Here is a 144,179-nt window from a genome sequence, read left to right on the forward strand (position 1 = left end):
TTCGCAAAATTGTTAATCAGGCACATATTTATCAGTGTAATTACAATTAAATACTACGATTACTGCTGGAGTCTGACACCGAAAGTTGTACTGGAAGTGTCTCCCCTTGACGCCTGTGGTTCTAGAACGAATCTAACGTTCAAATATCAGTATCTATAGCTCACATAATTCTCGACGTTAAACTCTCTTACACTAGCTTTACACGACGTTCAAAGCCGTCGCGATGCAATTCCTGGTGCATAGAAATATGGCACGGGTGCAATCGATGCTGATGTAGCATTCTCAACACCGACGTTTTTGAGATGCCCGATTCTCGCGCAGTTTGTCTGCTACTAATGTATCACGAATCAAACACCGTCGGCACTGGCGGAATGTTACGTTATACCACATACTTATACTTTTGTGAATATTACAGCGCCATCTGTCACAAAGCGAAAAAAGTGGTCCAACTAAAACATTCATATTTCTTTACGTACTACACGAATATGTAATAAAAAATGGGGGTTCCTATTTTTAAAAACGCAGTTGATATCCGTTTGACCTATGGCAGCGCTATCTAGCGGGCCAACCATAGCGCCATCTGGTTTCCCTCTTCAAGCTAGACAAGTTTTATTCTTTGTAGTTTTTTCGTTTGACGCTTATTTCGTGAGATATTTGGCCCGGTCACAATGAATGGACCACCCTGTATATCTAATAATTTTTATCATCTCCATAGTACTCTGTATACGTAGTTTGTTGCTTTTTGAGAAAAATTTTATCATATACATAATATGGAGCATATTCTTTGTTATAGATGATTTCCTGGCAGACGAAGAATGTGAACAGGCAGGGGTATGTGCTGGAGATAGGCAGGTGCCATCGTAGATCTCATACAAGTGTATATTCTAAAAAAATAGTTTTTTGGCTCATAGTTTTTGTGTGTATATATGTTTTTATTATTAGATCACTATGTTGCAGGTGATATCATTGAGATGAGTCGATGGGCCTTCCCCAATTCAGGGGAGGGCGAAATGCCATAGTGGGGGAGGAAATGGAGGAAGACCGTTGGCGTGAGGGGATAAGTTGGGTTGTTTTAGGGAAGGAGACCAGAAAGCGAGGTCATCGGTCTCATCGGATTAGGGAAGGACGGGGAAGGAAGTCGGCCGTGCCCTTTCAAAGCAACCATCCCGGCATTTGCCTGGAGCGATTTAGGGAAATAACGGAAAACCTAACTCAGGATGGCCGGACGCGGGATTGAACCGTCGTCCTCCCGAATGCGAGTCCAGTGTGCTAGCCACTGCGCGTGAGGGGATGAGGGAGATGCCAAGGAGCCAGAGTGAAATAAGTAATTAACCATTCCACATACAAATAATATTAATTAGTGTTTTTTCTATCTTTGCAGGAGCAGGCAATGCCTGGAACGTTGCAATTAATTTCGTTTTTCGTTATTCTTTCTCTCTTCTACAGCGACCGCGTAAGCAGAACAATTCACTCAATACAGCGTGGCTTGGGTACGGGGGCGGCGAGGCCTGTAACATCGAGGCGGGGTCCTGCGCAGCACTCTTCGCCAGCAACGATGCCGCTAGTCGCCACGCGAGAAGCCGCCGCCGCCGCTCCCGGCCCCCGTTATCGCCACCGCTGCCGACCCAGCACCGCTCTGGCTTCCATGGGCGACACTCACTCAGGTAAGCAGCTCGGGGCTGCAGCAATCACGCTGTTCGCACTGGCCCGATTCCGCAGAGTCTCCTCCTCCTCCTCCTCCTCCTCCTACACTCCTCCTCTACCTTCTCGTCCTCACAGATCTCGCAAGGTACGGCACATATCCCTCAACACCTCACCATAAGCAGCTTCGTCGTCTAGTTGTAGTTATAGTATTAGTAATAGAGATGATTCTCTGACTAGCGTCAAGTCCCTCTCCAACCCTTCAGTGAAGGACATCAGGTCAGTGACACCATAACGTAGTTAGAATCCTTGGTGATTGCAGACGCCTTTGAGGAGCGAATCTCGTTCACATGGATGGAGAATCCGGCAGGAGGGACCAAGACCCTGTCGGGTTTCTAAAGGCCTACCTTCCTTTCACGGAAACGGAGCTACTCAGGATCATTAATGATCCGCTGTATACCGTCATTAAATGTAGTGCGGTGCTGTGCATCGAACTCTCGCAACCTCATAAAGTTGCGTCTGGTATTGAAGAGGCAAGTCTTCACTATCTTTTGGGGGAGGGTGGATAATGGCGTGATAACGCAGAGCAGATCAATCGCCGAGTGGTTTCGTGAATCCACCTTGAGTGATATACTGGCTTGGTTTTCCGAAATAGAAGTTAGAGGGTCAGCTAAATCACTCAGCTGAATACTAAACCTGGACATCCATACACATATCTGTGATCTAGTAAATGAAAGGATCTAGCTATATAGAGATACCTATAGACATAGCTAATGAGAGGGCACGCATTAATGCCGAAAATAGAAGGGATCAGGCTTTTTTTGCATGGTCAATCCTGACTCGCGAGAGAAACTACACAAAAGATCCGCAGCGTACGGGTAAATACAATGTACCTAAAGATATTATTCTCAGAGGGTATAAATTTGATGGCATCGAGTGCCCCGTAAGGATCCAGAACATACCTAAATTTGAGGTGCAGAATACCGAAATATCGGTTCATATTTATGGCTTGGAGAAACGCAGCTCAGATGAGCAGGAGAAGCATTTCTCAAAATTTGCCGGTGAGCTTAAGACGCATGTAAACATGCTCTTATTCTCTGATGAGAAAAATAAGGAGAAAGGCAATTATCATTACGTATGGATCAAAAACATACACCATATTTGCTTAAGGTGCCTCAATCATTTTTCGTCAGGCAAGTTATTAGCAGCACACCAAGTAGACTGCGCTTCAAAGGACCTGGTACATGTTATTATTCATACTGAGAAAGAGAAATTACTAAAGGTTAAAAATGCTCACCATCAGGAGTGATGCCCATTTGTAGTGTACGCCGACTTCGAAAGCCTCCTCGCTCCTGTGAACCATTGGGAAGATGAACCCACTACCTCACATACCACCTTTACAGAAAAACACGTACCATAGGTGGCAGCGCCCCAATTATATAACAGCTACAAATTTTATGTCGGAGATAATCCTGCGATTTGTCTGATCACTGAGCTCTAAAATCTTTGCTGGGAGTTTGATAAACTCTACAGACACAAATTTCCCATGACCAAGTAGAAGGAGAATGAATATTTGTACAGAAAAGCGGTTGACTGTCATATTTGTGGGCCGCCGATAGATAGAAAACCGGAAACTCCTCGTAGGGGTCACTGTCATCTTACGGGGAAGTGGCGTAGCTCGAAACAGGTGCAATTGGAGGTACCAGTTACAAGGCACAAAACCCGTTTTCTTCCACAATTTAAGCGAGTATGATGCTCACTTTCTAGATGCGCACTTGGTTGATTTCGGCATGTAGAAAGATCAGGTCAGTGTCCTACCTGAGAGTGTCGAGAAATACATTTCATTCTCCAAACGAATGATAACAAGAATTACGCTCCGCTTCCTAGACGCACTAGTTTTATGAAGGCCCCACTCCAGAAGTTAATTGAAACTCTACCTGGAGAGGATGTGCGTATCACTCGAGCTGCATTTCCGACGGCGAAAAGTTGCAACTTGTGACTATGAATGGGGTTTTACCACACAAGTATCTAGATCAGGCTCGTCCAAACTGTGCCCCTGTGGCGCTAGCGCCCACAATCGCCCGCGGCCAGCGCCCCGGGCGAATTCGTATGTTGTCGCAGTGGCCGAGCCGTGTCGCTTATCTGGCCGTGCGGACCGCCTGCCGAGCCCAGCCACGCCGCTGTACACGCGCTCCGTACGTAATTGTCTTCTTTAACTATGTTGATTGTGAGAATTAAAGAGCTTTATAACCTTAATTCTATTTTTAATAAGTATTCAAACTTGGTCGGTTAAAATTATTACTTACAAAATGGCAAACTAAAGAATCGGATTTATAAACTCTGAAAAGGGATACAAAAAGATGTAACCCGAAGTAAAACAAAAAATATTTACTTGTAACTGCTAACAGTAAGAATGAGACTCTATATCACTTACATGAAATTATTTCTAAAATAGAATATTTATGATTCTAGTTCATTTAAGAAACTGATACATTTTTCAGAAGACGCCTATTGTACATAATGACGAGTGTGCATGTGCAAAACTATTAGAATGAACCTGTGGGTCAGAAAACAACTCATATGTTCTTCGATTCTTGTTTTGGATATTGTTTTCTAAAGCTTTGCGTAGTAATTCTGCACACGAACACCAGTTGCTATCTAAACACCGATAATCGACCTCTTTTACAGAGGTGGGCTTCCTCTGTTACCTACCGAGCGAGGTGGCGCAGTGGTCAGCACACTGGACTCGCATTCGGGAGGACGACGGTTCAATCCCGCGTCCGGCCATCGTGATTTAGGTTTTCCGTGATTTCCCTAAATCGCTCCAGGCAAATGCCGGGATGGTTCCTTTGAAAGGGCACGGCCGACTTCCTTCCCCGTCCTTCCCTAATCCGATGAGACCGCTGTTTGGTCTCTTCCCCCAAACAACCCATCCCCAATCCTCTGTTACTTTGTTTACGTTGGATCTGACTGCGGGAGTCCAGGGCAGCGCAGTGTTGTGCGGTCTCACTCGCGCCGCAGCTCCTATGCCGACACTAGCGACACACGGTTGCGGACGGGGCGCTGAACTACACTGCCTTGCGCCCGCGGGGCGCAATTCTTGGAAGAGCCTGATCTAGATAGTATGGCAAAACTCAACGAAACCAGGCTACCCAACATAACTGCATTCTCCAGCAACCTTACGGGCTATGCCATAACGGATGCGGAGTATGAGCATGCCGTGAATGTCTGGAGGGAATTCAACATCTCCACCTTAGGAAAGTAAGCACGGATTTACATGGACACAGACTTGTGATTGCTTGCGGACGGTTTAGAGAGATTCCGGAGTCTATGCATAACTACATATTCTCTGGATGCCGCCTTTATTACACGGCACCTGGGATGTCTTGAGATGCAATGCTCAAGAAAACGAAGTGGAGCATTGAATAATTGACCAATGTTGACATGCTTATTTTCTTTGAGCGAGGGGGACTTTGCTAATGTGTCCACAGGCATGCGAAGGCAAATAACCCATGGATGGGCGACAGGGGCAACGCATCCCTTGATGCTAGTTACGGTATGTATTTGCATCTAAATAACTTACACAAGCACGCCATGCAACAATCTGCCGATTGTTGAGCATATGTAGGTGTCCCAAGACGAGTGCAAGGGATTAGCTGGAAAATTCATGGAATATTTGGCGGCTGATTCTGATGTAGGATGTGTAGTGGAGGTAGAACTCACATACCGCATTAGTTTGCATGATGCGCACGCCGATTTGCCGCTGTGTCCAGAGCAATAGTTCCGCGAGTAGGCTCCACGCCAAAATTAATGGCAACACTGGGGAACGAGCGCTGATACTTTATTTATAATCGTAATCTAAAGCAATGTCTCAGCTTGGGGATGGAGCTGGCTATAATCACCCGAGCTATCTCCTTCAAGCAGTCCCCCTGGTTGAAGGAGTATATTGATTTCAATATGAGACAGAGAGCTTCCATCATGTGCGATATTGTGAAAGATTTTTATAAGTTAATGAATAATTCAATTTTAGGCAAAACAATGCAGAATTTGAGGGAACGACGTATAATTTTGATTAGAACCTATCGCGACAGGCGTTATTAGGTAAGAAAATGCATTGTCAGCCCAAATTTTAAGCAGAACACCATATTAAATAAGAATTTTATTGCTGTGGAAATGGCGGAGATTGCAGTGGGGTTCACGAAACCTACTTATGTGGGAATGTGCGTACTAGACCTATCCAAACTGACACGTACCGCTTTCACTATGAGCTAAAACTTATTTCGCAGATCCTAAATTATTTTGTATAGTTCCCCGTGTTATGAGGATCGGTCACAATTTTCAGTGTTCAGTGTTTTACCTGTATGACGTTGTTTAGGCACCTATTTCACCCAGTATATAAAGGTCAATTTCATTTATTGGTTGTTAGACCTACATCACTCATCCGTTACGTCAAGAAACTGATTCTGCATTTACGTTGTCAATAATTATGCTGTAACATGGACGTTCTAATATTGTTGCCTGGTTTAGCTTGCGTAAGTAAGGAGCCATTTCCCGTCTATATAGTGAATGAGTATTGTTTGACAGCTAGGGCTCAGCAGCGGCAGAACTTTCAAAGCCATTAATTGCTCATCATTTAACGATCTTACCATTGTTCAGCAATTCCACTGCTCAAGACACTCTGTGCAAATCAGCCACTGCAAGCTACTCAAAGTACAGGGCTACTCATACATACCTCTGGAATTTCAGAAGACCACTGGACAAAAACTACAAGGCATACAGAAAATAGACACGTATCAGTGGAAAGAGCATCTTTCCAGATTTAACCCACATTGCAGGAACTCAACATGGGCACAGTTTGTAACACGGCAAATGTAAATATATGCATGCAGTTCATCGAATTCGCTGCTGCAGAATCCAGTAAGGTGCAACGACAGCATCCGCTTGCCTGTCTGCAAGAGCCTGCTAATTCGATGCGACGCTATAGGGCAGATGCTGGTCTACATGTTCTGACACACCAGCCGCCAAGTGGTGAGCTGTGCTACTACGCCACGGCGAGTATCACAAATCAAAACTTGTAAAGATGTTCAATCCACTGATATAAGTCATTTTTCTGTACGTTTTGCATTTTTCGCGCGATCGTCCTCTGAAATGCCACAGATATATGGGGCAATCAAAAAGATTCCGTTCGAAGGCCACATTAAACCCTCGCATACATGTCGGTGCTTACACAGAAACGGACTGAGTAGCTTGTATGGGTGACGCAGGGTGGGTTGTGATGAGAAATAACTGTTAAGGAAAAAATTCGAAACGTTGCGCCGTTTCCGAGTTAATTAGCATTGAAGCTAGCCAATCAGGCCGCTGTGCACAAATTCAAGCGACCCGTTAGATACAATAACTGTCAGTTGTTCTCACAGCGTAGATCATAGAGCATGAGCATCCTCAGCCTTTAGCCCGGGTTCAATCGTTAGTAGCGTCCTATGTCCACTTTTTATATCGCACTCTTCTTATGTTTCCGGAAAATACAAAGAACGTGTTTGGCGACACCGTCTCTGGTGGGCCTCTAGAATTTGCGCACACAACGATCTGACTGGCTAACTTCAGTGTTAATTAACTTGGAAACGGCGTAACGTATCGATTTTTTTCTGAACAATTATTTCTTATCACAACCGACCCAGTGACGTCCTTACAAACTTTTCAGACTGTTTCACAGTACCCTGTATAAACCGCATTGCGGTCACGCTTGGTTGCATGTACGATACAGCAACGCACTCAAAAGGAACCTTTTTGATCGACCATTATACTTACGAATAACCATGTAGGAAACGTGCACAATACATTGACCAATCTGCGAACCTAACGAAAATGTTTGAAGCCAAGAATCCCAGAGACACTCGATTTTTGAAGGACTCAAAACCTACAGCCTATCCGATTCTGAACGAGAACCTAGACACTTGACACATAATGACCACAATTAGATTTTCCAAGGAATGCTTCTTCAGCAGAATCAAATCATATACAATTAGCTTACTTAAATTATGCTATGTATTATCTTATTGTTGATTTTATAGTAAATATTAATTTATAAAACAGATAATGGAATTGTTATAAGTAAGTATAAAATTATGTGTTACATATAAAGGTAAAAGTTCAGCTTGTCATCATCTTGAAGATTGGTTTGAACAACACAGTGCTTTACTAGGCATGGTCCTATTGGAGCTAGCATGTCTTTTCCTTCCTTCGGCCTTTGAAAAGACTTACCCAGCAAGTTGCAGGGAACGTATAGTTTAACGTGGACTCCAAATCACGGTACTGCTTAGACTTTTTCACTATAACACATGATTGCCGAAGTGAAAGAAGCAATAAGCGACAGAGAGATCCTAGGACCAGCTGAGGATCGAATGCCAGACCTTTGCACTTCTAATATGGCACGTACCTAATCTCCTTTTTAGAACTTCTCACTTAGCCAGCGAGCCAAATCTTGGGATGAGTCTCACTTACATACGTGGATATACTTGTGTAACACTGTAAAAGCAACTTACATTATATTTTTGTAAGCCAGAATGTGTAAAGACTGAGTGTCGCTCATGTTAACGAACACGCACCTCAGATGCGATTAAATTACAGATATCTGGCATTAGTTCTTAAAAAGAGAGAGAAAAAACTCATCCATTTCCAGTAAGAAATGCTGCCAAACTTGAAAAAAACGTAATCATCCGTTGGTGCAAAGAATATACATCCCGGTTCATAAACATTAAAGTTTAGGTCTACTCGAATCACTTAACCGGAAGAGCTCAATCACGCGAAAGGTATGTATACAGTGCGAGGTCATGTCAGGCTCAATAGGTTATCAGAAACGATGAGTACTGTATATACTTCGGAAAGAGCAAAGAAAAAGTTTACCTCAACAAGAAAACGTTTATACTTTCGAAAATTTTCTACTTGTCCCTGATTGAGCTATTACAAATTTTATTTGTATGAAGATAAAAAGTGTTAATACATTTCGCATAAAAGCTGCGTGAATTGTTGTGTGCCGTCTTCATAATCTGTACAACGCTGAAATCGTGATGTGAGAAAACTGAGCTACAGGTACAACTCAGCCGGGGCAGACTAAACTGCAATGGCGATAGAGCAAAGCGTGTGAGAATTTGTATGCTGAGCCAACACATTATTTGGCTCTTCGCTGGTGACCACCGCCCTCGGAAAGACTAAAAAGATGACGTGCTGTGACTAGGAATATCTCAGTATGACTTTCGATGTCGAGTTTCGGATTTAGCTAAGACAGATAAGAAGAAAATTTGTCACGAGGTCACAAATAAACAATGCCAGAACGATACTTTCACTTAGTGTTCGGTTGTCTCTAACTGTCCTATCTTTTTTTGTCATAGTACACGACTCATACATTAAGCACATTGTGCTTGTCACATAGAACACAAATACAATACTCTAAACCATGTCCAGACGTAATCGATTATAAGCTGTAGATGACAATCCAGCCACCACAGTGAACATCACGAAGTCCTTGCTCATCGCTGGGGTCGTCGTACCACAGGGCCTGAGCATCATTTGAAAACAACATGCAACTGATCCTCCTCTAGGCATGTTCAAAAATGGCTCTAAGCACTATGGGACTTAACATCTGAGGTCATCAGTCCCCTACACTTAGAACTACTTAAACCTAACTAGCCTAAAGACGTCACATACATCCATGCCCGAGGCAGGATTCGAACCTGCGACCGAAGCAGCAGCACTGTTCCGTACTGAAGCGCCTAAAACCGCTCGGCCACAGCGGCCGGTTCTAGGCATGTTAGCACCTGGAAGAATGTGATTGGTGTAACATGATTTTATGAGGCACTGGAAGGCGTGCTTGTACCTTGTAGCTCGCTGTTGGTGGGACCGCGAAATCTAGTCTCATGTGTACACATCCGAATCGCTGGAGATAGCACGTTCTAGTTCTGTGTAGAAGTCTTTCGCAGAGCAACTGCTAGTATACTGTACTTGCAGTATTCCGTAAGTAAACTGTGAATATTTCACAGTTTTTAGATGTCAGTGCCAGGATGAGATGTTCGTCCATTGTTACAGATGGCTAGCAAGTTGTAAACACAAGCACCTATACGGGCACATGATCATAACGAGTCAGGTGCTTGAAAATTTCAAAGAAATCGTACACGAGGGGGAAATGTAGACTTTTACGCACCACGTCGAAAAAATCGTTGTGATTGAGGAGGAGAGCACTGGGCTCGGTGCGGACGAACTTATACCCCGGTAAAAAACAACTCGGTAAACAACGAACGGTAGGTTTATTAATAACAACACAAATTCATTCTTCTCCGTTCAGGAGCGTGAATGAAAAAGAACAAATAGTAGTCTAACAGTCAACGTAACTGCCTGAGTTCAACACTTACGGTAGGACAAGCAAAGAATGTATATCTTGAGGACCACAAAGGTGAGACGACAGTCTCTGAGAACAATGACAGTAACAGGACGATAATCAAAGACCAGGGGGCCAAGTGTCGAGAGCCCAAGTTTCAACGTACCAAGGACGAAAACTGCTGGCGGCTGCACGTAGCTGTGGTAGAGGCAAGCTCGCTTCAGCTGCCAACTACAGGCAACGCGTTGACGTAAGTACCAGTTGTCAGATGAACTCGTCGCAGACTGTTTCCCGCCACGTGATGTGGCGGAAGCAAGCAGGCCGACCCCAGCTGCGCCCGTCGCAATGGTGGCACCCTTGAAAGGAGACTCCACCCAAAACTTTAACTTTTCTTGTACTTAGCCGATTTCAACTGCATTTTAAGATCATGTGTAACGCGTGAAGATATAGCAAGACACAAACTTTGAAGCCCAGAGCTTCACTAGTTTATGAGCTACGAGTTTTTAATACGATTTTAATAACATTTTTGGAAACCAACTTTTGGTACTCAGATTTCAATTTTCGTATTCTAGATATTTTACGTCCTTTCACAAAAGCCTTTGTTCAACAGTTCTATGCATTCATTTAATGCTAAATGCTATTAATTTACTTTCAGTAATTCTTCTAGTTTCAAATTCATATTTTCTTTAATTATCGATACATAAATGTGATAATAAAATAGGCAAACAATATTGTTGATAATATTAATGCCCTAACAGTATGCAAGTACCTCATGACTACTTCCTGTAAAAGTTTCATTGAGTCTGGTTAATATTTAAGACAAAAAAGTTGGTAGTGAATTTAGAAAAACAAATTTACGAGAAAAAATATTTTAAAATTTTATTAAGAAATGAATGCTGGTACTAGGCACGTACCCATTAAGAATAACCAGCACCATACGTTTTCCCCTCCTGCTCCTGTAGGTTCCTACTTCTTGTAATTTCAAGACGGGAGTAACCTTTTCATTGAATTTATCCTTCTCTAGACAGCGTCTTGTGGACTGTTTGATCCGTCGTTGATCTCTATAAAGGGTGTCACAAAAAGGTACGGACAAACTTTCAGCAAACATTCCTCACACACAAAGAAAGAAAATATGTTATGTGGACATGTGTCCGGAAACACTTACTTTCCATGTTAGAGCTCATTTTATTACTTCTCTTCAAATCACATTAATCATGGAATGGAAAAACACAGCAACAGAACGTACCAGCGTGACTTCAAACACTTTGTTACACGAAATGTTCAAAATGTCCTCCGTTAGCGAGGATACATGCATCCAACCTCCGTCGCATGGAATCCCTGATGCGCTGACGCAGCCCTGGAGAATGGCGTATTGTATCACAGCCGTCCACAATACGAGCACGAAGAGTCTCTACATTTGGTACCGGGCTTGCGTAGACAAGAGATTTCAAATGCCCCCATAAATGAAAGTCAAGAGGGTTGAGGTCAGCAGAGCGTGGAGGCCACGGAATTAGTCCGCCTCTACCAATCCATCGGTCACCGAATCTGTTATTGAGAAGCGTACGAACACTTCGACTGAAATGTGCAGGAGCTCCATTGTGCATGAACCACATGTTGTGTCGTACTTGTAAAGGCACTTGTTCTAGCAGCGCAGGTAGAGTATCCCGTATGAAATCATGATAACGTGCTCCACTGAGCGTAGGTGGAAGAACATGGGGCCCAATCAAGACATCATCAACAATGCCTGCCCAAACGTTCAGAGAAAATCTGTGTTGATGACGTGATTGCACAATTGCGTGCGGATTCTCGTCAGTCCACGCATGTTGATCGCGAAAATTTACAATTTGATCACGTTGGAATGAAGCCTCATCCGTAAAGAGAACATTTGCACTGAAATAAGGATTGACACATTATTGGATGAACCATTCGCAGAAGTGTACCCGTGGAGGCTAATCAGCTGCTGATAGTGCCTGCACACGCTGTACATGGTACGGAAACAACTGGTTCTCCCGTAGCACTCTCCATACAGTGACGTGGTCAACGTTACATTGTACAGCAGCAACTTCTCTGACGCTGACATTAGGGTTATCGTCAACTGCACGAAGAATTGCCTCGTCCATTGCAGGTGTCCTCGTCGTTCTAGGTCTTCCCCAGTCGCGAGTCATAGGCTGGAATGTTCCGTGCTCCCTAAGATGCCGATCAATTGCTTCGAACGTCTTCCTGTCGGGACACCTTCGTTCTGGAAATTTGTCTCGATACAAACGTACCGCGCCACGACTATTGCCCCATGCTAATCCATACATCAAATGGGCATCTGCCAACTCCGCATTTGTAAACATTGCACTGACTGCAAAACCACGTTCGTGATGAACACTAACCTGTTGATGCTACGTACTGATGTGCTTGATGCTAGTACTGTAGAGCAATGAGTCGCATGTCAACACAAGCACCGAAGTCAACATTACCTTCCTTCAATTGGACCAACTGGCGGTGAATCGAGGAAGTACAGTACATACTGACGAAAATAAAATGAGCTCTAACATGGAAATTAAGCGTTTCCGGACACATGTCCACATAACATCTTTTCTTTATTTGTGTGTGAGGAACGTTTCCTGAAAGTTTGACCGTACCTTTTTGTAACACCCTGTATAAGCAGATCTTTTCCCGAGAAGGTGATAAAAAGAGTGCTGGGACTCCTGTGTTCTCAGTTTTCAAACATCCCATGGTGAAATAAGAAGCAGCTTGTACGAGACACAAAACGTTTCTTTTCTTACTTTTTGTTATGGCCAAAAGACACTCTGAAAATTTCCATTAACAGCACCAGTGCATCTAGCCTCATCTCGCCGGTAGTGTATCAGATGCAAGTCTCTGACTGACAACGTTCTATCTTGACGTCTTTGGCAACTACCAGTGTGCCATGGACCCTCGTGCAGTCCATAGTTCAGATATTTCTTAGAGTCTTGCTATTCGAATACAACAAAATCTTTTGGTTACTAAGAGTACATACGACAAAGATGCGAAATTGCCATTAAATGTCTTCTGTAAAAATCTTTACGTTTTAGGGTGGAATGTCCACTGAATTGTACTCAGCAACACGCCTATTGTTGTAATACGGACGTGCCTTGTGTGGGGTCTCGATGTCGTTGCTCCTGCGCCCTTGTCTTTATGCAACCCGTGGCACTGTATTGTTTTGTTGGTGGGCTGTAGGCTCAGATGTACCCCTAATCACAAAACTTGGTGATGGCACTATTCCTCCTCGACATATTCACCCATCAATGTAACACATTTTGCCCAACGATGAATCACTTATGGGGACGTAGGTTGTAATAGTCTCCCTTTTGGCTGTTCAGGAAACGTTCCACTTCGAAAATACTCTCATCCATATTCTGGAAACGTCTGCCACGGGCATGGATGTGTGTGATGTCCTTAGGTTAGTTAGGTTTAAGTAGTTCTAAGCTCTAGGAGACTGATGACCTCCGATGTTAAGTCCCGTGGTGCTCAGAGCCACTTGTCTGCCACGCAGTGGTTCCTTCATACGAAGAAAGAACAGGGAGGTTCAAATGGTTCAAATGGCTCTGAGCACTATGGGACTTAACATCTGTGGTCATCAGTCCCCTAGAACTTAGAACTACTTAAACCTAACTAACCTAAGGACATCACAAACATCCACGCCCGAGGCAGGATTCGAACCTGCAGCCGTAGCAGTCGCGCGGATCCGGACTGAGCGCCGAAACGGGGAGGTGAAGCATATTTTGAGACCTCAAAGAATCAACATCTGTCACTATTTACGATCTTCCAGCATACTGGAATAACTTGGGTCGGCACCTTCTGTTGATTAATAGAACGAAAAACCAGTCCAAACTGCAAATATTGTAGACCGGCCGCTGTGACCGAGCGGTTCTAGGTACTTCAGTCCGGAACGGCGCTGCTGCTAGGGTCGCAGGTTCGAATCCTGCCTCAGTCATGGATGTGTGTGATGTCCTTAGGTTAGCTAGGTTTAAGTAGTTCTAAGTCTAGGGGACTGATGACCTCAGATGTTAAGTCCCATAGTGTTTAGAGCCATTTGAACCATTTTGCAAATATTTTGTTTTCCATTAAGTGTGAATGTACAATCACAGTTCATACAGATGCACAGTATCCAGTGTGAATGTGCATTAACATTTTGTTGACATCATCGGAAATACCATCTTCGACTTTTTATGTGGTTTGAAAATGGTTCTCTCCCCGAAACTAGTCATCGACTGAAAAATAAAATATTTGCAATTTGGACTGGTTTTTCGTTCTATCTGTCACTATGTCCACTGCAGAATAAGCAGGGTGATCATCATGGAGCATAAAACCCTTGCCGGCCGTGGTGGCTGTGCGGTTCTGGCGCTGGAGTCGGGAACCGCGGGACTGCTACGGTCGCAGATTCGAATCCTGCCTCGGGCATGGATGTGTGTGATGTCCTTAGGTTAGTTAGGTTTAATTAGTTCTAAGTTCTAGGGGACTGATGACCTAAGATGTTAAGTCCCATAGTGCTCAGAGCCATTTGAACCATAAAACCCTTCTTGGACAGCTTCCCGCGAGTCTTCGGCTTGAAAGCCTTCAGTAACCTCGTCACGAGAGTTCCATAGCACTTTAATGCTCCTGCGACAGCTTGTCCCTCACGAGCATAATATGTTAGCTCAAAATAACGACAGTCTCAAAACAATTCAATATCACCATGCTTACTGGCGGTCGGGTCTTCACCCTTCTTGGCGGTGACGAATCGACACGTTTCCACTACTTGCTTTACTCCCGTTTCACGTGTCATAGAGATGTACCCATCTTTGGTGCATGGTGATTATGCATCTTAAGAAGTCATCTTGACTGTCGTATCACAGCTACGACATTTGCACTGTTGCCTCGGTTCTGCGGCGTTTGAAATGGAGTGAGCAGTCGCGGAACTCAGTCAGAGGAGACCTTTGTCATTTTAAAAATGTCGTGAAAGATGTTGAAAACCGATCCATGAATGGTTTTCATGGTACTGCTCTGACTGCGATACGCCGGCCTTCGAGCACTAGGGGCTCCATTTCTCAAGTGATTCCCAGTTCTTCAACTAGATGTAATTTGCCACTTCGTTCTTCATCATCCAGACCATTTTGATCACAATGGAAGCGTCTGCACAACATAACCACTGTCTCATACGATGGTGGTTTGTTGCCGTATACTTCCAACAAATGAGTGTGGATTTCTGCACCCTCGTTCCCATTCAGATTTCAGCGCGATACTTCACTTTATCAATGGCCTGTGCCATTTAGCTTTTACTCTAGTGGTGTGCTACTTTACTGCGGCTCTGAAATTTCAGTGTGTTTCAGGAGTGTAAACGTGTGACTGCGAACAAGAAAAAAAAAGTGCTTAACTTTACCCTAGTTTTTCTAAGTTATAATTAAATCATTATAATACCCCACGTAGACGCAGGATGTACACAGAAGTGAGACGCTTGATACAGTAAAACTCTGACAGTTTCTAGCACGAGGTAGACTAGAGACTTATAATTATTAATGAAGGACTAAATACAGCTGAAATAGCAGTGAGAAGACTGCTGGCAGCTGTAACTTCCATTTTGATGTGCTGAAGGTCTTCGGGAGACATCAGCCACGCAGAATACGACGGGGGAGGGCCTAAGATGAAAGCTGTCACGAAGATGTATCATCGGAGAGAACTGTGAAGTACCGGGTGATTACAATTAAAATACAGCTACTCACGGAGCTCCAAAGTGGGCTGTAACTGTTGTGTTTAAGCGGAGCTTGATAGATATGCTAATGCATTAATTCACACTGGAGAAAATTAGTTCCAGTTTTGACCATCAAGTGCAAATCTGACGCTGTACAACATCTCGTCGACGTCTCCGGTGCTCATATTGAACAAATAGTGTAAACAGCGGTTAATTATAAAATCAATAATATGTCTCTTACCCTGATTCATCTTATCTACCGACATCCTAATCCATAATATATTGAAACATCTCTACACGCCATTCTTGTATTCAGTGCCAGATTTGCACCTGGTGGCCAAAATTCGAACTAATTTATTTGCAGCGTAAATCGGTTCCACATAAACGCACTAGAATATCTACCAAATTTCGCTGCCATACGATAATTGCAGTTCACACTGGACCTCTGTGGGTAGCTTAACTGTGATTATAACCACCTGGTACAGTAGTGTTTATTAGCTGACAGGTGCAAAACAACGTGAATAATTGCAAAGACATTATTGAGACACGCATAGGAAAAGTACACGTCGGTAAGAACACAACCACGTTTTGAGTATACAGCACATCTCGTCAGCGGGCCTCAGTTTCACGACTCGAAGCACACGCCAGTGGCTCAGAGGCAATTTGAACAGCAGCAGTTATGTGACCCGTAAATGACATATCACTACACACGTTATTTCTCAAAACGAAATGGAGTGCGTACCACGGGCTGTAATCCAGTTACACACATTATGCCATTAGCATAAGAGAAGAAATCACGCTGGAGGATTACTGGCAATGTTTAACAATTGAGCACAATAAGCTAATGCAACATTCAAAATAGAAAACCCATTACGCTTATCAGTAACAGTTCCATGTAAAGAGAAAATATAAACCTCAAGATGAAGGCCAGGTTTTACTGTTAGAAGGGACATTATTGTACTGCGTAGGAAGACGCAAATACAATAACTTTAAACAGACAAAAGTAAATACAAAGGAAAAGCATTTATTTACAAGTACAATATTCAATTATTCCACATATTCTTACTTTTCTTTATTTGTGCAGCAATATGTGCAAGGAGATTTTGTTTACATTAGCACCGTCTCATTTTGCTTGACAAAAATTATTGCATAAAAACAAAGGCCTTAAGCCCAAGAAGACTACTGTTTATCAGTAACTTTTTCTTTTTAGTAACAACAAGTATGGCACAGAATGCTTCCAAAGCAGCCGAACCAGTTTTGTCGAAGTTAATACTTTATCTTCCTTGTGCTACATAGAAGCCCGCAAAAGGAGAAACACTTAAGAAAACCGTCCAAGTGCGTGTAGGACTCGTGCTCTGAGGGTTACATACAAGCTTAATTACGTACATAGATAATAATAATAATAATAATAATTTCATGTGAATCAGTGGCCCAGTGGACGTCTCTCTATTGGACGCCATTTCGGCGATTTGCTTATCGCTAACGTACACGTTCTTTCCAACCGGGAAAAGGGGCCTACAGTTTAACGTGGAGCCCGAACGCCATGTTATTTTTCGCGATTCCTCATATGATTTCGAGGTTAAAACGAAAACTGAAAAATCCGGTCCAACCGAGATACGATAGCGTGACCTTTTGATTTCCAGACACGCACTTTACCACTTTTTTAACCCACGACAGTAATATTCTACAGGATGTTACAAAAAGTTACGGTCAAACTTTCGGGAAACGTTCCTCACACACAAATAAAGAAAAGATGTTGTGTGGACATGTGTCCGGAAACGCTTAATTTCCATGTTAGAGCTCATTTTAGTTTCGTCAGTATGTACTGTACTTCCTCGATTCACCGCCAGTTGGCCCAATTGAAGGAAGGTAATGTTGACTTCGGTGCTTGTGTTGACATGCGACTCATTGCTCTACAGTACTAGCATCAAGCACATCAGTACGTAGCATCAACAGGTTAGTGTTCATCACGAACGTGGTTTTGCAGTCAGTGCAATGTTGACAAATGCGGTGTTGGCAGATGCCCATTTGATGTATGGATTAGCACGGGGCAATAGCCGTGGCGCGGTACGTTTATACCGAGACAAATTTCCAGAACGAAGGTGTCCCGACAATAAGACGTTCGAAGCAATTGATCGGCGTCTTAGGGAGCACGGAACATTCCAGCCTATGACTCGCGACTGGGGAAGACCTAGAACGACGAGGACACCTGCAATGTCGAGGCAATTTTTCGTGCAGTTGACGATAACCCTAATGACAGCGTCAGAGAAGTTGCTGCTGTACAGTGTAACGTTGACCACGTTACTGAATGGAGAGTGCTACTGGAGAACCAGTTGTTAATTAGAGATCGCTGCATCTCAGATCCAGAGATGACGAAACAGAAGCCAGAAAACGAGCTCGGGAAATTAGAGATCGCCGCATCTCGGGGTCCGGAGATGATGAAATAGACCTGGCGTTGAAATGAATACGTTATTTTAATACCTCGACAAAGAAGCCTCAAATGTTGGAGATGGGGGTTAAACGAAATAAAAATTGAATGGAGAATGATTTTAAGAAGGTCAACCATAAAGGGGACGAAACAAATATGGTTTTATGTATTGAGAGATTCGATAATGATGATATGGGGCTGAAGAATTTATTTTGTGAACGGAAAATGAATAATGGAATGAATATATGTTTGTTGGAAGATTCTGTGATCAGAGGAGAGGCAGAGGAGGATCTGAATTTGATGGAGATGGAATACATGACGAGTTCTAATGAGGCACTAGTCAATAGCAACAATTATAGTAATGTAGATGGAAGTAATTTAGCTGATTTTTTATCGGAGGAAGTAGATGAAGCTATCTGTGACGGTGGTGATGCTGTAGTTTCGTCAGCTGGAGATAAATTTTGTAATGTATCGACGTAAACATAGGGAGGTGTACGTGAAGGTGGCGCAGCAACAGTCTCACCAAATGGAGATGAGTTTTATTGTGTATCGCCGGAAGTGGGTGATTTATTGTTAAAATGAAGTAAAGGTGATGTTTTAGGTGCTTAAGTTGCGAAGGTTCCAGCTACTGACCTAGATACCTCGTAGGATGTGTGAGACTTCCCATTTCCATTCCCCCTGTGAGGTGCATTTATTTCTCTTAATGGAAGTGAACCAATGGCTCTTAATGAAAGCAAGAATTACGAGTGGATGTTCAAGGATGAATGTGAAAGTAATATGTTACGTAATACATCAGTATACAGAGTGTTGGAGCAATATGAGAGTAGAGAAAATGTAACGGGGGCAAAGGTAGACCCGAGTGTGGTGCATTTCGAGTGCACTGTGAATTCTAATGTGGGACGATGCAGTAGCGGTAGGATCGGCGGAGGTTGACGGAGTTACTGGTGGTGAATTCTATAATGTATCGACGGATGTAATGGAGGTTTTAGGTAAAAAAGTTTATTAATTATAGGTGAATGTTAGTGGAGTTAATTGTGATAAAGTCTGTAGTGTTTCAGAGGAAATAACAGATGATTTGTTTAAGAGAGACAAAGTTTTAGGTTGTGTGGTTAATTGTGAGAATATTGCATCTACTTATTGCTTTGCTGCAGAGAAAGGGAACAGAACATTTAATGCTTACAAGGATGATGAAACGAAGAATTATGAAGGGGAGTTAAAGCTTACCGGTGATTTAGAAGTGGATCGGAAGAACATATAAGTGGATAATGAGGAAAGTATTTGTTTAAGAGATGATGTTAATATTGAATGGTACGTCAAGGATGGAAATGCCTACTCTATTAATGACTGGGAATGCTACAGGAAATTTTTGAAGCCATTATTATGTCACAGACGGCACAGGAGAAGTTTAAAACAGCAAGAGGTCTTCAACGGAGGAAAGACAAAACTTGGGCGAAATAAGTATTTAATGAATTATTTGATGGCGATAATGATATTGAGGATTGTCTGATGTTGCAATGTGTACAATAGATATAGAGAAGAAAGGAAGGGATACTGAAAATTATTTTTTGAGGGAACAGTGTTTAGAGAGCGGTGAAATTAAAAATGCGCAGCCTGTACGTAAAGTGATCGATGTCGATGAATAAAGAAAGTGTGCGTCTCTCGAAACTGAAAGTGGTATGCCAGTAGTAATCACAAATTTTGTCTGTAAAAGCAAAAGTCCGTTAGTGAAGGATGTAAGAGGGCTCGAATTTGAGCAATCCAAAAAACGTAATTAACTGAGATTCAAAAGATATTCACAGTGTCGGGATAAATTTAAGCAGCAATTTTGGCAGAATTGCACTTTGTGAATGAAGAACATGGCGAGGAAAAATATATGTGTAAGTAAGGATATTTTAAGGTCTAGTTTTTAAGAATTGTGGAGATTATTTCTGTTTTGTGTAAAGTATTGTTGAACTTAAAATGTATGTGATAGAGTAGAGAGGCATAACTTAGTGCAAGGAGATCGTTTGTATTGGCAGCACCGATCTTGGTGCCAGGACGACGACGAAACATAATTAATTTCGTTATTTATGTAAGAGAGGACATAGAGGGAGGACATAGAAGCAATTCAGAGGCGGGCTGCTAGATTTGTTACTGGTAGGTTTGATCATCACGCGAGTGTTACGGAAATGCTTTAAGAACTCGGGTGGGAGTCTCTGGAGGAAAGGAGGCGTTCTTTTCGTGAATCGCTACTGAGGAAATTTAGAGAACCAGCATTTGAGGCTGACTGCAGTACAATTTTACTGCCGCCAACTTATATTTCGCCGAAAGACCACAAAGATAATATAAGAGAGGTTAGGTCTCGTACAGAGGCATATAGGCAGTAATTTTTCCCTCGTTCTATTTGGGAGTGGAACAGGGAGAGAAGATGCTAGTTGTGGTACGAGGTACCCTCCGCCACGCACCGTATGGTAGATTGCGGAGTATCTATCTAGATGTAGATGTAGAGTTGTATTATAGATAAGATTTGGGGGAAATTTCCATTATTAATTTACATGTGTTAGTTGTAGTATTTTGGATGGGTTTCTCGTTTAACATGTGTAGTTTATTTGTAATTATTGTTCACACAAAATTTGCTGCATGGAGCGTTTTGTAGTGGTTTATGAATAGATTAATGCATGTAGAATTGTGGGTGTAAGTGGTATTTTAGTGCAGATATGAGTGAATATTTGCTGAATGTACGATCCAACTATCCGCTGAACTAAAAGGAAACTTAAATGGGCGATTTCCGCAGAGGGTAGTTTTAGTTTTAAAGTTTCTGATTAGAAATGGTAAAATTGTAGAGAAATGATATAATGTTAGTTAACTTATCGCATCAAACAAATTTTGTAGCACGAAAGACTTGTTTTTGCTTGCTGTCCTGTTTGTGAATGTGTCGATTCCACGGGGGAGGGCATTCAGTGCCTGATCTATAGGGATTCGGTAAGTTGTAAGATTATTGTTGACTATAACACAGCCGTATTTCAGCTCTGATAGTGACTGCTGATTGACCCAAGTTTCGGCGCAGTACGCGGCCAAGGACTTCGTGACTTTTGGCAGAGGTGGCTCGACTACGAACCATCTAAACTCTGACGCCAGAACAGTGATCGCCTGCTATGGCTTTTGTGTTACTGAAGCGCTACGAAGAAGTGCTCAAAGCAAAATGTGAATTTAAATGAACAAAAGTCGAGTTGTCTCGAAGGTTTCCAAAAATTTATATGATTTATGTTTATTTTGGCGTTTAATTAATATCTCGAAACTGATATAATTTGTATTAGGTTTAGTAAAATTTTGCTGTTGATATGTTGTGACGTATTCTAGGAGGTACATGTTGTTTCATACATCACCACAAAGATATTTATACTGTTATTCTGATAAGCAAATAGTGTATTTGACTTATTATTTAAGTATGTATTTATTGTATTGTATACATATGTCTAATTTGGTGCGACTTAGTGTGCTAAGTTAGCGCGCTAATGTGCCTTATTAAGTGGAGGAGTGCAACGTTACACGTGTGTAGGCGAGCAATTCTGGCGCCTGGACGTAGAATGAGGAGAGCGAAATTGTATGGATGAACGCTAGTCTGCCCAGGGCTGAGGGTGCGCAGCAGGTCCGACTAAGCGACCGGTACCAGGAAGTCCAAGTACAAAGACGAGCAGCGTCGCCAGAAATGGGTAAATCCCGATGCGGGGAATTTTGACGCTTAAGAGGACAGACAGTGTTCCCAGAAATGGTGGAGCCTGAGACAAGCGGAAATATGACTTAAAGAGTCCATAATAATACACAGTCAAGTATAAAGCAAATCTGAATATATCTCCAATCTCCGAAACAGGAGGCGTTTTAAATAACACAACAATATTTTAAATATCATTAAAACTGCTGAAGTAAATATTTCATGATGAATAAACATTTTCTAAATGAACCTCTGAATTAACAATTTTTAAATGCTTCATTTATTTTCAAAAAACAAAATCTTAGAGAGTAGAATTGCACAATACCTATCACCCATCTATATCTACTTTATTTATTGGCTTACGACATCTCTTATATCTTTTTCATTATGTAAATGTTTGTCAGAAGAGTGTGTAACCTCCCCCTTACTAATCGGCCTATCCTGCTTGCGATATTAAATATGGTGGATCGAGTGTATACCTAATGGAATTTTTCTAATTGGATAAGGCTATCTTTCCCGAAGAAGTAATACCGATAAGTAGAGGGAAAGTGTTTAACCGATCTTTCTGATAGAAAAGTCTACTAAAAATAAAAAGTAATTAAACCCAACAGGGCTACAATTTCGAAAAATGACAGTTATCTCGTGCACTCACTCACGAACAACACTGGACAGGAATTGGTACCACTGATCATGAATCCAAAAGTTACAGTAATGAACGAAAAGGAAATAATTACCACTAGGGTGATTTACATCCAAAATCCTGTACAAGATGATGGGAAATAAAATCATTTATTATTAAACACTGACGTGGCAACTGAAGACTGTCACGTTTTTTGACACTAATTTTAAGTGAGTATGTAATGATAAAGAAAACTGAGAAGTCACTTTTACGTGAAGTTTGTCATTAAATTTTGAAAAAGGCAATCGAGTAATGATTTGAAAATATCCACTTAAACTGTATGTTAGTATTGAGCTTCGTTACGTGAACACTGACTTTCAGAGACTTCAACATAACGTCATCAAAGAAATTTGGCGAAAGACAAGCACTTTTCACTTTGCAGTTACTTAATTTTCAAATTGGATTTCATATTATTGTCTGAACAACTTTGCCTTTTTTATTGACTTGAACAGAATTAAATACTACAATACGTACCAAACCAAACAGCCATGTGTTTAAGCTATATGTAAAATAAATAAAACTTCCGCACTCTTAATTTGTGCATTTTCTTTAGATCTGGATCTCTTCCAGTGATAATTCTCAAACTTCGTTTAGAATATAAGGAAGAAAAGGAACAAGGAGCTTGCTTGGTAACAATGTCTGGGAGCAATAAGGACACAATCGCCCTGAATTTAACTGATTGTTATTTATATAAAGTTCATTAATCAGATCACATTCAGTTGTGCTGCTGGGTGAGCCGTTAATACTTTCTACCAGTGAGCAGTCTTACTTCAGTGCTGTGCGTGCGACGAAACTCGGAGCCGACGACGAATTTGTGTTGCTGGAACTGCTGCTGTTGTTGAAGACGGTAGCATCTTGTGGGGCCACAGCTAATTACAGGAACGGGCAATCGTAATTAATACAGCCTCTTCCGCGCGTCCACTGTCCTTCCTCCTGCTTACATGATGCCGCCGAAATGGTTCTCTCTACTGCGAGAGCGTTAACACTACACTTCCGCACACCAAAAGCGCTAGAACCCGTCTCTCACTCTCTCTCTGCGCGCTCTGCGCAACAACCCCCTACCCAAAGATTTTACAACGCACGAGCACTGCTATTATCGTTGCTAGTCGATGCAAATAACATTTCCTTTGGCTTTTTCCCAGAGCTTATAAGTTTCACAGTAAAAGACAGATAAATACAAGAAGACGTCAACAGACTTCTACCTAAAAGTACACAAACAGTGAAGCAATGTCCTTACTTATTAAAAAGAAAACATTTAAATTACAGATATTTACATACAATTAATATATATATATATATATATATATATATATATATATATATATATATATATATATATATCGGTAGCAGGTGCCATGCATGCTGCATTTCCGGTGTTACATGTGAATCTGCCAAAATTACACAGCAAATGAATGCAGCATGAATAACTCACTTTTCTCATACTTGTGTGTTTATTTAATGAACAAATTACTATTTTGCCAGTAACTTCATTGAAATATTAATTACAATTGATAATACACTATCATGGTAGTTTAAAAGTGGTCAGTAGCATGTGTTAGCTGACTCCGACTTTGTAAAAAATTGCCAAAAGGTGCTTCTGACAAGCACACCTAAATAATTGTCGGCCGGGATGGCCGAGCGGTTCTAGGCGCTACAGTCTGGAACCGCGCTACAACTACGGTCGCAGGTTCGAATCCTGCCTCGGGCATGGATGTCTCTGATGTCCTTAGGTTAGTTAGGTTTCGGTAGTTCTAAGTTCTAGGGGACCGATGACCTCAGATGTTAAGTCCCATAGTGCTCAGAGCCATTTGAACCATTTTTTGAACCTCAATAATTTAACGACAGCCTGTTGTCATTTATGGTGAGTGCACTAGTAGAAGAATACAGTAGCAGAATACTATGGGAGTGAAGTGGAGACTGGGACCTTTCAGAGTGAAGAGCTCAAGGGAGCGAGTCTAGACACTTGGAGGCTCGTTCTGGAAGATGGCAGACATGCCTGCGATATCGTGTGATATTCGATCATGTTAGTGAGAGACTCTGGGCGGTGAACGGCTGCTGTAAACTCTAACTATTGGAGGGGCTTCATATTTCAAAAGCTCCGAATGTGCTCCAAAATAGGGGTGTAACATTTTCCGCTTGTATTGCAGAACTGAAGGTAGACAAGGTATGAGTTACTATTCTTTGTATCGCATGTGTTAATTTGTAAATCATCATGTTGAAATCTGAACTGCTTTGAGCTGTTGAATATTTCGTATACTGTGATTACGAAAAGGACTTAGTTTTCGTGTATCTTTAACCACTATTCAGTTTGGAACTTTTCTAACATTGTCATCACGCTCTCAACGTGACTTCAGTGCATTTGATGAGGGCATTCCCTGTCTGTATATTAACTGAATATTGTAAGACCACTTCCCGTTTATTTCAGATGACCTCTCTTGAATAAACGTTGTTCAACATAATTCTCTATAGTCCATATCAGTTATAGACATTAGAGCAGAACCATTGTTATTATATTATTCATTTAACTTTTACTTTGTATTTCTGTATTACATAGGCTGTATTACATAGCCTGTTAGTTTTTTTTTTTAATCGTCTGTAGTACATAACGTGTTATCCAAAACAAAAAACTTCAGTATTAATTCAAAATATGTTTTGCAGCCTATCAGAGATTTCATGTTATTGTAGTGCGTTGTAGTACGCTATTCGTGGGTTCCGTCGACTAATTTCAATATGTCCTAACAGCTGCGTGCAGGGAGTAACAGTAAGAGAACACGTGAACAGCCTGTGCACACAGCGCGCCTACACGCAGTTGCGTTTAATGATCGCAGTGTGCTTTTGGAGGGGGGAGGGGGGGCATGGAGAATGTGGCTTGCCGGCTGGAATAAGCTGCGGCTAACGACCGGTGTGCCGACGTATGTTTTTCTCTGGCACAAGCCACTAACTGAGATTCCCCTTTTCTGAATGCCCACTGACATTTTATCGTCTTATAAAATCGTTGCAGTAATAAAACAAGTCCCGGCTGTGTCGGAGATTTTCTCTGCTCAGGGACTGGGAGCTGTGTTGTCCTAATCATCATCATTTCATCCCTATCGACGAGCGAGTCGCCGAAGTGGCGTCAAATCGAAAGACGCATCCGGCGAACGGTCTACGCCACGGGAGGCCCTAGTCACACGACATTTATTTTAATGAAATAAGTTAGCAGAGTAGATGTACTAAAAATGAACTGGCTTGTAATTTGCAGGAATTAGAGTCTTCACGTAGCGTCTTCCGTAATTACCAATCACACACATAAGCTAAAATTCATAACCTCGAAAACTTTTAGTCTACTCTGTATGTGTTGACAACGGAGCTTATTTCGTCATTGGCATTATGATCTCTGCAAATACACGGCGATCGATGTGTCACACGCAATGCCTTAACTGTTATTTTAAGTGGAATTACAGTAGCAATAATATCTGTTTGTATACTTTAATGCACTTGCTTACAAAACAGGATTGTGAGCCAGGCACAAACTGAGTCTGTACTCAGCATTAGATGCCTTTCATTTAAGCGTGGACGTTAGGCGGCTTTCCACATATTCCAAGATGGTTCCCAATTTTTTATTTCAGAGATACAACACACAAGTCAGTGCGTACGGAATACTGTTTACTCTGTTCACAGGCACCTGGTACGAGAGACAGGTATATATTTACTCCACCCCATGCATTGTACCACGCTTGTCACGCTGTTCACAAGGTAGTCGAGATGTTAAAACGTGGCTGCCGATTCAACATATCTCATTCCACAATCTTTGGATGTAAGTCGCATACACCAAATTAGGCTGACGACGCCGGAGTGAGCCATAGAGTAAATATCTCTGGAGTGAGCATTGCGTTCTGCGCATGTTGTCAGCATTAAGCCAGGATTGTCACTTGTTTTCGGGACTTGGCTGTGCGTGTGTGGTTTCCGCAGTGTTTGAAGTTGATAATATCAAGAGTTTTTGTTGTATTTCACCGTTTGTTGATTACTGTTGTTGCTACAAATGCAAAGAAAACTATATGAAAGGAAGGATAGTAACTTTTCTTGGGTACATACCATGTAGCTCTAATTATAGTTATCATATTAGTAAGAGACACTGTATACGTTAAAAATTTCGAGACGCACTATAATTAAGGCTTGATTCTGTAGACCTATTTTTCTACGATTTTATGACTACATAATAGATATTACGGCTCGTACAAAAGCTTACAAACAATCGCTTCCTCTCGTCAGTTTGCTAGTGGAACGGGAAAGGGAATGGTTAGTAGGTAGGTTCTCTTGGGGAAGGAGACCAGACAGCGTGGTCATCGGTCTCATCGGATTAGGGAAGGATGGGGAGTGAAGTCGGCCGTTCCCTTTCAGAGGAACCATCCCGGCATTTGCCTGCAGTGATTTAGGGAAATCACGGAAAACCTAAATCAGGATGGCCGGACGCGGGATTGAACCGTCGTCCTCCCGAATGCGAGTCCAGTGTCTAACCACTGCGCCACCTCGCTAGGTCAATGGTTAGTTGTTTCAGCAAATACTATCCTCTATGCATTTATCAGTGACTTGTCAATTATTTATATAGATTACTCAGTCTACTATTTATTTAATAAACTGGGAGCAAGTACGTAAAATACGTTAAATAAATACTTCAAAGTGTCACAAGTAAGAAAAATTGTGCTTTAGGTTGCAAAAACGAAAAAATAAATAACCAGAAATAGCAGAAAAAAGGACGAATCAGCAGGGATATAATCGCTAATGTGTGACAAATTCGGTGTTTTTCGGACACTTGCAAAAGTACTAGCGTACTATCAAGTCGTTTTGCAAGACTATCACTGGAAAAATGTACGTCAGGCTCTGTAATACTATAAAGTGCCGTATCATACCGAAAACTACCAAAAATCGAGTCCATCTGAACTGTGACACCTATCGCAAAGAAGCAAAATGCAATATCACTTGCCCTTAAAAGTTACGTAGCTGGTTTATTCCCGGTATCAAATGGATACTGTTAAAATGTCTGCGCAACATACATAAATAGTCCACGACACGTACGAAAAGAAGCGGTCTATACTAGGGATGTAGTGACATTCTAAATATACAGGGCGCTATACGGACTAACAAACGACGTCCCGAGAACACGTGACCAGGACGGCAATGTATGTTGACAACACAAAATCTGTTCTGCGCATGTGAATGCTCACTCCAGAGACATTTACTCTATGGAGTGAGCAAGAGTGTCTCTTGCTCGCCAGCTGCGGTACGATTAACTTTGACCCACCGAGGCGGGTGAAAGCTTTGTCTTCGCGGGGTCGTAGTATCTTTACAATCCCCGCAGTCGCATGATTCAATTGAATATGTAGTGTGGCGTGGTGTCAAGGACCCGTTAACAAAAGGCGGTTACAGACGATCGGACCACTTGTCCCGATGGCGTACCCGACGAAGACTAGTGCGCCATTCGCACGCCCTGACGTAGCGCCCGATTTAGTCAGTTGGCCCTTGTCTTTCGCAGAGAATGCATGGGTTCACGCGCCATGCATCCTGTTATATCGAAATAAACGCAGTTTTAATTGCTCTGGTACCATTACCAGTTACTATTCGCATATAAAAGAGAAAACGGGAAAAAGAAACGAAATAAACACTGTTGTCATTGCTCTGGTACCTGTACTACTCCTGCAAGAAAAAAAAACATGAAAGAAGAAAGAAAATAAAAAACAAAGATTTTTGGCTGCTGGAAGAGACTACATAGATCTAAAATACAGCATTGCAATTTCATCACAGTAACTTCCAGAAATAATTTCTTAAACGCGTGAATCTATATGTAAAGCCCTGACGAATCACACAACGTAATTTGGTTAGGTACTGAGGTAGACACATTTTTAAATGAAGAGTGATTCAGAAACGGGAATACTTTGCTAAATGTGAAAATACGTTACTATAAATTTTTAAACACAAATAATTTTTCCACTGACTATAAATTATTTCTTTCCTCTAGATGTTTTCCTTGATCTATCCGTTGTAATGAAGCATTGCTAATAAGAGTTACTGGTGAACCACCGCCCGATAAATCCAATGAATTGTAATTTGTCAGTGAGGCGGAGGGGATTTGACTCTCACTAGCTGTATTAGTAATTGACGACTCCACTGTCAATCTGCGCTACCTTCCATAAAATGTGACGTCGGATATTACTTTTTCCGCAATAAATCTTTGCACATCAGTCAGTTCTCTCATTTGTTGTCTCACACTCCGCCCAGATGCATCAGCTGGATTCTCTTCCACGGAGATTAACGCGTGTGTTGCATCTACATGTTTTTCTTCTTTGCTCATCAATTCTGTCGTCTTTCTCTTCTGCCAAGTACGACAGGTGTCTCTCTTTATGTTTCAGATTCCTGCAATAGAAAGTGAGTGGCTAGAAACAGTAACCCATTTCGATGCGTTGCGGCAGTTCAACAGATCCAAAGACGCATTGAATGGAAAAACGAATTAATTAAGAAATCAGTGGGAAGTGGATCTCCTTTTTATAATCATAAAGAGAAATTTAGTACCGTTTTATTTGCAGTCTTCAGCTCTAATTACTCTTTCATGTACGTTCATAGAGATGTAAATGAAAGTATAGCTGGTGATGGGGTTCTAAAAGAGACAGAATTTCATGGAAAGCTACAATGTGGAACATTAAATTTACCTAGTCCATCCTTGTTCCCTGATACAAACGTCAGAGCCCAGAGAGTGTCAACAGTGAGTGAACATAAGCTGCAATCGTTTTCACAGAACTTAACACACATAAAAACGTTTTGTAATTGTAGGTTGTCACGAACATTACGACTAGTGGAAACTGTGTTTGGAATTTTGTCAGCTATGTTCAGTCGAAATGTGTATACTCCAGCAGTGAAATCAAAAAATCGTATAGAGTGTGGTTTTGATTTTCCACACTGTGTGAAACTGGTTAACAATAATCAAAGAATTAATGTTCAAGAGGATACTTTTAAGAACCTCATGTATTTCAGTTACGCTGTTCAAAAAATTATTGATCAAAGAAATGTTTTGCAACCATTTTTTTAAAATAGTATATACGTAAAGTTAATCATCAAATGTGACAGCTAGCACAGTGTGGGTTTCTACCAAAGAAAGAATCTATATATTCACATTACGACAACTGCTGTGGATTAATACATGATATCATACAATAAATCAACGTACAAGACACTGGAACTGAACTGAGATCTTATTTAAAGCACTTCATCTATTCAAGTGTATGTAAAATACTTATAAATAAATAATAGTACAAATGATGTATATGTTTTGTTCTATCTCTATAAACTCCCTTTCAGAGGAATATAAACACGTATGCTGCAAAATGTTGAAGTATACGTAACTTACTCTCTACAAAGAGCTTATTATAACTGAGAGTTGGTTTGATACTGAGAAAAGACGTCAAGCAGACGTAATACATTCTTACGAAGCAATATACATTCGACAATTATAGGTTCTGCTGAAAAAGATACAATGAGTTTACTTATGACATTATTAACCCATCCAGATGGAGTTCGTTTTAAGCACATACATGTTTTTTTCTAAAACACTATTTCAGCCCAAGTACCAGCTATTAAAGGAAATAGTGATAGGAATTGTAGAACTAAGATACAATGAGTACAGTGCTAGCATGGCAGTATCATCATCAGAGGATGTAAAATCAAACGATGTTTTTATTTCGGATGATGTGGAATATGAGGAGCACAGCAAGATAAGAAATTACTTCTGCTCTGGCATACTTAACAATATAGATGCATTTCATATTTGACAGACATATTCGAAAATATCTAAACGGTTGAATCATGAAAATACAAATATTACCATCACTTTTGAACAGGATAACACGAACATGAAACACACATACGAAGACCACGTCAGTACAGATATGTCCGTCAATGGTTCCAAAAACATTTGTACTAATTGCTAGAAGCATAATAAGTGTAGTTTTCTACTTGTCGGTAAGACATGAAAATTTATGGATAATATAGTAGAAATTTTCAGTATTGGTTGAAATAATTACGTAACGATATAAAATAGGTGGATACTGATAATTACAACCATGTATTATATCTATTTAAATGAGTTCAGTTTGGGGTAATGAATATTCTAGAACAACAGGAAGTGAGCATGTGTAAGCTAATGGATAACCAGAATAATTAAAGAACACTCTGCAATATTACTAGAAGAAATTAGCAAAATGAAAGATATAATAATTAAACTTAAAGCTAATAACCACATGGTATCTGCAGTCATCTCAGAAAAACATCCACTTCATATCTTGTATGATAACTCACAAATTGCTATATCTAGTGGTGCACTTGAGTTATTACATCACTAATGGATAAATTTGCCAGGACTTTGCATATGCAGCCATTTACGCTAATATGTTCACATTAAACTTATAACAATGAATCAACACACTACAGATCTCATATCAATGAGGTTAGATGGCCTGCAAAAGGTATTTTAAATAAAACTTTATAGAACTGACGAAAAAGTGAAAGGAGATCTCAAAAATGCACGGACGACAATCAATACGTTCGCTGCAAAGGTTGACAGAATGGACCTCATACCATGAAAAAAAGAATGATCCATCACAATTGTGGTTGACAGTCTTCACAGAGCTGCACTGAAAAAATCCTATCTATACCCCTAGAGACCTGAAACCAAACTTTAAAAGAAAAAATTGGAAAACTGATAATATTTCACTTCTTAGCATTACTAAAAGCCAATAAATTGTATAAAAAAATTATTATTCCATACATGACCTACAGGTCATACAGTGGGTCTCTATGAAACAAAAGTAACTGTAGCCGATGTATCAAATACATCATGTCTCTATGAAACTAAAAAATGCACAAAATGCTTATTTATTGCTGTTTATGAGACATTAAATGAATTTTGGCCTAAAGTCACCGCTAGTTTACTTTAAAACTATGAAAGGGCGAGTGGTCAGTGTGAAAACACCTATTGGAGCGTTGTAGCCGAGGACAAGAGACTTGTTCATCTGCTGATCCCAAAGGGCTCAACGACACAGGTACAACCGTGGGACGTATTTGGCTTTCGATGTTGGACGAACTTCGTGTGAAGATTTTCAGATTTAGTTCTGTTGAATGATTTTGAAGTCAGTTTCCACTTGAGAAACAGTATAATCAAGCTGCAATCTCTAGTATATAATTAATTCTCTTCGTCAAATACGCTTGATACTATGAGGGTTTTTTGAGGATCCCCGTGACAATTTGAAACCCTGCTGAATTTTGTTTTATATTGTGTTCTGTGTCATGTATATTACACAAAAAAATTTCGTTGATTTTATGTGCATAGTGTAAAAAAGTCATGTTTTAAGCACTTAATTAAAGACTATCATTATTTTAATGATTTGTATCATAATAATGAGTTACTTAATGTTTTCAGTTAACAGAATACATATATGTGAAACGGTAAACTAAAAAAAAGAAAACATTAATTAAAAACGAAAATAACAATTTAAAATAGAAAACAAATATAAGAAAAATAATTAGAATATTAATTAGTGTCTAGATATTTTAATTAAGTATGTTGAAAATATTCTGACAGCTCATTCAGTACAGCTTATTTTCCAAAAACAATATTTCAGAAACCAGAATTATTACACATGGATGTATGTGACTTGAAAGCTTCTTTAATATGTGTTGTTACAAAAGTTATCATTGTCAAAGCTAGTTAACGGTGATGGGTTACTTCGCAGCTTTCGAAGTATTACGAACGTTGATTATAAAGTTTTCAATAACGTTAATTACATATCAACTTATATATGAAAAATATTTTTTATCTGCCGTCGTTTCGAAGATATTCTCTCTAAACCTAACATGCAAATTTACTTCTCAGTGTGTGTTTTAGCCTTCAAAAGCGAAAGTGGGCAAAACAAAATGTTACGTATGATGTTATTTTGCCCCTCTACGAACCCGCCAAGTTTCATCAAGATCGTTCATTTACTCTTGGGAATGTTCCTTTGTGAGTCAACAAGATAAAATCCAACAGATTTAAAATAAAAGTCCACGTCCACGAAGGGAGGTAATAGCTTCATTTGAGAGTAAGCGAAACTTTTTAAAATTTCCACTTCTGTGAGTGTAGCTGAAGTAACAATATAAAATAGATGCCACCATTCCATTACATAGCAGGCAATGTGAAAACGTAGCTCCTGCTTCGCGTCAGTGCTGAATCAATGCTTTGTGCTTTGTCACACCACAGAAGACAACAAGGCGATCGCACCACACTTTCGTCAAACTGCGTGGACCAGCAGCCTCCCGTCGCTGTGTATGACCCCGTCCTACCCATTCCAACCGAGTAACTGCCCTGTGCAACTCTAAGGTCAGGCCAATGAAATTATTTCCGAAATGCATAACACCTTTAAATATTTTATTATTACTCTGTAGTGGTTTTTTTTAGCTTAGAGCAACTGTATGAGTGAATGGAATTAATTGTGGCACAAACTAAGCGAGTACGTAACGGACATCATTTCATCACTGTACATGTTTCAACGGCATTCCTCTGATAATGTTTACTTATGACAACCGCAGGTAAGTATATAGCACTGTAATACAAATCTACCTTCGTTTTCATCAAGTGTTAGATCAACTTTTCCATTTTTCTGGATTGTTGTATTACAGTTTAGTTCTTACCAATCGTGAATCCCATGCACTCATTAGCATCCACCTCGCAACATTCACTCTGGAAATCATCATGACATCAAGATCATTTCTTTAAATGGTATCATCCGCATGTTTCTCATCTCCTAATGTCCGTTTTTGACTAAATTTCACAATTTAAAACGCTGTACGACTTATCAACACTAATTCTTTTGCTCTTTTGCCAGCATTCCTCTCTCCCCCCCCCCCCCCCCTCCTTCTCCACCTTCCACTTACTCCTCCTTTCCCAAATGTCGAGTGAAACGAAGATAAATGACATAAAAAACAGGCAACAATTTTAATTATAACAACTTACTCTCATATTTCATTTCAAACATAATATTGTTACTATTGTTACTTCTATTACCACTACACAATGAAATGTCATACACAGTGGAGCTACCAATGTAATCAATCATTATTTTTCCTATATTTTACGAGAGTCACAGGATATGCATCAGAACCATCTTACAAATATAGGCTGTCACTAAGTGGACCTTTTGATTTTCAACCAAAATAGCGTGAACCGTTTTTCGGAAAATTAACTATCTATATACAGCGTGGTAATTGAAAGATCTGATTCTGCATTTTTGTAGTGTAGTGTAGATATTGTAGCCTGCCGGTGTGGCCGTGCGGTTCTAGGCGCTTAAGTCTGGAACCGCGTGACCGCTACGGCCGCAAGTTCGAATCCTGCCTCGGGCATGGATGTGTTAGTTAGGTTTAAGTAGTTCTAAGTTCTAGGGGACTGATGACCATAGATGTTAAGTCCCATAGTGCTCAGAGCCATTTGAATCATTTTTGTAGGTATTGTAATGGCATTGTCGACACACAGAGGTATACAGCAAAGGACGCTCTGTTCAATCAAAGGTAGAAAAGAAACTACAGAACAATCCGAAGGAACTTTGCATCGTAATTCGGAACAACAGAGGCACTACAGTATCCTATTTATTCGCCAACACCAAACAAGTGACTTTCAAGTAAAAACGTCTATATGCGTAATGGATGCACGAGTACAGATTTTAGACACATGGTTGACGACGTATGGAAGTTTGAGGCTGGCCGTGAGTCGTGTTCGGATAGCCAAATAGTATGGCGACCGCTCGCGATAACCGGTAAATCCGGATTCGAGTCCTGTACGCCACAAATTTTCGTTGTCTTAATTTCACTATACAGCTGATGGTAGTATATATTCGCAACTGTGAATGCATTTCATGAACTGAAAACCTTGGCATGTTGCGTTGTATTTGCGTCAGTTGTGTATATGCTGTGATTTCTCGCCGGACGGTTTTTGCGGTGTTAGGCGTACGTGAGATGGCATACGAGGACTAAACAGGACGGCGATTCAGAGGCACCGACGGTTGTTTACCTCGCGCGTGGGTCAACAGCCGCTTTGAACACCTGACGTTCAAGCAGCGATTCTCCCACGCACACAGAGCCGCGTCCATTAACTGACAAGTTGAATCAGGCTGCAGGCCGCTGCTGCCTACTCGCGTTGTCCAAACACGTGAAGGCTGCAGTATTTGTATCTGCGCAATCGTTCCTAGGCCTTTGACGTTAACAGCTTCCAACCTTTTCCAGCTGTCTCCATCTACGATTACAAAGCGAATCACTATAAATTACATTCGCCAATGGAACAGAGAATATCTAATTTTACCTTCATCGTTTGTATCAGTACCCAGAGGCTGTGGAATATTTACAGACACAACCTTAAAAAAGGTCTTGGGGTATTTAGGTACACTTTCGCATGATGTAACTGAGTGTGTCAGACGAGCTTTTCACCATTTTCTTACACTCTGTCTCACCAGCCAAAGAAGGCCTCAACAATACTTGTTTCTCTTCTTTCATATCTCCTTTTATCTCAACCTGATACGGTTGACGACTCAACAGTATTCGGTGTTCGAATCGTTTATATCTACTCAGTTGTCATGAGAGTGTAATTCGCTTAAATGTGTGGAATGGCAAATAATACTGTTCATGAATTAGTACTTTATGTCAGGTTGATTATGTTATTACTAACTAAAATGTAATGCTAGTCAGCGAAAACTATTCACATAAAAAGGATTCTGGTCTGTTTACCCGATCCACTTACTATGATTTAGGTTTTTCATCGTTTTCCGAAGTCTTTGTAGATGAATTCCGGGTTTGTCCCTTGTAAATGACCCATACTTCACACTTCTTTGTTTCTTTGCCCGTTACCAAGACTTATAAAACAAAGTAAATTCTTACACTCTATTTTTCACTGTGGAATTTCGTAGTTCACTGTTTGACTATTCTGAAATTTTCTTTTAAGGTTTTGTGGATGTATTAAGACGTGTTCTATGACCTTTTGTAGTTAGAGGAAGGACTGAACTGATTATAAATGGAGCAGCTAAAATGATCGTAAACATGTTTTCCATGCCATCTCTCGTAGGCACACAACAGTTTCCAAATGTTCTACCAAAAAATGTAAACCTTCCCATTTCGCTTATTAGGAATCAGAATATGTAATCATTCCATTTCATATCGGCACCAGACGTTTCTCTCAGTTAACAGTATGAATCGATTTTCTTCAGTCGAGACTAGTACTGGAAGCTGACTCACTGCAGTTGTGACTCATTAATCGAATAGTCATAAGCTGCTACATTTTTATGACCCACCAAGTGCAGATTCTAACATTCATTAAAACCTAATTATCAATCTTTGCTCCGCGCTGATATTTGGTCCACATATGATGGGGGATTAACTACAATTTTTCATGAGTAACAATTCTTCATAGACCTATGCCCCCCCCCCCCCCCAAACCACCGTACGGTCAGTAAGTCTCCGCACGAGCTCTAATTTCTCTGATTTCCCCGTCCTGCCTATTTGGCGAGAGACAGGGGTGAGGCATTTAAAACTGGTTTTGAACATTTCTGGAAAACTAAAAATCGGATTGAAAGGAGGTTGTAATAAAAAGTTGTTCGTCTCGAATGGGGACATCCCTGCCCCACCGCCGGCCGGAGTCGCCGTGCGGTTCTAGGCGCTACAGTCCGGAACCGCGAGACCGCTACGGTCGCAGGTTCGAATCCTGCCTCGGGCATGGATGTGTGTGATGTCCTTAGGTTAGTTAGGTTTAAGTAGTTCTAAGTTCTAGAGGACTGATGACCTCAGAAGTTGAGTCCCATAGTGCTCAGAGCCATTTGAACCTGCTCACCTCCAGGAGTCAGGAGGCGGGTGTGCTTTGAAATCTTAAACCCCCAGTTTTTTTTGCGGATTCAGATTCTCCGGAGAAAATACGTAACTTTACTAACTGAACAATAATGCAAATTATGCCGATTCACTAAACACGGTTCTCAAAAGTTGATTCATCAGAGTACAGCATCTGTGAAGTAAAATCATTAGCTACTAGTTGTTGTATCAAACTGTAAAAGTTCGGCCTATTATGTAGTTCTCGACGCGACGATAAGTGATGTAGATGGAATTTGTGTTCATGCAGTATGCGAAGACCACTTCTTTGCGAAATTCCTGAATCTCGTAAGATTTGCCAAGATCTAATGTATTTTTTACTGTAAAAAATCCTGTTTCTCATCACAGATTTTGGAATAATTGCCTTTCTAACCTCCCGAGGGACCTTAATCTGATGTGTATTTCTGTTTTTCAACAGTTTTAACGCATTTCCAGTTTCTTCGATTACAGTGCCATCTGTCACACAACGAAAAACGTTCAATACAGAAGTTACACATTGTTTCCCGGAGAATCCGAGTCTGCAATTAAAAATGTGGGTTCGTACTTAAGATTTCAAAGTCGACCGCCTTCCGCCCAGTGGGGGTTGGGAATGGGCTCGAGCTTGTTGTCACTGGATGTCCCCTTTCGAGGAGAACAACTTTTATTACTACTTCTCTTAATCCAATTTGTAGTTTTCCAGATATTTCCAAAAATAGTATGTATGGGAAGAAATAATATGTTTACCGAATCTTCTTGAAACGTACACTTCTAGAGACTGTTTCAGCAATCCTCTTCGTGAGGTAAGAACCTCTTGTAAGTAGGCTGTTTAGGTTTTTATGTTGGTAACGCCACGTAGCGCTCTATATGAAAATCACTGACTGTGCTGTGTGCAGTCTGTGGCTGGTTTGCATTGTTGGAATTTGCTATTGTAGTGTTGGGCAGTTTGCTGTTAACAGCGAGTAGCGTTGCGCAGTTGGAGATGAGCCGCCAGCAGTGGTGGATGTGGGGAGAGAGATGGCAGAGTTTTGAGAGCGGATGATCTGGACGTGTGTCCATCAGAGACAGTAAATTTCTAAGACTGGATGTCATGAACTGATATATATAATGACTTTTGAACAATCGAAATCTTTCATTTGCTAACTATGCCTATCAGCAGTTAGTGCCTTCAGTAGTTAGAATCTTTTATTTAGCTGGCAGTGTTGGCGCTCGCTGTATTGCAGTAGTTCGAGTAACGAAGGTTTTTGTGAGGTAAGTGATTTATGAAAGGTATAGTTACTGTTAGTCAGGGCCATTCTTTTGTAGAGATTATTGAAAGTCAGGTGGCGTTGCGCTAAAAATATTGTGTGCCAGTTTAGTGTTGATCACAATAAGTAAATAGAGAAATGTCTGAGTACGTTCAGTTCTGCTCAGCTGTTTGAAAATCAAATAACGTAAGAGGTTTATCAGCACAGTAATTCATTATTTTTTCTAAGGGGGCGTTTCACTCTCCTATAGTGCTTGCCACTCGAGTACAATGAGATCTTCATAATGCTCCCAGAAACACGCCCCTTTTCTAATCCCACTTCGTATGAGTGCCACACTGACGAATAACACTAAGGAATCGTCTGAATATCTGTCTGTTATTTTGAATTTAAATGTTTTCGTGAAGGATCTGGTTTTAGTAAACAAATTCTGTTCTACCGTCCTCTACCCTCTGGTAATTGTTTTTGAAAGCCCTATAGAATTTATTCCCCTACTGAGAGACGAGTTTACTGCTCTCCACCCAACAAATAAGCGTCTCTCACGAGATCATGATATACAGGGTTCTCTACTTGGATCTGAAGCTCCATCGTACAGATAATTGTATTCTACTGACATTTACCGTAAACCTACCACAAGTGATTCAGTGATCCACGCCTCCTTACGTCACTCCACCAACAACAATTTTTTCAAATCTATGGTTGACCATCTATGTGACATACCCCAAGGCCCAGCGACTATTAGCCTGAAGCACGTGACGCAAAATAATAAATATAACCCTAAAATAGTAGGTAAGCTATTTACAGAACAAATGGCAGGAATAAATAACAAAGTTGTAGTGGACCCTACAACGCAAAAGCCGAGGTTCATTGTATTTCCTTTCCTGGAGAATGTCTGGTATCAATTAACGAACTCTTCAAAAATTATGATGTTAGAATAGCACTCACGATCCACGATAAAATCCAACGCAACTTCATACACAATCAACAGCCGTGCAGGGGTGGATACGCTGTCTCTGGCGTGTATAAACTGGGATATTATGAAAGCCCAAAGGCCTACGTTGGACAGACAGGCAGGATACTTAAAACTAGATTCCACGAATATATGCTCACAAAGAAGGGCGAGATCAAGCAACACTCAGCGTTTGTAGAACGTTTAAAACAAAGCGAGCACCAACAATCCACGTTAGAACGTCTGCAAAATGCAAAAATGTAAAATGCAAAAATCCTAACCTCCTTGAGGAAACTGCGATAGTAAAGCACTCAGACATACATAAAGAGTTAATCTTAGCGATCAGGTGATTACCAGAAACCAAACTTTTACGACTCTATGTTATCAGTTTTTAAAATGTTCATCTGAGTAACACCCTGCTTTTAGTACAATTTTTGACAATCCTCTTACTGTTGAGTGACAACTAACCTTCTGCGTTGTACCTTGTAAGAATCTTAGGCAAAATAAATGTAGTAGCTTAACGATGAAGTTATATTTGGTTCTAAATTTTTTAATAAGTTTACAAATATCGTTATTATAAGTAAACGTTATTAATTTGTTTATTCAGCGATGTAATTTAGCATGTAATCCACATTAGTACATGCAGCAAAGAAAGCCCGTCCTGCCTGCCCTAAAATGCAGAAATTCACGTAAAGTTCCATATGCACATTAATTTTATTACTTTAATCCAGATTTAGGCTTCCTTTCTTAAAAGCAAATTTTTGAAGTAAGTATAGGTAATAGTACCAGTTTCTCACAGCACGTGTGGAGGACTGTTAAGGACGCACGCCATGTGCGCCACCTACGAAAGGGTTACCTAGTCATCCGACAGTGCGAACAGTATGTGTTTTACGTGTGAACTTTCAAGTCTGATTTTTAACGAATTATTGCAAAGTGTGTTGATTATGCTACGTGGTTTCAAAACCTGTAAGTGTAGCCTACGTCAGTAGTGCTTTTTTAATTGACTCAAGTGTGTTTGAGGTAAGGCTTGCAGCAAGTGTAATTTTTTGTGGTTTTCCCCACTCTGTAGTCTTTAGTAGCTGAATCATATAATTTTTTACCCTGCAGGTACACACAACATTCCCCACAGATAAAACGAATGCAAATTTTGCAGTATATTAAAGTATGCTCTTTAATAGTTTTTTTTTAATTTCCAGTGCAGCTCTGCAAGATAGAACCATACCCTGATGAATACTTTTTGTTGTTCTTATAGATTTTCTGATAATGCCCCAGAAGGGCGAAACGCGTCAATAGAAGTATTCTTTCACCTGGAATCAAAACTGCCTTTCTTTCGAGAAGTATAGCAGAGCTTTCTATGTACACAGCAATTACAGCGATGAATATTCCGAGTTTCAGCTGTAGTGAAATGCATATTGCATGCAGCTGTTCAGTAATCAGCTATATCTGATTGCAGGGCGACTAATAAATTACTTGTTGCAAAACAAGCAGATGATTATGAGTGATGAAGAAGAAAAAGAGGTGTTTCAAACGGCCGAAAACTGACACATCTGCAAAGAACGCTACTTCCTAACAGATCTGAAACAGAAATATCGCTGTCACTTCATACGCATGTTTTGAGATGCTGCGCAAGATAATTGACGTAACTATACAGTGCCTCTTTTGAGTTACTGAATCTATCTAATTATGATGAACAAGTTGAGGAAATGACTAAAATAAATCCATGTTATATTACTGTATTGTGGCAAATCTAAAGTATCACAGTGGACTGTTGTAGCGGCTTAAATTTCGGTTTCTGGCATGCTTCCTAGAAACACTTGTCTCATCTTTAAAGGCTGATGAATTGAAATTAACAAGAGTGTATTTCCCTGACAGCGAGCAGTTTAATTTGATCAACAAGAAAGGCATCGTCCCTGTAGAGGCATGGTGCTAATGAATCCGCTTTGTTGGAGGAATCGTTACTGCTGACTGAGGTGTTAAAAGGCTTGTGGACCAGTGAAACAACAGCCAATAGCAGAAATACCAAAGAACATGTAAAGTGTGGAGTTTATTTGAACGGAATACATTAGGAAATTACTCCAACTTAAATTTGAAAACCGACGTCTGGCTTTGGGTGTCAGTTACTGAGAGTATTTTTTTAATGATATGTGGCTGCAGGTGAGAGATGGCATTTAATGACAAGACAGAGGTGTAAAGATGTCAAATTTACTGCAGAGTATAAATCACACAAATGCAGAAATATTTTGTGGTAGTAGTAGGAGAGGGGTTGTTTGGGCGCACGACAGCAAGGTCTTCAGCGCCCGGTCAGTAACATAGGGAGACGGGTGTCAAGAAAAATCCCAGAACAGGAATATAAAACGGAACATAAAACACGGGTAACAATCGTTGAAAAATATGTGCTCACCCACACCGAAGCGTGGGATGAAGCAGGGTGTCAACAGTAAAACATGGACAACACAGGAAGAAAATGATAGAGGGAGCTAAAACAATGTAGCAGATGGAAGTGGCTGGCTGACCACAAGGAAAAAAGGGGAGGAGTCAGCCACTCTGCAATACACTAAAACCTCCAGCCTAAAAGTTTATGCCAGAGTCCAGACACGTCACAAAACTTAAAAACCCGAGACACACACGGCTCATCATTAGTTAAAACAAAAGGCAGATCCCCATCAACTTGTGCTTCTGCCCGTGCATCACGGTATAAAATGCAGTCCGTTAAAATGTGCCGGACAGAGATGTGCACACCACAAGCATCACAAAACGGAGGATCCTCCCGCCGTAATAAATAGCTATGCGTCAGAGGACAGTGCCCGATCCGAAGACGTGTGAGGGCCACCTCTTCCCGCCTGAGCAACCGGCAGGAGGAACGCCACGGCCGAGTGGTTGACTTTACCGACCGCAGTTTATTGGCCGTCACCGCCAGCCATTCGTCCTCCCACAACTCCATGCACTTCCTGTGGAGTGCAGCGATGACTGACTGCAAGGGGATAGGACACTGGACCGTTGGACCAAGTACAGTTGGTCATATATCAGCTGGACCATCTCCTCAGTCGGGTATAGGTTCTGCAGTGATTGCAAGGCGCTAAGAGAATCGGAGCAGAGAAGAAATCGATCGCCCCGAACACGATGCATCTGCTCCAGTACCTTCAGGATCGCGTGGAGCTCCGCTGCGAAAACGGTATATTCAGCAGGGAGGCGAATCCGGGTAACATGATCAGGGAACACCACAGAACAGCCAAGGAAAGTCTCCTGTTTGGAGCCATCAGTATAAACGACAGTGAAACCGTGATGCACATCTAAAATGTTAAAAAACAGAGATTGGAACGTAAAATCTGGTGTGCCATCTTTCTTAAAATTAGTCAAATCTAAAATAAGTTTGGGTCTCCGGAGGAGCCAAGGTGGAGATCTGCTCCAACCGCGACGTAAAACACGAAGACCAGCCATAGACATCGCACCGAGGCAATCCTGTGAGCGAATCCCATAGGGCTGCGTCGCACGTTGCCGGTTATGAATCAATCGTGCCACAGGAGGCTGAGCAACGGTATGGTATGCAGGGGTTTATGGTGTGGACAAAGTTTTATACGCCTGGCGCACTGTAAGTAGCCGTCGCCGCATATGAAGTGGCGGTTCACCAGCCTCTGCACAGAGGCTTGGTATGGGGCTAGTCCGGAATGCCCCAGTGGCCAACCGAAGCCCTTCATGGTGCACAACGTCCAACAACTTTAAGTAAGAAGGCCTCGCAGACCCATACACCGTGCACCCATAATCGAGCCGAGATCGCACAAACGCCCTGTAAAACTGGAGCAGACAAGCCCTGTCAGCTCCCCATGTACTGTGGCTAAGACATTTTAAAATTACTTAAAGCTTTAAGTGACCGCCGTTTCAGGTCTTTAAGATGGGGTAACCACGTGAGCTTCGAGTCAAAAATGAGCCCCAGAAATCTCACCGTGTCTTTAAAAGTAAGAATAGTGTCCCTCATCCTCAACTCAAGAAAGGTTAAAATCGAACGAGAACGGTTAAACAGAACACATACAGACTTCTCGGTGGAAAACTTAAAACCACTCTTCTTCGCCCAGTCATCCAAACGCCTAATCGTAAGTTGCAACTGACGAGTTGTCGTTGCAAGGCTTGAAGAAGAGCAGAACAAAGAGAAATCATCCACAAACAAATAACACTGGACAGGACTTTTCACTATGGACGTAATGCTATTAATAGCGATGGCAAAGAGAGTCACACTTAAAACGCTACCCTGAGGGACACCGTTCTCCTGCTCAAAGCGATCAGACAGGACGTCACCAATTCGGTATCTAAAATATCGTGGCGAGAGGAAAGACTGAATAAAAAGAGGAAGACAACCACGAAAACCCCATTCGTGAAGCTGCTCCAGGATGAGACGCCTTCAAGTGGTATCGTAGGCCTTCTCGATGTCGAAAAATACACCTAGAAGGTGATGACGGCGTAGGAAAGCTTGTTGTATAGCCGCCTCCAGGAGGGCAAGATTATCGAAGGTGGAACGAAACCCCCTGAACCCACACTGAAAGCCACTAAGGAGTTGCCGGGATTCTAACATACAGACAAGGCGGCGGTTGACCATCCGCTCCAAGGTCTTCCCTATGCAACTAGTGAGGGCAATACTACGGTAGCTACATGGGCTCGTGCGGTCTTTCCCAGGTTTTAAAAAAGGTATTAAAACTGCCTCACGCCACGCGTCAGGAAAGTGACCCGATGCCCAAATGTCATTAAAAAGTGCGAGGAGGAGTTCTCTGTTGCGCATTGTGAGGTGCCATAGCATACTCTAATGGATCCTGTCGTGACCAGGGGATGTGTCACGAGCCCCAGACAATGCAGAATCCAGTTCCCACATAGAAAATGGGCAGTTGTAAACTTCATGAGAGGTGGACTGGAAGTTCAGACTACATCTCTCAGCAACCGCTCTATGGCGCTGGAAACCTGGATCCTGACTGGTTGTTGCAGTAACTGTGGCAAAATACGCTGCCATAGTCTGGGCAATGTCTCGCGGATCCGTGTGGACAGTGCCGTTAGTCATTACAGCAGCTATGGGGCACCTCCCTCATCTGGCAGAAATTCTCCTGATGGTCTCCCACACAATGGAACTTTGGGTGGAACGATTAATGGTGTACAGGAACGTTTGCCACGACCTCTTCTTGCTCTCACGAATAATGCGGTGACATCTTGCCCTCGCCACCCGAAAGGCTGTAAGATTCTCAGCAGTCGGCCGACACTTGAACCGACGCAGAGCTGCACGCCTGGTCCTGATTGCAGAGCGGCATTCGGTACTCCACCAAGGCACAGGTGGCCTCTTCCGGTTGCCTGTGGACTGTGGAATGGATGCTGCAGTGGCGTGGTGGACCGTTTTGGTAATATGATCCACCCACACCTCAACATTCACACAGTGTTCGAATTGGGCCAACTGGCTATAAAGTGTCCAGTCAGCTCCACTGAGCACCCATCGTGGTGGTCTCCTTTCGGGCCCCACGCCATCTGGCAGTGAATCCAGATTGGTAAATGATCACTGCCGTGCAAGTCAGCGACCACTTCCCAGTGAGCACTGGTGGCAAGAGCTGGAGAGCAAAGCGGGAGATCAATGGCAGAGAATGACCCAGTCGCCGTGCAGAAATGAGTACTCTGTCCTCCATTGAGCAAGTAGGCACAGGATGACAAGAGAAGCCTCTCAATCGCTCTACCCCTGGGGCAGGTAATGGCAGAGCCCCAAAGCACATTGTGGGCATTAAAATCACCACAAATAATGAATGGCTGGGGGAGCTGTGTAAGAAGGTCGGTGAGGGCCGCTTCATCAAGAGCATCATGTGGGGGCAAGTAAAGTGAACATGGAAAAGATGGATGACGCACGTGCACGGACACAGCGACAGCCTGTAACGTCGTCGTAAGTGAGAGAGGCGAGGAGTGGTAGTCCGTCCTGACGAAAATACCTACGCCTCCTCTAGCTCTCTCTCCACGCAGGTCGTCCTTTTTGTGGAGTGTATAGCCTCGTATCTCAGGGGAGTATGATGGATGGAAATAAGTCTCCTGGAGACAGAGACACAGTGGTCTAACCTGAGAGAGTAGACAAAGTTCCTCCACACGCGTCCTGAACCCTTGCAAGTTCCACTGGAGTATGGGAGCCATCTATGTTGGGGGTAGCGCCTTCATCCTGTCTCTCCGACGGGGCGGGGAGACCGCAGCAGGTGGAGGAGCAGGCGTGGGACGAGATGATTGCCCCACACATACATCGTACTCCATCAACTCTGGGGAAGAGTCAGATGAAGCCTCACGTAAAACAACATCGGCATGGTCAGATGGTTTACCGCGGGATTTGACTCGCTGTTGCTGCTGTACAGTAGCTTTCTGTGGTTTGGTGGACTTTGGGGGAGCTGATGTGGGAGTGGTAATTGGCGCACGGGGCTTGGGAACAACCTCATATGTTGGAGGCGCGAGGGGCTGGACCAAGTTCGCCACTGTACCTTTGTCTGCCGTTCGAGTAGGGGCTACTGGCTCTGAAACACTGGCTGAGTTGCAAGAGCACTGACAGCTGCAGGTGTTAGTGCCAACACTCACCACCTCAGTCTGCGTTGAGGCATCGACTTTTGGAGTAGGCTTCTGTACCAGGGATGCAAAAGATGTAGCAAATGTGGGAGGTTGCATCGACATATAAATCTTCTTGGCCTCACCATAGGGGATACGCTTGGTGGTTTTTATTTCCTGGACCTTGCGTTCCTCTAAAAATATGCGGCAGTCCCTACTCCAAACAGGGAGCTTCCCAGAGCAATTAATACATCTAGCCGGAGACGAGCAACCAACTCCTTCATGAGCAGCCTGACCATAGTTTCCACAAGTCGCTTCACCTTTACAGCCTATGGTGGTATGCCCAAAACGCTGGCATTTAAAACAGCGCATTGGGGTCGGGAAATAAGGCCTCACACTAAGGCGAAGGAAGCCAGCTTTAACATGTTCAGGAAGTTTTGTGCTACTGAAGGTCAGAATAAAGGAGTCAGATTTGACAAGAGTGCCATCAACCCTCTTCATGATGTGTTGGACATCAACGATACCTTCTGGAGCCCACTCACGTTGCAGTTCTTCCTTGGGAATATCAACTAGATCCCGGCATGTCACAACACCTTTGCTGTAGTTCAAGGTGCTGTGCAGTTCAGTGTCTATGGCATACTCTCCAAGGCATTTATCAGATTGGAGGTTAGTTGCTTGCTGAGAAGTGGAAGTTTACACTAGCAAGGTCCCATTACGTAAGCGCTTCACCGATTTTAAGGAGCCACCTATGCCCTCCAGTCCCTTTTGTACATAGAAGGGCGAAACCTTCTCAGAACTACCCTCCTTCCGTTTCACAATGAGAAACACATTCGGATTACCAGAATGCATTCTGTTACCTAAGACTGGACTTTTTAAAGAAGCGCCGGAGTCAGGGGGACTGACTGCACGGGCCCTCTTAAGAGACTGGGTGTTAGAACCTTCCAGCGGCCCACCCTTTCCGCTGGGAGGAAGAAAAGAGAATTTCGAAGGATCCATCGCGGTCCCACGAGCAGCTAGGGAACTAGAAGTCCACCTAGACAGAGCCCCGCATGCCTAGGTAAGCCTTATACAACTGAGGTGCGGCAGGTTCCCCAGAGGTTGCCCGCTATCGACTGTTCCACCTCAACAGCCATGCATCTCATCAGCGCGCAGCACACCTTGAGATTGAGGTTTTTTTTTATAGAGGTTTATTCCATCCTCGCGATCCGGTAGTCAAGCCAAGATCCCCATTCCCTGAGACACACAACGTTCCACCGCCGCGCCGCACGGTGGTCGCTGAAGTATGCTCAGAGGTTACGGTGACAGTGGACTGGTGGCGCTTACCAGTCCCCAGCTCAGGAACCCCGGGGTCGCCAAGCCCGTACCCAGCAAATGAATGCTGAGCCCCTGGGGGCGCAGAAATATTTTGTGCGCACACACACACATATATATCTTGGTGGACAATGACACAGACAAACTGCTTATACCTCTGTTAATACTGTACTGGCTCATCATTTAAATTTCATCTTACCAAACATTCTTCCTGTTTCTTTTTTCACCTATGCCTCGTCATTAAGATTCATCTCAAATCACAATCTCTCTAACACATCCACAAACATACACACACAATATTGAATAACAAAAGCAAACTGGTGCTTTTCATTTATTATAATGTTTTCTACCAAGAACTGACGGAAGATTCTGTTAACACACACAAATATACGAGGTGCGACAATAATCTTTGCAAGATGTGCAACCCTGGAGGCCTGCGTAGGCATAATATATTTGACTTTGGTCTATAAGCTGCTTCTAGTCCAAGCGGCACATCGCTGCAACTGCTCAGTCTTGAGTTGTGCTGTAATAAGTTAACACCTGTTTGTGTCTCTCGTCACGGAAATGGAACCGCATTATACTGCGCAACGGTATGCCACTTCTTTTTGCGTTAAATTGGGTGAAAACGCGACGACAGCTCACGGTAAGCTTCAGAAGGCTTTTGGAGAGGAGGTTATGTCAAGAGCTCAAGTTTTTCGTTGGCATAAAATGTTTAGTGACTGCAGAACGAATGTTGAGAAGATTAAGACGGCAGTGGACGACCATCAACCTCACTGACGGATGTGCGTGAACTCGTACGATCTGATCGAAGATTATCCGTGATTATGGTTGCAAAAGAACTGAACATCAAACGAGAAACGGTTCATCTAGTAATAACTGAGATCTTGGTACGAGAAAGATTTGTGCAAAAGTGGTCCCCAAATATCTCACACCACAACAGCGAGAAACACAGACAAATGTGGCAGCCGATCTGTTATAGCAAACGGAAATCAATCCAGAATTGTTGAGCTGTGTTATCACTGGTGATGAAAGTTGGTTCTTTCAGTACGATCCAGAGACAAAATGCCAAAGTTCACAATAGTGCTCAAAGGATCACCCAGACCAAAAAAAGCTCGCATGTCAAAGTCAAAAGTGAAATGCATGCTTGTGTGCTTCTTTGATTCCAAAGGAATTGTTCATAAAGAGTGGGTGCCTCCTGGACAAACAGTTAACCAATATTACTACAAACAAATTTTAGAAAGACTTCGTAAAAGAGGTCTTCGTGTCCGTGCTAACATTGCTGATAATTGGATTCTGCATCACGATAATGCGCCATCCCATACTGCTCTGTCAGTACAGCAATTTTTAACCTCAAAACAAATTTCAGTACAACCACAGCCATCTTATTTACCAGATATCGCTCCGTGCGACTTTTTTCTATTTCCAAGAGTCAAAACGGTGGTCAAGACACACCATTTTCAAACAACACAAGATGCTAGAAGCTGTGACAAGGGTCTTGGAGGACATTACAGAAGATGAGTTCCAGAAATGTTACCATCAATGGCAGAAGCGATGGAAAAAGTGTGTGCAATCAGAAGGGAACTACTTTGAAGGAGACAACACTAAACTTGACTAAAACGGTAAGCAACATTTTTTTTCACTTCAGTCTCATTACTTTATTGTCGCACCTCGTAGAGAGAGAGAGAGATTTGAGTCGAATCTTAATGGCGAGGCACAAATAAAAAAAGAAACAGGAAGAATGTTTGGTGAGATGAAATTTAAATGATGAGCCAGCACAGTATTCACAGTGGTATAAGCAGTTTGTCTGTGTCATTGGCCACCCAGCAGTATGCAGGGTAATGGTGCTCACCTCTAAACTGACCATCATTCCCCACAAATCATAGTTCTTCATTGGCCGTCATTCTATCCACTGACCATCATTCTCCACTGACTATCATCCTCCATTGACCATCATTATCCACTGACCATCGTTCTTCATTGATCATCATTCTTCTCTCCACGGATCAACCCCAGTGTAACAGTGACTACCCAGTTCTATGGACAAGTCAGTACAGTTAGGGGCAATTTGTTACAGTTTTGGGGCAATTTGTTACAGTCTCAGGGCAATTTGCTGTTGTTTTACTGTAACAATGAGGACAATTTCAGTGACCACTTTTTAAACAGTGATCCATTCCTTTTTTTTTTTAAATGATGACCTGTTCCAGTTCTTAAATGGTGATCTGTTCAGTTTTTTAAAAAGTGTCAAGTTCTATTTTTTTAAATGGTAACACTTTCCATTTTTTAAATGATGACCTGTTCCATTATTTAAAATAGTAACCGACTCCAGTCTTTAAGCAGTGATCCAGTCCATTCTTAGAAATGGTGATGCTTTCTGTTTTTTTTAAACTGTGGAGTGTTCCTTTCTTTTTAAATGGTGACCTGTTCCATTTCTTTAAATAGACCCATTCCTGATCACTAATACCTTTGATCTTGACGCCATTTTTACGCCACATTCTAATAATATACTGATTAAGTATGGAGGTACATATGCATATGCAAATATCTTTGACTTTAACAGAAATAATACATATCTTTGGCCTTCGCTTCTATTCAAGTGAAGGTTACAAAACCTTCATTGGATATGTTAGAACTTGGTGCCACTTTTACACAACTAACTTTTTCATTTTCATACTATGCTGTGATTAGCTGGATGGGAGTGGGAGAGAGGAGGTGTACAAAGGACAGCTTGACTAGTTCGGGTATCTTTAATGTTTTCCTACTTGACCAACAGGGCGAATTCCATCATCCCGGATTTTAACTGGTTGTCTCATTTTAATGGCACGTAAAATATAAGGCTGTGATTGAATGGTGAGGGGAAGGAAGGGAGGACACGGAGGGAGTGGAAGGGAATGGCTATGATCACATAATACATTCAAGGGTAAAGTCAAAGTCGAAGGTTTAGCTCGTTTTCCCTCTGTGTAGGCAAACCAAAGGTCAGAGTTCATCTTTGGTCAAGAATCCTCATTACCATCCAACTCACTTTGTTACCTCTATCCATGCTTCTTAGAATATCGTGTGTGAAACCCCAAATTAGGTTTTAATTGATCGGTTTTTTTTTATAACAGTGTCAGTTCCTATCCAGAACATATTTTTGTACCGTGCTGGTCATAACGCTGAACTCTTAATCTGGTCCAACATATTTCCACTTCTGTTAAGTTTGGAGCCGATAGATTTGGGAATTGGCTACATCGGTATTGGAAACAGTTCCTGTACTTTCAATGCTCTCACTGATTGCATCATTAGTACTAATTTGATATTTAGTGGGGGAGTAAAATGTGATCTTCACTAAACAGATGGTCGTCACAATGTTCCTCGATCCCACTATCAGGTTTTTCCTCCTAGCCACTCTCTCCTACCCCAGTGCTCATGATCCGCTCTAAAATCCCATTCACACATGTAGCAAGGCATCTTCATGTACCCTGTTACCTGACCAAGAAGAATGGAAATCATTTGAAAATCAACGGGTGTTCTTCATACTTCACATTTTGAAGGAATACTTGACATTATTGTATTCTTAAACATACTGAATACGCAGCTGGAACTGATACTAGCTCATTTCCAATATGTAGCAACACTGCTTTCAAAATTCGCTTTGAAAACTCTGCAAATAACTTTCGTTCGTTATCATACTTTTAAACTCCCAGTTTCGTCATTAATCCGTCGGTGCGTTTCCAGAACACCATGAAACTATCTTGAAAAAAATCTCTAAGGTCTTTATCACGATTTCTGTACATTGTAAATGATATATCATGTGTAATTAAATTATTTTCACTGAGACGTGATCCCAGAAGTTTTGCTGCATCTTTTGAGAGTCCTAAGCCTGTCGTCAAATTTTTAGTTTCTGTTTGAGTAACAGGTTTTGGGTTGCTATCGGTACCACCTTCGGTTCAGAGACTTTAAATGTATACGATCATGCTGGTGGAGAGGGTATCGGCAGCCCTTGACCGTGAGGGGCTGATCTGATCGCCGAATCTAAGCTCAAATATAAGATTTTTTTCTTGTTTCTTATGTTCTATCCCGCCACTTTCGCCATACAGAAGCAACAGTGATCGACATGATTCTTCTGTTCGCGCAGTATCATGGGAATAGCTAAGTTAAAACACTTCACTTTACCTTCAATCCACTTCGTTAATTGCTCCACGCATATGTGACTCAAAGTGTGTGGAGCAAATGACTAGTTCTGTTCTTTGAGCTTAATGCCGCAATGAGTAAACTCTGATTTTCGCACAAATTCTGTTTTTTTTTCGATGTCTTGTACTTATCACAAAGTTCTATACATGTAACAAAATATACCTAGGCTATTCACACACTGTCCTCCTGGCATTTTAAACACAGCTTCAGCGATACGACACCACTCACAACACCCAGCGTAAGCATTTCCTTCTAGCTCCCCCACTCACTCATCTGTTGATTTCAGTGGTGATGACGAGACATCCTTTTCAAGTTCATTCTCCCCTCTACTTCACCAGCGTACGAACATGCAATGTTGCCAACATTTACATAAATTACACTACAGTAGTACTGGTAGTACCACTGGACAAAACCCAAGCACGCACAATTTTGTCATGGGAGGACTGTGGACACAAGCCCAGAGAAACACACACAACATATACACATTTACTAGCAGTAAATTACTAACAAATAACAATTTGGACAGTTTACAAAAATTTTCAAATGACAGTGACGTTGCCATACAATGACCGGCACAGATTCCAAACAAATCGCCACTATGGCCTTGCCGACCGCTGCCTTCACATGATGCTTTAACACATGTCGAATTCAAACAAACACCCATATATCAAAAAATTACAGTACGTACACTGGCACGATTCTTCAAGTTCTCCCAGCGTACTGAATATTCTATGAGGTTGTGGGATTGCCGCCAGATCCTGTTAACTTGTTGCCACAATATTTCGGCTGGCAACCGACAAACCATCTTCAGGTGAGTGTCTGCCACCGGAGACTGTACGTTGACGGTGTCGGCTTTATAGCAAAAATTGGAGCGGAAACGTATGCGCATTGGCGGCCATCACAGCAGCGTCCTCTATCGAAATCCGCGTCTACTATAAATACTGTTCCATCTATGGTGCGCCCGCCTTTTGTTGGAATACGCACTCGCGTCGCTAAAAACAAACGTCAGATGTCGTCAGACGTGCCATTATGCATAAAATGTTTTCTCTCAGAAGAAGTTAAAGAGATAACAAGGTCCCACGCCTTGTCCAATTGAAAGTTGTCGTCCCGTTTTATAAGACGTATTTCTACAGATTCTTTAATTACTAAATCCCAAAACCATCTCGCTGGGGTCAAGAATTTTGTGGTAGAATAATGCATAGAACGTCCTGTCGTAACAGGGCTCAGCTGCTGGCGATTTAATGGGCTGCAAAAGGCGAGTGTGGTTCCAAAACCCAGGCAATCATCATAGGCCGCACCACCTGCTCCTTCCGCCTTCATGATTTCTACCTCACCCTTTATGATCGTCCCATCCATCTCATCTCACCCCCACCCTGAGATACCTTGGCCTCACCCTCGACCGTCACCTCACCTGGACCCCTCACCTCCAGACCATCCAGCAGAAAGCCCATTCCCGCCTCTGCCTCCTGAAACTTCTGTCTGGCTGGACATGAGGATTGCATCCTTCCACCATCCTCCACACCTACAAATCCCTCATCCGTCCTAATCTCTGTTATGCCAGCATTGCTTGGATCTCCTCACCCACCCACTCTTACAAGGCCCTCCAAATCCTCGAACACCATGCACTCCACCTTGCCTTCTGTATCTGCCTTCATTCCCCCACACGGCTCCTGTATGAACTCATCCCCTTCCCCCACCTCCTCCTGTTCCCAGAACATTTCCGCATCCTTTACGTTGTCTGCAGGCTTGATCCCCCCCCCCCCACACCCACCCCCTGGTTTCCTACTTCCTCTCCACCCCCGCCCATTGCTGTGCCTCTATCGCTGTATCCCTCCCTCTCTCCACCTCCACACCCTCCATCTCCTTCATCAGGGCAATTTCCAGCGCCTTCCCCTCCTGGATGATGAACTTCACCGTGACATATACCCTGTCTTCCAACTCTAACCTGGCCTTGTTCCCCCCCTCCCCAGAGCCCCCTTTTTCTTCTCCCCTCCTTCTCCCAGAGCGGATTTTCCTCCTCCCCCCCCCTGCCCCGAGACCCTATACCCCATCCTTGCCTCTTTCCCTCCCGCATCCCTCCTTACCCAGCCCTCTTCGGCGCGCCCCCGCCCATCTCCCTCCCTCTATTCCCCTCCCTCCCTTCCTCTCTTCTCCCTCATCTCCTTGCACCTGGCAGATCCTCCGCTTTGATCATCGTCAGTGTGTCATGTCAGTGTTGTGTTTAGTGCTGCTTCTCCTGCGTGTCGAGAGGTATGATTTTAATTGTGTGCTGCCTTTGTACTTTGTGTTTCTGTCAGTGTTTGTTATGTGCTACACTATCCGTTGATACTTTTATGCTCCAGTCATACTGCGCCTTGTGTTCTTTTAATTGTCCCAGTGTGTGGTTTTTTTGTGTGCGCTACTTTTTTACGGTTTTATCTCCATTTTACAGTCACCCCTTTTTTGTCTATTGTCTTCCATGATGTTCCCCCTTTTTTTATATCTATGTTCACCATGTTTTCTCCTTTGTTATTTTTAAATGTCTTCTATTCTTGTCTTTCGGCTGAAGAGCAGCGCATACGCTGCTGCCAGCCCTCCCCGATAGGGAATTGAAATACAACAAAGGAAAAAAAAAGCGAGTGTGGAGGTCATGTTCAACGCAACTTTAATGTACTGTGCGTATCGTCTGCCCTATGCAAGCATTACCACAGGGGCAAGGAACTTCGTAAATCCCGGCGTTTCGCAAACGCAAATCGTCCTTTACCGAACCGAGAAGGGCACCAATCTTCACTGCTGGCCGGAAAATAACTTTAACATGGTGTTTCCTTGAGATCGTGCCTACTTCAGACGAAAGTTTGGATAAGAAGGGATAGAAACACAACTGAAAGCGCTCAATAGAGGAAAATTCCACTGGCCCAATGATATTCTACATGCAGTATGTGCAAGAACTTGTCCCTCTTCTAGCAGCAGTAAGACTGTAGGTCTCTGCAGGAACGAAGCTTATGTAATGATAAGGAAAAAAGCACAGGTCACTTCCATTCATAAGAAGGATCGAAAAACATGGGCACAAAACTATAAGACTACATCTCTGACGTCGGTCTGATGTAAAATTGTAGAACACGTTCATGTTAGATATTATGACATTCCTGTAATCCAAAGTTCTCTGTGTAGGAACCGACATACGTTCCAAAAATAGCGATCGTGCGACACCCAGCTCGCTGTGTTCGTTCACTGATTTTTGGAAAGCAGTAGATATAGGCGCACAGCTTGATGCAGTGTTCCTTGACTTTCGGAAGTGCCTTGCAGTTCCGCACTGTCTCCTAATGAACGAATTATGAGCATACGGAATATTAAACTGTGTTACTGGAATAAAAGATTTCTTGCAAGCACACCACGGCGTGTAATTCTCAACAGAGAGAAGTAATTTCGAGTGCACTACAAAGAAGTGTTAGATAGCCATTATTTTTCATGAGAGAGATTTATTTTGGAACTCTCTGGCAAAAGGCGTCACCGGAGATATAAAATAGTACATTATGGGCCGGGAATATCTTCATCGTCATTCACCGCCAAATGTCTTATCAAATAATACTGGGTACACATTCACTCACCGGGAAGTTACAGTGTAACTGTTTGAACGTTGCGGATGGCAGCAATTTGACATGATGTTTTATAGTCACAAAGACTACCGACTTGTGCCGACATGTATCTAGCAGAACTAGGGAGCCAATTGACACTGTTACGGGGAAAAGCACTTGTCCTTTACATTAAATCCTGTGGTTTTATTGTTTTGTTTATAAGAAATTGTTTTTAAAATCTGAATTTCAGAACAGTATTTTGTAAGTAATTTCTCATTGTACGTTTTAACAGAAGTTTTCAATAATCAGAACTTGTGATTTTTATGTGTGCGGCAAGGGAGGCGGGGAGTGGTTTTATGGTTGAGGAAGTGCATTTCGGCAGCTATAATTTTAGAAATTATATATGTAGGGTGAATCACCATAAACTCGCACGGCAAATATTGTGGAAAAGGGGGTGCTATTGATCTGCGGTTTTCACAGAATGGTTTGGTAGTCAGGGTCTCGTACTGTTAACAGCCAATCAACAGATTGTGATAATATTTAGAAAGTGTATTTTTTTGTGCAAAAATGCTCTTTTTTAAATGGAACAGTGCCTATTGATACTAACAAGGGTGAATCAGAGTATCAGTGATGCTTGTCGCAGGACTCTAGTCCGATTCGTTAACGAAATACGGTATTTTAAAAAGTTTCTACACCGACACTTGTACAATACCAGTGGTAGCACACAATAAAGAACAATACAAGTTCATACACGAGTTATGTGGTTTCTGAGCAGTAACGAGACAATTGAGCATGACTGTTTGTGCTGTAAATGACAACTGGCAGCGGCAATACACACTTCCAGTCTGGTAAGAAACGACTGCTGGACACGAGCTAGCATTTCAGCGGAAATGTCCGAGCAGGCTGCAGTAATACGTCGTTGCATGTCATCATTTGTAGTTTGCTTTGTATTTGTTGTAGACAGCGTCTTTCATCTTTCCCCACAGAAAAAGGTCTACAGGTGTCAAATCCAGGAAACGGGCAGGCCAAGGTACAGGTCCTCAGCGTCGAATCCAAAGATCTGAAAAAATTCTTGAAGACATCCTGTCATACTTCGTGCACTATGGGCTGAAAAGCCGGCTTGTTGATACTCGAGGTTCCTCCTAGTTCGAAGAGGAAGGTCTTCCAGCATCCGTGACAGACGGTCTGTTAAGAGGCTGCGATACTTGTGTGCATTCAGTGTTCTGTCTATGAAAAGCGAGCCTGTGAGCTAATGGTTCACTGCCCCACACCACATGTTTACACTCCATGGACGCTGACGTCACACCTGACGAAGCCAACGGGAATTGTATACAGACAGTCCCTGTTCCGTTGGTTTACCTGGCCATGCTTGGTAAACGTGGCATCATCACTAAACAAGACTTATGATACATCTGGAGTATCCTGTCTTAAAGTCCACTTACAGAAGTTAACAAGATTCTCATAATCGTTTCCAATAGCTCCTGATGGAGAGAGATGTGATAGGATGGAATCTATGTCGATGGATAATGTGTAAGACACTTGCCTGAATCATGCCACTTCCTCGTGTGATTGCGCGGAAGCTAACGTGTGGATAAACTGCAACAGCAGCAATAAGATTAATATCTCCCTCTTCTTTCGTCATTTGTTTCTTTCATTTACGTTGTCTAGGTGTTACATTTCCACTTTCACGTAACTTGTTGAAGACGCTGATAAATAACTGTCGAAATGGTTGACATCTGTTGGGATATCTTGCACATACACCGTACAAGGAAAAAAAAAATACGATCTTCCTACTCTCTCCATACACCATCAGCATGTCGGCTTTTTCTGCGTTGGTAAATCCCATCGTCCATTCACGAGCCTCTGCTTAGACTGTCACACACTAACTGATAAGCAAGTCGCAATGCACAAAAGGAACGCATAAGCACACTTTAGGTAAACATAAAAATATCATAACTAGGAACCACGCAGGTTGAATGGCACAAACATGTGTCTGTGTGGAAACTTCAAAATACGATATCTCGCACTATAATCCTGCGACAAACACCATTAACATTCTGTTTTCCCCTACTTTTAGTTTTTTAGTGCCAGTAGGCATTATTCGATTTAAAAAAGTATATCTTTGCACGAAATCTACACTTTCTAAGTATTATTACAATCTGTTGACTGACTAGCATAAAATTTTCACTCTGCAGTGGAGTGTGTGCTGAAATGAAACCTCCTGGCAGATTGAAATTGTGTGCTAGAACGCTTATCGAACGCGGGACCTTTGCCTTTAGCGGTGAGCTCTCCAAGCACGAATCATAAGCCGTTCTCATACTTGTACTGCCGCCAGTACCGCGTCTCCTACCTTCCAAACTTCACGGAAGTCCTGTGAAACCTGAAAGACTAGCCCTTCTTGAAGAAAGGAGGAAAGGAGGCGAGTTACTGACGGAAGTAAAGCTATGAGGCCGCGTCAAGAGTCTTGTTTGGGTAGAACAGTCGGTAGGGCACTTCCCCCCCCCCCCCCCAAAAGGTAAATGTCCCGAGTTCGAGTCTCGGTCTGACACAAAGTTTTAATATATTGACTGACTAATAATACCAGCCCAAGACTACCAATCCATTCAATGAAAAACGCACGTCAATAGTATTTTCCGTTTCCGCAACATTTGTAGTGCAAGATTTAGGTGATTCGTCTTGTATATTTATACGTTTTAGTAGATAACGTCGACGCTCCATAAGACTGTTCGCTGATGATGCTGTTGTATACAGAGAAGTCACAACGCCAGAAAACTGTAGGGAAAAGGGCGAAGATTTGCAGAGGATCGATGCTTGGTTCAGTTATTGGCAGTTGACCCTTAGCATAAACAAATCTAACATATTGTGAATAAATATTCAGAGAAAAGTCATTGTTGTATGATTACACGATTGCAGAATAATAAAAAAATTGTTCAAATGGCTCTGTGTACTAACGGACTTAACATCTGAGGTCATCAGTCCCCTAGAACTTAGAACTACTTAAACCTACCTAACCTAAGGACATCACACACATTCATGCCCAAGGCAGGATTCGAACCTACGACCGAAGCAGTCGGACTGAAGCGCCTAGAGCCGCTCGGTCACCGCGGCCGGCGCAGAATAATCAATGGAAGCAATTACTTGCATAAATTATCTAGCAGTATGCGTATGGAGTGATTTAAATTGAAACAACCACATAAAATAAATCTCAGGTAAAGCAGATGTCAAACTGAGGTTAATTGGAAGAATCCCCAGGAAAATTAGTCCACCAAAAAAAGAGATAGCTTACAAAATACTCGTTCGACTAATACTTGAATACTGCTCGTCAGTATGGATTCATAGAGGAAGTACAGAAGACCCATAAAAGAACAGCACATTTCGTTACGTACGAAAGTGTCACGGAGACGGTCAGCCAAAACAAGTGGCAGACGCTGCAGATGAGGCATTTACTGTTAGAGTTCTCAGAGCGTACTTCTTACAAGAGTCATCCTACGTACATCTTGCAAAAACACCAAGAAGATAAAATTGGGGAGATTCTAGCTCACTGAGGGCTTACCAGCAAATGCTCTTCGTGCGAACTATTCCCCACTGTAAAAAAAAGGGGGTAATGACACTGAAACACATAATACCCTTTGCCACAAACCGTAAAGTGGCTTAAGGGGTACGGATGTAGATACAGATGGGTACAAAGTTTCAACGGTGCCATATATGATTACTCATCAGAAGTGACCGGGATCCCATGATGGTCTAACTCGTGGTGGAGGGCAGGGTTCCATAAAATCACAATGAAACCAAGTAGGATAATTTTACCGGTCCTGGCGCAATAATGCAATGTTAAAATAAATTCTGTATTTTATATATAAAACAACCGATTTTAAATTTTTTTAAAAAAATTCAGTATATTTAATTAAATCAATCAATTTTTATAACGTTAACTAAAATATCTAATTTTTACAATAACATAACTAACATTTCTAACTTCATTTTTATTTACTACATGATTGTAGCACAATAATATGTATTAGTTAATAAAAGTAAGCTAGTTTCTAAAAAATCACATTGTGAATCTAAGTAAATTAATTAAAATGTATTAGTTAATAGAAATACATTATTTTAAAAAATCGCATTGTGAACACTACATCATGAAATTCATTATTTCTACATTTAAGTTTCTTCATTCCTTTATATTTCAATACAGTAGAAGAAGAATGGGTAGCTTTGAGGGATGAAGTAGTGAAGTCAGCAGAGGATAAAGTAGGTAAAAAGACGAGGGCTACTAGAAAGAAGAAATATTGAACTTAATTGATGAAAGGAGAAAATATAAAAATGCAGTAAATGAAGGAATACAAACATCTCAAAAATGACAGGAAGTGCAAAATGGCGAAGCAGGGATGGATAGAGGACAAATGTAAGGATGTAGAGGCTTATCTCACACTGCCTAAAGGAAAATTTAAGAGACTTTTGGAGAAAAGAGAACAACTTGTATGAATATCAAGAGCTCAGATGGAAACCCAGTTCTAAGCAAAGAAGGGAAAGCAGAAAGGTGGAAGGAGTATATCGAGGGTCTATACAAGGGCGATATACTTGAGGACAATATTATGGAAGTGGAAGAGGAAGTAGATGAAGATGAAATGGGAGATACGATACTGCGTGAAGAGTTTGACAGAGCACTGAAAGACCTGAGTCGAAACAAGGCCCTGGGCATAGACAACATTCCATTAGAACTACTGACAGCCTTGGGAGTTCCAGTCCTGACAAAACTCTACCATCTGGTGAGCAAGATGTATGAGACAGGCGAAATACCCACAGACTTCAAGAAGAATATAATACTTCCAATCCCAAAGAAAGCAGGTGTTGACAGATGCGAAAATTACCGAACTATCAGTTTAATAAGTCACAGCTGCAAAATACTAACGCGAATTCTTTACAGACGAATGGAAAAACTAGTAGAAACCGACCTCGGGGAAGATCAGTTTGGATTCCGTAGAAATATTGGAAGACGTGAGGCAATACTGACCCTACGACTTATCTCAGAAGATAGATTACGGAAGACAAACCTACGTTTCTAGCATTTGTAGACTTATAGAGAGCTATGGACAATGTTGACTGGAATACTCTTTCCAATTTTGAAGGTGGCGGGGGTAAATTACTGGGAGCGAAAGGCTATTTACAAATTGTACAGAAACCAGATGGCAGTTATAAGAGTCAATGGGCATGAAAGGGAAGCAGTGGTTGGGCTGGGAGTGCGACAGGGTTGTAACCTATCCCTGATGTTCAATCTGTATATTGAGCAAGTATTAAAGGAAACAAAAGAAAAATTCGGAGTAGGAATTAAAATTCTTGGAGAAGAAATAAAAACTTTGAGGTTCGCCGATGACATTGTAATTATGTCAGAGACAGCAAAGGACTTGGAAGAGCAGTTGAACGGAATGGATAGTGTCTTGAAAGGAGGATATAAACAAAAGCAAATCGAGGATAATGGAACTTAGTCTAATTAAGTCAGGTGATGCTCAGGGAATTAGATTAGGAAATGAGACACTTAAAGTAGTAAAGGAGTTTTGCTATTTGGGGAGCAAAATAACTGATGATGGTCGAAGTAGAGAGGATATAAAATGTAGATTGGCAATGGCAAAGAAAACATTTCTGAAGAAGAGAAATTTGTTAACATTGAGTATAGATTTAATTGCCAGGAAGTCGTTTCTGGAAGTATTTGTATGGAGTGTAACCAGGTATGGAAGTGAAACATGGACGATAAATAGTTTAGACAAGAAGAGAATAGAAGCTTTTGAGATGTGGTGCTACAGAAGAATGCTGAAGATTAGATGGGTAGATCACATAACTAATGTGGAGGCACTGAATAGGATTGGGGAGAAGAGTAGTTTGTGGCACAACTTGACCAGAAGAAGGGATCGGTTGGTAGGACATGTTCTGAGGCATCAAGGGATCACCCATTTAGTACTGGAGGGCAGCGTGGATGGTAAAAAAAGGAGAGGGAGACCAAGAAATGAATACACTAAGCAGATTCAGAACGATGTAGGTTGCAGTAGTTACTGGGAGATGAAGAAGCTTGCACAGAATAGAATAGCATGGAGAGCTGCATCAAACCAGTATCAGGACTGAAGACCACAACAACAACAACATAACAATAAAAAAGAAAATAATATATTACCTAGAACTGAATGTCCTTTTATTTCATTAACAGTTTTACTTCATTTAACTTCATCCATTACTGACAAAATAAGTTTAGAAGCACATATTCTTAATATAGGAAAAATAAATATTAAAAGAAATGAAGCACTTTATCCATTATCATTACTCGGTGGATTTTTTAAAGATTATAAAAAAATTATATTTGAAGGAAACTTAACTGTAGTTTTACATGTAGTTCATCTTCTGGAGATGCAATTTTACATTGGCTTGATAAAAATGATGCTGGTATTTAAATTAAAGACACTCTTCCTACAGAAGGTAAAATTATTATTGAATCTATGGAAATTCGCGTACCAGTTGTTACATATGAACCAAATTGTGAATTTGAACAAAGTGAAAATATTTTTAAAAATCCTAAAATTCATATTTCGTTTTATGAACTTCAGACAGAAAAAATTGCTAGATTATCTGGTAAAAATTGTTTTGAACTAGATATAACAAATTAATATAATTCTATAGAATTTGATATATCATATTTTGGTTTTGTTGTATTTCAGACAAATCGTAGAAATAATCAGTTAGTTGATTCATCATTATTTTATCATGTTGAACTATAGAATATATATTTAAAAAATAGTAAAAATGAAGTTTTTCCTCAAGAAATGTGGAATATTAATCCACCAAATAATTTTCTAAAAGCATATGATGCATTTCTACACTTTGTAAGATTTACTTTAATAAAATCAGATATTGATATTATTCCATTTAGTTTTATAACTAATTATCCAATTTATATAACCAATATTACACATAGAAAAAAAATGTTATAACTACAGAAAAAATAAATATGAAACTTTGTGCAACTATTAATGATGAAATTCCAAACGATACACTAGCTTATGTAATTATGTATGCAGAACATAGATTACTTACTGAAAATTTTTAATTATTAATATTTGCTTCTATATAAATGGTTGAAAAACTTAAAAAAAAATTTAAAAGTGTTAACTTCATGCTTATTGTACATTTCTGAAATATTTTAAGAAAGACACAAAAAATCAAAACTGATTTTCTTTATATATTTTACCTTTGTTAACTAATTTATTTTATTTACTTATGTTCACAATGTGATTTTTTAATATAATGTATTTTTATTAACTAATACATTTTAATTAATTTACTTACATTCACAATGTGATTTTTTTAAATAACTTACATTTTTTTTAACCGATACATATTATTGTGCTCCAGTCACAAAGTAAATAGAATAATGAACTTAGAAAACAGTTGTTTATTGTAGTTATGTTATTGTAAAAATTAGGTGTTTTAGTTAATATTATAAAAATCGGTTGATTTCATTAAATATGCTGAATTTTTTTTAAAATTTTAAACATCGTTTCTTTTATATGTAAAATACAGAATTTATTTTAACATTGCATTATTGCGCCAGAGCCAGCAAAATTATCCTGCTAAATCGAACCCAAAAAAATAACTGTGATGTAATCACTAATGTTTTGCATCACTTACATGGCATACATGTAACGAACTCTGGTGAGCTGGTTCACTGGGATTATTTTGCAAGTCCCCTCAGATCCAGCATCTGCAATTTCAATCACCAGTGGGCTCCAAAGGTTCTGCTGCCACTTGTGCTTTCAGTTCTGTCTGTCCCAAACTATTGCCAGGGTCTCCACTTCTCTCTCAAATGTCTAACATTAAATGACAACGTTCCATAAAAGCAGATTTAATAGTACAGGGATCGTCAATAATAAATGCAGTAAATGTATACTTTTCAAAAAGATATTTACTTTAACAGTCTGAGTCGCAAACTGTCGCAAAAAATGATCGTTTGTGACAATTTGCAACTGAGACTGTTAAAACAAATACTTTTGCATTAAATCTGGATGTATTAATTGGAATGAAAGTAGTTCAGGACATAAATGTTCTCTCTGCACAGGTACCCTCCAAATCAACGAAAGTCATGCCCTCTGCCTTCTGTATCTACCTGTAAGCCCCCCCCCCTCCCCCCATACGGCTGTTAGATGAAGTTCTATATAAAACACCTTGGGATTCCCTACACTTCCCGCAAAAATGATACCATTTATTTGATTCCTGTTCACCAACCCCCGTACTCTGCAGCGCTTCTATGAGCACATTCCCCTACATATCTTACTACTAACTCTTTATATCATTTCCCACTGCAACTTTAACCACCATCCCCTACGTGTCCACGAAATCTGGTCAGATATCTACCCATCCTTTCAGCTTTAAAAAAATATGACTTTTCTTATCCCTACTCTTCTCCCTCCCTTTCCAATACTTTGGTTCAGAGTTGTCTATCTTCCGATCCAAATCACTCTCCGACAAAAACCTTCATTACGTCTTACTCACTTCTTTCACTAATAAATAAATTACAAAGCGAAGTGGTGCAATGGTGAGCGTACTGGACTCGCATTCGAGAGGATGACTGTTCAAACCCTCGTCCGGTCATCCTGATTTAGGTTTTCCATGATTTCCCTATATCGCTTCTGGCAAATGTCAGGGTGCGGGATAGTTCCTTTGAGAGGGCACCCCTCCGCCATCCTTCTCTAATCCGATGGGACCGATGACCTCGCTGTTTGGTCCCCTCTTCCGAATCTGCCAACCAACCTAGTAAATAAATCCCGTTTTTCAGCAAACTCTGCTCCAAAAAGTCGTCGCCATCATCATTAGCAACAGTGCCAAAGACCAGCAGAAGAGAGTTATGTACTTGCCTAAATATTTGGCGTTTTCAGAAAAACTCGAAGAAACTCATTAATATTTTAACTTATAAATCATATGTATAACATCTTTTTAATGTTTTTAAATCTTTTTGTATATTTTAAATTTCGCTGAGAAGCGCACCCCTTGTCCATATTGAGGAAGGGAGATTATATAACAACACATAAAAAATTGAAATTTTTTCGGCTTCACTGATCAAATATAGTAATTACACCTTTCCATCATTCCTATACATAGAATCACTATCTGAGTCAGTCATTCAATTACATTTGCCAATGTTGTTTCGATACGTGTTTCTCCAAAATTTTGTCACTTTCTACAAGTCTGAATGTTATGCTCCCTGCTTCGCATTCTACATACGTGTACCATCCCAGAAATTCATCGCTTACCAAGTAATTAAGTGACCAACCATCTTCCAGTTACTAGAACACCTCTGTAAATTATACACATACCATTAACTTCATCAGTAAAATTCCATCATTCCTACACTCTTCCCCTTACTTGCGCCATTTCCACGTTTTATCGACTCTTATCTCCTCCTCTTCACACCGGGACTCTTCATATCCTTTCCCAAAGCAACTTTAACTAACTCACACTAGCTAATCCTCAAACCCACACAGAAATCTATCATTCCTACCTGCTGTTGTCCTCCTTTTCCTCTCCTGTCAGTAAATTAAATCTCTGGTACCTACCCTCCAACTCCCATTCCACACTTCTGACTCTCTCTCCACATCCAATACCAATGACACCAACAGAAATCTCTCTTTCCTCCTACAGAACCGACACCCAGTTTCTGTTACTCACATTACTTCACTTCCCACATAGTCAGTCATTCACAGACTAACAATTATCAGAAGCATCTACTCGTTAACAAGCAGTGTACAGCCATTAAATCGTGAACATCGCCCTATTCATCAGCAAATTTTACGCATTTTAATCCTTTATTTAAATTTTGTTTTAATACTGTAAATATTATTTAATTTCCAAAAACGCTGTAAGCCAAAGAGCACCAAGTGGTGCCTGACAGTTTACCAACCAATTCAAACGACAGGGGAATGTTAAAGAACAACAAAGAAATAAATCAGTTTCTCTCTTCCAACTTCCGATATTTATGCTTTCCATAGCAATAAAATTTAAACACACCAAGCATCGAACACAATATAAAATCTACTGCACAAAATGGTTGTCAATGAATGCTGATTAAGTTTGCAGTTACATGTGTAGTCACTTCATCGTCAGCATATATTCACTTATTTAAAAGAGTTCTAATGCCTAGGTATATACCTTTTTGAAATTATATTTTCCATGTATGCGATATTTCATGTATGTAAACGTTAAACAATGTTGGGGAGAAACAGCAGCCTTGTCGTACTCCTTTGCTAGTTGCTATCTCTTTAGTTATTTTTCCGTTGAGATCCAAAATGATCCATTACTATCGTTAATGATCGAATATTTACTCTTTGACTTCCTAATATCCCCAAACTTACATTTTCTATCTTTTGTTATTTACAAGAGATCCAGAATGTTTAAGGTTCCTCCTTCTATAAGAGGTAGTCAATTCTCTGGGACACTACCGAGCAATATGTTCGTACCAACCACTCAACTCTTAACGAGTCTCTGTGGATTTTGGTTGGTGACTGAGTGCCCACAAGTCAGTATGGCTCTTCGAGACCATGAAACGATGTATCATTGCCGGCTTTCAAGGCGAAAGGTAGTACTCTACATTACTACTAGGTATATTGTTGTGTTGTCCATAGCGATGATAAGTGAGACAGCTTATCATTCGTAATATCGAGATTAAGGGAAGCCAATTCAGTCGCATTTGGTTCCGGTGAGCTATATCTAACACGTCAGCACATCTTTTCAACTACAGTGACGGAAACTGAAAGTGTTACACTATGAACACCTTGACCGAGGGCTACCAAATTAATACCCCAGTATTTCCATGCCAATGGCATATGCTGACTGAAATTTCATCATTATGTGAACTTACTTTCAGTATTTTCAGTACAAAAGTAAGACATTAAGAATGATGTGAATGTGAGGGATTGAAATAAGTAACGTAAAATATTTATACTCGGCTACCTTTTGTTCAAAAACGATTCTTGCGCCATCTCATATATTTCGTGTAACTCCCGATACGTGGCAGCGCTATAACCGGTCTTCAAAACGGCGTCTGCAACTGAGGGCCGATGTTGATTTTCTTTCGGTGGGAAAGTAGAGACCACAGTAAGTCATTGCGCAAAGTGTTCATTGTCAACTGAACAAGGAGAAGGAAATCCGTCTAATCTCCCACACACAGGCCAGCCACAGACAACTGCGATGCCTCCAGTGTCGCCAACATGCAGACATTCTTTTTCGAGGTGATCGTCGAGTAACAGTCAATCTACCCACTGCTCAGCTTGACATCTCTGTTTGTAGTGCTAACACACTTGTCCTACAGTTATGTTATTCCTAAGTTTGCGCCCAGTGGGTTCCTCCAAACGTAACTGTAGAACACAAAGAGGAAAGTAGAAACATTTGACCGAACTGCTTGCCCGTTGTTATACTGATAGCAGGAGCACCCGCAGGGGCAGTGGGTACAGCTGCTCCTGTTATGAACTCATTTAGTATGCAAATATGAAGACGACCTGTAATGGCAAGTAACGGAACAACAAGAGTCGAAAGAAAGGTTAGAACCGTTGCCAGATCTCCTCCAAGGTCACCCTCCTCCCTCCCCTCCCTCTCCCAGTCCCTTTAGACCAATTGGTGGGTTTATAATTGGAGGGAAATTCAAAAACTGGTGAGGAGCGATGTCCTATTTGTGAGGGTTAAGAGAACAGCCATCATGGTTGCCAGACTTCCTAGGATCTAGTTTAGTACCCATTCAGCTTATCGCTATAATTCATCGCTATATTGCGGTGTAGACTGACTCACATCCGTGACAGAACGCCACACATGCACCTTGGATAATGCTAAAAGAATCAGAGTGGCATTTGGCAATCACATAACATTTTCAGATCTCCTGGGTTTATTAAAAACATGGATTCTCGCACAAGCCCTTCTCTGGGCTAAGTGTTAAAAAATCTCTGGGACATTGACTGAAACTTCCGGTTAAATGCTGAAGGTCTTAGAAGAGCTAAAACCGATTTTATATCAAAATTCTTGTTAGATCAAATAGTAGACATGGTCATTATTCAGAAAACCCATACAGAACAACAACGTCAAAGAGGCAAAATACTTGATTATGATCTACTTGGAGCTTCGCTCCACCTTTCATACGGAATTGCAGTCTGCAACCGGGGAGACATTGATAATGTGAAACTAATTTCAGGCATAAATTCAAATATCCAACAAAAACAGCAGATGTCTCCATCATCAATTCTTATAAGCCACATCAAATATCTTTGCCTGACAATGTGTTAGAAGTACACCACATACTACAGTATATGCTCGTGATTTTAATAATTAGCACACTGCCTGCAAATATCGTACTGCAAACGATAATGCGATCACCTTTTAAACTGTGCTCATTCCAATAATACTAATTTAACTTTTGATGGCAACGAATGTAATACTTTCGGATAACAGAAACGAATCAAGACAAGTGCTTTGCCCTAGGCGTTTCTAAGAAGAGTCCGACTCCAGTTTCAAGGAGAGTTTTGGACTATTTTCCGCGGGGCCAACATAGTCCCATTGTCATCTAAATCAGAATTCAAATCGCGATCACCCATTCTACATCAAGGCCTAGGTGGAACTTTGAGAAGCCCCAGTAGGAGAAATCTGTCGCACCGATGGACACAACCGTCCAATGCATCCCTTCAAATGGCAGGAATTACGCCAGATTTGTCAGAGATGTTGTAACAACAGCTAAAAGCTGAAGTATGCATGTTCTAGGATAGAATGATGATACAGAGACTTTACCAAGAGATTCAGAGCACCAAAGACTCTGAAATAGCTGACAAGTTCCGCAACCGTCAAGATTCAGAATGTCGTAAGGAAGGTGAACAACCAACCAGTAACAAAAAAGCAAATAGGAGAGTTTGAGGCCTCTTTAAGAAACTAGGAGGTGTTAATCCAACAGTATGACAACCTCAAGAAATACAGACGCACCAAATTGCAAAGTGAGTTGCGATGCTCTCTTAAGTTCCAAGTAATAAACAAAGATAGTAGAAACCGAATGAAAGTATGCTGCCAAGCTCATTTTGTATACTCCAGGATTCTTACTGTCGATGGTGTAAATAAATTCCTAGAAAACTCTAAGCCTGGTAAAGCTCCTGTATCTGATGGAATCCATCATAAATTCCTCAAACGCTCTGGAAAATATACAAGAACATGGCTAAGCAAATTATTCTCTGACGTACTGCTAACAGGATGTATCCCTAAAGAGCTCAAGTAATCGAAAGTCATCGCAGTACTTTAGCCGAACAAGCCGCCCTATTGCCCTACTGAGTTAATGTTGCAAACTCCTAGTAAGAATGAGTCTAGATCGAACAGGCCACGTTGACACTAGAACGAATTACAGATGGACAGGCTCGTATCAGACCCCATTGCAGTTGTGTCGACCAGGTAATCAGCCTAACACATCCTGAGGTTGTGTTTCAGAAAGGGTTGGAAGCCACATTGGTGTATATTGACTCGACTGAGGCATATAACGCGATTTTGGGGGGAAGGTCTTCTTATAAACTTCTCCACGTGGAATCACGTGGCCGAACAATATCTTTGTTAAATTATATGCTCTGCGATAGTCCTTTCCAATTAACAATAGGAAAAGGTAAGAGTAAAATGAGACATCTAAATAACGGACTGAGCACTCGTTCAAAATGGTTCAAATGGCTCTAAGCACTATTGGACTTAACATTTGAGGTCATCAGTCTCCTAGACTTAGAACTACTTAAACCTATCTAACCTAAGGACATCACACACATCCATGCCCGAGGCAGGATTCGAACCTGCGACCGTAGCAGCAGCGAGGTTCCGGACTGAAGCGCCTAGAACCGTTCGGTCACAGGGGCCGTCTCAGTACTCGTCCCGTTCGTGTTTAACCTATACATTTCGGATATACCAAATACGACATCTACAACATTTATTATGCCGACGACCTTGTCCTTGCTGCCCGCACCACTTTCATAGAGCAAGGCAGCAGCAGCTTATTGGGATACCTTGCTGTGCTGGAAACTGATTCCAGACTAATTCCAAACAAGGCCAAATTGAAGTGTCGTGCTTTCAACTCAATAATAAACAAGCTTATCTAGAATCTCAGGCATTCATCAACGACAACTTAGTTCGCTATAATACTTTCTCAAAATGTTTAGGGAAAACAACGCACGGAACGTTATCTTTTAAAAAACATCTCGAGCACGCCGCAACAAAACTCAGCACCAGGAACAATACAATTAGTGCATTGTGTAGTAGCACTTGGGGGGGCTAAAGCATCAGCACTTAGTCTTGTGTACTCCGTTGCCGAAGAAGGTGCTGCTGCTGTGCGGAGACTCAAGTCTAGTTCTCTCCCACTTCCATTAGCAGAACCACTTTTGAGGGATATTTCAAAATTAATGACATGTAGATTGAACATTGGCAAACCTTAAAATCGCCTCAGGCCCCACCATTACCGACCCTACTGCGCCATTACCAGTATTGGAACTGCCTCCTCATGCATGGAAAGCCCTCATAGAATACAAATGTCACATGGTTTATGTCGTGAGTCATTCAACAAATGGGTAATAAGCGAATCACTCACCTGTGGCTGTGGAGTACCTCGTCAGACTTTTCCCCACATTGTCACCGAATGTCTTACAGCATATACAGGAAAAGAATATGATTCTTCCAAGCATCAAACTCTGCACTGGGCTGGGTTATATGCCTCAACGTTAAAACTGAAATTTATAGAGAGACTGTTTTTATGTTCTGTTATGCCCTTGTGACTACATTGTGATATTTTATCTTAATTAATATATTTTTTATGCGGTATGTCTACTGTATCTTAATTAGTACATGTTATGACCCAATATGGCCACCTAAGATTTTTCTCTCAGCATCAGCCCTCTCCAAAACTTAGTTGTTCTAATTTCCACGACGCTTCAGTCGTTTAGCTGCGCACACTTAATCATGAGACAGAGATGTCAAACGTGCCCAGTATATCATCGTGAAAGGTCAGTCATTATCATGAAGCGTCAGCAGAGATCTGCCACCTCCAGACAGAGTAAAAAACTGACTCGCACAGTTGAATGTAAGTGTAGTTAGTCCTTTCCCCTCACTTTGCTCATTATTATTGTTATTATTATTATTCATTGTGTATACGTACTTTCAGCTACTGTCATTTCTCCCTGACGTAACGGAGCAGGACGCTCAATGTTCCTGGACGTTGAGTTCCCTACCGAACTGCAGCACACAGATGGACTAGCAGATATCAGGGCAGGACGCGCAAGTGTTTCCACTCATTGATTTCCCGATGTCACCATCACCACACATCGAACTGCAGCTAAGTGTGTACAGTATAGATGGCCGCGGTGGTCGAGCGGTTCTAGGCGCTCCAGTCCGGAACCGCGCTGCTGCTACGGTCGCAGGTTCGAATCCCACCTCGGGCTTGGATGTGTGTGATGTCCTTAGGTTTAAGTAGTTCTAAGTCTAGGGGACTGATGACCTGAGATGTTGAGTCCCATAGTGCTCAGAGCCATTTGAACCATTTTTTGTACAGTATACCGCTCATAGCCATAACTTACCAGCTGACCGCCAGTGGGTCTAAACATGTACATGTAGGCATAGAACAAGATAGTGACTTTGAAGTAATAATTGAAATCGAGAACGTTCAACGCAGTGCTAAAATGCGGTTTACACAGTTGGAGTGAGATGAGCTATGTAGAGAGATGAAGTACATCGAGAGTCAGATGATGACTGAGTATAACCCGTCTCTTTCTCCTCCAGATATCAGGCGTCAAAGCATTTATCATTGATATCTACGGAGATGTAACGGTGACGAAAATAACTGGAGACTCTTTGCAGAGCATTTATTTGCCTCATCTGTGCTCTATGCAGTGCATTATGGGTTGTGACGGAGAGGCTTAGCTGACGGTAATTGTATGGCAAAGCAGTATTCAATGATTTTGTGAGTCATGTGCATGACCACAGAGTTTGTAAGAATGGTCCAATCCGACACCTCAAAACCTATCCTAAATTTGTCACGCTGGTAGAATACACTGACAGAATTCCGCTGTCTAAATTTTAGCTGCTAAGGCGCACTGCAAGTATTTTTAAAACACTGTTAAAATTACTCATTTCTGCCGCACGAACAGTTTCTAATAACAGCAGTTTGTACAGCCCTTCCTGTCTCGCGCTGAATCGGCAAATAAGCGGACGTAGTGGTGACAAGAGGACGTAGCGCCACGTAGCGCGAAGTTCTAACTCCACACACGTTAATTTTAAGCACGTAAACCATATCAAAAACGTTCCGCTTCATTAATTCATTTTAATGCATTTCTAACAGGATTGCCCGTATTTTGCGGAAATATGATGTGAAATGTGTTTTTCGACCACCTTCTAAGATTAAGGCCCTGTTGGCGTCCGTAAAAGATGATCTTGGTTTGCGTAATGCTGGTGTCTATCGTATTCCTTGCAGTTGTGCCATGTCATATATTGGTCAGACAATCTGGACTGTGGAAGACCGGTGTATTGAATATAAGCGTCACACACGCTTACAACAGCCAAGCAAATCCGCTATTGCAGAACATTGCCTTGACACCGGCCATCCTATGGAATACAACAACACGGAGATTCTGGCTTGCACGTCCGGCTATTGGGATAGTGTCATTAAGGAAGCTGTTGAAATCAAACTATCAAGCAACCTTATAAACAGAGATGGTGGACTTTGTCTAAATGCTGCTTGGAATCCGGCTCTGTCTCTCATCAAAAAACAGAGGGACAGAATTAGGGCTACCGCACCTGTTGATTAATAGTCATTATCGATATTTCTGATGTTGGTTATCTTTGGTTGTGTGTTGACTTAGCGGTTACTTGTTCTGAGTGTGTTATCTTCATTGTTTCTCCTCTGCGAACCGAGGTATTAAATTCCCTTGCACATTGCTTTCTCCTTGCAGTTGTGCAGAATGGCAGGGTGTGCTCCTGCCGAAATATCGGCGGTGGTCGACGACGTCACCCGGCAGCAAACCCGTAAATTATTTCAACAGTTACGACTGAATTGGCGGATCTAAAAATTGCATGTAAAGGTTTACCAGAAGTGGTAACGCAATTAAAACCAAATGACGAGGTATTAAAAGCTATTCAGTCCGAATTAGGAAGTACCCTGTAGCAGGAAACTAATTATAGCAGTCAAATGAATAATGAATTCTTTAGCTGGCTGAATGAAAGGGATGAGCAAGTTACTGAGTGCCTAATTGCTCAAAGCAATAAAATTAATGACGAACACAAAAGGGATGCAGAGGTTGTCGAATCTTCAAAGAATGAAACACGACCTGTGGTACAGAATGCGAGTGCAGGTTGTAATCTCGCCCTCCCACGCATCACCACTATATTTCTCTGTTATTTGCAAAAGTTTCGAAAGCTTCGAGAGGCGTAAAATACACAAAAGAAAAACTTCTTACTTATCTTCATTATCTCGTTGTTGTTGTTGGCTCCAATTCTTGTTGTGTCTAGGGGTACATTCTTGCAGCTGAAATTTTATAACTTTCTGGGTTCCTGAAGACGAAATAACTGATGAAAATTTGCCTATTGCTATGAATATCTTTATATTTTATTCCGTTCTTCTAAATCACACCGGCATTACGATTTTCTCTTCTATCACACCACAAATTACTTTATTCGTGACACTCTCAAAAACATGACTGATTGCATCAGAGACATGTCCACCACACTAACTTTCGGCGGTACTAACAATATTCCAAAGAGTTTACAACGTAAAAGAGCCTTTAAACTTTCTTGATACGAAAAGAATCTTTACTCATTTAAATAGTTATTTTATAAATGAGTCCAGAATTAAATTTAACGATCAGCATTAGATTTTGTAACTAATATTATGAATTTAAAGTATACCAGAAATTTTGTAATTTAAAATATTTTTAAAAGAAGAGTAATTTTAGCTGTATGTACAGAGTACTAACAAATTGATTTCATTTTACCTATTTTAGCCTGAAACATAACACATCGTAAACAAAATCATATGAAGTTCATTCAGTCAGATATCTGAGAATGTTCACTATACAAGAATCGAGAGTATACATGGTACCAGTTATTTCTATAGAAATGGCATTTTTAGAGGAGGGTGAACCATTATAAGGTGTTGTAGCCGATCGCAGTGAGAGTAGCGAGGAAATTAATACTGAATTAAATCAACTTAAATCTCTGCTTGCTCATGAACTACTGCAATGGAAAGGAAGCGTAGTATCTCAGGTGAGCAATTGCAGCAGGAATTATCCACTGTACATAATAATGGGCTGCAGTAGTCAGTGTTACCAATGAATATCTCACTTCGTGGCAACCCAATACGTTGTACCGTGATGAAAGTAAGAATGTTAGCATTCAAACCGTTTGCAATGCGAGATCGGGGTGACGAATGCTTTGTCCTCTGTTGTAATTCAAGAAAGCCGTTTAAAGCACCAGGAGTTATAAGTTTTGTACCTGAAAAGAAAGGTCCACATGCTGTTGTGTTTGTGAAAAGTTTTCGTGATGTGCTTATAACATTTATACTGATTAGAAGTAGGTTTATATTATGTAACCGTGTATCTGCACTTCTGTATTATTTAAACTCCTAGATCTGTGGCAAGAAAATTAGAGTTTTGTAATGCGTGTATGAAAAAAGCCAAAGAATGCGTTAAAATGATAAATTATTATAATATGTGTATGTTCATATAAAGAAAATGTTTATTGAAAACTGGTTCATGCTTAGGGCACTTGTATTTGGAACATGTAAAAGCTGTAGGGAAGCCCCCCCCCCCCCCCCCCCCCCCGCAAGGGAAGTGGCATGGTGCGATGTAAAAGGTGGTTTTGGCGGTCGAACTGAGCGGTCCCCTTGTGTGAACGACACGCAGTATGTGGCTAGCTGTAACACGGTACACTTCGACGGTGGTAAGAGAGGCAATTGGAAGCTGCTTTACAAAGAATTGGCCTCGGATGTGGATTTTGCTATTATTTAGTATTCTCGGCACAAAGGAATGGCGCTGATATGTTGAAAATCCCACGCCAAGAAGAGATTTTATAGAGCATTTGAACACCAAGACCCGTGAGTACAGTTAGCCGCCATGTCGCTTGCCACTGATTTTCGCCACTGCTTCACTAACTTCATACATTCAGTCAAGTATATGGGCAATGACCAGTTAATTTGTGTGTTGTTTTAATAATAATCACAAAACATATATTTGTGTCCAGAACCATGTTTTCAATCCTGATCATGAACCTATGCAGGGTCCACACCTAAGTGCTACTAGAACAGGGTATCCTGATTTAAATGAAGAAATTCTTGCATTCAAGTGTTCAAAAGTAATTTTTTGTCTAGTGTAAAAGGAGTAGTAAAAGTGAAAGCTAAAACCGCAAAAGTGAAGTTGGATAGGTTTCTGCTAAGGTATCCTTAGTTTATCACAAAATACAGTTTTGTAGGATTACAGTGTAATTACTATTGTCTACAATACCTGCTCCCCAGGTGATAAAAAGGCAAATTAGTTAACCTCATCTTCAAAATTAGTTTGGTTTTGATTCATTTCATGAATGGTTCCTTTTTTGAAGTTAATTAAGCCCAGTGTTGTATTTTACTGTCTTACTAAGTAAATTATGAACTACTCCAAATGAAGTGAATAATTAGTTTTTTGAATTTTCTTTTCTACTGTAATAATCAAAGAGCGTTGATTAATGAAACTGTACTAATTTGTGGGTCCCCATCATATTCTCCACCTGTTAGGAAAAAATTGAATTATTACTGAACAACTGATGTGGATAGATTTGACAGTGTCCAGCAAGAAAATTAGGATTGTGTCAGTATATTCGCATTGTGAAGGGACAGATCAAGATAAGATGGATAGTTTTTATGATGCACTCAGTGATGTGGTTGTTAGAGTAAAGGACAAGGACAGTGTTCTGCTCATGCGTGATTTTAATGCCAGGATTGGAAATCGAACAGAAGGGTATGAAAAGGTTATGGGTAAATTTGGAGAGGATATGGAGGCCAACAGGAACGGGAAACAACTCTTGGATTTCTGTGCCAGTATGGGCTTAGTTCTCACAAACTCCTTTTTTAAACATAAGAACATTCACCGGTATACTTGGGAAGGCAGGGGAACCAGATCTGTCATTGACTATGTGATAACAGATCAGGAATTCAGGAAGGCTGTGAGGGGCACACGTGTATTCAGGGGATTCTTGGATGTCACTGCTCATTATTTAATCTGCAGCGAAATTGGTATTGTGAGGCCGAAAGTGCAGGAGGTCAGGTCCATATGTAGGAGGATAAGAGTGGAGAAACTTCAGGATAAGGAAATCAGGTACAAGTACATAACAATGATCTCAGAAAGATACCAGTTAGTTGAATGTAGTCAATTACAGTCATTGGAAAAGGAATGGACAAGGTACAGGGACACAGCACTAGAAGTAGCTAAAGAATGTCTTGGAACAGTAGTGTGTAAAGGTAGGATGAAGCCAACAGCTTGGTGGAATGACACAGTCAAGGCCGCCTGTAAAAGGAAAAAGAAGGCGTATCAAAAATGGCTACATACTAGAACTCAGGTAGACAGAGAAAGTTATGTTGAAGAAAGAAACAAAGCCAAACAGATAATTGCAACATCCAAGAAGAAATCTTGGGAAGATTTTGGAAACAGGTTGGACTCTATGGGTCAAGCTGCTGGAAAACCATTCTAGAGTGTAATTAGCAGTCTTCGAAAGGGAAGTAAGAAGGAAATGACAAGTATTTTGGACAGGTCAGGAAAACTGCTTGTGAATCCTGTGGATTCCTTGGGCAGATGGAGGGAATATTTTGAAGAGTTGCTCAATGTAGGTGAAAATACGATCAGTAATGTTTCAGATTTCGATGTACAATGGGATAGGAATGAGAATGGAAATAGGATCACATTTGAGGAAGTGATGAAAATGGTCAATAGATTGCAGTGCAATAAAGCAGCTGGGGTGGATGAAATTAAGTCGGAACTCATCAAATACAGTGGAATGTCAGGTCTTAAATGGCTACACAGGATAATTGAAATGGCCTGGGAGTCGGGACAGGTTGCATCAGACTGGACAAAAGCAGTAATCACACCAATCTTTAAACATGGAAACAGAAAAGATTGTAACAACTACAGAGGTATCTCTTTAATCAGCGTTGTGGGTAAAATCGTCTCAGGTATTGTTGAAAGGAAAGTGCGAGTATTAGTTGAGGACCAATTGGATGAAAATCAGTGTGGGTTTAGGCCTCTTAGAGGTTGTCAGGACCAGATCTTTAGCTTACGGCAAATAATGGAAAAGTGTTATGAATGGAACAGGGAATTGTATTTATGCTTTATAGATCTAGAAAAGGCATATGACCGGGTTCCTAGGAGGAAGTTATTGTCTGTTCTACGAGATTATGGAATAGGAGGCAAACTTTTGCAAGCAATTAAAGGTCTTTACATGGATAGTCAGGCAGCAGTTAGAGTTGACGGTAAATTGAGTTCATGGTTCAGAGTAGTTTCAGAGGTAAGACAAGGCTGCAACCTGTCTCCACTGTTGTTCGTATTATATATAGATCATATGTTGAAAACAATAAACTGGCAGGGTGAGATTAAGATGTGTGAACACAAAATAAGCAGTCTTGCATATGCGGATGACTTAGTTGTGATGGCAGATTCGATTGAAAGTTTGCAAAGTAATATTTCAGAGCTAGATCAGAAATGTAAGGACTATGGTATGAAGATTAGCATCTCCAAAACGAAAGTAATGTCAGTGGGAAAGAGATATAAACGGACTGAGTGCCAAATAGGAGGAACAAAGTTATAACAGGTGGACAGTTTCAAGTACTTAGGATGCATATTCTCACAGGATGGCAACATAGTGAAAGAACTGGTTCAAATGGCTCTGAGCACTATGGGACCCAACTGCTGTGGTCATAAGTCCCCTAGAACTTAGAACTACTTAAACCTAACTAACCTAAGGACATCACACACATCCATGCCCGAGGCAGGATTCGAACCTGCGACCGTAGCAGTCGCACGGTTCCGGGCTGCGCGCCTAGAACTGCGAGACCACCGCGGCCGGCAGTGAAATAACTGGAAGCGAGGTGTAGCAAAGCTAATGCAGTGAGTGCTCATCTACGATCTACTCTCTTCTGCAAGAAGAAAGTCAGTACCAAGACTAAGTTATCTGTACACCGTTCAATCTTTCGACCAACTTTGTTGTATGGGAGCGAAAGCTGGGTGGATTCAGGATACCTTATCAATAAGGTTGAGTTAACGGATATGAAAGTAGCTAGGATGTTGCAGGTACTAGTAGATGAGAACAATGGCAGGAGGGTGTCGACAATGAGGAAATCAAAGAAAAACTGGGAATGAACTCTGTAGATGTAGTAGTCAGGGCGAACAGGCTTAGATGGTGAGGTCATGTTACACGCATGGGAGAAGCAAGGTTACCCAAGAGACTCATGGGTTCAGCAGTACACAGCAGTAGAGGGTAGGAGGAGTCGGGGCAGACCAAGGAGAAGGTACTTGGATTCGGTTAAGAATGATTTTGAAGTAATAGGCTTAACATCAGAAGAGGCACCAATGTTAGCACGGAATAGGGGATCATGGAGGAATTTTATAAAGGGGACTATGCTCCAGAGTGAACGCTGAAAGGCATAATCAGTCTTAAATGATGATGATGATAATGATTACTGTTGCTAAGGAAAACTGATATATGTAGAGGAGCTTAAAGAGTGTATTTATGATATTATTCATCTTTACTTGCTTTTTTTTTCATGTCAGGTAAGATAAAAGCCCCTCATGTCTACACTTAGTTCTGCACTTCATGCAGTAACATTTCAGCATTTGATGAAGTAACTCTTGAGTGTAGTTGTCATTAGTATGAGCTTGGTGCCAGTTTACTTCCTATAATTTACTGGTGTTTGCATTATTGGTAACTGCTGCTACACACAGTACAGAGTGGACTGTGTCAGTTTGTATCCTGTTTGCTGTTCAAAGGGAAATCTCAACGAGAATAACTTCAATAACCAATAGTCAATTTTCTCAAAAACATATTTCCAAATTAATGTACCTAATTGGGCTAGCGACCTTTCATGTTTTTCATTCATTTACGATTTTTCCCCATTCATTAACTCCCAAGGTTAAAGTCCATTTCGTTTTTCTGTTAATTTCACCAAATTCAAAATTACAGTCTGACATCTTTGTCCATTAGACGTACGCCCGGTCAAACTTCGAAATCCTCTCAGAGGGTAACATCAGAGTGTTTCACAGAAAGTTAGTGTTATATGCTGCCTAAAGCATGACAATCACATAAAAAATACGATTTGTAGCAGCGCATATACAGGGTGATGGAGCCTTTTGGGAAACAGTTAGATCGACGCAATCCTTATGAACAACTTGAAAGAGCTTTTATGAGTAAATGCACCTAGCCAGTGCACTGGAGGTCTAAACATTGGTCATACTCATCCTTTCATCCTTTTTCCTTACACCAGTGACATTTTCCAAGAGAACAAATAACGGGCTAGACTACGAAATTCATTACAGTTATTTTTAGTTGTCTTCATTCTATTGTATCTCAGTTTAATATTTCCTACCCCAAAATAATCAAAATCTTAGCCACTAATTAATTTATTATATCTGTTTGGTAAAATTATCTTAAACATGTTGTTGGACTACATACAAATTTTCTCCCCATATCTGATATTCAAATATTCACAGCCTGTAATGTTATATAAAACATTTATCTATAGCTCACTAATCTGTTTAAACAAATTAGAATTGCTACAATTATTGTGCCTCCTAAGAAGAGTCTCCATTCATGTAGGATAGAGTTTCAATAACATTAAAAAATTTATAACCCTAAAAATTTTCACTCAAAATTCTATACTGAGCATATGTTAAATTTCTCTTGTGATACATGACTATATAGACAAGGGTATGATTCAGTATTTTATCACTGAATGTGGCATACAACTTCATTGTTGTTTTCTGAGTAGTTAACACATTCATTCTCCTAGCCATATTTATGACATAGGATAATTTTCAATAAAACTGATGGGACTTATATTGACACCACTGTTCAATTGTGCAACTCTCTTAAAATGTAAGAGAGCACCACATGCTTTTAAATAATTATTTGGTATATCGAGATTCCACATTTCTTAAGGAAAAACTTCATTTCTTCTATTCATTAGATAGATATTCTGTAATTTTACGTCTTCAAACAAGGAAGAGTCAATCAACTGATCATTTTTTCGATTCGTTTGGGAAAAAAACAAAAATAAATTAAGGCATATCAAAAACTGCAGAATTATAGTAATTGATGATATCTAATTCAAAATTTTTCTCTCCATTCAATCCAGCAATATCTAGGGTTTGTCGTTCAAAGAAAGCTTTAGGGATCTTCGAATTTTTAGTCTGTCTTGCTCTAGCTCGAGTTCATATTCTGGTTCATGCCCAACGACAGCAACACGAAATTCCATTGGTTCTACAACAATTTTACCTTCCTTAGGAAGCATATCTTTTATTTCACTGCCACCTTGATTACAGTCAGCCTATCGAAAAATAGCTTCTTCAGCAGTCATTCATTGAGAAGATTTAGCAGGAAATAAAAATTACCATAATGAAAAAGTAGCCATAATCCAAATCTTAACAAATAAATTTATTGATTTCATAATAACAATCCTAAGGGAATTCCACACCTAATCAGATTTTTCAATAATATTTCTCACACATTTTGATTGCGGAAAGGTGAAAACCATGGAAAAGGTTTAGTCAACTGGTCTTCAAATATTTTAGAAATTCCAGAGATACATCCACCAGGTTACGCATACTGCGACCCTTTTACCAATCGAGATGAAAGATTAGCTTGAAGAGATCAAGAAATAAATCCACTGGATGAAGCTTGTAAAAAACAGGTTAATGCGTAAAGAGATCATAAAGATTTATAAAAAAGACAAGAAGCAAATAAAAACTTAAATTACTTGCCAAAGGAGAAATGCATACTTCTGATGCTTCGATTGGAAGAAAATTATGAGCAACTGCAGTTAGAGAAATAATATATGGAAAGAGAAAACTAGGTATGGGACTGGATCTTTATGATAATGGTTGTGGACTATAAAACATTAATCTTCATAAAAAAATTATTTATATAAATGAATGTTGATACAATAGCTCTATATTTAGCAGTTATATACCACCGCACGCTCACAGAAAGATCTGCACCTAAAGACTGGAAAATTGCTCAAGACACACCAATACCCAAAAAGGGAAATAGGAGTAATCCACCGAATTACAGGACCATAGCACTAGCGTCGATTTCCAGTAGGATTTTAGAACATATACTGTGTTCGAACATTTAAAAGGAATTACCTCGAAGAAAACGATTTATTGACACATAGTCAGCACGGATTCAGAAAATATCGTTCCTGTGAAACACAACTAGCTCTTCATACTCATGAAGTAATGAGTGCTATCGACGGGGGATATCAAATTGATTCCATATTTTTAGATTTCCAGAAGGCTTTCGACGCCGTTCCTCACAAGCGTCTTCTAACCAAACAGTGTGCCTATGGATATAGCCTCAGCTGTACGACTGGATTCGTGATTTCCTGTCAGAAAGGTCACAGTTCGTAGCAGAAGACGGAGAGTCATTGAGCGAAACACAAGTAAAAGACAATCTGAGTAGCGGTCTTAAATTGTTTACAAATAATGCTGTCATTTACCGTCTTGTAAAATCATCAGATGACTAAAACGAATTGCAAAATTATTTAGATAAGATATCTGTATGGTGTGAAAAGTGTCAATTTACGATGAATAAAGAAAAGTGTGAAATTATTCACATGAGTACTAAAAGAAATCCGCTAAATTTCGATTATGCTGTCAGTCACACAAACCTGAAGGCTGTAAATTTAACTACATACTTAGGATTACAATTACAAATAACTTTAATTGGAATGATCAAATACATAGTGTTGTGAGTAGAGCAAACCAAAAACTGCGATCAATGGCAGAACACTTAAAAAGTGCAACAGGTCTACTAAAGAGACCTTATACCATGCTTGTCCGCCATCTTCTGGAGTACTGCTGTGCGGTGTGGGATCCGCATCAGGTGCGACTGACGGATGAAATCGAAAAACTTTAAAGAGGGTCAGCTCGTTTTGTATTATCGCGAAACAGAGGAGATAATGCCACAAACATGATACGTGAATTGGAGTGGCAGTCATTAAAACAAAGTCGTGTTTCGTTGGGACGGGCTCTTCTCATGAAATTTCAATCACCGTTTTTCTCCTCCGATTGAGAAAACATTCTGTTGGCACCCACCTACACAGTGATAAGTTATCACCACTATAAATTAAGAGAAATCAGGGCTCGCACAGAAAAATTTAGGTGCTCGTTTTCGCCGCGCGCCGTTCGAGAGTGGAACGGTAGAGAGACATCTTGAAGGTGGTTCATAGAACCTTCTGCCAGGTACTTTATTGTGAATAGCAGAGTCATTACATAGATAGATGTAGATGTGGATAAATAACTTTAGCATTGATTATACTTTGCTGCCTACTGGCAAGACTAAAACACAATCAATTACAATTAAACTCAATAATGACCAATTAAATAGTACTGAATATTTTTGAACTGGTGCACAAAAAAGGAAGAGAGATAAGAAGACAGATAGAAATTTGCTCACAACATTACGTATTCCTGTTGTGAAAAAAATATCGAATATCTAACAAAAGAGAAAGTGGGTTCTGGGTTATCAAACTATGAAGGTGGACTTCTTCCATTACTTATGGTGGCATTACCATATTTAGCATCTGCCAGCACAGTAGTCAGTACAGTAGCAGAAAGAGTAATAGATAAAACAAAAGATCAAGAATTAGAAGAACAAGAAAGACATAATTTAGCAATGCGGAAGAATGCTGGCGCTGGAGCGAAGACAAAAAAATTTCCAAAAACTAACTCATATACATACTAATGCATAAAGTAGTTTTGATATAGAAAATCTTGCTAAGCAGTTGATGAATTACCTAATCATTCTAGCGAATATGAATCCGGAATAGTTAATTAAGACATTTCTGATACTGTAGGCACTGATTGGTTATGTTACAATATGAATGATGATAAAAGATTTATGTTTGATGCAGTTTGCGGAAATATTGAGTTGTACTACACTATGTGATTAAAAGTATACGGACACCTGACTGAAAATGACTTACAAGTTCGTGCCCACCATCGGTAACGCTGGAATTCAGTATGGTGTTGGCCGACCCTTAGTCTTGATGACAGCTTCCACTCTCGGAGGCATACGCTCAATCACGTGCTGGAAGGTTTCTTGGAGAATGGCAGCCCGTTCTCCACGGAGTGCTGCATTGAGGAGAGGTATCGATGTCGGTCGGTGAGACCTGGCAAGAAGTCGGCGTTCCAAAACAACCCAAAGGTGTTCTGTAAGATTCAGGTCAGGACTCTGTGCAGGGCAGTCCATTGCAGGGATGTTAATGCCGTGTAACCACTCAGCTACGGGCCATGCATTATGAACAGGTGCTCGATCGTGTTGAAAGGTGCAGTCACCATCCCCGAATTGCTCTTCAACAGTGGGAAGCAAGAAGGTACTTAAAACATCAATACAGGCCTGTGCTGTGATAGTGGCAAGCAAAACAACAAGGGGTGCAAGTTGGCTCTGAGCACTATGGGACTTAACATTTGAAGTCATCAGTCCCCTAGAACTTAGAACTACTTAAAAGCTAACTAACCTAAGGACATCACACATCCATGCCCGAGGCAGGATTCGAACCTGCGACCGTAGCAGCAGCGCGGTTTCGGACTGAAGTGCCTAGAAACGTTCGGCCACAACGGCCGGCAGGAGTGCAAGCCCTCTCCATGAAAAACACGACCACACCATAACACCACCGCCTCCAAATTTTACTGTTGGCACTACACACGCTGACAGATGACGTTCACCGGGCATTCGTCATATCCACAGCCTGCCATCTAATCGCCATATGGTGTACCGTGATTCGTCACACAACGTTTTTCAATTGTTCAGTCGTCCATTGTTTACAAACCTTACACCAAGCAAGGCGTTGTATGACATCTGCCAGCGTTATGTGTGGTTTATGAGCAGCCGCTCGACCATGAAATCCAAGTTTTCTTACCTCTCTCCTAACTGTCATAGTACTTGCAGTGGATCCTGATGCCGTTTGGAGTTCCTGTGCGATGGTCTCCCTATTACACATTACGAACTCTTCCACTGCCGGCGGTCTCCGTCAGTCAACAGACGAGGTCGGCCTGTACACTTTTGTGCTGTACGTGTCCTTTAACGTTTCCGCTTCACTATCACATCGAAAACAGTGGACCTATGGATGTTTAGGAGTGTGGAAATCTCGCGTACAGACGTGTGGCACCAGTGACACCCAATCATCTGACCACGTTCGAAGACCGTGAGATCCGCAGAGCGCCCCGTCCTACTCTCTCACGATATCTAATGATTTCTGAGGTCGCTTATATGGAGTACCTGGCAGTAGGTGACATCACAATGCACCTATTATGAAACACGTATGTTTTTTGAGGTTGTCCGGATACGTTTGATCACATAGTGTAGGTTCATATCTGCACCACTGGCCATTAAAATTGCTACACCAAGAATAAATGCAGATGATAAACTGATATTCATTGGACAAATACACTTCTGGAAATGGAAAAAAGAACACATTGACACCGGTGTGTCAGACCCACCATACTTGCTCCGGACACTGCGAGAGGGCTGTACAAGCAATGATCACACGCACGGCACAGCGGACACACCAGGAACCGCGGTGTTGGCCGTCGAATGGCGCTAGCTGCGCAGCATTTGTGCACCGCCGCCGTCAGTGTCAGCCAGTTTGCCGTGGCATACGGAGCTCCATCGCAGTCTTTAACACTGGTAGCATGCCGCAACAGCGTGGACGTGAACCGTATGTGCAGTTGACGGACTTTGAGCGAGGGCGTATAGTGGGCATGCGGGAGGCCGGGTGGACGTACCGCCGAATTGCTCAACACGTGGGGCGTGAGGTCTCCACAGTACATCGATGTTGTCGCCAGTGGTCGGCGGAAGGTGCACGTGCCCGTCGACCTGGGACCGGACCGCAGCGACGCACGGATGCACGCCAAGACCGTAGGATCCTACGCAGTGCTGTAGGGAACCGCACCGCCACTTCCCAGCAAATTAGGGACACTGTTGCTCCTGGGGTATCGGCGAGGACCATTCGCAACCGTCTCCATGAAGCTGGGCTACGGTCCCGCACACCGTTAGGCCGTCTTCCACTGACGCCCCAACATCGTGCAGCCCGCCTCCAGTGGTGTCGCGACAGGCGTGAATGGAGGGACGAATGGAGACGTGTCGTCTTCAGCGATGAGAGTCGCTTCTGCCTTGGTGCCAATGATGGTCGTATGCGTGTTTCGCGCCGTGCAGGTGAGCGCCACAATCAGGACTGCATACGACCGAGGCACACAGGGCCAACACCCGGCATCATGGTGTGGGGAGCGATCTCCTACACTGGCCGTACACCACTGGTGATCGTCGAGGGGACACTGAATAGTGCACGGTACATCCAAACCGTCATCGAACCCATCGTTCTACCATTCCTAGACCGACAAGGGAACTTGCTGTTCCAACAGGACAATGCACGTCCGCATGTATCCCGTGCCACCCAACGTGCTCTAGAAGGTGTAAGTCAACTACCCTGGCCAGCAAGATCTCCGGATCTGTCCCCCATTGAGCATGTTTGGGACTGGATGAAGCGTCGTCTCACGCCGTCTGCACGTCCAGCACGAACGCTGGTCCAACTGAGGCGCCAGGTGGAAATGGCAAGGCAAGCCGTTCCACAGGACTACATCCAGCATCTCTACGATCGTCTCCATGGGAGAATAGCAGCCTGCATTGCTGCGAAAGGTGGATATACACTGTACTAGTGCCGACATTGTGCATGCTCTGTTGCCTGTGTCTATGTGCCTGTGGTTCTGTCAGTGTGATCATGTGATGTATCTGACCCCAGGAATGTGTCAATAAAGTTTCCCCTTCCTGGGACAATGAATTCACGGTGTTCTTATTTCAATTTCCAGGAGTGTATATCATACTAGAACTGACATGTGACTACATTTTCACGCAATTTGGGTGCGTAGATCCTGAGAAATCAGTACCCAGAACAACCACCTCTGGCCGTAATAACGGCCTTGATACAGAGCTTGAATGGCGTGTACAGGTACAGCTTCAGCACGATACCACAGTTCATCAAGAGTAGTGACTGGCGTATTGTGACGAGCCAGTTGCTCGGCCACCATTGACCAGACGTTTTCAGTTGGTGAGAGATCTGGAGAATGTGCTGGCCAGGGCAGCAGTCGAACATTTTCTGTAGCCAGAAAGGCCCGTACAGGACTTGCAACATGTGGTCGTGCATTATCCTGCTGAAATGTAAGTTTTCGCAGGGATCGAATGAAGGGTAGAGCCACGGGTCGTAACACATCTTAAATGTAACGTCCACTGTTCAAAGTGCCGTCAATGGGACCAAAGGCAGCCCATACCATCACGCCGGGTGATACGCCAGTATGGCGATGACGAATACACGCTTCCAATGTGCGTTCACCGCAATGTCGCCAAACACGGATGCGACCATCATGATGCTGTAAACAGAACCTGGATTCACCCGAGAAGATGACGTTTTTCCATTCGTGCACCCAGGTTCGTTGTTGAGTACACCGTCGCAGGCGCTCCTGTCTGTGATGCAGCGTCAAGGGTAGCCGCAGCCATGGTCTCCGAGCTGATAGTCCATGCTGCTGCAAACGTCGTCGAACTGTTCGTGCAGATGGTTGTTGTCTTGCAAACGTCTCCATCTGTTGACTCAGAGATCGAGACGTGGCTGCACGATCCGTTACAGCCATGCTGATAAGATGCCTGTCATCTCGACTGCTAGTGATACGAGGCCGTTGGGATCCAGCACGGCATTCTGCATTACCCTCCTGAACCCACCTATTCCATATTCTGCTAACAGTCATTGGATCTCGACCAAAGCGAGCAGCAATGTCGCGATATGATAAACCGCAATTGCGATAGGCTACAATCCGACCATTATCAAAGTCGGAAACGTGATGGTATGCATTTCTCCTCCTTACACGAGGCATCACAACAACGTTTCACCAGGTAACGCCGGTCAACTGCTGCTTGCGTATGACAAATCGGTTGGAAACTTTCCTCATGTCAGCACGTTGTAGGTGTCGCCACTGGCGCCAACCTTGTGTGAATGCTCTGAAAAGCTAATCATTTGCATATCTCAGCATCTTCTTCCTGTCGGTTAAATTTCGCGTCTGTAGCACGTCATCTTCGTGGGGTAGCACTTTTATTGGACTGTAGTGTATGTTCACCCACATGAACTTGCCTGTATCTTGTGGTATCGTGTGACGCGAATTGATCTTTAGTGTCTGAGACTGCAGTTTATTAGGTACCACTGTCATAATCGGTGAACCTTGCGACAGTTTAAGATTTGTAGCTGTCGCCCCTAGAGGAAGCAATGTCCCACGTAGTTCAGTTGTAGGTTGCAAAAGGTCAACTTTTGAGTAATGTTTAGCAAGAAAGTCCCAGAATCGCACAATGCCCGCTCACCAACTTGAGACAGTGCATCTGCATGCTGTCTAAAACACTAATTTCACACATTAAAAGTGAACAACATTGTCCTCATTGACTTCACGTCATTATCAGCTACTCCACATAATCAATACCGTGGCGGCAGCAATCTCTTTCTGCCCAAGAGAAGCAGACTGCCAAATGAGCCCCTGCGTCCACCAGAAATTTATGCTCCGTAGCACTTATTTTGCCCAGCAAACAACACTATGTCTCTGTATAAGTTTTCGTGTTCTACAGGGAATGGCGCCCGTCGGATGAGATACCTTTGTTCCCGTTTAACGACTGACCATTAGGACGCTGCTTGTCCCGTGCCTTCTTCCGACAGTCACGCGCTTTATAGGCCACCTCCCCATCTTCAGAACATCCGAGCTGACGACATTCTTTCCTGATGTGACCCCCATTGAAAACACATCACATCAGAAGAAGGTGACACAGCGATTACTCTGTCTTCATATAGCAATGTCCATCTCCTCTGATTTCGAAGAAATCCTAATGGCAGCAGACTAGCAGCTTGGATGACGACGATGATGATGATGATGATGATGATGATGATGATGATGATGATGTGTGGTTTGTAGGGAGCTCAACTGAGCGGTTATCAGCGCCCATACAAATTCCCAACCTTTCTCAGTCCAATCCCGCCACTTTCGTGAATGATGATGAAATGATAAGGACAACACAAACACCCAGTCATCTCGAGGCAAGTGAAAATCCCTGACCCCACTGGGAATCGAACTCGGGACCCTGTGCTTGGGAAGCGAGAACGCGACTGCGAGACCACGAGCTGCGGACACAAGCCACTTGGAGTCTCCATTCAGACCCTCCTTGACGAATAAGCAGAAATATCTCTTAGGAATACATCCAGAGCTCTATTCTCTGCCTCACGCAGAATCACTCTATCTGCCTCCGCATTCTGCGTTAGTGCACACGTTTTCGAGTCAGTTTCATAATCGTGTCAGAGAAGGATTCCACTGATTCGCCCGTGCTTCCGTGATAGTCCATTGAGTTTTTCCCTAAAGAATGTCGCGCTGTTCCGTTTCCTATAGAGCTATATTAGAGCGGTTAGTCGGTTCATCAAATGTTTTGGTCTTACTGAGGATCTCGTGGTACATAAAGCATGGTTTCACGTCCCCCACTAACCCTAATCCAGCTATATTCAAGGACGCTTCTTCCCACTATTTTCCCAATTTGCAGAAGCCTTCAATAACTAATAAAAATAGATGTATCACCGGTTTCTGTCCCCGAAAATGGCGCTATGAAGTTAGCTGCTGCGAGCTTGATGGAATGGGCGGGTACACTCAACACTGTTTTATTGTCCCCTGAATCAAGGAGTTATTAGCACCCAAGGACTTCCCATTGCTTTATTATCTTACGTATTGCTTCACTGTCTTGCCCCTGTTGCGTTGTAGTTCATAACAAAGCAGCTATCTGCTGTTTCAAAACTTCCACCATTTCATTCAGAGTCACTGTTCGTGTTTCTGGCATTTGTGTAAACTCGATCTGCCATTGTAACAGAAAAAAAGGAAACTGCTCACATAGTAGCCAAAAAAAGGAATTAAAATACGCTTAATCTTTACGTAGTATCATAGCCCAACTAGATTCTATACACTGGTGCGCCTTGTGATCAACACTTCTACATGTAATTCACGTAGCTGTCACAACTTGAACACATGACCATTCACGTCCAGATAAATTACAGTAGGGACACATCACTGGCTGCAAGTAAACTCCTACAGTCGTCAGGATAGAGCAGGAATGGATGCGGTGGTGAGTACCTAGTTACACTACAGAGCATCAAGAAAACGTCATTCACAATAAAACATTGATTGGATAGTAATACAGGACTGTCTTCCTAATCGCTGTGCCTCAGCTGGGCCGACGGAGCAGTGCCTCGTCAGCAGCCAGCGGAAGGCCAGCTTACACTGGACTCACAGTAGCTCCAGTATAGCGAAGCGTCGAGTAGCGGCTGCCACGTCATGGGGCGACCCTCAACCCGTGGCCTCCGATTCCATGAATCGATCTCCAAAATGCTCTCACTGACGTCAAAGATTTGCGCTCAGGAGTTAAACCCCAGGCCCACCTGACGTATTCGCAGGCAAGCAGGGGTCGGCTTCCAGCCCCGTTCAGGAGACAGAAGCCAGCAGCATCAGTGTCTGTCACATGAATGGGATGAGCAGCAGCAGTGGCTTCCCCTCTCAAAGGTGAATGACGGACAGCATCCAGGTCATCCAGGTCAAGGCTCCAGAAGGCCTGCAGGGTGATGGTGGGCTCCGTGCCCCATCGGTGTTGCTTCAGATGTTGGCAGTCCAGCTGGCAACAGCAGTGTCCTTCTAGCCGGATTCACGGTTCCACAGACGATATCAAAGGCATCTAGGCGTGCTGAGGGTCCCCTGTCACTGAATAGCTGCAACTGACACAAGGGCTCACGCTATGCACTAGACAGTCGACAATCTACATCTACATGGATACTCTGCAAATCACATTTAAGTACTTTGCAGAGGGTTAATCGAACCACCTCCTCAATTCGCTACTATTCCAATCTCGTATAATCATTTCTCCCTAAGTAGGTCAGTGTCAACAATATATTTTCGCATTCGGAGAAGAAAGTTGGTGACTGGAATTTCGTGAGAAGATTCCGTCGCAACGAAAAACGCCTTTGTTTAAATGATGTCCAGCCCACATCCTGTACCATTTCAGTGACACCATCTCCCATATTCGGCTATAATACAGAACGTGCTGCCCTTCTTAGAACTTTTTTGATGTACTCCGTCAATCCTATCGGTAAGGATCCCACACCGCGCAGCAGTATTCTAAAAGAGGACAGACAAGCGTAGTGCAGGCAGTCTCCTTACTAGATCTGTTATATTTTCTAAGTGTCCTGCCAATAAAACGCAGTTTTTGGTCAGGCTTCCCCACAACATTTTTTATGTGTTCCTTCCAGTTTAAGTTGTTCGTAATTGTAATTCTTAGGTATTTAGTTGAATTTACGGCCTTTAGACTTGACTGATGTATCATGTCATCGAAGTTAAACGGATGCCTGCTTAGCTGGGTGGTAAAGTGCTCGCCTCTCATGCAAGTGGGCCCGGGTCCGATTCTCCATTTTCTCCACTTGGGGACTGGGTGTCGTGTTGTCCTCACTATTCTTTCATCCTCATCACCGGCACGCAAGTTGCCCAGTGTGGCGTCGACTGGAATAAGACTTGCTCTTGGCGGCCGAACTTCCTCGGATGGGGCTTCCCGGCCAACAATGCCATACGCTCATTTCATTTCAACGGATTCCTTTTCGCACTCATGTGTATGACCTCACACATTTCGTTATTTAGTGTCAAATGCCAACTTTCGCAGCATTCAGATATCTTGTCTAAATCGTTTTGCAATTTGTTTTGATCTTCTGATGACTTAATTACTCGATAAACGACAGCGTCATCTGCAAACAATCTAAGCCGGCTGCTGAGATTGTCTCCCATATCGTTTATATAGATGAGGAACAGCAAAGAGCCTATAACACTACCGAGGAGGACGCCAGAAATCACTTCTGTTTTACTCGATGACTTTCCGTCAATTACTAGGAACTGTGACCTCTCTGACAGGAAATCACAAATCTAGTCACGTAACTGAGACGATATTCCATAAGCACGCAATTTCACTACAAGGCGCTTGTGTGGTACAGTGTCAAAAGCCTTCCGTAAATCCAGTAATACGGAATCAATCTGAAATTCCTTGTCAATAGCACTCAACATCTGATGCGAATAAAGACCTAGTTGTGTTTCACAAGAACGATGTTTTCTAAATCCATGTTGACTGTGCTTCAATAGTCCGTTTTCTTCGAGGTAATTCATAATGCTCGAACACAATATATGTTCCAAAATCCTACTGCATACCTACATTAATGATATGGGCCTGTAATTTAGTGGATTACTCCTACTACCTTTCTTGAATATTGGTATGACCTGTGCAACTTTTCAGTCTTTGGGTAAGGATCTTTCGTCGAGCTAAGGGTTGTATAAGATTGTTAAGTATGGAGCGAATGCATCATCATACTCCGAAAGGAATCTAATTGGTATTCAGTCTGAACCAGAAGACTTGCTTTTATTAAGTTGCTTCTCTACTCCGAGGATATTTACTTCTACATTACTCATGTCGGCAGCTCTTCTTGATTCTAATTCTGGAATATTTACTTCGTCTTCTTTTATGAAGGCATATCGGAAGGCTGTGTTTAGTAACTCTGCTTTGACAGCACTGTATTCGATAGTATCTCCATTGCTATCGTGCAGAGAAGGCTTTGATTGTTTCTTGCCGCTAACATATTTCACACAGGACCAGAATCTCTTTGGATTTTCTGCCAGGATTCAAGACAAAGTTTCGTTGTGGAAACTGTTATAAGCATCTCGTATTGAAGTCCGCGCTAAATTTCGAGCTTCTGTAAACGTTCGCTAATTTTGAAGATTTTGCGTCTGTTTAAATTTGGCATGTTTGTTTCGTTGTTTCTGCAACAAGTGTTCTGACCCGTTTTGTGTCCCAAGGAGGACCAGCTCCGTCGTTTGTTAATTTATTTGGTATAAATCTCTCTGCTGCTGCAGATACTGTTTCTTTGAATTCAAGCCACGTCTGGTCTACACTTACATTATTAACTTCGAAGGAGTGGAGATTTTCTCTCAGGAAGGCGTCAAGGGGATATTTATCTGCTTTTTTGAATAGGTATATTTTTGCTTATTTTTGGAGGATTTCTGAGTTACAATATTCTGTCTCGCTACGACAAACCTGTGTTCACTAATCCCTGTATCCGTTTTGATGTTCGTTATTAGCTCAGGATTATTTATTGCTAACAGGTCAAGTGTGTTTTCACGACCGCTCACTATTCGCGTGGGCTCACGAACCAACTGCTAGGATTAATTTTCAGAGAATATGTTTAGCACAATTTCGGATAATTTTTATGCATACCTCCGGAATTAAACATGTATTTTCGCCAACACATCGAGGGTAAATTAAAGCCACCGTTATAAACGCTTAAGTCGGGTACGTGTTTGACATCAAACTCAAGTTCACTTTGAACCTTTCAGGAACTGTATCATCTGAGTTGGTAGGTTGGTAAAAGGATCCAATTATTATTTTATTCCGGTTGCCAACAATGACCTCTGCCCATACTAACTCACAGCAACTATCTACTTCAATTTCGCGACAAGATAAACTACTTCTAACAGCAACAAACACGTCAATGCCAACCATGTGTAGCCTATCCTTTCGGAACACAGTTATTTCTTTGCAAAAATTTCGGCTGAACTTATCTCCAGCTTTAGCCAGCTTTCGGTGCCTATCACGATTTGAGCATCAGTGCTTTCTATTAGCTCTTGGAGCTCTGGTACTTACCCAACACAGCTACGACAATTTACAGCTGCTATACTGAAGGTTCCTGTATCTACGTTCTTCCTCTGTTCGGCCTGCACCCTTTGTGCCTGAAGCCCTTCTTGCATTTTCCCGAGGCCCTCTAACCTAAAAGACCGCCCAGCCCACGCCACACAGCCCCTGCTAACTGTGTAGCCGCCTCCTACGTATAGAGAACACCTGACGTATTCAGCGGATCCCGAAACCCGACCACCCTTCGGCGCAAGTCGAGGAATCTGTAGCCTACCAGGTAGCAGAACCCTCTGAGCCTCTGATTCAGACCCTCCGCTCGGCTCTGTACCAGAGGTCTGCAATCGGTCCTGTCGACTATACTGCAAATGGTCAGCTCTGCTTTCATCTTGCAAACAAGACTGGCAACCTTTACCACTTATGTTAGCCACTTGAAACCAGAGAGAATCTCTTCTGTTCCAAAGTGACACACATCATTGGCACCGACGTGAGCTACTACCTGCAGTTGGCAGCACCCTGTGCTCTTCATGATATCCGGGAGGACCCATTCCACATCTGGAATGACTCCTCCCAGTATGCACAATGAATTCACAATGGTTTTCTTTCCCTTCTTGGCAGCCATATCCCTAAGCGGCCCCATAACGCGCCTAACGTTGGAGCTCCCAACTATCGATAATCCCACCCTCTGTGACTGTCCGGATCTTGCAGGCTGAGAGGTTCCTCTGAAACAGGACAGGCGATGGCATCTGTGTCAGCGACAGTGTCAGCCACAGACAGCACCTGGAGCCTGTTTGTCAGACAAACCAGGGAGGCCTTACGTGCGACCGCCTGGTAAATCTTTCGCCACCTGCTATGCCCCGGGGTGACCTCCCTCTCAACCACAGGTGAGTGGTCAACATCAGTGTGAGCAGTAACTGGGCTGGCCACTGGTGAGGACTGATCAGAGGACTCGATGTGCTGGACGTCCATTGGATCCCCACTGCCAGCCCACAACAGTGGTGCCCCATCCACCGCAGTCTCAAGCTGTATAACCAAAGCCATCACAGCCTTGAGCTGAGAGCGAGGTGTCACCCACACAACAGTCGCAGCCCCTGTCCACACTAAAGACTGTGGGAAACTAAACTATGCAGATAAACAGACTGTCAGCATGCACTGCGTAAATCTACTGCTGACCCTGACGAAAATGCAGGAACTGTGTCTAATAGATTAGATTAATACGCAGAGATTCAAACACCTAGCTACCGAAGCACTCAGGTGAAACTAAATAATTCGCCCCTGATTAGGAACTTGTAATGTGTCACTATGTCGGTTTACTTTGCAACGCAAACGAAAGCACGAGGGCTGTGGCTATTAAATATTAAATTAACACGCAGAAACTCAAGAAGCTAAACTATTAAAGCACACAGATGATACTATAAAATTCGCTCCTGGTTAGGAACTCGTAAAAGTCATAAAGTCGGTTACTTCCCTATTGCTGCATCTGCCTCAGCCAGCTGTTGCTGCCTGATGAACACATGGATGAACAAAAATCATTCGAGGTATAAGTTAGTACACAGTCCTTACTCAAGCGACAGAAACTGTCACCAATAGTAACAAATCTCAAAGTTATAAGAATTTATTAAACTGCAATAAGCCCCAGGTAATCAATGAACTTACGACAGTAATGTAATAAAAGGAGAAAAACTTGTATCCGATAGTTGTGATGCATACGGGCAATAACGTATGAGGGGAGTTCTTTAGGGACAACATTACTAAAACTGACAAACTGAAGGAAAGGATCCCTGACTGGAAATGGAGGAAAAAAGATCGTATGAACATGTGTCTGGAAATGGATCGTTGCCACTTTAGATGGCGCTGACAAATAATAGTTTCTATAATCACATGCCATTTGTTTCTTGTGTGTTGCAGGTGACACGAATAGTAGCCGTTGTCAAGCAGGATACACGTAATCAATCGTACTTTGGCTTACACCATTTTGGCATGTCATTTGCCTGGAGCTTGTACCAGGGGTCATCTCAATATCCTGTAGAACTTGCCCCTCCATATCTGGTGTATGCACAGTCAGCCGCCTCCATGTACGTTCCACTGTATGAAAGGACACATGAGCACAAAAACTCCCAAACAGGGCTTGAAATACTGTGTGATGTAGTTAGTTTCTGAAAAAGTACTTATTTTGTTATAGCCGCACTCTCTCTCGACCGTTTCCATCTGCTTGGTCATACAGAATACTAGTTCGGCTTGTTCCCGACATGAATACCGGAAGATTCTGCTGCTTACAGGACACTGCGTCAGTCACACAGCTTACAACACACAAGGAACACACGGCACATGGTCAGAGGAACTGTCATTCGTCAGCGATATCTACCGTGGCAATGACGTATTTCTGGACGCATGTTCGTGGGATCTTTCTCCCTCCATTCTCAGTCAGGAATCTGCTCCTGCAGTTTGTTGGTTTTATTAATGTTCATTCTGTATATGTGACACACACTTTATAAAGCAGGTTAGTTTTATTCAGGACTCCAATACACCATATTATTCCAGATTTTCCCCATTCTTTTGGCTACAAAACGCTATTTTTCAGTATCACCTTCTTTCAGTGTGATGGCCTTATACCACCTTACTTTGAAGGGCATGTAGGTCAGCATATAGTACCACTGTTTTTTTCTGTGGCCGTCCACTTCAGACATCGTAGCGCCTACTGATCGGCAACCCACTTCACATCCAACCAATACGGGATGCCTACATCACAGGGGGTAAATTCAGCAGGGAAACCTACGTCGTCTGTGTTTTCAACATAAATATTTACCGCCGCCCAGAACACAACACAACGCGAGTTCTTCAACAATGGCCACCAGGGACCGCCACCCGTTGGTGGTGCCTGCAGAACAGTTTCTTGTGTTTTTCTCATTTCTATTCTGCTAGCGCAGATACTTCACTTTTCGTCCACGTTGGGGTCAACGTGTTATTGCATCAATAACCTCCCCAGTCAACCGAGCGAGGTGGCGCAGTGGTTAGACACTGGACTCGCATTCGGGAGGACGACGGTTCAATCCCGCGTCCGGCCATCCTGATTTAGGTTTTCCGTGATTTCCCTACATCACTCCAGGCAAATGCCGGGATGGTTCCTCTGAAAGGGCACGGCCGACTTCCTTCCCCATCCTTCCCTAATCCGATGAGACCGATGACCACGCTGTTTGGTCTCCTTCCCCAAAACAACCAACCTCCCCAGTCGGAATGTACGAGATCCGGGCTGCGGGGTGGATGAGAAAAAACAGCCCAATGACGTTCTGTGGGCTCCTCTCAGTTGCATGGACGTGTGTGAGGCCTTGCGTTGTCGTGGAAACGGAGAAGGTCGTTCACATTTTTGTGACGATGAACGTGCTGAAGTCATTTCTCATATTTCCTGAGTGTAGCATAATACGCTTCAGAGTTAATCGTTGTACCATGAGAGAAGACATGGAACAGAATAACCCCTTCAGAGTTTCAAAAGACCTGTCGACATGACTTTATCAGTTGAGGATGCGGCTTTAAACTTTTTCTTGGGATGAGACGTGCGGTGGCGGCACTCCATGGATTGTAGTTTTGTTTCCAATTCGAAGTGACGAACCCATGTTTCATAGCCTGTGACGATGTTCGACAAAAAATTGTCATGATCGGTCTCGTAATGCACATAAAACTATGCACATGTGGTCCTTCATTGCTCTATATGGTCTTCTGTTAGGTGGCGAAGCATCCATCAGGCACACACCGTTGGGTACTCCAACCAGCGAACGAGTGTGTCTGCACTACCAACAAAGACGAATAGTTGAGCAGCGAGGTATCTGACTGTGGTCGGTCGATCACCTCAAATGAGAGTGTGGGTACGTTCGAACACTGCAGGAGTCATAACTGCGTGCTGCCGCCGGCACGTGAGAGGTCGGACAGGTTTGCGCGACCTTGTTGCGATGATGACCCGAAGACCCACCGTGCTTTTGTTCACTGCCATGTAGGTCTCAGTAGACGTTCTGCAAGTGCGTATGAATATCTGCGATGCTCTGGTTTTCCACCAAAAGAAATTCAGTGAGCGCTCTCTGCTTGGAGCGCACCACCGTCACAGACGCCATTTTGAAGGCTACGTGTAGCAGCGCCACGTATTGAAACTTCATGAAACTATGGGGACTGTAGCATGAATATTCCATGATGTCCCACAGCAAATTCAGCAGTTTTTTCAATTGAAATTAGCGGAGAAAAAGATGTGTTATGTCACTTATTAAATGGCTCTCGTGTCTTGTAATAAAAGACTCCTAAAAATTACCTACATACAATTCATGCAAAGGGACTTTTTGTTCAATGTTGATGTCAGATGCAGGTGCGCATATAGAAATCAACATCCAAGGGGGTTTTTGTAGGGCCGCAGATAGACTTAAAAAATTTACCTCCGTATCAAGAGAAATAATTATTAAATTACAGCGTCTTGTAGGCTAAAGTGAAATAACACTTAATTTTATTTTGCCAAGCATCTATGTAATGCAGCATGCATGAACTTCGTAAGTATTACTAACAAGGGAACCTCCCCATCGCACCCCCCTCTGATTTAGTTACAAGTTGACACAGTGGATAGGCCTTGAAAAACTGAACACAGATCAATCGAGAAAACAGGAAGAAGTTGTGTGGAACTACGAAAAAAATAACCAAATATACAAACTGAGTAGTCCATGTGTACTATAGGTAACATCAAGGTTTAGATAACTTCAGGAGCGCCGCGGTCCCGTGGTTAGCGTGAGCAGCTGGGGAACGCGAGATATGCGGAAAACGAGACATACTTGGTTCAAATCTTCCCTCGAATAAAAAACTTTAATTTTTTATTTTCAGTTTATGTGACAAACTCAAATGTTTTCATCAGTTTTTTGGGAGTGATTATCACATCCACAAGAAAACCTAAATCGGGCAAGGTAGAACAATCATTTTACCCATTCGCCAAGTGTACAAGTTAGGTGGGTCGACAACATATTCCTGTCATGTGACGCACATGCCGTCACCAGTGTAGTATAGAATATATCAGACGTGTTTTGCTGTGGAGGAATCGGTTGACCTATGACCTTTCGATCAAATGTTTTCGGTTCCTATTGGAGAGGCACGTCCTTTCGTCTACTAATCGCACGGTTTTGCGGTGCGGTCACAAAACACAGACAATAAACGTATTACAGTGAACAGAGACGTCAGTGAACGAACGGACAGATCATAACTTTGCGAAAATAAAGAAAGTAAACTTCTCACTCGAGGGAAGACTTGAACCAAGGACCTCACGTTCCGCAGCTGCTCACGCTAACCACGGGACCACGGCGCTCTTGAGTTCACACTATCCTTGATGTTGCCTATCTTGCGCATGGACTACTCAGTTTGTATATTTTGCTCAGTTTTTTCATAGTTCCACACAACTTCTTCTTGTTTTCTCGATTGATCTGTGTTCAGTTTTTCAAGGCCTATCCTCTGTGTCAACTTATAACTAAATCTCAGGGGGGGTGCGATGGGGAGGTTCTCTTGTAAGATAAAAAATGCACAAAGGTAATAATGTTAAAACATTTAAATTGAAAATCAATGTTGAAACTTGTGGAAGTGGTTCAAAGGAGCAAAACACCTGAAATGCTATTCGTACCATATTCTTAATAACAGGAAAAGAATTGAGAGAATAGGGCTTACGATGGGATCAACAGAAAGTAACGTAAATGGTGCAGAACTTAAAATCTTGGAATAAATTTTACTACAATTACACAGTTAGCTTGTTTTCTCTATAACACTGATCAGTTACTAAAAGTGCACTGTAGAAGCTATCAGGAGAAAATGATGGCCATATAATAATGTCATCAGAATTTCTAAATCACTTGTATGGGGAAAATATTTGCAACAACTGACATGATAACTTGTGGGCGTTCCTGGCCGATAGTGTCAATACTTGTGAAACATTGTCTTAAGTTATGAAACATATATTCACCACTCCGAGCATTAACTCTTGGAATCATGGTGTGGGTAGGTATTATACACGAATAAGACCTGATTTGATCAATGTTGGAGCGAGGCTAAACAAGGGTCCACAAAGCAATAGGATTTTTGAATTTTTCTATATTCTGGTACTTGAAGTTCATAACTCAGATGTTAATGCAGCAAAATAGTTAGATGCAAATCTCCAGAATTCTCGGGAAAGTTGACACTGAAGTTTTCCGACTGCCTTGAATACGCTAAAGAAATGTCTGGTTTTCTCGCCTGGCCGTATGGTTGTGTAGTAGAATGCTCTCCTGCCACGTCCGGGTTTTAGGTTCGGTTCCTGGTTGATAAATTTTTTTAGACAAGTGTGCATGTTCTAATAGCAATTCCTTGAAGTTTTGAGTACATAAAGATGGGAAAAAATCATTAGCGCCCGAGACTGTTAATCACTGGTTGGAGTCGCGCTTCGGTGATTATTTTTTTCATTTTTTTTGTTCAGTTCGAATGGCTGCGTCATTTAGATGTAACATTGACCAAATATATGATAATTCACAGATACTTAATCACTATTTTTATGAAATATGCAAATCATCTTATTTCTAATTACATATCACATCCAAAAATTCACAGTTTTCATTGCAAATATAAATTCTTAATTACAGATCTTTTATAAAGGATTGTTTACATTGAAAAAACACTAAAAATTAAATTATTTTTCTTCCTTATGTATTTTACACTTCACGTAAATTTTCACGGAACATGTTTTTTTTTTATAAAGTTTTGGGAAGGCTAGGAATGTAACGCGTGACACACACGTGGTTCTACCACACAGCCACACTACTTGCCAAGAAAAACCGACCTTGCTTTAGCGTATTAAAGTTCGTCAGAAAACATAAAATTTGATTTTCCCGATAATTTTTGATAGTTTCATCGAAATTTTTTGGGTGATTAATCTTTGAGTTCTGAACTTCACGTACCGTAAATTTCAAAAGTTTCCAAAATCCGATAGCCAAGTGGTATCCTTGTAAGAGCTCCTCAGTATGTAGTAAAAATGGTAAACTTAGTTGTCATTAACTTCAGCCGGCCGAAGTGGCCGTGCGGTTAAAGGCGCTGCAGTCTGGAACCGCAAGACCGCTACGGTCGCAGGTTCGAATCCTGCCTCGGGCATGGATGTTTGTGATGTCCTTAGGTTAGTTAGGTTTAACTAGTTCTAAGTTCTAGGGGACTAATGACCTCAGTAGTTGAGTCCCATAGTGCTCAAGCCATTTGAACCATTAACTTCAGGAGCAGGGTACGAGATAGTATAGACCGGAAGGATAATGGAACTGGCAGACCCCCACACTGTATTTCACTCAACAGCTGTCTTGAGGAATATACGGATGATCGACTAGCCAATGCATTCCCTTGATTTGTCACTCATAGGGTATTGCTTCGATGCGATAGGAAGACATACACTTCCATTCCAGCGCCCAGCCAGCAATCTTCACGAACTCATGTGCAAATGTTTATGGCTTTGCAAGAAATCTCTATGGCATTCGGAGGCCGTTTGCTTCCAGGCCACAACGAACGCAGGAATGTATACGTGCCCATGAAATCACGCCTAATACTAATTTTGATGATAGACATGACTTACGAATAGAATAAGATAATGTAATACCCATTATTTGATAACGTGCTCCACAAAGTTCGATAAATACCGGACTCATGCTTCCTGGCGTAAACTTCCCATTGTCCGTTAACTTGCCATCCATTTTCTCTCCAATGCAAAGTTTTGCAGGCCACATCTTACTGGGCGTACTTCGCTAGTGGTGAGGCTAAAGGTATTTTTTCCCTATTGGAACAAAATAATTCCCAACTAACACGGAGATTAATTTTCAATGCGCCCAAAATTAAAATATTTTGGGAGGAATGACACTGACAGTGATTCAGCAGACAGATGTTTGATGTGTTTCTGACCTATTCCACCGCAGGTTGATACTATGGGAACATGGAAGCAATGATGTACCTGTCAGTAAGTGCCATCGTGCCTTAAAACAAAAAATGAAATTCGTTTTGGTGGATTATTAGTTGCTTTAGTCTGCCCCATTAGTTGTGTGTGGTATAAAATGTGTTTTTTGTTTATTTCTTCGCAGATTTTCAACTGATTTGTTCAATAATGTTCATCAGCATAACTATCTAATTTTTCTCTCTGTCTGCTCTGATCGGAGTAATAATTTCTGGTAAACGTATTCCACTAGGAGGTGACATTCCGGCCCCTCTCTGAAATAGCTAGTGTATCTTCCATAATTATTTTTAGCTCTTTAAATGTGTTTCTGCAAATGTCTTGCTCTTTTAACGTGTTTAAGGGAAATTTGAGTTCACAGCTAACGTATCATGTGTCTTAATTCGAACATAATATTGTATTTTTTATAACAGGTATCAAGTATCCAGAATGAGATTTTCACTCTGCAGCGGAGTGTGCGCTGATATGAAACTTCCTGGCAGATTAAAACTGTGTGCCCGACCGAGACTCGAACTCGGGACCTTTGCCTTTCGCGGGCAAGTGCTCTACCATCTGAGCTACCGAAGCACGACTCACGCCCGGCCTCACAGCTTTACTTCTGCCAGTATCTCGTCTCCTACCTTCCAAACTTTACAGAAGCTCTCCTGCGAACCTTGCAGAACTAGCACTCCTGAAAGAAAGGATATTGCGGAGACATGGCTTAGCCACAGCCTGGGGGATGTTTCCAGAATGAGATTTTCACTCTGCAGCGGAGTGTGCGCTGATATGAAACTTCCTGGCAGATTAAAACTGTGTGCCCGACCGAGACTCGAACTCGGGACCTTTGCCTTTCGCGGGCAAGTGCTCTACCATCTGAGCTACCGAAGCACGACTCACGCCCGGCCTCACAGCTTTACTTCTGCCAGGAAGTTTCATATCAGCGCACACTCCGCTGCAGAGTGAAAATCTCATTCTGGAAACATCCCCCAGGCTGTGGCTAAGCCATGTCTCCGCAATATCCTTTCTTTCAGGAGTGCTAGTTCTTCGCAGGAGAGCTTCTGTAAAGTTTGGAAGGTAGGAGACGAGATACTGGCAGAAGTAAAGCTGTGAGGCCGGGCGTGAGTCGTGCTTCGGTAGCTCAGATGGTAGAGCACTTGCCCGCGAAAGGCAAAGGTCCCGAGTTCGAGTCTCGGTCGGGCACACAGTTTTAATCTGCCAGGAAGTTTCATATCAGCGCACACTCCGCTGCAGAGTGAAAATCTCATTCTGGAAACATCCCCCAGGCTGTGGCTAAGCCATGTCTCCGCAATATCCTTTCTTTCAGGAGTGCTAGTTCTTCGCAGGAGAGCTTCTGTAAAGTTTGGAAGGTAGGAGACGAGATACTGGCAGAAGTAAAGCTGTGAGGCCGGGCGTGAGTCGTGCTTCGGTAGCTCAGATGGTAGAGCACTTGCCCGCGAAAGGCAAAGGTCCCGAGTTCGAGTCTCGGTCGGGCACACAGTTTTAATCTGCCAGGAAGTTTCAGGTATCAAGTAGTTTTTCATAAGAACTCTTGTAACAGGAATATCTTAGACTAAGAGCGTAAGAACGTGTGTTTTTTCAGGAGCATGTATTTCTGCAACAGACGTGTTCACTTATCATATCTAATAACGTCACACTCAATTCTTGGAAACTAGATCCGACCGCATGTATGTTAACTTTACTGCAAATACTAAACACTCGTGATAATTCACGTAAACATGATGTATAGTAATAACTTTAAATGGTACTGAGAATCAACGATAAGGCTTAAATAATGGGAGCAGTGTAAAAACAAACTGCAGTCACGCCAGGGAAAGTGAAGACAAGGCAAAACATGAAAAAGAAAAACGAGCACTAAATGATGCCAAACTACCGCAGGCAGCAAAGGGAAAGAGAGAAGAAGAGAGAGATAGAGAGAGATAGAGAGCGAGAGAGAGAGAGAGAGAGAGAGAGAGAATGCGAACGGGGAGGAAGAAGCTGCGAAAGGAGGCAGTATGTAGACAAGGCAGTATTGATGCAGGCAGGCCTTAGCATTGCTCTTATTGCTGCCAACCAAATCATAAATGACAAAAGCTACAGAACGAAAAAAGATGAAAAAAAAACAGGTAAATAAGATATCGCGTCACGTTTAGTGAGCGGCGCACACAGCTGTTGAGGTGATGGACTGGTATTAAAGAGAAAAAGCGCAGAGGTGGCTCTGTGGTTTAGGTACTTGGCTCACACTGTGACTGTCATAGACATAGTCACATGCATTTGTCAACCTAGAGAATTTCGGTTGTCGTTACCAAGAACACCAATGCAGAATGTGAACTGCGTACAAAGAGTTATTCTTTTCACATTTTCAATGCCAAAGGTCGAGGCTCGTTCAGAGGCTACACTTGAATTTCCCAGATGTGTGCGTTTTGAGCAAAGGAAAAAGGCCCCAGCCAATGATTCGAAGAGCTTAGTGACTTCTGTCAAAACAATCTCTTGTTACTATTACTAAAGAAGCTGTATTTGCAGGAAGGCGAGCTGGCTAATTTCTGAAAAATAATTCGGTAAATTCGCACGTGGGACAGCACAGTCGTGTGAGGGCTGACAATAGTTCGTAGACGCAGAAAATTAGCAGTGCAGAAACGTGCAGAATGTTTCTTGAATGGATAGGTGCAAGCGTTAACATTTATCATAAGTTTATCAACAGCAGTGATGAATCAGCCGACTAACTTCTACATATATAAGCCACTGGAAAGAATCAAAACTGCAAGAATAAATTTGAGTCACTAGATTTTATAGCAACTAGCTGAGAAACGTTAACTTTCCTAAGGAAGCTAAAAGGCAAGAACAAATACACAAAGTACGTCAGAAAATTCAGAAAACGTGGTCTCCTGAACAGAAATCGCCGTTAAAGTTAAACACAAAGTAATACTAAATCCAATACATACCTAGTGAGGACAGTGTAGAGTTAGAAGCATTCATTTGATGTGCAAAACAAGATATAGTTTATCTGATACCATTGATAGAGGTCTGCGATCAAAGTTCATCATATAGTAGAAGTGTATTTTTATCTTAGAAAAGATATAAGTGTAAAAACTAATACCCTATTGCCGATTCATCAATGCATACAAGCTTCTAGCAAAAACCTTTGAAGACAACTGGCCCTAATATTCTCAAGCTTGTCTACTCAAATGATACATTCTTTGCAGTATAATGAAGCACAATGAATCTAGTTACGCTTCTTAAAAATTAACAGAAAGAAAGACTAGCAAATAAAATTTAAACCTTCGGTTCATTCATAGACCAGACAGTAACACATGACGGTCTGGAAGGACGTTATAACCATCGAGGTTCTCAAAGTGATGTCATGCGTGATAGTTCTCCGAATCCAGAACGTCACGACTGAAATGCAGCTATAGATGTACGTAGGGAGCGCTGTAAACATTGTAAGATCTCAAAAAATGGAATACGAGAGGAATCAGTCATTGGTCAACTGTTCTGCACATTGTGCATTGCCAACATGGCCATCAGACTTCTCAAAAGCAAGAATTCGTAACAATACAGCTCGCAAAATACGTGGAATAACTTGGTGGTTAACTCAACTATCCTATGTTTTTTAACCATTGGGATAGTATATTTGTCAAGAGAATGTTGTAAAAGCGCAAATATTGCAACTCAGCGCTATAAAACACCTAATTCTACATCTACATAAATACTCCGCAAACCGCCGTACGGTGCGTGGCGAATGGTACCCTGTACTACTACTTGTCATTTCCTTTCCTGTCCCACTCCTGAACAGAGCGAGGGAAAAACGACTATCTATGTGCCTCCGTATGAGCCCTAATTTCCCGTGTCTTAGCATCGTGATCCTTATGCACTATTTACACACATTAAATAAAAGTTTTGCATCACTTCAGTTCCGAGAGTTCCAGAAACTAAAGAAAATTGGAACAGAGATCAACATGAACATCATTTCCGCCCTTTTTATTGCTCATGAAAACCACACATTGCATGTTATACTGCCGTACAGCGAGACTTTCAGAGGTGGTGGTCCAGATTGATGTACACACTGGTACCTCTAATAACCAGTAGCACGTCCTCTGGCACTGATACATGTATTCGTCGTGGCATACTATCCACAAGTTCATCGAGGCACTGTTGGTCCAGATTGTCCTACTCCTCAACAGCGATTCGGCGTAGATCCCCAGAGCGGTTGGTGGGTCACGTCGACCATAAACAGCCCTTTTCAATCTATCCCAGGCATGTGCGTTAGGATTCATGTCTGGAGAACATGCTGGCCACTCTAGTCGAACGATGTCGTTATCGTGAAGGAAGTCATTAACATGATGTGACCGATGGAGGCGCAAATTGTCGTTCATGAAGACGAATGCCTCGGCAATATGCTGCCGATATGGTTGCACTATCAGTTGGAAGATGGTATTCACGTATCGTACAGCCGTTACGCCGCCTTCCATGACCACCAGCGGCGAACTTCGGCCCTACATAATGCCACCACGAAACAGCAGGGTACCTTCACCTTGCTGCCCATGTCTCCGACGATTGTCTGGTTGAAGGCATATGCGACACTCATCGGTGAAGAGAACGTGATGCCAGTCCTGAGCTGTCCATTCGGCATGTTGTTGGGCCCATCTGTACCACGCTGCATGGTGTCGTGGTTGCGAAGATGGACCTGGCCATGGAAGTCGAGAGTGAAGTTGCGCATCATGCAGCCTATTGTGCACATTTTGAGTCGTAACACGACGTCCTGTGGCTGCACGTAAAGCAATATTTAACATGGTGGCGTTGCTGTCAGGGTTCCACCGAACCATGATCCGTAGGTAGCGGTCATCCACTGCAGTAATAGCCCTTGTGCGGCCTGAGCGAGGCATGTAATCGACAGTTCCTGTCTCTCTGTATCTCCTTCATGTCCGAACAACATCGCATTGGTTTACTCCGAGACGCCTGGACACTTCCCTTGTTGAGAGCCCTTCCTGGCATAAAGTAACGATGCGGACACGATCGAACCGCGGTATTGACCGTCTAGGCATAGTCGATCTACAGACAACACGAGCCGTGTACCTCCTTCCTGGTATAATGACTGGAACTGATCGGCTGTTGGACCCCCTCCGTCTAATAGGCGCTGCTCATGCATGGTTGTCTACGTCTTTGGGCAGGTTAGTGACATCTCTGAACGGTCAAATGGACTGTGTCTGTAATAGAATATCCACAGTCAACGTCTATTTTCAGGAGTTCTGGGAATCAGGATGATGCAAATTTTTTTTATGTGTGTATGTTTGCGACAGTAGAATAGTTCGGCGCCACGCAGGGCAGCCGCTATGTCCAGGGCGCCTTGTCACGGTTCGCGTGGCTCTCCCCGTCGGAGGTTCGAGTCCTCCCTCGGGAATGGGTGTGTGTGTGTGTTGTGCTTAGCATAAGTTAGTTTAAGTTACATTAAGTAGTGTGTAAGGTTAGGGACCAATGACCTCAGCAGTTTAGTCCCATAGACTCTTACCACAAATATCCAAATAGTTCGGCAGTCAGCTTCAAATGCCGGTTCTCTAAATTTTCTCAAAAGTGTTTCCCGAAAAGAGCGTGGCCTACCCTCGAGGGATTCCCATTTGAATTCCCGAAGCATCTCCGTAACACTTACGTGTTGTTATAACTTACCGGTAACAAGTCTAGCAGCCCGTCTCTGAACTACTTCGACGTCTTCCTTCACTCTGACCTGGTACGGATCCCAAACACTCAAGCTGTACTCAAGAATAGGTCGCACCAGCGTCCTATATGCGGTCTCATTAACAGGTCAACCACACTTTCCTAAAATTCTACGAATAAACCGAAGTCGACCATTCGCCTTCCCTGTCAGAGTTCTCACATACTTATTCCACCTCTAATCACTTTGCAACGTTACGCCCAGATATTTAAACGTCTTGACTGTGTCAAGCAGGACACTAGTAATGCTGTATCCGAACATCACAGGTGTCATCTTCCCTACACATCCGCTCTGTCTTAAATTTTGCCAGATTTAGGTCTAGCTGCCATTCATCACACTAACTGGAAACTTTGCCTGTATGTTCCTACAGTCATTCATTTTCGACACTTTACCGTACTCCACGGCATCATCAGCAAACAACTGCAGATTGCTGCCCACCCTGTCCACCAAATCATTTATGTATATAGATAACAACACACTTCCCTGGGGCGCTCATCACGATACCCTTGTCTCTGATGAACACTTGCCATCGAGGAAGACATGCTGGCGAGCCACTCACATATCTGTGAATTTATTCCGTATTCTCGTACCTTTGTTAACGCCTGCAATGGGGAACCGTGTCAAATGCTTTCCGGAAATCTAGAAAAATGGAATCTGCCTGTTGCCCTTCACGGCCTTGCCGCAGTGGATACACCGGTTTCCGTGAGATCACCATAGTTAAGCACTGTTGGGCGTGGCCGGCACTTGGATGGGTGACCATCCAGCCGCCATGCGCTGTTGCCATTCTTCGGGGTGCACTCAGCCTCTTGATGCCAATTGAGAAGCTACTCGACCGAATAGTAGCGGCTTCGGTCAAGAATACCATCATAACGACCGGGAGACGCTGACCCCATGCCCCCCTTATCCGCATCCTCCTGAGGATGACACGGCGGGCGGATGGTCCCGGTAGGTCACTCGTGGCCTGAAGACGGAGTGAGTGCTATTGTCCTCCATCCATTGGCCGCAGTATATCATGTGAGAAAAGGGCAAGCTGAGTTTCGCACGAGTGATGCTGTCTAAAACAATGCTGATCCAAACGACAATCAAATCCACTCTTGTTACGCAGTAGCTACGAGTTCTAAGCGATATTTCCCCATCATATCTTCGGCTCAAAAAGGCGTTTCTGACATACTTCACCAGTATAATGAACAGCTCGCATTTGCCAATACACGAAGACAATAATGATAAAAATGTAGTCCGAGTTCTAGAAATCCACAAATCATATATGCAAGTGGCTTGAAGGATAGGAATTTCCAAAAATCTAGCAAATGACGTAATGGACACAATTATATAGGGTGATCAGAAACAGTCTGAAAATTTTGTAATCGTGTTGCAGGGTAGGTTGTGTTGAGAAATAATTGCTAACCAAAAAATATGATTTGTTACGCCGTTTCCGATTTAATTAGCATTGAAGTTAGCCAATGAGGGCGTTGCTCTCCAAAATCCGATCAGCCTGCCAGAGACAGTGTCACTAGACTTGTTCTTCGTTTGGTTTCCTCAAGCCGAACAAACGTAGATTTTGCTCACCTAGTTTAAATTTATGACTTCTGAAAATGACACATTTTAACTGGTAATTAGCAACTGAACAAGTGGTAACTCACGGACCCACATATGTTTGTGCATTACTGTACGTAGCACGTGCAAGTGCCTCAGTCTGCCCGCTCAACGATCAATGCTAATTAAATCAGAAACGGAGGACCTCATCGAGTTTTGTTACTAACAATTATTTCTCAGCACAAACTACCCTGCAAGACAGTTACAAGCTTTTCAAACTCTTTCTGAACACCCGCCTCCGGCTCACACTTTTACCAATCGCACATGTGTGTACGTTCACACCGAAGTTTGAAGACTGACTGCTCTAGTCCACAATACAACCACCAGCACCACCCACCAGTTGCCCCACCCACCCCCACCTTCCACCACTTCCTGCCCCCATTCCACACAGCTGAGGACTGCGTCCATAGCCTCCTATAGGGGGAATGGAAGGAAGTGATAATGGATTAGTGCAGCGGGAATACTTTTCGGAAAATAATGGTGATGTACAAGTCCACCCGCTCGATACAATTTGAAACGAGCCTCGTCCGATCAACCAACATGTTTCCAGTCGTCAACAGTCCAATGCCAGTCTTGACGGGCCTAGGGGAGGCATAAAGCTTTGTGTTGTGCAGTCATCAAGGGTACACGAGTGGGCTTTCGTCTCCGAAAGCCCATGTCGATGTTGTTTCATTGAATGGTTCGCACGCTGGCACTTGTTGATGGCTCAGCATTGAAATCTGCAGAAGGGTTGCACCTCTGTCACGTTGAACGATTCTCTTCAGTCGTCTGTGATATTCCTGGCTGTGTCTGCCAGTATTTTATCTTGCTAGAAGCTCGACTTGGTGCAACTTGATACATGCAAAGTAGCATATAGTACAAAAGTGGGGTGAGCTGCAAGCGACGGATGGTATAGCATGTACCAGTCCCGTGGGAGAGTCCGCCAATTGTACTGAAATTGGTTATGATTGGTCGGCACATTCTGGTGCTGGGCGCCAAAACGCCTAAATCCTCTTATTAATTATTTATACAGAGTGAGTCACCTAACATTACCGCTGGATATATTTCGTAAACCACATCAAATACTGACGAACCGATTCCACAGACCGAACGTGAGGAGAGGGGCTAGTGTAATTGGTTAATACAAACCATAAAAAAAAATGCACGGAAGTATGTTTTTTAACACAAACCTACGTTTTTTTAATGGAATCCCGTTAGTTTTGTTAGCACATCTGAACATATAAACAAATACGTAATCAGTGCCGTTTGTTGCATTGTAAAATGTTAATTACATCCGGAGATATTGTAACGTAAAGTTGACGCTTGAGTACCACTCCTCCGCTGTTCGGTCGTGTGTATCGGAGAGTACCGAATTACGTAGGGATCCAAAGGGAACGGTGATGGACCTTAGGTACAGAAGAGACTGGAACAGCACATTACGTCCACATGCTAACACCTTTTTATTGGTCTTTTTCACTGACGCACATGTACATCAACATGAGGGGTGAGGTACACGTACACACGTGGTTTCCGTTTTCAATTATGGAGAGGAATAGAGTGTGTCCCGGCATGTCAGACCAATAGATGTTCAATGTGGTGGCCATCATTTGCTGCACACAATTGCAATCTCTGGCGTAATGAATGTCTTACACGCCGCAGTACATCTGGTGTAATGTCGCCGCAGGCTGCCACAATACGTTGTTTCATATCCTCTGGGGTTGTAGGCACATCACGGTACACATTTTCCTTTAACGTACCCCACAGAAAGAAGTCCAGAGGTGTAAGATCAGGAGAACAGGCTGGCCAATTTATGCGTCCTCCACGTCCTATGAAACGCCCGTCGAACATCCTGTCAAGGGTCAGCCTAGTGTTAATTGCGGAATGTGCAGGTGCACCATCATGCTGATACCACATACGTCGACGCGTTTCCAGTGGGACATTTTCGAGCAACGTTGGCAGATCATTCTGTAGAAACGCGATGTATGTTGCAGCTGTTTGGCGCCCTGCAATGAAGTGAGGACCAATGAGGTGGTCGCCAATGATTCCGCACCATACATTTACAGTCCACGGTCGCTGTCGCTCTACCTGTCTGAGGCAGCGAGGATTGTCCACGGACCAGTAATGCATGTTCCGTAGATTCACTGCCCCGTGGTTTGTGAAACCCGCTTCATCGGTAAACAGGTAGAACTGCAACACATTCTCTGTTAATGCCCATTGACAGAATTGCACTCGATGATTAAAGTCATCACCATGTAATTGCTGATGTAGCGACACATGAAACGGGTGAAAGCGGTGACGATGCAGTATGCGCATGACACTACTTTGACTCAGTCCACCGGCTCTCGCAATGTCCCGTGTACTCACGTGTGGGTTCATGGCAACAGCAGCTAACGCGCCAACTGCACCCGCTTCTCCTGTGACGGGCCTGTTACGGACCCGTTTGCGTGCTACGACCATACCTGTTGCATACAGTTGGCGGTAGATGTTTTGCAATGTGCGGCACGTTGGATGCTCTCTGTCCGGGTACCGTTCTGCATACACCCTGCAGGCTTCAGCTGCATTTCGTCGACACTCGCCATAGATGAGTATCATCTCCGCCTTTTCAGAGTTCGAATACACCATGGTCACAGTTTCTGCAACACTACACTATCACAGACGTCTGGTAACACGGTGTACTACAGTTGGTCTGCGTGCGGAGACGAATGCAGAATAACAAGATCAGCAAGCGCTACATGCGGACACTGCGACAGCTAGACCAAACCACAACAGTGCACTACAGCCACACTCGTAAACACGGTCGTCGTCGTAAACATGTCCCTGCTGATGCTGCTCGCCGACCGTGGCCCGTGTTTGTTACAACACGCAACTGAACGTCGGAGGTTTCAAGCGTCAACTTTAGGCTACAATATCTCCGGATGTAATTAACATGTTACAATGCAACAAACGGCACTGATTACGTATTTGTTTATATGTTCAGATGTGCTAACAAAACTAACGGGGTTCCATTTAAAAAAACATAGGTTTGTGTTAAAAAACATACTTCCGTGCAGTTTTGTATGGTTTGTATTAAACAATTACACTAGCCCCTCTCCTCACGTTCGGTCTGTGGAATCGGTTCGTCAGTATTTGATGTGGTTTACGAAATATATCCAGCGGTAACGTTAGGTGACTCACCCTGTATACTCTTCATTGTATTTAACCCAGTTTTCAATATGATAATCTCTCATGGTTACCCTACTAGTCTACCGTTTTTGTTTACTACATTTCATTAGTTTTGAGAAACGTAAGAGTAACGGCATTGTAACCGAAGTGCTTCGGACACCTTCGGGTCGCTTTGACTCGCCTGGGAGGCGAAATACTACTAATATATCCGCCGTCCGCGGATAGGAAAATCTCAGAGTGTGAGTTATAGCGTTTTTATTTAAACTAACGTCTTTCTTCAAAATTTACAAAACAATATTCGTGAGGTATGACTGATCCTCCAAGCCTACCAATAACTAAATCAGAGATTCTTCCAAGCATAAACTGTCTGTAGTAACCATACAACTTCACCAACCCAAGCCCCAGGCGTCTCGTGAAGAGCGGCGCGGAGTCCACGTTGCCGTCACCTGAGTCCGAGGACGAGTAGAGGCCCTGTGAGGATGGCTCCGGTACGCTGGCGGCGGTGGACGATGACGCGGCGGCTACGGTCACACCAGTGGGCTCGCTCGGCGTAAACTGCCTCTCCAGGCTCCTGCGCCAGCCTAATTACTGCTTGGCGCATGGATATGGCTGGCTGTATTTGCAGTCACGTGTCGAACGGAAGGAAAGAGGTCCGCGGCTGTAGCGACCTCTTGCGGCGCCGTGGACGCCTCCTGGTGGTCTCTGGGAAGCGTCTGTTTTTCCGGGACGACCGGCCAGGCTGACCCCTACTCGGTCCGGGGCCCGCTGTACCGGTCTGCTTCGCGGGAAGCGAGAGTTGCAGGCGCTTAGTCTGGACACAGTAACTACGACTGCGCTAGTCCGACTATTTCGGGCGTTCTGAACGTCCCGTCATACAACTCTGTTTCAGACGTTCGGAGGGCCGTACGCGTAAGATTGTTTCGGGCGTTCTTCAGAGCCGGATATGTATCTCTGTTTCGGGGTGACATGTCGTAATCTATATCGGAAGTTGTCAGAAAAGTTATCGTACAATTAAGAAAGCTATGTGGAGTGTAGTAAAAGACAGCGTAAAATGTGTGATTATTTAAATAATAAGCAAACAAGATACATTAATGAGGAGGTCGTAAACCATCACTGTCAGTACTACTCTGTAGCTACAGAGACTAACTTGGGCAAGTGGCATCCCATAAAAACCACAATCACAGGTTCCAGATCAAGATGATTCCAAGACCGACGAGCTGTCTGCTGCGCTGGGGAGACAACTTTAGATGACGACAGGTTGGAGGAAAGAACGGTTAGAGACTCTTATTCAATCTCTCCAGCTTCCTAATCTGACTTCCAAAGGACACGCATAATTTATACGTGATTAGTCCCGTTAGGATCTTTTTACGGCAGCAGCGATGTTGGAGATTTGATGTTTTACCGGATTTCTGATATTCATGGTACACTCGTGAAATGGTCGTGCGGGAAAATCCCCGCTTCATCGCTACCTCGGAGTTGCTGTGTCCCGTCACTCGTGCGCCGACTGTAACACCACACTCAAACTCACTTAAATCTTAATAACCGGCTATTGTAGTAGCAGTACCCTATTTAGCAATCGCGCTAGACACTTGTTGTCTTATATAGGCGATGCCGACATCAGCACCATATTCTGCCTATTTACATAACTCTGTATTTGAATAAGCATACCTATGCCAGTTTCTTTGGCGCTAAAGTGCAAATGAAGAACTGTATGCTTTCAAACGTTCTTTCGGGTAAACTGCCCCGAGGTTGTCTGGTAGACGCTTCGGACGCTCCACAGTACCGAATAACAGCTCTCTCTCTCTCTCTCTCTCTCTCTCTCTCTCTCTCTCTCTGTGTGTGTGTGTGTGTATGTGTGTGTGTGTGTGTGCGTGTGTGTGTGTGTGTGTGTGTGTGTGTGTGTGTGTGTGTGTTCCTGTATACTGCAGAAGATTTAAATCCTGGTATATTGTAGAAGGATTACAACCTGGTGTATAGACAGCGGAGGAATAAATGGTGGCGAAATTTTACACACATCACTTTCTCCTCGTGGAGTAACACACTGCATGTCTGCCTGAAGTGTTGCCATTCTTAGCAGCTCAACAACTTTAATGTCAGGTCATTTACTTAAAAAAAAGTGACTGAATAAACACGAACACTCATTTGCTGCATGAAGTATTACCATCGTGTATCCTCCTGGTGTGATTATTATGCTTATTGCTACGAATATTGCACTGTAGTCGTCACCTGACATCCTGTAAAGTGTGTAGAGTTACCTTTTTAAAACGAATACTATTACAGAGCAAATAGTGGAGATAGTACTAAATCAATGATATCATCAACTAAATACGTGTAAACTCACTCTCCAGGTGTAATTCTTAGGTGTTCTACAACAAAATATTGTACTGACATGCGACTGGGCGGGTTTTTCTCTCACTATCCTTTAAACAGTCTGCTCACCTACCTGAATAGCCTTCATGTTGCCTGCCAATTAACTCTGCTATGGTAGATACTGGTTTAGCCGATAAAAGCAGTGGCGACGAAAATTCGCCTAAATACCTACCACGCAAAGGGCACATGACAGTAGCTGAAACTTAAACTACCGAGTGTTCGGAATCCTTGTATGCGTTGACTGAAAAAAATGTCAAAAATTTCCTTTTACTTGGTTTATTGTCTTTAAAACAAGGAAAATGGCTATCAAGTCCGTATTTAATACCCTGACATCAGTTATGCAATGTTACTGACTGTCTCTGTTACAAGTTCACACCAGAAAACAGCCAGAAGATATTTAGTCCGACTCGATATTTAATCGTCCTAAACAGTGAGTGACCCACGACTATTTGCGAGTTAACACATTCAGTCGTTCAGTAGGCTTGTTGTAATGAAGTGCTCGTAATGTCTTGTAATCTGCACGAAACACGCCACGCGGAGATTATATACGACGTGAAAGATTCACACGCGAATATCTTATAAAATAAACCACTCACAACGCTGAAACTTTTACAGAATACTCAGTATTGTAGTGGCTTTTCGTCAACCACACGAGTACTGATCAAACGCGCGAATTTCTTCATTTTGGTATAAATTTGGTTAGCGCGGTTTAACGTAGGTATTTACCAGAAGACGGCTTCCGAGCGACTATCTCGACTCCTAGATCTAAGGCACAAAGCCCTACTCAGACGCGCGGGAAATGCTGAATTCCTGTTGGCTAGTATGTTAAGCAGCCAATCAGATCATCTCGAGCACTTCTATACTCGCGGTATTTCTGATGTTAGCCAATCAGATTACCACAAGTAATTTGGACTAGAAAACTCGTAATTCCGAAACTACATAAAATTTAATGAAACCAAAATACGAGTGTTGTAACTTAAATAGTGGCAACTACTCATTCACAACTGAAACAGAAGAGTTACATATTTGCACCTATTACTGTCCTTCAGGGCAGTCACCAGTGTTGTGTAGAATCCGTTGCCAGCGATGTGGAAAGCGTAGTACTCCGTTAGCACAGCCTGTTCTGTTGATGGTGCGAATGGAGCGGTCTACTTCCTGTCGAATCTCCGGGACAGTTCTGAAGTGAATGCCACGAAGTGGTTCCTTCATCTTCGGAATCAAATCAAAGTCACAAGGTCTAAAGTCCGGGGAGTATGGTAGATGGCACAGTACTTCCCAGTCCCATTGACCGAACAGAGAAGTCACAGCTTGCACTGTATGCGCCTGCGCATTGTCGTGCAAAATGATGGGTGGGTTGCGCAGAAAGTGTCGCCGCTTCTTTCGCAAAGCTGGTCGCAGGTGATGCTCCAAAAACGAACGGTAATACTGTGCATTGACGGTCTGCCGTGGAGGATCGTAATGCGTTAGGATAACACCATCACAGTCGTACACTAGAATCACAATAACTTTAGACCGCTGCATTCACACCATCAACAGAACAGGCTCTTCTAACGGTATACCACGCCTTCTACATCGCTGGCAACGTGTTCTACACAACGTTGGTGACTACTTTGAAGGACAGTAACAGGTGCAAACATGTAACTCTTTTGTATCGGTTGTGAATGAATAGTTGTCACTATTTAAGTTCCAACTCTCGTATGATTCCTTTCCACAAAATAAATTACTAATAAATTTTATACTCAACGCCCCTTCTGGCTGCATTTTACAAAATCAAACTGACTCTCTCAGTCTCTCCAAAGCATCCACAAAACCAAAACACAGTGAAATAATAATCTTCCAACGTACTTTTAACTCCGTCAGTAATCTGTGGTAATGAAACTAATGGAAATTCTGGAAAAGGAGATTGTATGAACCTACCCTTTTGGTTGTAGTTTCAATTGATACTACAGATGAATCCCAGCCAGGTTATTATGTGTTTTAGGTAAAAATATGTATCTCCGAAAGTACTGAAGATATTGATTTGAAATTTTAACACTATGGTTGTGTTATTCATGGAATTTGGTAAACAAAGTATTAAAAAGATCGATTCATATTTATCAGTATTTCTTCAGATTCATAGAGAGTATGCGTAACGTATTGCACGCAGCTTTAATCAAGTACACGGCACGCCCGGCCCAGGAGCCAGCGTCAGTTGTGCGAGCGCGAGAACCAAAATCTGCTTTTCTTCCGGCTCCACGGCAAGCTACTTCCTGTGCAAGGAGGCAACTTGTAATAATTTGCTACGTTACAGACAGACCTAACCTCACAACGTGTAAAGAGTGTTGTCTTACACTTTTAGAACGAGTACTGTGACGCTAACACTACAAACGGCGGATATAGTACTAAAATCAATGGTATCTCCAGATAAATAAGCGTAAACTCACATTCGTGTTACGAACTTAAGTTTGCTGCAATGATTATTGAACTGAGAAAACTGAATCTTTGGTTGAATATGTTAATAGATAAGCACTTAACACCATCGAGCAGTACTTAAACATACATTCTGCAAGCAACTTCCACACACTTCACCAATAACGTAATGATAGTAGGATCAAAGAACAACTCGATAATCAGTACTGAGCGAACATTCCGGGATGGATAAAAGAATTTTTCTTATGGGTGGTGTCAGTGGCTCTTATGAGGAGAGAGATGTAATCTTCTTAGACGCGAACACCATTAAACACACACACACACACACACACACACTAGCACGCTATGAGTGCGTTCTGCCCTTGGCTCTACAACAAGACGAAACAACTATCGGCAAAAAACTTTCCACCAGAGCAGTACATTTCTCCTCGTCTCGTTGTGTGGATAGACTAAGCAGCTTCGAACCGGCCCTACCCTCCCTCTAACCTCTACTCCTCCCTCCTTCTCGTTCCACTGTAGGTAGGGATGCTTGTTTTCCAGGCTGGTTCTATCTCGACAAGGATGATACACAAAGAGCTCCATGCACTGCAGGTGCCCTGCATTGGTCGGTGTTGGGTTGACAATGATATGCTGTTTCCGGTCTGCAGCTGGACCCTCCTGCAGACAGTGGTTCTGCTTTCGCAGGCCTGTTCTACCACCACCACCTAGAGAAAAGACCACAGGGCGCTCTTGTGACGTCACGCAAAGCGGGCCAGGGTTGGCGTGGCGCTGCGCTGAAACAATCGAGACGGACAGCCTGCGATCTTTGTCAAACGGTTTTATAGAATATGTTCTGTAAAAAATAATTGATTTCTGAAATACTTGTAGCTTTATATGCCAGCTTCATGCTGAAGTGCCCATCATTTTTATAATGGTCATAACTATTGTTGTATTTCACATGTTGTTGTTGTTGTGGTCTTCAGTCCAGAGACTGGTTTGATGCAGCTCTCCATGCTATTATATCCTGTGCAAGCTTCTTCATCTCCCAGTACCTACTGCAACCTACATCCTTCTGAATCTGCTTAGTGTATTCATCTCTTGGTCTCCCTCTACGATTTTTACCCTTCACGCTGCACTCCAGTACTTTCCCTTTTTAAATTTTCTAACCGACCTGCCCGATTAAGGGATCTGACATTCCACGCTCCGATCCGTAGAACGCCAGTTTTCTTTCTCCTGATAACGACGTCCTCCTGAGTAGTCCCCGCCCGGAGATCCGAATGGGGGACTATTTTACGTCCGGAATATTTTACCCAAGAGGACGCCATCATCATTTAACCATACAGTAAAGCTGCATGCCCTCGGGAAAAATTACGGCTGTAGTTTCCCCTTACTTTCAGCCGTTCGCAGTAGCACCACAGCAAGGCCGTTTTGGTATTTCACATATGAGTATCAAATTCGAGAACGTTGCAATCAAAAATAGGGGTCGCTATGAATTTGTGTTTGGTGCATACTACACATTCTGTTACTGAGAATGAAATACAGATGACAATTTGAAATTTTCGTAAAACTTAGGATTAATATCTGCCTCAAATCTCGTAAAAATTGAGCATCTGCAGCAAGTTCACTTCTGGTCGCCGGCGTGCGGGAATGAAATATTCATAACGCCTCTCATATCTCGTATGCTGCGGGAGATATCGAAACGAGATTCTGGCAAGTGATACCACGCAAAGAGTAGAGTACTTCGCCGTATGGTTAAAATACGGAACTTTATCTATCACGATACAGCAGAAGCTATAGCTTATAATTTTTTTTACCGGTAATGTAATTGCTTAAGACTTATCAATAGCCAGTGAAAATGTATGAGTGCGGGATGTAAATAATACTGCGATATACATGATAAAACAGGGTACATTTGTGATAAATACTCTGTGATAAACTACAGTCTTTATGGACCAGACGACTATTATTTGAACTCACTTGAAAAACTCTGCGGTAATACTGTGTATAATATTAAATTCCTCTCCCTTCAGTATCCTAAATAAAATTTTGTTTCATTTTGCAGGTTTACATTTCCAAGTTAGCATATAAAAGTTAGCGTCTAAGCCTATGGACATAAAAATTGTATTGCTCAGCAGTTTGAGAAGTGTTGCTTTTAATTCCTTGCTAATACACTGCCTGTTTATGTGGTAGCTGTTTACAGAGCTCCCTCGGGAAAGCTGAGTACATTCCCCAAGCAAACAATCACTTTTAACGCACCTGTTCTCAGAAACAAAATTAATCATGCTTTGTTATTGTAATGTAAATTTTCTTTCCTGTAAAAATACGGCAGATTTTGAGCATGTAATAAGCCGAATGCAGTTGTTGACTTTCTCACAAGAGTTGCAAAGAACTTTACAAGCCTGATTGATAATACTCTGCAGATAAAAGAATTAGCGACATATGTGTAAGTGAAATTTTAGATGTCTTCCTGACCATGATGGTTGGCTGTTCAGAATTCATGCTGTAAGCCATGCAAACAACAGTAGTTTTATCAATAGTACCTACATATATGTCAACAGTGAAAATCTGCAAACATTCAACAGACATTTGCAGCAGTTGGAATGGGACAATGTATCAAGCTAAAAACGTCAGTAATAAATTTAACCTATTTCTAGATTAATTTTTTCTATTGTTTGAAGCTGTATTTCCTAAGAGAATATCATTAAGTGTCTCTCTAAGTGACTGCAGGAGACAGTGACTCACTAAGGGAGAATCAAGCTATCCTGTAAAACAAAGGGAATGCTGTATACGATACGAAGAATTCTATTAAACTTCAGGACAAGGGACAATACAATCCACATTTTCACTTTAGTAATTCCAGGGATAGATCATAAATCATTGCTGGTGACTACAGCAAGTTTAATTCTCTGTAATATGTAGACAAACTACTGCAACATGAGAACTGCAGTCCCCAGCATGCTTAAAATAATATAATTATTAATAGTTCATATTAATGTAGGATGTATAAAGCACTGGAAGTAATGAACAGTAATAGTGCTCAGAAATATGATGTCTCTTTCATTGATCTTATTTGCTACGCTGTGTTGGCTATACTGAATAAGACAGTGAGGAGACTACCACTTTGCTTCCTTTCTTTACTAGAGACAAAGTTTTCACTTGCCCTATTAAATATTTTTACTTTTGCTCTTGTCTCTGTCATACCAACTTCTCTCAGCACTCTGTATAATTCTTTCCGATTTATATAGTCAAAGGATTATTTGAAATCGATGACTAGGAAGTGCATGCCTATATTAATTCCATAGAACATTTCCGCCATTTGTGTGATCACAAATATTTAATCAGTTGTTCCTCTCGTAAGATAACCGATATTCAGCCGAGAATTCGGCCACGTTAAAGCTTAAGATGTGGAAGATAATATTTAGCTCGGCTGAAGTTGGCTGTTGCGGAGAGCGACGGAACAGTGGGCCTTCAACGACGGCCTCGCGTACAATGATGGCTTTTTCTGCAGTATGAAAGCTGGTTGCATTCAAATACTTAATTCAGCAATAATTCGAGGTTTCGTCGTAGCAATAATATACAAACATACCTGCGTACTCACAGCACTGAGCTACATCTATTCGAATAATTACTGAGCGCCTCACATTTATAACTATTTTATGACTTATTACCATTTTACATCTTTTTCACGCAAATGTGCCACCAAATCCGCCGTAGTCACGCAGTAAAGGAATGCATCGTGTGCAAGTCTTGTTTCACACTACACATTCCCATGGTGTGTTTGTCAAGACTGATCAGAATCATTTATTTCATATATTCTAAATGTTTTATCATGGTCATTTGTTTTTAAACACGAATGTGTTAGTTACTTGATAATTGTTACGTGCGAATTTTTATCAGTAGAATACAATGATTGGTATCGACAGAACAGTAAGATAATGAGTTGTCATTTAAATGTCCAATTTGTAATAGTCAAGTATTGGTCCATTTACTAGATTCTAAGTAAGACTGTGGTTACGATCTGGAACCGCACATCTTCATTGGAGTGAGCGGTTTGCGCTCAATCATTCTGATTGGTTCTGGGGAGCTAATAATGATTCGAGGAGCTATTTGAAGGACTCTGTGACGACCGGGCGGACGATTCGGATGCAAGTAAAGTGAGTTTTTGGCGGTAAGTGGCTGCAAATACTTCAACTTTTATTCATACTTAAAAATTTATTGAATGATGTGGGACTTAGTCCCACAGACTCTTTTTAACGGACCAGTGATATTTAGTTATCTTATAGGGATTCTGCTACCACTCAGTTTACAAATGGTTCAAATGGCTCTGAGCACTATGGGACTTAACATCTTAGGTCATCAGTCTGCTAGAACTTAGAACTACTTAAAACTAACTAACCTAAGGACATCACACGCATCCATGCCCGAGGCAGGATTCTAACCTGCGACCGTAGCAGTCCCGCGGTTCCGGACTGAAGCGCCTACAACCGCACGGCCACCGCGGCCGGCACTCAATTTACACATTTATGCAAGTTTCACTGCATTCGAGAATCATTATTTATTTTGTTGCATATTTGGAAGAAACTTTGTAGCACAACCTTTCATAATAGTTTCTGTGTTTTGTCTAATTGAATAAATCAGTACATGCAAGTTATATCTTTCGTTGTAGCCTACATCAGTTATTCACTAGAATTCAACCCATTTTCATTTAATATTATTATTATTTTTCTTAATGTATTTCAAACTGTGTTACTTGATAATTTGCATTATGTGCTAGTGCTTGGATAATTCGACTGCAGTATCACAGGTAAATTGGAGTGAAATCTACTATTGGGCACGAAGACAGCCGTATGCGGCTCGAACCAAGGACAATAAATGAGCCACATTCATTAATAGAGCCGTACATCGCCCAGGTATCATATAATAGGTACATTGCACTCTGTCTGGTCTAGAGCCACACTGCTATTTCCCAAGTAAGCCTTCTGCCCACTTTTGTGTCCTTTTATTTAGCATTCTCATGAAGATCGTATAATTTGTGGTTAGTACCTTTAAATCTCTATATTTTCCATATGCTGCTCTGTCTCCTTTCCTATAAATATGGATTATTATTCCGGTACCCCAGTTGTCCGGCATGGTTTCAGTGCCCAGACATCTGACATTATTGTGTGCAATTCTTTTATTACATCACTTTTTATTAATTCAGAGATTTTGCCGTCTTCACCAGAGGCTCGATTGTTTTTTATCTCGTAGACAATTACAAAAACCTGTTGCAGTGTAAGCTTTGTTGTGTCACTGCCTACTTCTAGCTTTCCTCTTCCGTCTTGCGATACCATCTGTTCTCCTTCTTGGCAGTTATTTAGTACGTCTTTGAAATATCCGTGTCTGTTCTTCCTCCCTCATCATTTTCCCCTGCGTACTTGAACATGCTTTAATTTTTGGCTGGAACTTGCTCTTTGTTTTGCCTACAACATGACAGAACTTTCTTATTTCAGTCTGTTTCTTAAGCTCTTCTTGTTCTTGAAATTTCTTATTAGTGTACGCTCTTTTCTTTCTCTTGCACACTCTGTTAGTTCTCCTCCTTTATAAGCTATGTGTTCCACATTAGTTCTGACTTCTGTTGTAACAATTTCGTTCTTGCCCTATTCTTTTTCTCTGTTGCTGGCCTGCAATCTTCATCAAACCATTCCTGGATTGTTCTGTTTCTTCTCATGGCTGTTACTTTTTCTGTAGCATCCTTAATGGCTTTTTTAATCTCACTGCACGTTTCACCTACACCTGTTGGTGGCCCTTCGTTATTAAACTTCCTAGTTAGTGTTAGTTGGTCTTTTTTTATTTCATCAGGAATTTTAAGTTTTCCTAAAGTCCAATTCATCCTCTTTTCTGTTTTATTGCTATTTACTAACGACAGTTTTTCTCTCATGACTGATTAAATCATACAGTGATATGAGTCACAATGTGCTCCTCTGCAGTTCCATATGTATATGATTGAGGTGGAGTGGCGAGCATTCACTAAAATATGGTCAGTCTGGTTGATTATTCCAGTGACTGCAAACTGTCATTTACCCAGATGAATCCCTTTGATTGGGAAGCAGGTGCTCCTCATTATCATATTATTCCTTGTTGCGACCTGGCACAGTAGATCTCCATTCTCGTTGTCTTCTTCGAGCAATGAATATTTTCCAGAGACTCCATATTGATGCTCATTCTTCCCAGTTTTTTCATTAAACTCTTCCACTGCCAATATCAAATAATACTTAGATAATGCAAACACATTTTTCCAGATCTTCATAGAACTATTTTTTTACTATATCCTCCTTTTCCTCCGTTGATGCAATTGCATTTGCTATTGTTACGTTCCTAAATTTCCCTCTTATGCTAAGTCTCAACATTCTTTCATTTATGGATTCTGCTTCCAATAAGCTTTCCTTAGCTTCCCTGGTTATTATAAACTCTGTTCCAAATTTGCCATTTCTTTCCTCTGGCCCACCATACAGGCTGAATCACCTAAAACTTGCACACCAAATATTGCGGAAATTGAAAGTGCTGTTAGTACATGGTCTTAACAGAATGGATTGGTAGTCAGTGGCCCATATTGTTCGCCAATAAATCGAGTGTAATAATACTTAGAAAGTGTATTTTTTGCAAACATACACTTTTCTACATGGAACAATGCCTATTGACATTATCAAACTAAAAGTAGGAAAAATTAGGATGTCAACTGTGTTTCTGCAGGATTCTAGTGCGAGTCGCTTACGAGATATCGTATTTTGAAAAGTTTCCACATCTGTCTTGTTTATACCATTCATACTGTGTAGATGTTACGTACAATGTTGTTATGTTTGCTTATAATGTGCTTCTGTATTCCTCTTGTGCATTGCGACTCGCTAGTCAGTTAGTGTGTGACAGTCCAAGCAGTAGCTCGTGAGTAGACGATTGGATTTACCAACGCAAAAAAGCCGACATGCTCATGGTGTACGGAGAATGTAGGATGAATGCAGCTCGTTCTTGTATGGTGCATGTGGCGAGATATCCCAACAGACGTCAAAAATTTCGGCAATTATTTATCAACCTCTTCAACCAGTTACGTGAAAGTGATAGCGTAACACCTAGACAACGTAACAGAAGGAAACAAGAAGCGACAGAACAGAGGAAAATTAATGTTCTTCCCTCTGTTGCAGTTGATCTGCACGAGGAAGTGGCGTAAGTCAGGCAAGTGTCCTACGCATTCTCCTTCGACATACCTATCACATCTCTCTCCATCAAGATATGCATGGGATTAATTATGAGAATAGTGTTAACTTCTGTACATGGGCAATAATACAAGATACTCCAGATGTATCACGCATCTTGTTTAGTGATGAAGCCACATTTACCAATCATGGCCAGGTAAAACTCCGAAACATGAACTATTGGTCTGTTGGCTTCGTCAGGAGGTGTGTCAGCATCCATGAAGTATAAACATGTGGTGTGGGATAGTGACTCATCAGCTCATACGCCCATGTTTCATACACGAAACACTGAACACGTACAAGTATCTCAGCCGGCCAATAGGCCACATCTTTCAGGGATACCAGAAGACGTTTGTCTTCAGAATAGAAGCAACATGTAGTACAAACGTGATGGTTGTTCAGCCCATAATGCACGAAGTACTGCAGCATGTCTTCACCGAATTGTTTCCAAATGGTTGGATTGGACGCAGAGGACGTGTAACTTGGCCGGCTCGTTTCGCAGATTGACGCTTGTAGATTTTCTTCTGAGGCTGAAACTGAAAGACGCTCTCTACAAGGACATACCACACTACAGCCGATGATATGCACCGGCGTATTACTGCAGCCTGCTCAGACATCTCCACTGAAATGCTAGCACTTGTGCAGCACTTGTTCCATACCAGACTCGAGGAGTGTATTGCCGCAGCTGGTGATCATTTTGAACACAACTTGTAATGGTCAATTGTCTCGTTACAGGTCAAAATCCACACAGTTAGCGTGTACACTTGTATTGTCCTGTATTGTCTACAGTAACAGGTATTGTACATGTGTTTGTGTGTGAAGGTTTCAAAATACAAAGTCTCGTAAACAAGTCGCACTACAGTCCTCCAATAAACACCACTGACATTCTAATTTACCCTACTTTTAGTTTGTTAATGTCAATAGACATTGTTCCATTTACAAATTGTATGTTTACACAAAAAATACACTTTCTAAGTATTATTGTAATCTGTTGATTGGCTAACAATAGGAGCCACTGACTACCAATATATTCTGTAAAAACCGCACACCAATAGCACTTTCCGTTTCCGCATTCTTTGCACTGCAAGTTTTAGACGACTAATCCTGTATACCAATGAGTGCTACGGGTTTCTCGATATGTCCATTTCCTTACCATCTTACTTCCTGTAGGCCTATAACGTAATGTTTAAATTTTATTGGCTACTTCTTTCAATTTTCGAGGCTAAAGCAACGTCCTCACATTCCATGCAGCTGTTGTCAAACCCTTTATCCGTTTCCTTTGCCAGAATCGTGTTTTCCATCCAGTATTCGACACTTCTGTTGAGTTTTCCCAACTGCCTTATTTTATGGTGTTAGGTTATCGGAAGCTTGCCCAGCTCCCTGCGTGGTTCAAAATGGTTCAAATGGCTGAGAGCACTATGGAACTTAACATCTGAGGTCAGCAGTCCCCTAGAACTACTTAAAACTAACTAACCTAAGGACATCACACACATCCATGCCCGACGCAGGATTCGAACCTGCGACCGTAGCAGCAGCGCGGTTCCAGACTGAAACGCCTAGAACCGCTCGGCCACAACAGCCGGCTCTGCCTGGAGGAGTAGGATTTGTGTCACGTACACTCCTTTTGGGAAGCTGGATTCACCATGCCTCTAGAGCCCTCCCTGCCTTACGTTGTGGGGCATACTTTGTCTGGCTCCTCTGTCAAGACTACCTCGATATGTGTAACCCTGCCGGTAGCTATGCTACCACCATCACAACTCCTGACTTCGTCGGCGCACGCAAACCTTCCCGCCCGGCACTAAAGGTGCTTTCGACAACGTTTTGCCCCCGGAGGGGTGAACTAGATTTAGTGCTTCTTAAATAACTTAGTGCAGACTGTTTTTTCTAGTAGTAATGAAATTAAAAAAGAAACTTTTAAACTCGAACAGTCTCACCAGAAGAGAATCTATGGCCAATTTTACTCACTATTATTTGAAATTCTTTTGTCGTGCGCAGCTGTTCGAATTCATTCAACTGTAAAAGTCTTCAACAAATAGGCCTTTGTGATCAAATGAATAAAAAAATTATTTGCCATCCTGTTGTTTATGGTACAGCTACCTGCTAGCGCAAGAAAATTTATTTCACGCACCTAAGGTGCTTTTTTCTTAGAAAATGGCCGAAATGTATTCAGTTTTCTGAAGATATACTGGCAATACTTTGTCTCTTTCTCATCATGCCACTACTCAGAAATCAATGAATTTTCAAGACATAAATACAGGAGTAATAGCTTTCATTCCATTTAAGGCACCTACATAAAGAAGCCTTACGTGAGATAGTAGTTATTAATGTAACAGTGTGCCACACAGCTGAGCTGAGAAGGTCTGGAATACGTCAACCGGTCGATGAGACAACCAGTAAGACGTAAGAGCCTGGCTGTCTACTTTCCGGCCACTTAGACGTGATGAGCTCCCCGAACAGGACACAGACCCATGATGCAAGGTTTCCTCTGCAAAGCGCAAACTCATCGGTTGACGATGCTTGTGGTGTACAGATAAGAAAAAACAGTACGCTACATTTTATCTTTTCAATCACAACAAGGGAGAGGCAGCCGGGTTACCAGATGATCTGCCCTGTATTTGAAATGAAGTTGGGAAGAATTTGATATGAATTTTTAAAATAAGTTTTTCTGACTTTCTTCTTTAGTCATTAGGTATAGTATTTTAACGTATTCTTATGGTGACTGGTTCGTTCCTTATTTTATAATACATCAGCGAGCCATACTTCACTGGCCTGCTGTTTTAGCCGTTTCTTTTGTTTAAGAACTGATGTTTTAAAATTACATATTTATTCTAAGCCAACATAGAAATTTTAGGCTGAATGCGCTTGAATGTGTTTGGGTGTAAGTTATGAATGTGATGTATAAACGTTTTAACTACATTCACCTCCCAAATTATTTCTTAGAACACTAGTAACTACGTTGCTGAGCGCCTTAAAGAAAAAGTCAGCCAATGACAGGCAGTGCCTAAACGATGCAGACAAGTTATGTAAGCTTGAAAAAAGTTTCTTTGAGAGAGGTGATGTGTGTTCATTTTTCGTGGGAATTGCGAAGGCTGATCAACAAAGACTGAGACTTACTTTTTTCACAGATTGTTATTACTCCATTTCAGTGTTTACACGATCTTTCTCAAGTTACCCCACTCCTACTTGAATGCACTTTTAATACCGTATCTGCGAAGCCATTGTCCTTGAGAATCGCCTCACTTTCCTTGATCACTGCTTCAAAGTTCTCAAATCGAATGACCCTTATGTGATGTGAATAAAAAAGATAACAGGGCTCAAGGTTAGAGTTATAAGGCTGATGCGGGACACAGGTAATGTTGTTCTGAGCCAGGAACTACGTGACTTGATTTTCGACGTGCTTTGTCATGATGAAGTCGCCACCCAGTCCGGGATAGTTCTGGCCCTGTCCATGTAAAGTGCTTCCTCAGTTTGTCCATTACTGACGTGTAGTACGCTGTCGTAACAGTAATGTGGGAGGAAACTACATGCTGGTAAATCATTCCACGAAAGTCGAAAATTGTGATGATCATCACTTTCCCTGCAAATGGAACAATTTTCACCTTTTCTGGTGTTGGAGAACCTGGCGATTTCCACGCTGTATTGGCTCGTTTTCCTTCAGGATCATAATAACACAGCCATGACTTATCACCAGTGACAATCGGTTCCAGAAACGCATACCCTCCGTCAGCGCCGGCCGAAGTGGCCGTGCGGTTAAAGGCGCTGCAGTCTGGAACCGCAAGACCGCTACGGTCGCAGGTTCGAATCCTGCCTCGGGCATGGATGTTTGTGCTGTCCTTAGGTTAGTTAGGTTTAACTAGCTCTAAGTTCTAGGGGACTAATGACCTCAGCAGTTGAGTCCCATAGTGCTCAGAGCCATTTGAACCATTTGAACCCTCCGTCAGCAAAGAGACGCAGTACCTCACGGCTTGTCTCCATTCGCACAGCCTTTTGTTCGGGAGTCAACAGGCTTGGCACCCAACAGCACAAAAACGGGTCAAACGAAGATGATCATACATAATCGTAAAGATACTGCCATATTAAATTCTGAACACCATTGAGGCTATTTAATGTTATCCACCGATCCTCAGGGGCAATCGAAGTCGCTGTGTTGATGTTGACTTCATTCACAGCAGAAGCCGAAATACCAGGCCCACCTCGCCTAACACAGACAAGTCGTCTTCTTTGAAGTCCTTGAACCACCCAAACACTATTTCACAAGGTAGTTTATTTTCTCCGTACGCTTGACACAGCTTCTCTTAAGTTTCAGTGGCTGTATGGTTTAAACGAAGACAGAATTTTATTGCACCGTACTTCTCCTCCGCGTCACCTCCACTGTTTGGTATGCGAAATGCAAAGAGCGTCTACAGAATTGAGGATAAATATCTTACCTGCCTATACGAAAGTGTTACCGCCTATGGACATTATACATAAAACCCGCTATTTTCAAATATTCGTGGTACAGATAGGAAACCATTATGGAAGCCACAAGCAAAAATCAATCCCAGTCTTTGTTGATCAGCCCTCGTACTAGTAACTTTTGAAAGAACACGGTGATACAATCAATCAGGCAACGAATTACGCACAAGTAAATAATCTGCTGGGCGTAATTACGATATCAAAAAGCCTAGCCGGCCACTGTGGCCGAGCGGTTCTACGCGCTTCAGTCTGGAACCGCGCTGCTGCTACGGTCGCAGTTTCGAAACCTGCCTCGGGCATGGATGTGTGTGATGTCCTTAGGTTAGTTAGGTTTAAGTAGTTCTAAATTTAGGGGACAGATGACCTCAGATGTTAAGTCCCATAGCGCTTAGAGCCAAAAAGCCTAACGTACTTTTTAGGTGACTATGTTAAAGAAATGATGTCTTGTATTTATTGAATCTGGGTTGCATTCTCGTGATGAACAGACGTGTTAGCTTGAAGTTGGACAGTTGACTTACTGATCCCAGTTTTATTGCTGATAAACTGTTCCGAATTTCACAGTCGCACAGTTTTCCCTGTGCTCTCCATTTTGTGGTGAGTGGAAGTTTGATTAGTAAATTTTTTAGCTCTTTGTGGAAGTTGCAACAATATCATTGCGGAGATGGGAAGAAAAAAATAATTGCATGTCGAATGTCAATTTCCTAGACCGAGCAAGATAAAAATTCGTATATTTCTTGTCCTCAGAACACATTATTATGGTTCAATCTTTACATTTAGCTACTATCTTCTAAATTAAACTAAATGATACATAAATGTGTAGCCATGTTTTGGAGGTAGATTGGAAATGGGAGGAGGAGTAGCTGGGGGAGAGGGGGGGGCGTGTTTCTGTTTCAAGCTCAGCATCTCCAACAGAAAGGTTAGAAATGTGGATGTTTCTTTTGCTGGTTTAGGTTTTCGAAGACATTATAGTTCTGTCAAAGATGTCAAAGAACTTGGAAAAGCAATTGAACGGAATAGTATCTTAAAAAGAGGTTATAAGATGAATATCAGAAGAAGTGAAACAAGGGTACTGGAATGCAGACTAATGAAAGCAGGCGATACTGACAAGGGAACCTCCCCATCGCACCCCTCTCAGATTTAGTTACAAGTTGGCACAGTGGATAGGCCTTGAAAAACTGAACACAGATCAATCGAGAAAACAGGAAGAAGTTGTGTGGAACTATGAAAAAATAAGCAAAATATACAAACTGAGTAGTCCATGCGCAATATAGGCAACATCATGGCTTATATTAACACAGGGGCGCTGTGGTCCCGTGGTTAGCGTGAGCAGCTGCGGAACGAGAGGTCCTTGGTTCAAATCTTCCCTCGAGTGAAAAGTTTACTTACTTTTTTTTAAAAAAAAGTTATGATCTGTCCGTTCGTTCATTGACGTCTCTGGTCACTATGATAAGTTTAGCGTCTGTGTTTTGCGACCGCACCGCAAAACCGTGCGATTAGTTGACGAAAGAACGTGCCTCTCCAATGGGAACCGAAAACATTTGATCGCAAGGTCATAGGTCAACAGATTCCTCCACAGGAAATCACGTCTGATATATTCTGTACGACAATGGTGACGGCATGTGCGTCACATGACAGCAATATGTTGTCGACCCACCTAACTTGTACACTTGGCGAATGGGTAAAAAGATTCTTCTACCTTGCCCGATTTAGGTTTTCTTGTGGATGTGATAACCACTCCCAAAAAAGTGATGAAAACATGAGAGTTTGTCACATAAACTCCAACAATTGAATGTAACAGTTTCACAGTCGCACAGTTTTCCCTGTGCTCTGTCAGAACATATGTTTTTAACGTTTTCAAATTTTTCCGTGTGTAGACCATCAAATCATGCATATGTCCAAGGAAATCTGAACATGTCCTGGAATATTGGAGAGCGAATTTGATTATGTGTGAGTGCCTGAACTTTGATAATTGTCTGAAAATAAAAAATTAAACCTCTCACTCGAGGGGAGACTTGAACCAAGGACCTCTCGTTCCGCAGCTGCTCACGCTAACCACGGGACCACGACACTCCTATGTTCAAGCTAGCCATGATGTTGTCTATCTTGCACATGGACTACTCAGTTTGTATGTTTTGCTTATTTTTTCATAGTTCCACATAACTTCTTCCTGTTTTCTCGATTGATCTGTGTTCAGTTTTTTCAAGGCCTATCCACTGTGCCAACTTGTAACTAAATCTGAGGGGGGTGCGATGGGGAGGTTCCCTTGTGAGAGAAATATATCAGTAAATGAGGCACTGAAAGTAGTAGATGAATTTTTCTATTCGAGTAGTAAAATAAATGAAGGTAGCCGACACAGAGAAGATATGAAATGTAAATTGGCAACAGCAAGATAAGCCTTTCCGAAAAAGATAATTTTTTTAACATCAAATATAAACTAAAGACTTAGGAAGTCTTTTCTATAGGTATTTATCTGGAGTGCAGGCTTGAACGGAAGTGAAACGTGGCCGATAAGCAGATCAGACACAAGCTTTTTAAATTTGGTGGGTAGCACGAATAACTTACGAGAAGTTACTGAATCGCATTGCAGAGAAATAAATTTGTGGCACAACTTGACGAAAAGAAGGAATCGGTTCGTAGGGCACGTCCTGAGGCATCAACGAATCAGAAATTTGATAATGGAAGGAGTGTGGGGGTAAAAATTTCAGAGGGAGACCAAGGCTTGAATACTGTATGCAGAGTCAAGTGGATATAGGATGCAACAGTGTTTAAGTGATGAAGAGGCCTGCACAGTGTAGACTGGTTGGGAAAGCTGCTTCAAACTGAAAAAATATTCTAGCTGCCTTTTAAAGCTGCACCACATCGTGTACGGTTCTCGTTTATAGCGCTGACTAACGAATTAACTAATTCGGGTGAAATATGGGATGTTCCTGCCGTGACACATTACTATGTCGGACACCCTAACATCGCAAGTTGTTGTTTCAGTATTATTACATGTGGAGGGCTACGTTAATCAATTTACAATGGCAAGGTCTATCAAGTTTCCTTCTTCCCTGGGTAGACACAAGGGGACATTCGCTTACCTCGTGTCTTCTAAAGTTGTCTCCATGTCCCCACTGGCTTACTTCTCCGCCAGCCGCAGATCCTAACATGCGGGCGATGAACTGGGAACACTGGAATGGCAAGTGGGAAACTCTCGAAGCCACTGCAACGAGAGACTCCAAATAAAGATATTCCACCTTTTTTTTCACTCAATGACAAAATCAAGAGAATTTGTTGTTGTAATCAATCACTTGACAAGCAGCCTAAAGGCAAAGGATGGCAAAGGCAGGTTCGAATCCAGCCTCGGGCATGGATGTGTTTGATGTCCTTAGGTTAGTTAGGTTTAAGTAGTTCTAAGTTCTAGGGGACCGATGACCTCAGATGTTAAGTCCCATAGTGCTCAGAGCCATTTGAACCATTTCCACTAATTGGCGACCTCTGACAAACAGCAGTTACACAGCAGTGATGAACACATGGAGTACCTTCCAAACGTTATCACCCCCGCTGCTGAACGTTCCGTTCCCTCCCATGACAAACCCGTTTTCCCACTGGGGCACAACAAAGAACATTTCAAACTTTTGTGACATCCCTACTTGCGACTTTTTCCTAGATACATAAAAGCAAACACACGAAGTAAGTGCAACACATTTTATATTGTGGTACCGCTATGATATACAAATTTTATAAACTGATTACGTAAGACCCTTGAACAGCATATGAACATAACCATTAGACATGCAATAAGAAACGTGTTAAACTAAAACAGGAACACAAGAAAATATCAAAGACATAAAGTTGATAGAGTACGTATTTTGTTATTGTGTGACGAATATGGGATACAAATCTCACAAACTAATTGCGTAAGACTCTTGAAGAAAAATATACAGGGTGTTCCAAAAAGGTACGGCCAAACTTTCAGGAAACATTCCTCACACACAAAGAAAGAAAATATGTTAAGTGGACATGTGTCCGGAAACGCTTACTTTCCATGTTAGAGCTCATTTTATTACTTCTCTTCAAATCACATTAATCATGGAATGGAAACACACAGCAACAGAACGTACCAGCGTGACTTCACTTTGTTACAGAAAATGTTCAAAATGTCCTCCGTTAGCGAGGATACATGCATCCACCCTCCGTCGCATGGAATCCCTGATGCGCTGACGCAGCCCTGGAGAATGGGGTATTGTATCACAGCCGTCCACAATACGAGCACGAAGAGTCTCTACATTTGGTACCGGGGTTGCGTAGACAAGAGCTTTCAAATGCCCTCATAAATGAAAGTCAAGAGGGTTGAGGTCAGGAGAGCGTGGAGGCCATGGAATTGGTCCGCCTCTACCAATCCATCGGTCACCGAATCTGTTGTTGAGAAGCCTACGAACACTTCGACTGAAACGTGCAGGAGCTCCATCGTGCATCAACCACATGCTGTACTTGTAAAGGCACATGTTCTAGTAGTACAGGTAGAGTATCCCGTATGAAATCATGGCAGTGAATCGAGAAAGTACAGTACATACTGACAAAACTAAAATGAGCTCTAACATGGAAATTAAGCGTTTCCGGACACATGTTCACATAACATTTTTTCTTTATTTGTGTGTGAGGAATGTTTCCTGAAAGTTTGACCGTACCTTTTTGTAACACCCTGTATAAACAAAAAATAAAATTATTACTCTTAATGAGGGACTTAAAAAATAAACATTAGCATCATAAATATAAAAATATACAAAACTTAAAACTAGTGAGATGTGCTTGGCGATTTTTGCAATGTGGATCTATGCGTAGACGAACTCTTGACAGGCGCACACTCATATCGCCGTCCACATCAAGGAGACATGACCTGTAGTTACATTTTATGTTCTTCAACGTAGAGAATCCAGACTCGCACAAGTAGGACGTTGAGAAGCGCGGTAAATGAGATATTACTCTATTCGCGATATCCCGATATTCAGTTTTGATTGATATCCAAAAAACATTGGGAGTATTTTCCTCAAATGTCGATCTCAGGACTGCATTCGACAGTATTTCGGTAAGTTGCTCTTTTTCGGAGCTGTTTAATCAGCTTTGAATACGTTTACCTCCTCAGGTGCAATCAGTCACTCCCAGCCAGTAATAGAGATCGAGAGAAAGTATTTGGATGTCCCTTCATGCAACTCAGATAAGTGCCCTTTTACATGTTCCTTTACCTGATTTTATCTTCTGTACTCAACTACGTTGATGCTGTAGCCATAGCTGGAACAGCAGGTAGATTGTTCTCTCCTATGGCCGAGATCCAAAGCGTGAGTTTTTTCGAAAATGCACTGATTTTATCAATTGCCGATATGATCGTTTTATGCCATCCTTGCATTCAAAGCCTTACTTTCGTTCAAAATATGGGAAAGGTAGGCTGGCTCAGCACACCAAACGAGGTTTTTAAGACATCCACAGTAATCAAACTTTTTATTATCATCTGTTTCAAAAAATGCAAGTAGTTCGTCTTAAGCTCTAGAACTGTAGTAAGTTTTTTTTCTTTTCAAAGACAGGCGGATGTTACTGTGGAATAACGACACTACATGATCTGCGTCCATTTCTTTACAGAGTTTCTCAAACACTCGATCTCACATGACGAGCCTTTCATAGTTGATAACTGAATCAACCGTTTTGATGGCGTTATCCAAACGATTTCCGTCCGTAGTCATCATCATTAAAGCATCTCTATGCATAAAGCAACGAGTAGTTATTACTGGTGGGTTTTTATTCCGCACAAAAGTTAGAGACGCATTTATATTTCCTGTCATCGAAGCAGCACCATCAGCATATAGCTATTGCAATACATTCCGTCCATTTCAATCGGTTATCCTGAATTAAACTCTCAATAGCAGCAAATATATCAACTCCTGTGGTTGTTGTTTCCAATTCTCGACAACACAGGTATTGCTGAATTCTCACAAAAGACAGTAATTGAGTTTTCCAGAGATGTCAGTGCTTTCATCTAACTGTGGAACAAACTGGGTGTTTGTTAAGTTTTCTATAACATTACTTTCAATATCGGCTGACGTGTCCATGAAGCGCCCATGAACTGTGTCATTTGACAAAGATACTATTGAAATCTGTTCAACTGCTTCCTGTTACGATATAGTAGCAACAGTTTCTTTCCATGCTGGCAAATTAAGCTCTTCGCCGATTTTATGGGGTTTCTGTTCCTTGCTAGTCATTTCAGAAATTTTCAGTCTACATCTACATCTACATCTAGATCTACACTACATCCATACTCCGCAAGCCACCTGACGGTTTGTGGCGGAGGGTACTTTGAGTACCTCTATCGGTTCTCCCTTTTATTCCAGTCTCGTATTGTTCGTGGAAAGAAAGATTGTCGGTATGCCTCTGTGTGGGCTCTAATCTCTCTGATTTTGTCCTCATGGTCTCTTCGCGAGATATACGTAGGAGGGAGTAATATACTGCTTGACTCTTCGGTGAAGGTATGTTCTCGAAACTTCAACAAAAGCCCGTACCGAGCTACTGCGCCTCTCTCCTGCAGAGTCTTCCGCTGGAGTTTATCTATCATCTTCGTAACGCTTTCGCGATGACTAAATGATCCTGTAACGAAGCGCTCTGCTCTCAGTTGGATCTTCTCTGTCTCTTCTATCAAACCCTATCTGGTACTGTACTGTAACCTACTTCCTTTGTTTTCGGATTGCATTTCCTTAGGATTCTTCCAATGAATCTCAGTCTGGCATCTGCTTTACCGACGATCAACTTTATATGATCATTCCGTTTTAAATCACTCGTAATGCCTACTCCCAGATAATTTATGGAATTAACTGCTTCCAGTTGCTGACCTGCTATATTGTAGCTAAATGATAAAGGATCTTTCTTTCTATGTATTCGCAGCACATTACACTTGTCTACAGTGAGATTCAATTGCCATTCCCTGCACCATGCGTCTATTCGTTGCAGATCCTCCTGCATTTCACTACAATTTTCCGTTGTTATAACCTCTCGATATACTACAGCATCATCCGCAAAAAGCCTCAGTGAACTTCCGATGTTATCCACAAGGTCATTTATGTATATTGTGAATAGCAACGGTCCTACGACACTCCCCTGCGGCACATCCGAAATCACTCTTACTTCGGAAGACTTCTCTCCATTTAGAATGACATGCTGCGTTCTGTTATCTAGGAACTCTTCAATCCAATCACACAATTGGTCTGTTGTCGATATACTCTTTCTTTGTTCATTAAACGACTGTGGGGGAACTGTATCGAACTCCTTGCGGAAGTCAAGAAACACGGCATCTACCTGGGAATACCTGGGAACCCGTGGACGAATAGCGCGAGCTGGGTTTCACACGATCGTCTTTTTCGAAACCCATGCTGATTCCTACAGAGTAGATTTCTAGTCTCCAGAAAAGTCATTATACTCGAACATAATACGTGTTTCAAAATTCTACAACTGATCGACGTTAGAGATATAGGTCTATTGCTCTGCACATCTGTTCGACGTCCCTTCTTGAAAACGGGGAAGACCTGTGCCCTTTTCCAATCCTTTCGCTCTTCTAGAGACCTACGGTACACCGCTGCAAGAAGGCGGGCATGCCAGAAGATCTTTATCTGAGAGTTATATTTGTTGGACAGGTATTCAAAGACATTGGTAGCTTACCGTTACTAGTATTGAATGATACTTGTCGTCTTTTATTACTGCAAGGTACTGGTAAGATCAGCTACGCAGAATGTCTCTTTTCTGATTTCCTAAATGCGAAGAATGACTCTGCAAGTAGAGGCTACGTTTGCTTGTCTGCAACAAGTACCAAACACAAAATTTCCGATTAGTGGGCAAAATTTATTTAACTATTAATTACTTAAACTGATAAAAAGGCGCCACCTCACAGATCATTTGATGGGTCAATAAAATACTAAACCATATATTGGATATACAATAATCAGGATAAATTTCATTGAAACATTGCTAGCAGCACGTGCAAACTGACTGATTTTAAGGATCCTGACTATGGAGCGGAATGGCGCTCTGAAATGTAGCAACAAAGAAATTAACAATACTTCACATTTATTTGCTCATTAACAGAAGCTAAAATACAGTTACTTGGGATGCTATCGCGTGAATATCAACACTTGGTACATTATACAGAGCAGCATCTGGACCGACACATGTGGAGCAAGACTGCTAAATTACTGGATACGATTTATCAAGATCACACACAAGATGTTCACATTGGTCACTCACACAACGAAAAGTAGAATTTAGAAATAAAGCTTCCCCATTCCACATGTAAGCTCACTGGGTCATAGCGCGACTGCCTTTAACGGTCCATTTCATTGAACAAAGTCCACTTCTAAAATTCCGTACAACTCAGCAATTTTCTAAATAAGTTTACCAAACAAGAACACATATACTCCATCATGAAACTGAGGCTTCAATTCGAACACGAGAGGTGTTTACGTCGAACTGGAGCCTCATGGTTTACAAAGAAACGCACGTGGTGCACCACAGTATGGGCTACTAAGTTCGTGGGAATGAAACACAAATTGGATGGTAAATGAAATAGAATTTAACATAAGCATTCCAACAGCCTCTGACACATTCATACATGAAACGCTGAACTAACAAAAACCGTACATCAAGTGGTAGCACCACTCGTCAGTAGACCTTCGCGTCACTCCACTCCCCACTGTTGCCAAATTTATTGAAGATGGCGAATCCAAGATGGCGGCGCTAGATACGGCAACATCGCAATGATGTTATGGTGAGAAGTTCAAATTTTGGCGGGAAAATCGGTCAATTGGGCTACTTCCAATAACCTTACCACCCCCTTCCCCCTCCCCGTCCCTCCCCCAGAAAATGGCCCGACGTTCAAATTCCAGCAGGACAATGCAACACACCACGACCACCTGCACTAACCTACGAAAATGGGGTGAAAATAGGTCACTTGGGCTACCTACACTGTCCTAAGTCATCCATCCGCCACCTCTTCCTCGGAATTAGCGGAAAAAAGACTCAGCCTGTGCTGGATAGGGTGGACATAAGCCTTTATTTTGCATTTCAACAGTAGCTCCATCTAGTGTGTTCACCATGGGGTCTGGAGTCCAACTGGCCTAGTACACAGTACTGTCACCAGAGGGCGCTGTCATCCTTTTCGTGATATAATCCAAGATGGCGGTCTGAGGAGAAAAATGGTGGGGAAAGCACTCAGCCTGTGCTGGGCTGGTGGATAGGATGGACGTAAGTCTTTGAGGCTTTATTTAAGCAATTTGAGCCAGTAGCTCCATCCAGTGTGTCCACCATGAGGTTTGGAGTTCAATTGACCTAGTACACACTACTGCCACCAGAGTGCACTTTCATCCCATGGCGGTCTGGGGGAAAAATTAGTCAGCCTGAGCTGAGCTGCTGGAGAGAGGAAGGAGTGTACTTTATTTATTTTGGAACAATTTATTTATGAATGGATTTCATGTAGTCTATTTATTACACTGATACAAAACACACACTCTGACGTGATTCGATTCGCAATTCACAGCCTACAGACCTGCGAACTACTCTTAAGTCACCGAAATAATGCAGTACACTGATGTACAGACACACAAACAATTCGTGAATTGTCAAAATAATGCAGGTATAATGCTCTGAAAACACGCTTGCTAATTGTAAACTGTCGAAATAATGCATTGAACAGCATACAGAACTGCAAACTACTCGTAAATTACCAAAATAATGCAGTACACTGATGTGCAGAGGCGCAAACAACTCGTAAATTGTCGAAATAATGCAAGTAAAAGGCTCTGCAAACACGCTAGCTAGTCATCAACTGTCGAAATCATACACTGTACAGATCCGTGACACATTCACATGCACAGACATACAGAAAACAGAGCACACGCTCTGCAAATGTCGAATATGTGGGGTGGAGGCAACTGGATACAATAGAGTACAGCGCAATACTATGCCTCTCGATCCGTGCGCTAGGTGTTGGCAGCTATACTACATTTACAAGCAATTTTAAAACGCAGAATGAGAGGTTATGTCATGATCGCATGGGTAGAACTGATATAAAATCGATAGAGTTGAAAAAAATATGTATAAATTGAGGGAAAATACACAGAAATGCGGGGAAATTAAGGAAGTACTTTCGTGTCTTCTGGCTGGCGCAGAACAGTTCTTGCACATGGGAACAATTATGCGACAGCAAGAGAAATCCGAGAAAACGTCGACATGGAAGCAAAGGGAACCACGGAAACAGTAATTTTTTCCGTCGAGGGAGCATTCTACTGTATGTCTATTGAAGTAACAGTAATACACGCGAGTTGATGACTGTATTTGACGCTTTTCAGGAAGACAGAGAACCATCTGTCTCTAAACTTACTTGCATCTGCGTTAAAGTATGACATAGAGTGGATGGAGTTGGTGGTTGAGATGGAGTTATAACGAGGTACGATTTAATGGAGGACTGATGAATTATTCTAGAGAGAGACGGGGAGAAGTTGCTGCAGGTCATTTGACCATTTCTTTCCTGATGTTCTGTCAGGATGCATCAGTTGTGTGACATAGCCTGCGTTCGAATCGTATACAATCGTGTGTTCTGTGTGGGTCTTAGTTCAGTGTCTATTTGTGATCATCAACAGCAAACCTCTCGGTCATCAGAGGACTTCCATCTCATGTGCTATGAAATGTGACACATTCCTCTAAACGAACGAAGATTTATGCGATGTACTTCATCCCCCTGTCGCATCTTGGGTGTAAAATCGATACTTCAGTTTCATAACTAAGTTAGCGATAGGTGTTTGTGAGACACTGCAATCCCCATGTATAAATATGCTCGACATATGTGCTGATTACAGAGTTAGTGGCAGCATGACTTATAATTTCACATGTCGGATGCTGCTGCTAGGCGTTTATCTGTTTCCTTGTAAGAGGTATTCTCTGCTACTAACGATCATTTTATATAAGATTGATGTGGGTATAGTATAATTTCTGAACCGTGATCGGATGTGGACAATGGACGCTATGCATCTCTTTAAAGCTATATTGTGCATGTATCACACAGAGCCGCAGTTTTAAGGAAGCAGTTTTTTTCGTTTTACAGTTTGTTACCATAGTTTATCACAAGGAAATCTGCAAGAAGGATGTATGTCATGCACTGGAAATGTATTTGTTACATTGGAATGTTAACAGCGTTGCATTCCACATGACTGATAGGTCGTAAACTGAAGCGATCTAACATTACAGCCCATTTTAAGTGCAAAACCGTGCAGCCTTAGGAGTGCGTGTGTTTATGTTCTCTCTTACCAACACCCTCCTGGTACTGATCTCAGACACTAGAGCAATACTTTAAAATTGATAGCGTAGTTGATTCACATAAAATGCTTCAAACTCCATCCATCTGGTGTTCCATCATGTGTAAGAACCACACGTTTCTTGTTCTTCTTCACCGTCTGCTATTACATTACAATACTTTCAAATCTGTTACTATACATCAATAAGGATTGCCAACTTCCTCGACATGGGCGCATTTGGAGAAATCTTGTGCTCATGAATGGGTGAGGACTCGGCAAGCTCCATTCATTCACAAGACGTGGAATGAAGTGGCCTATTTTTGGTCAGCTGCAGATTAAATCGGTAATGGTGCTGCAGTCCGAGGGGGTCTCTCAGTCTCTAATTTTATCCTAAGACGGCGAGAATGCTCTGTGACTCCCATCCGCATAGAGATAGATCATAAATTAAGCACTATTCTTGAGCTGCTAGAAATATGTAGAGCACTGTCTGGTATACTTTGATGATGTATATGTTCGAGAATCAACAATGAATGGACGTAATGCATAGTCATCTATCTACATTCGCAATGATACTCATAAAGTAGAGAGGGACAGTTTATCTATGATACTGAAATTGGGGAACATGTTGTCGCATCATTGGTCAGTGTCGAAATTTCTAAAGTTGTTCACACTATCAAATGTGATGCTTATTATTTCAGTAAATCGACAGTTTCTTTTTCATCCCATCCGTCCACTGGTACGCTGTTGGTTACCACATAATGACTGACTAACATTGCTTGTTTGAGTTGACAACAGAGTTTTGGTGGAGGGGCGACACCTTCTGTGGATGGCTAGCACCGAAACAGTGATTGCGTACATGACTGCAATATGAGGAATCAACCAAAACGGAACGCAGAGCCATCAGCTATTCCGTCATTGTGACAGATGAGTTTCAATGTAGAGATCGTCAATCACCTTCGGACAGCAGTTCGGAAACTCTCCACAACGCCGCCTAACTCTTCCAATTTACTTATGTTATAACTGTCTTGTATTTAAAATCATTCAGTGTGTGTGGTGTGTTATGTTGGTAGCAGCAGTAGCAACATGACTTATACCATTCCACGTCTAGTTTTCTGTGAGAAGCAATGGATCAGAACGTGTTAATGCTTGTTTAGAATCTGACGCAGACCTCAAAGTCGTGGCGGAAAAACAAAATGTATGGCAGTGTACAAAGTGTGTTACAGCAGAAAAAAACAATGTTTCAAACAATGGCACCGGGTCACAGGGAGCATCTCTTGCGACTTACAGTATAGTCTGTGGGATACAGTCATCATCGTAACTTGATGCCGGCATGCAGATGGTATTTATTTTCGATTTATGGGAGGACAGAGATGCGGTGAAAATCTTACTGAGATCTCTATAGGATGAAGTTAGTGGAGGTTTTATAGTTCTTAATTTTTCTTTGGTGGATGGTGCAGAATGACAATGATAGAATGTTGGGATGATAGACATGAATGGGCCCTGAGGGACGCGTATCTGTTGTATCTGTTTGTAGTCTGGAGAAGCACCACAATGCAGTAGCAAAATCCATGTCCTTCCCCCAGTTCCCGTACTGTAGTAACTCAGCTTAGCCTGTTTCTATGTGGGTTGCAGAAGGTGGTAGATATAGCTTTCTCCGACATCAACTCAATTCCGACTTCCATTGGAACAATCACATGTGCAAAGCTGCAGGAATGGTAGCGCTGAGTTTGAGGAGAAGTTGCAAGATGCATAGGGACTACCTAAAACCATGTTGGAATTTTACTGTAGCAGACAGGTTCGAGAAAGGTGACTCGTTTCGAGATATGAGAGTGCCAGAAATATGCTTCACTAGAGGCTGTAATCATTAAGATGGGATCCAATGCAGGTATGTGGTTGAATGGAAAGGCTTGATTCCAAATCATATACATCATTTCTAGCAGATAGCGTAACAATAGCGATCTGAGAAGCCGGTGTACATTTCTTACGACCTCAATCGGCACACCATCTACTGTTTGTGATCCTTCTCAATCAACTATCGCCTTATTCCAGTGGTTATATTGCGTAACCTCTGACATGGTATCGAGACAGAGTACATTGCAAATACTGGATAAATATATAGCGGGGACATCAGGGAGTTGCCAATACCAGTTTCATACCTAGCCGTATCACTTTCAAAATTCATGGATTTTATCATGAGATTGAATCTTGGGCTATGTGTAACCCCACTGCTGGTCTGATAATATACGCTCCTACGACCACCGTCTATATTCAGTGGCGCGCTATTTGTTTGTAAAAATCACTTCATTCAGGGGTAATGCCATACCTCGATTTATAAAGCCGGTATAGCTTTTAACATGGATAGTTGTGTTCACCTGTACAACCACGACCGCTTGTGATAGTAATATGGTCGTGTTTTTTAACATCTGGAGGTCTGTAAGACGATTACGTCTCTCTTTCTAAGACACAGTGGTACCACTCACAAGAAAACTTACGAGACATGTTCACCCAACGTTGATTTTCAGTCAATATTATTTCGTATCGCCAGCAATCAGTTATTGACAGGGGATGCACGATAGGTTCGCCTTGAGCATCAGGCTTATAAAGTACATGTTCGTGTTCCGACATGTGCAAAGGAAAGGATTATGTCCAGTGGTAAGGAAGGTATGGATTTGACGTGGAATACTGTGATAGCAAAGGGAAGAGTATGTCAAGTCTTAAGAATGGTACAGATATTTCTATTTCCAGAGCTACACCCATCAGCAGGGTGTATTTCCGATACTTATCTCATTGTCTAATGTCGTTCAACTCAGACCATGATCATAATATTTAATTGTATGTACAGTGATAAAATATATATGTGGCCAGTTTTCCTAGAATGATTCTCTGATTGGGTGTGCGTGCTGCATAGCGCTGGTGGTCTGTGACGGGAATGATTCACGTTTCTGTCTAACGGTAGAGGCTGTCTTAATGGAGACGCCTGTTGAGGTGTAGGAATGTAGCTGTCTTAACTGTATCGTCCTCTTGACGGCCGAATAGCGAACTAATACTTAGTAGGTGTTGGACAGCTTTCGTGATTCCATGGAATTTTGAAAAGATACAATATGGACGTGTGTTTGCACTTGACCATTGTTCCCTCCCATGTAAATTGTCCTGTAACTGCTTCTGCACATTTCGTACCTTTATTTAGTTGAGGGAACATCGATTGTGGTTTGTAAGTCCAGCAGGTGAAAGGCACTCCGGACTCCGTGGTGAAGACACTGGATTGAGCTACTCCCCCAAATTTTGGAAATAAACAGTGCATGCAAAATAAAGACTTTCATTCACCCTATCCAGCACAGGCTGAGTCCTTTTTCCGCCAATGCCTAGGAAGAGGTGTCAGACGGATGACTTAGGTTAGTGGAGGTAGCCCAAGTGACTTATTTTCCCGCCATTTTCTTAGGTTAGTGGAGGTAGTCGTGGTGTGTAGCAATGTCCTGCTGGAATTTGAACTACCCGCCGTTTTCTGGGGAAGTCGAGGTGGGAGGGGAGGGGGTTAGGTTAGTGAAGGTAGCCCAATTGACCTATCTTCCCACCAAAATTTGAACTTCCCAGCATGATGTCATTGCGATTTGGCCATATCTATTGCTGTCATCTTGGATCTGTCATTTTGAATAAATTTGGCAACAATGGACAATGGGGTGATGCGAAGATTGTCTCACTACTATCGTCCACGCCAAGTTACAGTTGCACAAAAGATCTCATCGAATAAACTCAATACTGCTGAAATTAATACCTTTTCCTGACTGAAATAGTTGGTATGGCATGATTATCAATGCCACGCATCAGATTGACTACCAGAAACTCAAACAAAGCCCTCACACATTTCAACTAAGCAAACAGAGATGCTACTCAAAGCATCTGTGCTCACCAGCGTCCTAGGGAAGAGTAACCTAATAGTCTCTCCCATCCGGGTTCCACAGATGGAAGGGCTCAGAGAGTGCAAATGGTTTCTACCTGTACCAGCCTCACAATGGGTGCTCACCAGTGGCCACTAATGCCTCTCTGACTCAACGTAGCCGTATTCGAAGCTGTACCCAATGGTTGGCTACACTGCTTTTAACATTCATAGAACCATGTAGCGGCTCACATGGAGCCATTACAGTATTAGACCGAAAAGCTCGGAGATTCAATTTATTATTAATACCACTAGTTCGACGATATTTTTTCGAGAGTATTTTGTGGATGAAAAGGGAACAAGAAGCTAATATCTTATTAGCATAGGTGGTACAGTTAATATAAAGACTCAGTGGTAAATGTTTTGGTAAATATTAGGAAAGAAATAAACTTATATACAGAAGAAAACAGAATTAATACGGTGCCCACTAAGATCACATCGTTGCTCGGCGTTAAACTAGCTCTTTGGTATAAGTCGTACAGTGAGGATTCGGATGCGCAGAACGAGACTTCTCTTCGCAACATCTCCAGCAGCTCAAGTAACTTGATTTTTAGAAGTCAAATTTTAAGTAATGTGACGCTTTGTACACCCGTTTTACAGACATCTTCACAATTTGACCTCAGAAACTGAAGGTGATTTGAAGATATGAGGTGCGATGGTACTGTGCTTTTTCGCCACAATATCATATTTGAGATTCCATTTTATTTCAGTTTTTTCGGCAACGAGTTAAGAAGTGACAGCCAACGACATTATCTTACGTTTTCTCTTGCACTTATTCATTTTGTTGGATCTCTGTTCTAATTAATTACGTTACAATGACACTATATAGGGAACCCTTTCATGCAGAAATGCATACACACAAGACTTTGAGACACTGCGTAAATTGGTGGAAATTAATCAGACTGTCATGTACGAATTTTATCTACGTGTAATAACAGCACCGATACGTGTACACTGACTGGCAGTTTACTCAGACATACTTGCAAGTTTATCTAGTACCTACCCTGTAAACACACGGCCATAAAATAACAGAAATTATCTCTACAATACAAGACTTTATAGCACCGTGTCTCGATATTTTTCGACGTATAAAATGCCTTGTATCGATATGGCATTTAGAGTTACACATGTGTTGTACATACCTACGAAATGGAACTGGTCCTCCCTTCACGTATTTCTCTTTACATCCGTAGCCACGACAATACCTCACCACAGTTGTTACTAAAAGTCGGCAGTTGTGGCCGAGCGGTTCTGGGCACTTCAGTCATAATCCGCACTGCTGCTACTGTCGCAGGTTCGAATCCTGTCTTGGGCATGAATGTGTATGATGTCCTTAGGTTAGTTCGGTTTAAGTAGTTCTAAGTCTAGGGGACTGATGACCTCAGATGTTAAGTCCCATAGTGCTCAGAGCCATTTGAATTTTTGTTACTAAAACTCAAACGTACAAGGCGAATTCGTGGAATATTTGGAGTTTCACTATTACCGCAAAGTGTAGACAAGCAGCGTCGTCCCACAATCACGTGACTAACCCCGTTTAATGCTGAGGACATGGCATTAGGCTACTTTCACTCCATAGACATATATACACTATGCTTTAAGTGAACGATATTAATTGACGAACTAAGGAGAAACGAAGTTAATAAACTCTTATTCTCGATTTAAAGACGGTAGTCAGATTATAAATTGAGGTGACAAGTCATAGGATAGCGATATGAACATATACAGATGTCGGTAGTATCGTGTACACAACGTATAAAACGCCAGTACATTGGCGGAGCTGTCGTTTGTACTCAGATGCTTGATGTGAAAAGATTTCCGACGTGATTATGGCCGCACGACGGGAATTAACACACTATGAACTCGAAATGGTATTGGAGCTAGACGCACGCGACATTTATTTTCGGAAATCGTTACGGAATTCAATAGTCCGAGATCCGCAGCCTCAAGAGTGTGCAAAGAGTACCAATTTTCAGGCATGACCTCTCATCAAATACAACACAGTGGCCGACGGCTTTCATTAGACGACCGAGAGCAGCGCCGTTTTCGCAGGGTTGTCAGTGCTACAGACAAGCAACACTGCGTGAAATAACCACAGAAATTAATGTAGGACGTACGACTACCGTACGCAGCAGACGACCGACTCCAGTGCTTCGCTAGCAGTACATTGCCTGCAGTGCCTCTCTTGGGCCCGTGCTCATATCGGTTGGACTATATACGACTGAAAAACCGTGGCCTGGTCAGGTGAGTCCCGATTTCATTTAGTAAGAGCTGATGGTAGGGTTCGAGTGTGGCGCAAACCCCACGAAGCCATGGACCCTAGCTGTCAACAAGACACATTGCAAGCTGGTGGTGGCTCCATAAAGGTGTGGGCTGTGTGTACATGACATGGACTGGGCCCTCTGGTTTAGCTGAACCGATCACTGACTGGAAATGTTTATGTTCGGCTACTTGGAGACAAGTTGCAGCCATTCAACGACTTAATGTTCCCAAACAACGATGCGCCATGTCACTGGGGCACAACTGTTCGCGACTGGTTTGAAGAACATTCTGGACAATTCAAGCGAATGATCTGGCCACCCAGATCGCCCGAAATGAATCCCATCCAACATTTATGGGACGTAATCGAGAGGTCAGTTCGTGCAGAAAATCCTGTACTGGCAACAATTTCGCAATTATGGAGGGCTATAGCATCAGCATAGCTCAGTATTTCTGCATGGGACTTCCAACGACTTGCTGATTCCATACCACGTGGAGTTGCTGCACCACGCTAGGCAGAAAGAGGTCCAGCACGATATTAGGAGGTATCACATGGCTTCTGTCACCTCAGTGTGTATAAGCAGTTCAGATGAGTACTTGTGCACAGTTACTGGTACGCATTAGCGTAAGTTAAATTTAACCTTTTGCTGGAAAACGATATTATCGATTCTATGAGCAGAGCATATATTC

Source organism: Schistocerca serialis, chromosome 3 (genome assembly GCF_023864345.2).
Source record: "Schistocerca serialis cubense isolate TAMUIC-IGC-003099 chromosome 3, iqSchSeri2.2, whole genome shotgun sequence".
In the NCBI taxonomy this organism is placed as follows: domain Eukaryota; kingdom Metazoa; phylum Arthropoda; class Insecta; order Orthoptera; family Acrididae; genus Schistocerca; species Schistocerca serialis.